This window comes from Argentina silus (assembly GCF_951799395.1).
Source record: "Argentina silus genome assembly, chromosome: X".
NCBI classification, from domain to species: domain Eukaryota; kingdom Metazoa; phylum Chordata; class Actinopteri; order Argentiniformes; family Argentinidae; genus Argentina; species Argentina silus.
In genome coordinates this window covers 23,992,961-24,132,960 of record NC_139653.1, presented here as the reverse complement: position 1 = coordinate 24,132,960, position 140,000 = coordinate 23,992,961, and the positions used below count along the sequence as shown (strand labels likewise).

Genomic DNA, 140,000 nt, shown 5'->3' with positions numbered 1-140,000 from the left:
CTGGTTGGTGTTGGTTTCAGGGAGAGTGTGGGTTCACATTCTTAATTGTGTGTATGTGTGTGTGTGTGTATATTTCCCTTGCAGTGGGTAGTAATAGGGCCAGAGTGGCGCCTACTGATATTGTGACTCGCATGTACGATGTACGACTCTCCAACAGCAGAACAGTATTATGACCCCCCCCCCCCCCTCTCTCTCTCTGGGCATGTTCATTTATATTCCTCCAGTGTTGTGAGTGGGCGGAATGATTTCACATTTTAAAGAGAATATTTGAGTAATGCACATCAGTTGCAGTTGCAGCTCTGTGTGTGTGTGTGTGGGGGGGGGGGGGGGCATGTGTTAGGGGCTTAAGCTTCAAGACAGCATGTTAGTTTGGAATGGACTTGTTGGTGTTGGTTTCAGGGAGATACGAGTTGGGGTTTACATTGTTAATTGTGTGTGTGTGTGTGTGTGTGTGTGTGTTTGTTATGAGAATAGAGATGAGAGTGGACCCTGGGGACCTGGAGGCACTCCCCTCAATTGAACCACACGTCAGCAAGCCCTGACACGGCAAAGGCTACTGCTGAGAATGCACCGCTTTATTTATCACCTCAATGTGTGTGTGTGTGTGTGTGTGTGTGTGTGTGTGTGTGTGAGAGAGAGAGAGAGAGAGAGAGAGAGAGAGAGAGAGAGAGAGGGAGAGAGACTTTGTGTGTTTGTGCTTACATGCCTGTGTGTATGTGTGCAACTCTGGACTCTGTCCAAGTTCCGTGCACTCTTTTATAGTGTGTATTTATACCACAAGGACAGTGATTAAGCCAGGAGCATAATGTAGATGAAGTCTAAGTTTGAGTCTGTGTGTGTGTGTGTGTGTGTGTATTTATAACACAAGGACAGTGATGAAGTCAGGTTTGGAATTTTAATGAAGGGGAGAGAGAGGGCCTTTCTGTTGGCAGGCAGAGCAGCAGCACAACAGCAGCACCACAACTCATTTACCTAATTCAAAACACACACAGCCATACACACACACACACACACACACACACACACACACACACACACACACACACACACACACAACATGTGCAGACAGTGAATATGAAGATAATTATGTGAGTTATTTTGAAGACCAACCTTGACCCAACCCATCTCTGATAACAGCAAATTATGTTAACAGACAAAAGGCTAAAGAGGGTTTTCTAAAGTTTTTATAGTCATACTGATGCAGAGCTATGCAATAATTCCAGAGTGCCCTAGGAATCAGCATATGCAGCTGTTATAGATGGAATGAGGAGGGGAGAGGATGAAAGGATAATGAATGGAGAGAGTGGAGAGGAAAGAGAGATCAATACAGTTTGTACTCTGTGAACTGAAAGTCTGCATACATTGGAGCAAGGGAGAAGAGGAGGTGTACAAATATGTACAAACCTGAATCATTATTTTCTCCTTTTCCCTTTCTATCAATCTTTTCCACACCTTCTTTTCCTCAAGTGATGTGAGGATAGGAATAGTGAGATGTAGGGGTCATTGTGGAGAAGATTTCAGACAGAGAGGTGGTGAGAGAGAGAGAGAGAGAGAGAGAGAGAGATGCAGAGGTATGGCGACAAAGAGTCAGTTCAAGTGTCAGACTGGAAAAAGATGGAGATGAAGAATATGAGTCAATGGGTCATGAGAGCGACAAAGACAGATAGACAGAGAGGGAGGGAATGTGTCAGCATGGTGGAAGTAGTAGAGTGACAGACCGAAGAGGTATTTGCGGTCAGCCACAGAGATAAGCACACTGTGTTCTCTCAGGCATGCACCCACACACACACAGTTCTACTGTAGCAAGCTCTTCTCACCTGACAAAAGTTCGCTAGTTCAGCCCCTACATTGTCATGGAAATGTCAGATTGGTTTGCCAGCTTGTGAGCTGCTCTGAATGCGAGTGTTAGTTTAGAGAGAAAACAGTAGATATAAATGCTCTCTAATTTTGACGTATATGTAATCTTAGCCATGTTTACATGCTCATCTTCACACCTCTCTCATATCATGAAAACATTATGAAGTGGGATGCTTTCACTTTAAAGGGTTGGTTTGGGATTTTTTTTAACCATATATATGTATTCTACTTACCAGCAGTGCTGCTGATTGATGGGTACTATTTTGGAACCTGTCTGTGCTGTCATTCATATAGAACGCCTTCACCAGATAGAATTTCCCTCAGAGACACAATGCTTCTGCAAATACACCAGGCTACAAGTTGAGTCTGTCCAAAAAGCACCCAAATAAACTCCACATAACACTGAAGTGGTAGCAATCCATTGAAGCTAATTTAATGTTTAGTACCATCACTTTGGTGTCAAATTAATGTTCATTCATCCATTACAATCCTCTCATAGTACGCATTACTGTGTCCCTCCGCAGAGCAGCTGCGGATCAATACGTTGTAGCCTGCAATACTGTCTCAGCCTGAGAGTGTAGCTACAACATATCATTCGGCAGCAGAAAAAATAAGTTATTAGTCAGAAATGGGGACAAGCTGGGATGGAGGAACTATGGCTCCGGGCCAGAGCAAGAGAACAAAGGCATGGAGACGGAGGTAACACTTTACATTATAATTAGTTAATACATTACTTATAACCAATTTATTCCACCATTGTACTTTTTGGGGTGATATCTGATTGGTTGTTGTGCTCTCTGACAGACAGACCTGAGACCCCAGGGATAGTTCTAGAATGCCCCACCATCCCACTGGCGGAGAGTCGACTGTTACCCGGAAGCTGGTGCTTCTAAGGTATGTTTCCATGGGGACCTGAAGTCCTCAGGAGGTCAGTGATGTCTACACTTTCAGTCATGACTTTTAGGACACATTATCGAGCATCACTAAGGAGACTGCATGGATACATGGTGATGATGATGATGACAATGATGATGGTGATGACAATGTTTCTTTTCTGTCTCTAGTTGACATGTCAGCAGAGAGGCTGTTGTTGGAGCCCATTGGATGAGAGGAACGTTCCCTGGTGCTTCTTTTCTACCAATCATGGATACACAGTGGTTTCTAAGCAGAGCCCCAGCGGCTATGGTGAGATTCTCAATCTCTCTTTCTTTTTTGCTCGTTCTATTAAACTATCTGTGACACTTTACATTAAGGTCACATTTGTAAAGGGTTTATAAATGGTTTATAATTAGTTAATAAATCACTTATAAGTGTATTATTAAATTATAAACCATCTACAAACAGTTATAACTAATTAAAATAGACATTTACTTGGTGTTTGCCCAATTGGGAGCTTGCAATCAGGAGCCAGTTATTATAAATGCACTTAAAAATGCTTTAAAAACTAACCTTGATGTGAAATCTTGCAAAATGATTTGCAATGGTTGCACAGTTGGTAAAGTCAATTCTTGAATTGTGGGGTTGATTCGGCTAGCACCAAACTGATTCAACACATCTTTACATACAGTACAATGTGAAGACCTCCCAAAGTACAGTACAGCTGTCACCATGTTTTTGAACCATGGCCCTTGAAATCCTGATGTCCTTGCATGTCCAACATGTCCACCATGCAGTTTTTTTATTTGTTGATATATCCATCCACTACTTACCCCTTCTCTATGTTCACTGATGTGTGGTTAGTGCTCTGAGCTGGGTATATCAATGAGTAGACCACATTGATAATTAAGTCATGTGAGTACTTTCTATCCTGTGTACTTATGGAGAAAACCTCTGACCATATAAGAGGTACCAACATGTATTACTGATGAAATGCCGTTAACCATTTATTAATGAGTTGTCAACATGTGTAACTGATCAAATGTGACCTTAATGGAAAGTGTAACACTGTTGATCATTTTGGATGATTTACCAACATTTATGAATGGGTTACCAATATTTCCAACTAATTAAATGTGCCCTTAACCCTCTAGCCCCCAATAGAATTCTAGAACATTACTGCAGTTTACTGGGGTTTTGCCTTCTATGATTCTATTTCTGTCATATCTGAAATAATGGTGAATAACTAAAAATCAGGAATGTCAATTACATGTTAATTTACTTTTAAAGATGAGCAGTAAACTTTATTTTCATATTAAAATCCCCTCCACAATTTGTCATAAATCCAAACATACTATCAGATGGTATGGCTATGAGCAGGACAGCAATACAACTCATTACTACTAAAAGAAAACAAGAACAGTCTAGTCATTATTGATACCAATCGATTTACCAGTTAATATAAAACAAATTTGGCGAAAAGTATAATCTATAGATGAAAACATTAGCTAGCTATCCAGCTACAGTATGGCTCTCACCTAAATTACCTACCTACACTCACATCCCTAGATTACACACCACACTGGATTATTGGCTCTAATATGAACAATTATTGGACACAAATCGAAGGTACAGTAATCTTGTCATGATTTTCACCTGCATTTTGCTTTCGTTTGCTAATTTACTGTTTTCGTTTTTAGTGACTTTTGCGTGGTTATTTCTGCAACCAGATAGCTAGGGCTAGATAGCTAGTGCCGGTAGCTAGTTGCCTTTGAGCAGTGAAACATTTTAGCCATTTTGCTATTTCTGAGGCATACAACAATTTAAATTGCAATGTTGAATTTTCCTCTTGCTTATCTGTTACTCATTTTTGTTTTGAACACTTTGAGATGTCTCAAAAATGAGAAGAAAAACATTTTTCCTATGACATTTCCACTCAAATATAAAAATAGAGAGTCACATGTTTTTGATGATTTTACCTTCCATGGTTCCAAGTATCGTTTCAATTAAGCTGAAATTACTTTATTGTATGAGTGAAAATGACGGCCGTCATGGGTGCTCTAGTAAAGTATAGAGGCTATGGGGTATAGAGGGTTCATGTAAAGTGTAACACCGTTGATCATTTATGAATGACTTACCAACATTTATTAATGGGTTACCAATATTTGTAACTGATGAAATGTGACCTTAATGTAAAGTATAACACCATTTACCATTTATGAATGAGTTACTAACATTCATTATTGAGTTACAAACATTTCTAACTATGCATAGTTAATGTGTATCTACAGGATAACATCTAAAATAAGGCACTCCAAGTGAAGTAGATTTACCTTTGATAAGCAATTATGAACAGTCATGCATATTTATAGGGGACATCAAGTAAAGTGATCCAACATTGCATGATTCATAATAAGTAGTCATCAACATAAAACATAACCCAATAAGAAACTGCAGCAAGGCTACTGGCCTACTGGTCAAAACTATCATGAAAACAGATAAATTAATAACAGCAACACAGCATATAGAGAGAGATAAGTTTGGTACTTCTATTGATCCCCGAGGGGAAATTATTTTTTTGCACACCCCAAGACAGCACATGTGCACAGCCCTAGGGAGAACAGAGCTCAGAGCAGTTAGGGGTTAAGTGCCTTGCTCAAGGGCACAATGGCAGTGTCAGCTACCCTCCAGTCACCAGCTCACATCTGGCTCCCTCCTAGAGTGGGGATCAAACCTGCACCCTACAGATTGCTGTCCAGCCTCTCTAACCTCTTGGCTACCTGCTGCCACCTGCCGCCCCATATAGCAAACTGTATACTATCGGTATTTAAACTACAAGTTGTTTCAACCTTATGACAAAGCCACACTGGTGTGGAGCTAGCTAGCTAGGTAGCTCTATGTTAGCCAGTCATGACAGTATCAAAGCGAGCATATAGCTAGCTAGCTTGTGTAACCTTTGAAGTAAGTTGCTAGCGCTATGAGATAACAGCAGCTGTTATGCAGATGTTACGTATCATTTGACAGTTTGGACAAAATACTGAGTAAAGATAGCAACACAAGAGAGCTGTCAACCACAGTTCCATGTTTGTGATATATTTTTGGAAAGTCCTTAAAAATAGTATTTATTTCTCTCTTCAAAATAAAGGTACTGCCCTATAAATAGTTTAATTACTAGTCATGCTGAATTATAACCAGATAACCTGCTGTAACATACATAGTGACCTGTATATTGTGTCCTAGTAGCAGCCATTAAATCCAAACCTACATTGTCTCAGTTTCATTAGTCATATCTGATGAGGGTAGTCATGGTGGTAATTGTAGGATAGAGGCATAGATAGATAAGGCATTAATTAAGAGTATTTAAACCCATAATTACACACATCCGGTGTAAAAACTAGCAAATACAACTGTTTAAGTGCAAATACAACATCCAACTGTGCAACCACTTTGCAACAATTGCAAATAATATTGCATTATTTCACATCAGGGTTAGTTTTCGAAGCATTAATAACTTGCTCCCTATTTAGCAAGTGAATATCGATCAGTCTAAACGAATGACTTATAACGGTTTATAATGGTTTATAATATAAATAACACCTTTATTTATTTAAACTGATTATACATGATTTGTTAAATAATTATATACCATTTATAAACCCTTTACAAATGTGACCTTAATGTAAAGTGTTACAGAGATACAGCAGAGATGATGAGGTCGGGCCTGAAGAATATCAGCCAAGAAATCTGTGTACTCAAAACTGAAATAAGAGCAGACCTGACTACCTTCAAAGACGAATTTAAGAAAGAAATGAAGGAAAAATTCAACAACTTTAAGCAGGATATTAGCCAAAAACTCAGAGACACAACGAAAGACCTTGGGGCCCATGAGCAGCCATGGAATTCATGATCCTTGGGAAACTGACAGACAAAGGATTTGCCTCCATACCATAACACACACACCTACAGAGACCACAAGGTTTTGAGGTCTGAGAGACAAAGAGAGCTTGCCTTGAGCCTGGGAAGTGAAATACATACCTGGTTGGTTCAGAATGCAAAGAGTGATATACTAAATTGATGTGTGATGTGAGTTATGTTTTCTGATATCTCCACTAGGGTAATTATAACATTTGTTTTAACACTCACAATGTGATACAATGTACTCTGAAATGACTGTTTGGTGTCTAAATGTTACAGAAATACTGACATAGATGATCCTATGTATTTAACAAAAGTATGAGATACAATTTTCCACAGAATGAACAATAATGGGAATAGAGACATTTAGAATGAAATATTGAAATGTTGATCTCTGACCAATTAAGGCTCAGCTGGAGTTATAAACGTACAGGTCGCCTCTCCCTTAAACGTACAGGTCGCCTCTCCCTTTTGGAGTTTATCTAGCTATGTTGTCAAGACAATCTAAAGTGGACGTGCGACCAGTTGTTGACTGGCCTAGCCGGTGCAGCTGGGCTAGTCACTCACCCCCCCGTTTATCACACCTGGAACAAAGGACGGTTAAACCGCCTAGAAAAGTTAGAATTTCCTCCAGATAAACGTTAGCAAAAAACTAACCACTACTACTACTACTACTACTACTAAGCGACTGCTATGATGCCAACTCAATACCCTCCAACAATACCCTCCAACCAGCAAGGTTGCAACGGCTGAACCTACACTCTTGCCGGAGTTCGCTCGCTCGCGAGCGTTCATCTTGACTGTGGGTGGACAGGACAATTGACCGAAGTTCAAGCCACCTCAAAGTAATTACCCAGGTTCATTCTATCTTTTGTACAAGGCATTGTGTGCTAGTGTAATTTTGACATTGTATTGTGTTGAGTAGACTGTAGTCTTGCTATCCAATTATCAAATCTGCCGTCACTTAGCCACTTGTTCTGAAGATTGTGAGTTTGTCGAACCCTGTTAGAATCTGTCAGCCACTGTCGTGCTGTGCGTCTGAGTTTCATACACTGTATAGATCCCACATATATGATACAATTGCCTAGCTATTGATTTGTTTGATACGATATTCCAAAATTCATTGTTAATGGACGTGTATCGTGCGCCATACACATTCGTCAGTTATTGTACTGCCTGTGAATCTTCCCAGTTATAAAAAACCTCCTTCCATTCAGCCATTCCTTGCTTACCTCATTGTTTTATGCTGTATTATATTACTGTTTAGTTAGAAAATAAAGCTTTCTTTGTGCTTTGATACCTGTGTCCGAGCCCTGTGTGTGAACGTTTGCGTCCATTTACCTTTGGTAAATTGAGACTGGATATTGGTAAAATTGGTAAAGTAAATGTAAGGAGTTTAACTTAAAGATCTATTATCAAATCTTTAATGATGCCCCGCCTTTATAGTTATTGTTTGATTGGAATAAAAGCAGGTAAATCATAAGAAATTGTATATTAATAATTCATAAGCTATTATACGTAGCAGATACCTTTTACAAACAACATAAAAGTGCACTCAACCCGTTGATACTACAACAAGTTAAGGAAAGATAGAGAGAAAGATTTTTTAAACTGACTTATTACGAGGTACGCCCTAAGACTACTATACTACTGGCTAGGCATCTACACTCACCGGCCACTTTATTAAGTACACCTTGCTAGTACCGGGTTGGACCCTCTTTTGCCTTCGGAACTGCCTTAATTCTTTGTGGCATAGATTCAACAAGGGGCTGGAAACATTCCTCAGAGATTTTGGTCCATATTGACATGATAGCATCACGCAGTTACTGCAGATTTGTCGGCTGCACATCCATGATGCGAATCTCCCGTTCCACCATGTCCCAAAGGTGCTCTATTGGATTGAGATCTTGTGATTGTGGAGGCCATTGGAGTACAGTGAACTTGTTGTCATGTTCAAGAAACCAGTTTGAGATGATTTGAGCATTGTGACATGGCACGTTATCCTGCTGGAAGTAGCCATCAGAAGATGGGTACACTGTGGTCATAAAGGGATGGACATGGTCAGCAACAATTCTCAGGTAGGCTGTGGTGTTTAAACGATGCTCAATTGGTACTAAGGGGCCCAAAGTGTACCAAGAAAATATCCCCCACACCATTACACCACCACCACCAGCCTGAACCGTTGATACAAGGCAGGATGGATCCATGCTTTCATGTTGTTTACGCCAAATTCTGACCCTACCATCTGAATGTCGCAGCAGAAATCGAGACTCATCAGACCAGGCAACGTTTTTCCAATCTTCTATTGTCCAATTTTGGTGAGCCCGTGTGAATTGTAGCCTCAGTTTCCTGTGCTTAGCTGACAAGAGTGGCACCCGGTGTGGTCTTCTGCTGCTGTAGCCCATCTGCTTCAAGTCTGGCCATTCTCCTCTGACCTCTGGCATCAACAAGGCATTTTCGCCCAGAGAACTGCCGCTCACTGGATATTTTCTCTTTTTCGGACCATTCTCTGTAAACCCTAGAGATGGTTGTGCGTAAAAATCCATGTAGATCAGCAGTTTCTGAAATACTCAGACCAGCCCGTCTGGCACCAACAACCATGCCACGTTCAAAGTCACTTAAATCACCTTTCTTCCCCATTCTGATGCTCGGTTTGAACTTCAGCAGGTCGTCTTGACCATGTCTACATGCCTAAATGCATTGAGTTGCTGCCATGTGATTGGCTGACTAGATATTTGCGTTAATGAGCAGTTGAACACATGTACCTAATAAAGTGGCCAGTGAGTGTATATAAACAACAGACAATACATCAACAGACAATGCATCAAATACAATACATAAGAGACCCTCATACTGAACAACTTCTGCATGAACCAGAAATGTATTTGAGGGCTATTATAAAAACCACAGCCAACTGCAGCAGATTAGGAAACAATAAGGACGTTTCTCAATTCTCTCGATTTACCAGCTTTTGGGGAAATGCAGAACGACACGCTTACAGCTGCCTTTACAAGGAAGAGGAGGTGGTGAGTGCAAACTCTAGTCTTCAGGCCAATACATTTCCAGGTAGCGTTCCATCCGAAAACCTTGTGGAAAGAATTGACCCCCTTTCTTTTAACTTCCTTCAATTGGACCTTGAGGGAGGGCCAAACTTCTCCATCATGGAAGGAAGCTATTATTTCAATGATCCCTAAGGAAGAATGCAGTATTTTTTTTCCTGTGTCCATTTTAAATCTGGATTATAAATTGTGTACACCTGTTATGTCCAAAAGATATGAGATGTTCATGCCAGACTTGATTAGTGAGAACCAAATCTGGATCATTAAAGGTCGTCAAACACAGGTTAATATCAGAAGGACTCTACATATTTTCAATACTATTCATCACTATGGAAGAACATAGAAATGACCACAGCAGGGAAACCAATCCAGACTTTGGTGGGAAATAAGGATCAAGCTAGGGCCATGCATGATGTGTAAGACCCAATAACAGCATTCACATTGGATATGTGGTTTAAGATTCAGAGGTCAGAAACACAAATTAGAGAGAGTAATTTAAGTGAGTTGGCTTGCATATGATGCCAAATTGAAACCCGGCACATATAGCTGTAAGAAATGCATATAAGGGGAACAAATTTAAGGTAATCACAGTGCTGTACCATAGTCTGATGGAATGTAGAGAAAATTCAACCTTGTACTTTAAAGCAAAATGGGAAACAGAATTACATATTGACATTTTAGGTGTGGAATGGCATGTCTAGAACACAACATACTACCATTAATTCGAGAATATGGAAGGAATTCTGCTGGAAGAACTTGTTTCTTTATCACTCACAAAATTAAGAGCAAACAGCTTGGCACACAACAACCACGTTGGAGGATGTTTTCTGGGACTGTCATTTCCTGGGACTGTCAAAGAATCCTGGATTATGATATCCCTAGGACTTATGTTATTTACTTTTTAGTTACTTCTTTTATTTTTATTTCAGTCTGAAGACTTAGTCCATGTTAGCTGTAACTAACCATTACAAAGTGTGACATGGTGTTAGCCAATACATGCATCAGTTATATCTCTGCAGCCACTCTGCACCTCGGGGAACTTTCTCAAACAATTACCCAGTCACTATTGCCATTGTAGTGGCTGGCACTCTGTTCCCAAGCGATATGCAGGTGTTCTAACTGTTACCATTACAGAGGAGTTTTATAAGCTTCGCACAGATGTTACAGAGCTGCAGGGAGTAACAGCAGGGGTGTACACACAAAAACACACACACACACACACACACACACACACACACACACACACACTCGTAAAATAATGAGAAGGCTCCAAGCTGTCAGTGTTTAGCCTTGATATCTGCTTTTACCCCATTGAGGAGTAAAAAAAAAAGTGGAATGTTTTACCTATAACTTTGCTTGAAAGAGAGAGAGAGAGCGAGAGAGAGAGAAGTCAAAGCTTAAGTTCAAGTGAAGGATGAGCTTCTCAAATAGATCTTTTCCGCTTGACTGGACCTTGATCAACATTGGCAATGTTGGATAGGTAGAGAACTGCTTGATGGTTCTGTGAATCCTCAGATTATCAATAACCTTTTCAGAAACCTGAACACTCAAGATCAGGAGCTAATTTTTCCTGCTTGAGGAAACCTGGTCAGTGTGTCATACCAAGATGGGAATGAGTGTTGGTTATAAACATGTCCTTAAATGGTTGGTTCGGGATTTTTGAACCATATATACAGTTAGGTCTGGAAATATTTAGACAGTGACACAATTTTCATAATTTTGGCTCTGTACACCACGACAGTGGATTTGAAATGAAACAATCGAGATGCAATTGAAGTGCAGACTTTCAGCTTTAATTAAAGGGGTTGAACAAAAATATTGTATGAAACGTTTAAGAATTGCAACTATTTTTATACACAGTCCCCTATTTTCAGGGGCTCCAATGTAATTGGACAAATTAACATAATCATAAATAAAATGAACATTTTATTCATGATTATGTTAACAAGTCTGGAACCCATGGACATCACGAAATGCTGGGTTTCCTCCTTTGTGATGCTTTGCCAGGCCTTTACTGCAGCTGTCTTCAGTTGTTCGTGGGTCTTTCTGCCTTTATTTTTGTCTTCAGCAAGTGAAATGCATGCTCGATCAGGTTGAGATCAGGTGATTGACTCAGAATGCTTTTCCAGAACTGGGCTGGCTTTTTTAGATGTTTTTTGGCAAAGTCTAATCTGGCCTTTCTGTACTTGAGGCTTATGAATGGTTTGCACCTTGTGGTGAACCCTCTGTTCTTGCTCTCATCAAGTCTTCTCTTTATGGTAGACTTGGATAATGATATGCCTACCTCCTGGAGAGTGTTCTTCGCTTGGCCAGATGTTTTCTTTACCATGTGTAGGATCCTGCGATCATCCACCACTGTTGTCTTCTGTGGACATTCAGGCCTTTCTGTGTTGCCGAGCTCACCAGTGTGTTCTTTTTCTCTTAGAATGTACCAAACTGTTGATTTGGCCACTCCTAATGTTGCTGCTATCTCTCTGATGGATTTTTTTGTTTTTGCAAGATGTAAGGATGGCCTGTTTCATTTGCATTGTGAGGTCCTTTGACCGCATATTGTGCGTTCACAGCAACAGCTTCCAAATGCAAATGCCACACTTGGAATCAGCTCTGACCTTTTACCTGCTTAATTGATAAAGAAATAACAAAGTAATAGCCCACACCTTTGAGTCAATTGTCCAATTACTTTTGGTCCCTTGAAAAAGAGGGGGCTACATATTAAAGAGCTGTAATTCCTAAACCCTTCCTCCAATTTGGATGTGAATACCATCAAATTGAAGCTGAGAGTCTGTACTTTAAGCCCATATTCATTATATAACTGTAACTTGTATATGTTTTGGTAAACAGCTAAAATAACAAAAAAATTGACCAAATATATATGGACCTAACTGTATATATTATTTTTTCTCTTTCTCTTTTGAGTTTTTATTAAGTTTTTAAAAAAAAAAAAAATATTCATGGCAAAACAACAATAAAAACAATAGGGGAAACAACGATCTTATACAGTGACCTATGTAAGTAATGGGAAAGTGAAGAGTTTGTTCTTCTTTTGGTTTACACTCCAAGTGTTTTGATTTTAAATCAAACAATTACTATGAGGTTAGAAGAGATTATCAGCTTTTATTTGATGATATTTGTATACATACTGGTTTGACCATTTAGAGGTTTTTATACATAGTTCCCCTATTTCAGGGCACCATATGTAATGGGAGAGATTAATGTCCAAATTAAGCACTCATGTTCAGTATTTGGTTGACAATCCTTTGCATGCAAAAACTGCCTGAAGTCTGCGACCCATTGAACGCACCAGACGCTGGGTATCTTCTCTGGTGACGCTCTGCCAGGCCTGTATTGCAGTCATCTTCAGTAGTAGTTGTTGTCTTTTTGATTATAATCTTATCATCAGGAAATTAAATGCATATTCAATATAATTTTAATCCGGAGATTGACTGGGCCAGTCAACAACTTTCCACTTTTTGGCCCTAAAAAGCTCCCTAGTTGCTATGGCAGTATGTTTTGAGTCATTGTCCTGCTGTATAATGAAGTGCCATCCAATAACTTTGGAGGCATTTGCTTGTACTTGGGTTGACAACATGTTTCTGTACACTTCAGAATTCATCCTGCTGCTGTTGTCAGCAGTTACATCATCAATGAAGACCAGTGAGCCAGTTCCAGTGGATATTTCACAGATGAGGTGGCATGATGTGGATATTAGCAGTGGCAGTTCCTTTTTTTTCTCCACACATTTTTTTTACTCTTGCCATCACTCTGGTACATGTTAATATTTATCCACAAGACTCTGCAGGCTCTTCAGCAAACCGGAACCTGGCCTACCTACCAGGCCATTTGTGATTTCTGAGTTCACCAGTGCTTTCTTTCCTTTTAATGATGTTTCAAACTGTTGATTTTGGTAGCATTAAGGTGTTGGCTATGTTTCTGATACAGCCTCATAATGGCTTCCCTGACTTTCATTGACATCTCTTTTGTCCTCATGTTGACAAACGCCAATAGCAGACTCCAAAGGCAATTGCAAAGCTTGTAATCAATACTAGACATTGAGAGCTCTCTTATGACTGCAAAAATGATATGATGGAACACACCTGACGAACCAGAAACACCTGTCAAGCCAATTGTCCCATCACTTTTGGGTACCCTGAAATAGGGGGACTATATATAAAAAGTGTTGTAATTTCCGAATGGTGAAACTAATATGTAGACAAATACAAATACAAATCAAATAAAAGCTGAGAATCTCTACTTTAACACCATAGTAATTGTTTAATTTTAAATCCAAACCTTTGGAGTGTAGAGCCAAAAGAACAAATACTTCACTATCCCATAACTTATGGATGGCACTGTATGTCAGTAACGTCCTCCATTAGCAATAATTAGAATACTTTTAGCCAGCTAGAAGAAATGCTTCACTGTACCATAACTTATGGTTGGCACTGTATGTCAGTAACTTCCTCCATTACTAATAATTAGAATACTTCTAGCCAGCTAAGCAAGCACACAATGTTTCTCCTGAAATCACATTGCATTGCATTCATCTACTTTGCTAACATAGCCTAACCACAGGCTTGGGCCGTATTTCTGCCCAAGCCTCAACTGTTTTGTATCATCATGACATGCATGTAGCATGCCTTGCTGCTGTAGTAAGCTCTTTGGACTGTGTGTGTGTGTGTGTGTGTGTGTGTGTGTGTGTGTGTGTGTGTGTGTGTGTGTGTGTGTGTGTGTGTGTGTGTGTGAGTGGGGGGAGGGGGGGTGACGTGGGAAACTTGAGGTGCAGAATCCAACCTTTTGATACAATGTTGCATACGCAGGTGCGGATTGCTGCTTTGATACAATGTTGCATTTGTGGTGCACTGCAAGAGCACCAGGCAATGTCAGGGAAGCAAGCAGAGATGAGAAGCTGCAATAAGTAGCCGGGGCGCGATGAGCAACAAAGCGTAGTTTGTGATTAGCAGAGGATATTTTACAGATTATTATTTTTTTTTTTTTTTGTTAGGCCAACTGGAGGCTATTTTTATAACCGCACTTCACAGCTCGGGAAACTCCCCTATCGTGATTCATCTCATATAGACATAATTTGAGCCGCGCTACTTGGTCACAGCTTTTCACTGTCCTGGTGCCCCGCTGGTGGAACGAGCTTCCCACTGCTGTCATGACTGCAGAGTCACTACCTATCTTCCGCCGTAGATTGAAGACCCATCTCTTCAGGCTACATTTTAACTGTCCCTCCTAAAGACCTCTTCATCCCCACTACCCCCCTGTACAAGTTTCTCTCCTGTAAAAAAAAAAAAGTAATTCTTCCTTCCTCTAGCATTGTGACTGCCAAGAGCCTCTGGTCCTAGCATAGATTACTTTTCTTATGATGACTGATGGATAGATGATTCACTTACTTAGACAAATGTATTTGTTGTAAATCGCTTTGGATAAAGGCGTCTGCTAAATGCCATGAATGAAATGAAAAAAATTAATTTGTGCTATTACAAGCACATGGCTATGGGCTTTTTGCGAACCATGAGCTATTGTAATAATTGTAATTATGCTGTAGGTACTGGGTACTGCTGAAAACATTGCTTACTCAAACCCAAGACTCACACACCGCCTATGCTTCAATCAATCGTTTATTGTCAGAATACTTGCTTTTGATATAAAAATAGTTATTAAAAGAAAATTTGTTTTTAAATAAACTTGTATTTTCACTCCTGTCCTTTTGACTTTGCTAAAATAATGGATCGATGCATATGCAACACATTCTGTATTGTTCTGTAATGGGCTGTCATGCCGTTACAATACCTAAATTAATCAAATCTGTGTCTGGGTGTGGAAAATGTGTGAAAAACCTTAATCAAATGTTTGTTCCTTATTATTGTTGTTACGACCAAGCCCGGTGGTCACAACAAAAAGGGGAGTCCACACACGATCAAGGGTTAAAGTAATATATTTATTAACTTAAAGGATAAACAAATATAAGAATGTAAGGTGAAATCTGTATAATCAGTAGTGTGTGTAGTGTATGGATGAATGGAATGTGTGTTGTACGATGTGAACAAATCAAAGAGGAACAAAACCAGAAGCCAACCTGCCTGTGGGAGAAGAGAGAAACAAAATGGCCAATGGAGTTCATCATATAAAGCCTATAGGCCACACCTGCACAGGTGAACCACATTTGTCAATGACCCTCCCAGCACCGCCCACACTGCCTCCCTGAACCAGATAGGCAGCCAACAGGGAAACCAGCTGATAGAGAGAGAGTGTTTATAGCCATAATGATCAAATGTATAGCCCTGTGTTGCCAGAGACAATGTCAAAACAGTTCCAGATCAAGTGTAAAATTAAAGTGTGTTAATAATAATAATAATAATAATAATAATAATAATCATATTTAATTTGAAAGCACCTTTCAGAACACCCAAGGACATTGTACAAGGTATATATATTAAAAAAAAGTGAGGTAGATGGGAGCCTGACTGTTGAGTGAAGGTGAGGAGAAAGAATTTTGATGTGATCCTGTGTTTAACAGGCAGCCTGTGGACATTGATGAGGGTAGAGGTTTTGTGTTCCTAGGGTCTAGTGCGTGTGAGGACCTGAGCTGCAGAGTTCTGTATCTGTTGTAATCTGTCCAGTGATTTGGCAGGGAGGTCAAACAGAAGTGCATAGCAGTAGTCCAGACAGACATGAAAAGACAAATGAGTGAATGAGTGTTTCTGCAGCAGTGTCGGTGAAGAAGGCAGTCCTTGTGATGTTGATGTGGGGTTGGAAGGATAGAGATGGGTCGAACATGACCCCCAGGTTCCTGACCTCTGAATTGGCTGCAATGGTGGAGCGTTGATGTCCATGTTGAAGGGACCCAGGTTCTTGAGGAAGGTGCTAGGCTCCATCTGCATGACCTCTGTTTTGTCCCGAATCAACTTGAGGAGGATCTGGCCGAAAGGTAGCATGTAGATTATGAACAGGAGTGGGCCTAGAACCGAGCCCAGGGGGACACCTTGAGACACAGGGTCTGGGGCAGAAATTCACGAGAGATACAAACTGTTGCCTATCCGAGAGATATGACTGAAGGCCATTACAGTCACTCTCAATGACTTCTCCAGACGGTCAGTGAGGACTTTGTGGCACACAGTGTCAAAAGCTGCAGACAGGTCCAGCAGGATGTGGATGTGGATTTTTCAGCAGCACAGAGCAGTTCATTGATTACCTTCATTAAAGCAGTTTATGTACTGTGCTGTGCTCGGAAACCTGACTGGAGTAGTTCGAAAAGTTCATTGGAGTTCATATGTTGTTGGAGTGTGGCTACCACATGTTCTAGGCAAGTTGGAAATTGACCTGTGGACCTGTTAAGGTTGTCTGGCTCAAGTCCTTGTTTTTTATTGGAGTGATAGCAGCCATTTTCAGGGGTGGTAACAGTGCCAGTGGTAATGGACGCATTGACAATGTTGACCACCAGGGGCAGAGGCCAGGGAGACAAGCCTTGAATAGGGGGGTGGTCATCATGAAGGCTATAGCTGTTGGAGTGGGGCCTGGAGGTGCAATGGTAGGTGGCTGGGTGGAGGGTGGGGGGGATGTCTGCTGAGGCTGTAGTTAAATAGAGTCCACTTCACCCTGGAAGAACTTCAGGAACCTGTTACAGAGGTCAGTGGTGATGGTGAGTGAGGGGTTGTCAAACTCTGTTGACAGTGGAAAAGAGGGCTTTTGGGTTGCCTTGCTCATTTTTGATGCTGTGACTGATAGTGACTGGTTTTGGCTACAGTGAGTGCATATATTTATTGGTGGATGTGATCCTTGTAGGCCTCTACATGGACAGTAAGACCAGTCCATTTATAGAGCTGTTCCAGCTGCCTGCCCTTAGCTTTCATGGCCCAAAGCTCAGGGGTGAACCATGGAGCAGAGGTGGTGAAGGAGACCCTCATCTTAAGATGGGCTAGTACATCCAGGTGTGCCCGAGAGCTCCGTGTTGTAGTGAGTGACAAGGTCAATAGCTGTTATTGCAGTATGTCTCAAGGAAATTAATGTCTATTTCACAAATCATGCTTCCGCCCTTGATAAGGCAAACAACACACAGTATTGATGCAATTTCATATGAGAATTTAATTGTACCATTCTTCTTTTTGTAAAGCGTCTTTGGGTCTTGGAGACGCGATAACCTATGTAGTCTATATTTGATGTATTATTATAATAATGAGAATTATTGTTAAACATAGTAATAATAGTAAAGCTAGTCCAATATTGGCATATTCCCCAAACAAATGATAGCCCAAACAAACAGAACGGCCTGAGAACAAATTAGATAAACCAGAATATTACAGAAAAATAGACTGCCAAAATAGGAAATAAAATGTCTTCTCTGTTATGTCCCAGGCTGCTGAAATAGGAACTGAATGTTCACATTTGAATTTCAAGTGTGTATGATAGAAACTCAATCATTAGTTCTAGAACAACGGCCCAAGCTCGACTTACTAGCGCCATCTAGCAACCGAGGTCAGTTCTAGCTGACGTGAATTCACTGTGACGCTCTGCACAAATGAAGCGTGCACTATTGTCGCATTGTCACACATAATTTATTTGGCTCCATCTGTAATTTAGGGTCCATTGATTTCCCATTGATTGTTGGTTACAAATTCTAACAGTTAGCGGTTAGTGACAGTGCCCAGATAAACAGAACAAAAGTGTGGATTGAAGTCGGTCCTTGTCCATTAACTTCTTTCAGGAGTAGGATGCTACTATCATAGTTACTATTTGCAATCTCTCTCTCTCGCTCTCTCTTTCCCTCCTTCTCTATATTTTTATCTACCTTGCTCCACAACTGAGTCATGGCCAAAACACACACACAGTCTCACACACACACACACACACACACACACACACACACACACACACACACACACACACACACACACACACACACACACACACACACACACTTGTTAGGCAGCTATCAGCATAGAGAGTCCTGGTGTAAAGTGACTGGATCGATACACAGGACTGAATTGCCAATTTTAGTTTTGGCCATTGAAATGGGCTAGAGGACCTGCAATTGGAAACGACTGAGTGGAATTGGATTTGTAGGGAGAGAAAGAGAGAGAGGAGAGAGGGCAAAATGATCAGATATCGACCGAAAGACACGTACACACACACATTTTAGGACTTACATCTTACAGGCTTTGATCCTACCCAGCAATCAGCTCTTGTGGAGGAGTAAATGATTGTGTCAATGAGATGAGCTCTTTTAGCTGAGTGTCCATGCTCCCTTCTAGGTTTGGAAGAAGGATGGGTAACATGGATTCAGAACACATGCACGTACGCACATACGCAAACACTTTTCTGGGTGATGAACAACTAGGCACTGGGAGTTATTTCTTCAGGTCTAAGTTAATGTTACTCATCACATTAGTGTGGTAAATGAACCACTTCCATTACACAAGCATGTAGAAAAGATAGGTATGGTCTATTTGAATGTGACCAACTGGGTATTGAACTTGGCTGCACACCTCAAGACCTTGTTTGTCCACTGAGCTAATGTCTTAGCAAGATGTGTAAATTATTGTGATTGGTTATTGGGTGTCATGTAGGGGTGAAGAAATATGCTGAGTCACATATTGGATTAACCAGAGGCAGATACTCCCTTCATAACACACGCACACAGACAGCAGTATGTATTATGTGCCATTGGTCAAATAAACATACACAACTTTGGGGTTGTAGAATGTAAACAGATCTGTTGGGTGTCATGTAGGAGGGAGGATACGTGTTACAGGATAACACACACACACACAGACACACACACACACTCACACTCTCATGAGCATATCAGAATCAAACAGATGTAACGGTATTTGTTACCTTAAGCACACATTGGGCCTCTGTTGTGTTTTGTTGGTCATGATGGTTATCTCATGTTGTATTGTCTATTGGCTTATAAAGTGATGCTGTAAAACAACACACACACACACACACACACACACATAAGCATATCAGAATCAAACAGATGTAACGGTATTTGTTACCTTAAGCACACATTGGGCCTCTGTTGTGTTTTGTTGGTCATGATGGTTATCTCATGTTGTATTGTATAACACACACACACACACACACACACACACACACACACACACAGAGAATACACTGCAGACACGCCCGTAAAGACATAGACATAAGTACATCGACCTTCAATTTTCTCACATTTTCTCTCACACACATCTATAGCCACTGTTGTTCACAAGCAGTGAAACTCTATTACAGTTATAAGGTATGATCCAATCTGCATGAGGAGTACTTTGCCTGAAGAATAAAGCAACACAAGGAGCAAGGTAAGACTGCTGCTAACTCTCTGTGACTTTCTTCCTGATTCATTACAGATACAGTATTACTCTAAAGTTAGAGTGATCATCAGCCTATACAGCATATGTTCACCAACATGGTGGGATCATGGCTGATTTTGTTTAGTTGTGGCTGTTGACTAAAATGTACTTATGAACATAACTTTGTGTATTTTTTGGGTCACAATACAATTAGAAAGACATTAGATCATAGCACAAAAAACGCATCACGTTGTTGATTGAAAGATAATAGATAAAGTTTCAAATAATTTGTCTATGAACTCTCAATTTCAATTATTTTGGAACTCTCTTATTGACAATGTCAGGGCTGTTCAGACTCTTGGGGCTTTTAAAGCAGGCCTTAAGACGCATCTTTATTGGCTGGCCTACCCTTCCTCCTAGACTTTAATTGCTGTTTTTATGATTAGTTTGTCTTTTATTTTATGTACTTTAAGATTATTCTAGTATGATGAAAAGCGCTTTATAAATGTAATACATTATTATCATTATGATATGACAGTACAATGAGATATCAACAGTATGACTATAAAACTAGAACCGTTCAAGGAAGGGTGTGTTATGGTATTTGTCTCATACAGTATAGAACTATATTCTCCACAAAGTAAACAACAGTAGTTTTGAACAGAGGCATATCCTCATCCATTGTCTTAACACATGATTATCATTCATAAGGCAGCAAGAGAACACACATCTACCCGATATTAAAGTGAATATGAATACTAATTTGTCTAATACAAATCTTAAACTATGGGTCATATACAAATGCATCACATAAATAGTTAATACTGTTCACAAAGCTTTTTCTTGACAATCATTTTCTCTACAGTGCAGTTATAGCCATGTGTTAGCTGTGAGACTTTGACCCTGTCTGTTAATGATAGCAGGCTGTAATCTTTTTCCATGGTCTTTGAAGCTCCAGTTCAATTACTATTTTGAAACTATAAGAGGTGAAAGGTAACAACATGCAAGCTAGTTTGTTTCAAGGACACATCCTTTGGATAGTCCCCTACACGGTCAAATAGCTAAAGACTGCAACTTCTTTTCCAGTCAGGGGAGACAGTGAGTGAACCTATTCATTGCATAGGATTGTTGCTATAGTACTGTACATTATTTGCATCTGCAGGTCATCCATATAATATACATTTGTATGTAGACTGGGGGGAAACTCTGAAAGGACAGGTCTGCCTGTAGTGGCTACATGGAAATGAATAAATGCAAAAAAAAAAGAGTGTTTTGTGTCCATAGGTTGGCACTGATTGTGCGTATGTGTTTTGTGCTGTTATATATGAGTGTGTTTTTAGTGGTTATCTGTGGTGTGTAATCGATTGTGGGTGCATGGTGGCACACGCACGTTTGCCGGCTGTGTGCCCTTGCATTGTCTTCACACCACATTAAACAAGCTGGCCATATTCTCCCCCCCCCCCCCCCCCCCCCCCCACCACCACCACCACCACCACCATTTTCGCTCACAAATTCACCTTGTCTGTGCCTAATGGCTTCTGCGATATGATGGGTGAGTCTATAATGGCTGGGCCTGCTCTGGCAAGCGGTCAATGAACAGCTCACTGGGCAGGGAGAGTGTGGGACTCACCTTGTATGAATTTGTATAAACGTATGTGAAGTTTGTCTTTCTGACAGTATTGTAATTGTGAGTGTGTGTGTTTTTGTGCGGTGTGTGCTTGTGTTTGTGTGTGTGTGTGTGTGTATGTGTGTGTGTGTGTGTGTTAGATGGGGAAGAGGAAGTTCTCAGGGCTGGAGGTGATCCTAGTAGTCATGTTTCTGTTGATGACTGTGGTAGCGGTCGCGCTTGTCATCCTGTTGGCTACTGATGGTGAGTTATTTTTTCTTTCTCACACTCACACATACACTCACACGCACACATTGACAAAGGAAGCGCTTAGACACAAGTACACAGGGTCCAATGCTGTGGGATGGAGACAAGGGTTTGTTGAGGAGAATAAGAGAGTACACAGATATGGATATTATGACAGCTGTCATAATCAATTTACAGATGTCTGGAATCGAGTCAGTGACACAGAAATGTGCACACACTTCTACTCATCCTCTGTTTTTCAAAGACGCACCACAGTCAGTCAGACAGTCATGCAGAGGGCATACACACATATACATACAGTATAACATCATCCTTACTGTCCAGGGAAGACAGTGTTATTCACGTTATTACATTTTAACTATTGAACTGAATTACAAGGCAGAGGGACAATTACAATTAAATTCAATCCACCATTGTACTTTTCGGGGTGATATCTGATTGGTTGTTGTGCTGTCTGACAGAGAGTCCTGAGACCCTAGGGATAGAATGCCCCACCATCCCACTGGCGGAGAGAGTCGACTGTTACCCAGAAGCAGGTGCTTCTAAGGTATGTTTCCATGGGGACCTGAAGTCCTCAGGAGGTCAGTGATGTCTACACTTTCAGTCATGACTTTTAGGACACATTATCGGGCATCACTAAGGAGACTGCATGGGTACATGGTGATGATGATGATGACAATGATGATGGTGATGACAATGTTTCTTTTCTGTCTCTAGTTGACATGCCAGCAGAGAGGCTGTTGTTGGAGCCCATTGGACGAGAAGAACGCTCCCTGGTGCTTCTTTTCTACCAATCATGGATACACAGTGGTTTCTAAGCAGAGCCCCAGCGACTATGGTGAGATTCTCAATCTCTCTTTCTTTTTTGCTCGTTCTATTAAACTATCTGTGACACTTTACATTAAGGTCACATTTGTTAAGGGTTTATAAATGGTTTATAATTAGTTAATAAATCACTTATAACCAGTTTATTATTCAATTATAAACCATCTACAAACAGTTATAACTCATTAGTTTAGTTCAATAGTTATTTGGTGCTTGCCAAATAGGAAGCTTGCAATCAGGAGCCAGTTATTAATGCTTTATAAATGCACGTATAAATGCTTTAAAAACTAACCCTGATGTGAAATCATTTGCAATGGTTGCACAGTTGGTAAAGTTATTTCCTGAATTGTGGGGATGATTTGGCTGGCACCAAACTGATTCAACACATCTTTACATACAGTACAATGTGAAGATCTCCCAAATCACAGTACAGCTGTCAGCATATTTTTTTAACCATGGCCCTTGAAATCCACTGTACAGGTTCACAGATTTTATTTGTTGCTTTATCCACTACTTACCCCCTTCTCTGTATTCACTGATGTGTGGTTAGTGTTGGTTTGGGTATATCAAAAAACACATGGATAATTAAGTCATGTGAGTATTCTTCTATCCTGTGTACTTATGGAGAAAACCTCTGACCATGTAAGAGGTACCAACATGTATTACTGATGAAATGTCACACCAGAGAGTTAACCATTTATTAATGAGTTATCAACATTTATAACTGATGAAATGTGACCTTAATGTAAAGTGTAGCACCATTCACCATTTATGAATAAGTTACTAACATTAATTATTGAGTTATAAACATTTGTAACTAAGCATAATTAATGTGCACCTACAGAACAACATCTAAAATAAGGCACTCCAAGTAAAGTAGCTTTACCTTTCATAAGCATTTTCATAATGTTTATAGGGGACATCAAGTAAAGTGGTCCAACATTGCATGATTCATAATAAGTCGTCATAAAGAATAATTCACATCAATTGTTAACCCAATAAAAAACTGCAGTAAGGCTACTGGCCTGTTGTGGAATGAAAATTGACAAGTTAATAAACAACACAGCATATAGCAGACTGTGTACGATCAGTGTTTAAACTACAAGATGTTTCAAACTTACAACAAAGCCACACTGGTGTAGCTCTACGTTAGCCAATCAGGACAGTATCAAAACGAGCATATAGCTAGTTTGATAGCTTGTTTAGCTAGTTAGTAGCATCAACTTTGAAGTAAGTTGCCAGCGCTATGTAATTTACATCTCTTTTTACATCATTCACATCTCTTTTTCTTCAAGGCTGTAAAAACTAGCAAATACAATTTCCCAACTGTGCAACCACTGTGCAACAATTGCAAATAATATTGCATTATTTCACATCAGGGTTAGTTTTCGAAGCATTTATAAGTGCATTTATAAAGCATTAATAACTGGCTCCTGATAACAACCTCCCTATTTGGAAAGCACCAAGTGAAGATTGATCAGTCTAAACTAATGACTTATAACTGTTTGTAAATGGTTTAGAATTGAATAATAAACTTAACTGATATATTAACTAATTATAAACCATTTATAAACCCTTTACAAATGTGACCTTAATGTAAAGTGTTATCCAACTATCCCAACTATCTCTCCTCCTTACCCCACACTCTAACCTCTCTGCTTTTTTGTTTTTGCTTATTAATCTTTCTCTCACTCCCCCCTAAGGCATAATTTCTCTCAAACATGTATGTCATATCGCAAAACATGAAGGACATTACAGCATATATCTGTTTCTATGTAATGATTTATTACAGTTTACACTAAGTCCATCATGGCATAAACTGCAATATTTACCCACTACAGACCCAATTGACAAGATAAACCCTCATGTTTCCAAAACCCTCATGTTTTTTTCACGTGTTTTAAATGGTGCAATAATGCCATGTAAAACATGGCATATGTGACAGAGGTCATTCAGTGAACTTCTCTCAGGTCAGTGTGATCTTGCCATATGAAGATATGATGACTCCACAGCTAATGCCAAGACATGTACATGACCTCATTGTCTTACGGCAGACAGCATCATTCCTACATGACACATGTCTTCAGATTAGAAAGCGTCCACAATAAAATACAGTGATGGGACAGTGAAGCATTTCTTTCTTTTGGCTCTACACTCCAAAAGTTTGGACTTGAAATCAAACAATTATTATGAGCTAGAGATTCTTAGCTTTTATTTGATGGTATTTGGAAACATATTTATTTCACCATTCTGCACACCGCCCTATCCCACCTGGACAAGAGGGACACCTACATGAGAATGCTGTTCGACTACAGCTCATCATTCAACAATATTGTCTTCTCCAAGCTCATCACCAAGCTCAGGGACCTGGGTCTCAACACCTCCCTATGTAACTGGATCCTGGACTTCCTGACGGGCAGACCCCAGGTGGTGAAGATAGGCAGTATCACCTCATCCACTCTGACACTTAATACAGGGGCTTCCCAGGGCTGTGTGCTCAGCCCCATACTTTACTCCTTGTTCACCCATGACTGTGTGGCCACGCACAGCTCCAACTCTATTATAAAGTTTGCTGATGACACCACTGTGGTTGGCTTGATCACCAAAAACGATGAGTCAGCCTAAAGGGATGAGGTAAGAGTCCTGGACTGGTGCCAGGAGAACAACCTCTCCCTGAACATCAGAAAAAAAAAAAAAAAGGAGCTGATTCAGGAAGAAGAGGGGGGGTGACCACGGCCCCATTCACATCGGCGGGGCTGCAGTGGAGAGCGTCAGCAGCTTAAAGTTCCTTGGTGTCCACATCACAAAGACTTAACATGGTCACACCACACCCACACCATCAAGACGGCGCATCAGCGCCTGTTTTTCCTCAGGCGGCTGAGGAAATTCGGTATGGACCCCCAGGTCCTAACAAACTTTTACAGATACACCACAGAGAGTATCCTGACCGGCTGTATCACTGCCTGGTACAGCAGCTGTACTGCCCTTGACTGTAAGGCTCTTCAGTGGTGAAAACAGCCCAATACATCATGGGCCGCAAGCTACCAGCCATTCAGGACCTCTACTCTGAGAGGTGCAAGAGGAAGGCTGGGAAGATCATCAGGGACCCCAGCTACCCCAGCCAGACCCTGTTCTCTCTGTTGCCTTCTGGCAAAAGGTACCAGAGCATCCAGTCCTGGACCAACAGGCTCCAGAACAGTTTCTACCCTCAGGCTCAACTAACCACGCTTTGCGTTTGCCTTTGGAGTCTGTCAACAGAAAACATATCTTAAACCTACCAAAATCAACAGTTTGGAACATCATTAAAGGAAAGAAAGCACTGGTGAGACCAGAAATTGCAAATGTCTGGTAAGCCAAGGAAAACTTCTACAGTTGATCACCGAAAAATGCTCACCATGTTGAATAAAAACCCCAAAACAACTGTCCCACAGATCAGAACACAGGTAGGCGTGAATGTGTCAGAGACTACCATTCACAGAAGACATCACCAGCAGAACTACGGAGGCTACACTACAAGGTGCAAACCACTAGTTAGCCAAAAAAACAGGATGGCCAGGTTATGGTTTGCTAAAAAAGTATCTAAAAGAGCCTGCAGAGTTCTGGAAAAAGGTATTGTGGATATTATGAAACAAAGTGTACTGACATGTACCAGAGTGATGGCAAGAGAAAAGTGTGGAGAAAAAAAGGAATTGCCGAATATCCACAGCATACCACCTCATCTGAAATATGGTGGAGGGGTGTTATGGGTTGGGCATGTATGGTACAGTGTACAGAAGTGTACAGAAGCATCTTGCCAGCCCAAGTACAAGCAAACTCATTGCAGGACAATGAGTTTGCTTCATCATACAGCATGAGCTTCATCATACAGCAGGACAATAACCCAAAACATACTGCCACAGCAACTAGGGAGTTTTTCAGGGCAAAAAAGTGGAAAGTCAATCTCCAGATTTAAATATTATTAAACATTCTTCAAAACATCCTCAAAACAAACAACAACTGAAGAAGATACCCTTTGTCTGGTGAGTTGATCAATTAAAAACTGAGAATCTCTACTTTAACCTCATAATATATCATAGTAATTTTTTCATTTAAAATTCTAACTTTTTCGAGTGTAGAGCCAAAAGAAGAAAACATGCTTCACTGTCTCATTACTTACGCAGGGCACTGTTGATCCTAATTTGTGTTTCCCGCCTGTGTGATTGTCGACCCCGCCCTGATTAGCTTCACCTGTTCCTCATCATCCTTCCCTGTGTATTTAGTCTGTGTGTTCCCCTGTCTCTGTGCCAATTTCATCTTTGTACCTTTGTGTCATATGTCCCAGCATTTCCTTGTGATAAGTATTCCTGGTTTTTTGAATCCCGGGTGTGTTTTTGACTTTGCTTTTTTGCCTACCCCTTATCTGATTACCTGCCTGCCTTTTTGAACTGCCTACCTGTGTACCGAACCCTGCTTTGCCTACCCCCTTCCTGGATTATCTGCCTACCCGTTGACTGCCTACCTGTGTACTGGACCTTTGTTGAAAGTAAAGACTATTCTATTGGAGTCCTCTGCCTAAGTACACCAGTCATTACAATGGGACTATTTCTTATGTTACTAAACCATTAAAACTCGATATACATTGTTAGTTACTGTTATTCGACATCCCTTTTAGAATGATTTATATGCACAGTCAGTTTGCACAGCTGCGGGTAAAGCACCCGTTTCGTGTGAAATGTGATTTGCTCAGCTGGTTGGCTCATGGGAATATTTATGGCTACTTTCCTCTATTTTGTCTCTTTTTTGATAGTATTGAATGCCCGTCTAAAGAGAAAGACCGCCCCTTCTCTGTTTGGTGCTGACATTGAGGAGCTCTCTCTACATGCTGAAATGCAGTCACACAACCGACTCAGATTCACGGTACACACAGACACACACTATGCTGCATGACACTGAGTTTTACCCACATGTGCTGTACAAAAACTCACAGACATACTTACACACACTATCTCTTCCTTAGATCTCAGATGCTCATAAGCCGAGGTTTGAGGTTCCCCATGAGCATGTTAACATCCCTAACCATCATCCCTCCGAGCCCATCAGCAACAGACTGGAGCTCACAGACAATCCCTTTGGGCTACGAGTGCGCAGGAAAGAGACCAACAAACTTTTGTAAGTCTTTGTGTTTGTGTGTGTTTTCACTCATGGTAAGTCCCTTCAAAAATGTACAGCACTACTAGGTAGACTCCTCCTACAGAATATGTACACATGTTTTTGAAGACACTGCTTAATATATTGTTGAAATCCAGATGATTTATGTTTATTACTCTTCATGCTCCTTCCAAGGGCATAGGAGCAAGTTGGACACTGAGTGCATTGGGGGCATACATATACAGGCATACAATACACTACATTATGTAAGCTGAAAACATTGAAGCACCAATGGTGTATACATCGATCGCCTCTGCCCTCTGTGTCATTTACTAATTAAATCATGAAACCGTGCATATTTTTGATAGGGTATAAAATCAAATATGCGAATATCTTAAACATTGTATATTGTAGATTACAAGAAAACATGCAGACCTACTTCATAGAAAATGCGTCTGGAGAGCCTTTACGCACAAACTGAAAAGATGGTGGTTAGAATCATCCTGCAGGTTGTCAAATTCCACTTATTCAATCTATGGTAATATTGTGAGGGGAAAATAATATGAATAAACAAGCATACAATAGGCCTATGTAAGTCCACCCCCACACTGCATGATCGCCCGCACTGATCATTAAAACTGTGCGTAGCTGTCTTAACAGGCTCAAACAATGTGCTACATAATCCTGTAATGTAATTCTTTTAACGTTGAATATTATCCACTATTGCCAGCGACCCTAAGTTGGCCTACAATAGGCTATTGTCATAATTGCCTATTTATTTAGCTGATCGCAAATGATAAGAAACATAAGAAAAGTTCATCAGGTCCATTAAACCATTACAGCATTTGAAGACACGCAGCAGGTTGAACTTGGTGCACCAGTGTAGGCATTTATAGAACTATTTGATCAAGATGGTGCTTTTTGGAACCTGTTGCACCAAAAAGGTGATATTCGGAACATTCTCATCAAAGAGGTGCTATTTTGGACCTTTTTGTCTCTCATTCCACGCAATGCCCCTGTTTGAAGTTTAGATGTCACAATAACACTTAGAGTCAAACATAACCAACATCACAGATACAATGGTTAGTGAGATATTACAACATAAACAACTGAAATTCACAATTACCCACAATTACCCAGCAAACTTGCTACATTGCTCCCTCCTGTTGCTAGGGAATTGTGGGTAATTGTGAATTTTCATTGTTTGTGTTGCATTATGACTAAACAATGTACCTGTAATGTTGGTTTGTGTTTGCTTGCAATTGTATTAAATCTGTGCTCATGTTCATACATGTGAATGGTTCTATATACCACCTTTAGGGGTGCCTTATATTTATCAAAGCATGGAACCTTTTTTGTTTCTATATAGAATTGTTAGTTCTAAGAGTTGAATGGGCATTATTTGTCAAAAATGATTATCCATTCCAACATTCGCAGTGAAATCCTGATTGGCAAGGACAATGGGTATCTTCATATTGTATTAAGGAGACCTGCCCTCTGCCTCTATACTAACTGAAACTTTGCTGAATGAAATTACCAATTTAGCGGCAATGCCCACTAAAACTTAGTGTTGTGCAGCGGTCTTTAGGGGAAGCAAATTGAGGCCCTTAAACTTTCTTTCTGTCTATCATTTCTCGCTACTGTGAAAACATTCACAATGTTGTTTCTGATGATGACAGAGATCGCGATCATAGACGTCAATGTCTGAATTCAATCATGTAGTGTGACAATCCTCATCTTGGAGATAGCGACACAAGGATTTGGGCAAGGGTGATACTTTGGGATAATGTGTACAATTTCAGCCTATAGTTCTAAAAGTAGCACTCTTGACCCAAAACGGGTCCCAGTCTTGTGCCCACAGTGTTATGCGTATGCGTGTGGATTCCATGCAGCCCAATGCCATTGGCACTCTATACAAAATGAAAGTGCAACTTAACAGTACTGCTGCTTCAAAAGTTGGCACTTATAAACTTTGGGTTACGCAATGTAACCCCGGTTCTCTGAAGGAGATGAGAACCACCTCTTCTTCATTTTGTGAACCACCTCTTCACAAGCCCATAAAAGAGGGGCAATCTGGTTAGATGTCTCCCTCATCTCCCTCAGAGAACTGGGGTTACATACCGTAACCCAAAGTTCTCTTTCAGTCGACTCGGTTCGACATCTCACTATAGGACATGTGTACAACGCTCCAATTGCCAAAGCCTGTACAAAAAACCTGATAGAGTACCCAACTCAGCTCCAACACCCAGGACCATATGTGCCAAAGAAGATACAATGACATCCAGGCGGTAGAATCTCACGAAAGTGAGAGGGGGAGCCCAACTGACTGCAGCATAAATCTCAGAAACGGAAATGCCCTTGATCAGAGCCCGGGACAAGGGACATGTCCCAAATGGGACAGTTGTCCTGGAGAATGGACGGATGCGGCCTGCTCCCTTCCTTATAGTCATTTCACCAGGACCAACATGGGATGCCGGATGGTGGCCATGTAGCCTTTAATGGCAGGTCCTGTAAGAAGGAGAGGGTTGTAGGAGTGGAGCACTGAAAAGGCACCACACCACGCTTCTCAAGCCAACCCTCAAACACCCTCCACTTGAGATCATGTAGACTTGCTGTGGAGGGGGTCTAGCATCCTGAATCGTGCTGCAACAAGTTAGTGGCCAAGCCATCCAAGTGTAAATTGGACCTCTTACGGACCCAATAGATCCATCAACTCGGGGTGCGGGTGGAATATCTGGCCCTGTGATTGGGATAGCAAGTCCCTGCGCAATGGGAGGTGCCAAGGTCATGTGTAAAGAAGCTGTGCTATCTCCACCCGCCAAGGTCTCCCTGATCAATGCAGGGCAATCAGGGAAAACGATAGATCGCGCAACATTACGCTGTTCAGAGTGGGAGAAATTAGGATGACAGGAGGGAATGCGTAAGGGAACGTGTCAGATTATTAGTGGGCCAACGCATCCATGCCCAGAGGAACGTTGTGATCCTTTATCGCTAAAGACAGACAGCAATGCATGTTGTCCTGTGAAGTGTAAAGCTCTATGGTGGCCCTGCCATGACGTCTCCACATCTACTGGATGACATCTGGGTGGAGTCATCATTCCCCTGCTAGCGGGCCTCAACGCAACAGTAAATCTGCTCCCAAATTGAGTCTGTCTGGTACATGTGTCTGAGAGACAACAGATGGTCAGTGCTCCAAAGCAGCAGTTCCTGAGCTACGGCCAGGAGCTGCTAGGAGCGCGGCCCTCCTTGGTGGTTGACGTATGTCACTAAGGATGCGTTGTCCGACCTGACCGGGACAAGCACCTGTATATATGGATAAAGAGCCTGATAAGTGCCTAAAGTGCAGTAACACGGTGCAGAGCTTGAGAATGTAATCTGGGGGGAGCTCATGATCATATGCCACTCCTTGAACATCCTTTGTAAACTGCCCCCCATCCCTGTAATGGCGCATCCGTCGTCACAATCCTGCGTGAGAGGACCCTCCCCATGAGGCAGCCTCTCCGCAGACGGGAGGGGTCTTTCCACAGCTGTCACACTGTTAGGCACGTTGTGGAGACAAGCATGCATCCGTGCCAATGCAGAAGGATCCCGACGGAGTGCTATGACCCATTTCTGGAATACTCGCATGAGAAGGAGGCCAAGCGGGACTACGACTATCAGGAGGCCATGCGCTCAAGTAGCCTCAGATACATACAGTACGAGACTGTTGCGGTTGTACAAAACACCTTGTATAGGTGAAAAGCCTCTCGCATGTCCACGGTGGGGGCAACTCGAGCCGAGAGACCAGAGTCACCGACAAGGTTTGTATCTTGGGTCGGTGTGAGCAAGCTTTTGGCACAATTTATCCAGAAGCCTAGGACGAGCAGGTGCGATACCAAGAGTGCTGTGTGCTCTGCTGCCTGAACTGAGGTGATCACGCATATCAACCAATCGTTGAAGTAAGTGAGTGCTCTCATGCCCTTGTACTGTAGGAGGGCTATGGCTGCTTTGGCACAGTTCATGAGTCTGTGGGGCCAGACACAGACTGAATGGTAAGGCTTGTTGAAGTGCCATATATCCAGGATGGGGCGGGGCACCCCCCCCCCATAGCCAAATCTACTAGTGGTAATAGTGATAGTACAAGGTTGTGTGAAAGAGCTGCTAATGTCATCAGCCTTCTTTACAAAGTAGGTGACAAAGTCACCTGCAGAGGGGGAGGTGGAGAGGAAGGTGGGTTGAGGAGTGAGGAGAATGTGGCAAAGATGACTGAATTTTAGAATGGTAGAATGAAGCTTTGGCAGCAGTCACAGAGGAGGGGAACTTCAGGAGGAGAGACTGATAAGATGATAGGCCGTCAGGATGGTCAGTTTACCTAAATTTCCCCTCAGCTGCGAAGACAGCAAAGACCTGTTCTACTAGCTCGCAGGGATTCAGACAGCCATGGTGTGGGAAGAGAGGATATTGCTGGCCTAGAGGAGAGTGGACACAGAAAGTGGATTTGAGGGGAAGGGAGAAGGATACCAAAGTGATGGTGAGAAACCGGGTAACAATAAGGTTGGAAGTGGGGCAGGATCTGGTGGCAGGGTAAGGTCAAATGAGGAGATAAGGTTAAGAGCCTTCTCTGACTTGATGTTGAAGTTACCCAGGAGAGTGAGCAGTATGCTGTCCTCAAGGAAGAAACTGAGAAGGACATCCATCTCATCTAGGAAGTCGCCAAGCTGACCTGGGGTGCGATAGATAAAAACAATGTAACGTTTGACAGGGAAAGTAACAGAAACAGCATGGAATTCAAATGAGGATATGGACAGATGTGATGGAGTAAGAACATTAAATGTCCACTTAGGTGAGATGAGGAGCCCTATGCCACACCCTCGACCAAACGGTCTAGGGGTGTGAGAAAAGGAGTAGGTGCTGCTGGAGTAGCCGTGTTCTCCGATGTGATCCATGTCTCATTAAGAGTCAGGAAGTGGAGGGATTGAAAGGAGGCGAAGGATGCGATAGCCTCTGCTTTCTTGACTGCTTACTGGCAGTTCCAGAGTCCTCCAGCAAATGCAAGATCAAGACATCTTGAGCATGTGGGGTACACCAGATTGGATTGATTGCTGAGGTGGAGTGCCTCGTCTAAGTACACTATGGAAAGGCAGGGATGGAATGGAATAGCAGGGGTTGGGAGAAAACACATTATAGCAGGTGAGATTCGATTTGGTGAGATTTGGCTTTGAGTTAATTTGGCATATTTGTCTGCCACGTCCACCTTAACAGTATGTTTGCATTTACACCAAGGCTTTTAGACATTTGTTAATAGAGAGAGAAATGAGAAAAAAAAGAAAAACATTTGATAACTGGTATTAGACAGACATGTGATCTGATCCCTTTGGGGTTCCTGTAAACCATACACTGATCTCATTATTATGCATTATAAACGTTTCACTCCCATGTTCCATGTCAGTCTCCCTCGGCGACCAAGAAGGCATAATCACACCCCTGTCATTCTAGGCACGCTCAGTGGGTCTGTGTGACATCACAGCAATCAATTACACCTCAAACCAGCCCATCGGGCCATACCACACACTCCCTGTTAAACCATTATACCATTAAACCATCATTATCATTAGTAAGGACAGAATATGGGACTGAGTGACAATGAATGCTAACAAATGTTAATGTTATAAGCTTCTGCAAGATACAGCCAACTCCAACCTGCTGCTGTGACAGGCATTACAACATCTAACGGCTTCAGTGTTTTCTGCATAGTTGTCTAATATTGGTGGCATATCATTCTGTTCTATTACATATTGAGGACTTCTTAATCCTCAAAGTGTGATGAAAACGTATGAGTATATATTATTTAAGCAATGAATGCCCTCAAAGACATGATTAATCGTCAACATTGTCGCGGGTAGGGGGAGTTGTTAGGAGCAACATGCAGCAGAGTGCCGGCAAACCCCTACCAAGTGACAATATAAATGATAATTCACGGCTTTAAAGGGCATTACTGCTTTTATACAACAGTTAAACAACAAATGCGAAAATTGTAAAAAGAAACCAATGATTTAAGTATTTACTTTGTGATAGATTGTGGTGGTTTCTGCCCTGCGCTGAGAAATATAGTCAAGGGAATGTGATAAACAAATCTACTGCGCCATATGAATATCATAAAAGGTGATTTAACCGTGACATTACCTTTATTAAATCACAGCTTTGAACACTTTGCCAATCACAATGCTTGATTAGATGAACCCGTTGTATAATTAACCTTGTTAATGTTTCTTGCCCATTACTAAAATGTATAATGATATATATGTTATACATATTTTTGTTTAATAATGTGTCCCCTATGTGTTTGATAATAAACACATAGGCTATTACTGTACAATAAGTCCCAATTTTTTACACATAGCATGAGGTTAAAAAGATAGTAGTAAAAAAGGATAAAGTTCAGACTATGGATCACTTTTGGTGGCCTAAAACAGGGTGACTATGTCTAAAAAGTGTTGTAATTTCTGAATGGTGAAACCAATATGTACACAAATACCATCAAATACAAGCTGAGAGTCTCTACTTTAACCTCATAGTGATGAGTTTGATTTCAAACGGAGTGTAGAGCTAAAAGAAGAAAACAAATGCTTCACTGTCCCATTATTTACACAGGGCACTGTATGTTTGGTGGTTTCCATACATAATGTATTTTGTGTATGATAGAACTTAAACTTATCCATATTCTAACTGTAACACGACCAGACTTATTGTGAAACAGACACACATATAACCGCTACATATATGACTACACAGACATACTTATTTGACAGAAGTGATGTAGACTATCCAATGATCTGAAAAAGCACTTGGTACATAGTATTTTAAGGAAATATTTACAGACCATGTTTCTTCTCTGTTCCACAATGCTTGATAGAACAGGTCCAGGAAAATATATACATGATCTTTGGATAATTAGGGAAATCTTTGTGGTTGTGAGCTTGATATCACACAGGGAAATGTTATTTAAAGCTTCTATAACTTCATGCAGTCACGAAGGCATGCGACTGTACCCATTGGACTATATTGCATTGTCTGTCTTCTATTCATTGCTGTGAATGTAAAGCTCCCCACCATGCTGTACTGAAAGCAAATTCCACCGACCTAAGTTGTGTCGCAATAAAAGTATTTTGACAAGCCATAACTTCTTACTTAAAACATAGCTTTTGACAAGCCATAACATCAATTAATTAATTAAATTCTTAATTTATTAATTGTTATCAGAGGTGAGGGGACTGGCTAATATGCTGGCTAGTGTATGACCTCAGCTTCACCTGTTTTTAATCACACAGTTTCAGTATGCACAAGTGTCAGAGTTGTAACACTGACTGATTGTACTACTCTACTAAATGACCTACCTGACATGTTCATAAACTACCACTGTGACCAATGTTTGAAGGCCATAGGTGAGAGTGAAGCTGACCTTAGCCCCATGTGCATATCAGATGACTGTTGCTGTGCTATCTGGTCTTATCAGGAGATTGTTTGATACATTGGTTGATATGCATTGTATTAGATTGTATAGGTATAGTGTTAGAATTACAACAAAAACAACTCCAGTTTTGTAAGTGGAGATTGTCAGTTCTCTATGTGGACCTGTCCTGTAAAATGTCTTATGCGCTAACCCAGCCTCAGTGTGTTTTTCCAACAATGGCCTGTCAACTTACAAACAAATATGTGCATGTGTCTATCTGTGTGTGTTTGTATGTTTCTGTATTGTAATCCAACTCCTTTGTCCTATTCTCAATAAACCCACATACACTATTTCTCTCTCTCTCACTCACTCACTCACTCACTCACTCACTCACTCACTCACTCACTCACACACACACACACACACACACACACACACACACACACACACACACACACACACACACACACACACACACACACACTCACTCACTCTCTCTTACATATACACACACACATATATATAACACAGGTTTGACACAACTATGGGGCCGCTGGTGTTTGCTGATCAGTACCTGCAGCTGTCTGCCAGGTTGCCATCCCATAATATCTACGGCCTAGGAGAACATGTCCACCAGCAATATCGCCATGACACCAACTGGAGAACCTGGCCCATCTTTTCCAGAGATGCATTCCCCAATGGGGTGAGAATTCAATCATTCACGCACATACGCGCGCACCGCGCGCGCGCACACACACACACAGAATCAGTCAGAATCAGAATCAGAATTATTTTATTTGGCCAAGTATATTTGCACATACAGGAAATTGACTTGGTGAGGTTGGTGCATAGAAATAAAAAACAAATAGCAAGGTCTGTGTATACCCCACCATTACAATAACAATTTCGCAAGATGAAGAACTTAATTCATGATTGTCACACACACATCAGTGGGTGAGTTTATTGATAACGATGGATCTGTGAGATTCACCATGTCGCCATTGAGGTGTGTGCCCCCCCCCCCTTTCCCCTTCATTGAATTAACTGAAAAATAATCATTACGACCACAGTAACAGTGACAACCCAGCACACAAAACAGATTGGGCCGTTGGCTTTTTTCCTACCTGTGCCCCGCAGAAGGCTACGATGTCCTACCGCCGACGACGTGATTTTATTTCTGGCCGCCTACAAGTTTATGTGAGACCGAAGCAATGATTATTTAATTCATAAAAATTTTTATACCCCAAGTAGGCCTAACGCATTACGATCAGAGGAACAGCATAGCATCTAAAGGTAGCAGCAACTCCTCCAGGAGGCGAGACATAGCGTTCAATTTCAAACGTGTTTTCCGTTTCATTTGAACTTGTCTTTCGTTATTTTAAACCCGAACTTCTCTAGGGTCCCCTTTGGAGAGAGGGACTGCAAGGAAGACGATAAATGTTCAGATACAAAATGTTCTTCTCGCACAATCGACCTTCATTCGCTTGATTAAGCTATGTTTTGTTTCGTATAGTGATATTTTTTTGTGCCGGTGCGCTCACTCAAAATACCCTACACTCAGTGGCGACGTTTTAGCTGAACCTAAGGCAAAATCATTGGCGCTAATCATCTTAATTTGGACATAGGGTCTGGAAGGAGAATGTAGTCTTCTGTAAGTGCATTTCTGCAATTCTACATAGATTTAAGCAACATTTTCAATAAGCAGTTAGCTTGCTACCTAGCCATCAAACTGGGAAACCCTCTTATCCTGTGTTTGCCATGTATCAAGGACGCATATTTCACTTTGAGAGCAGAGATTCAGTGTCACATGGAATCAGCTTACATGAAAAGCTTTTTTTTTTGCAGGAGCCTGCAAGGATTGAGTCTGTTGGCCCAGACTTTTCAGGCTCCAGTTTTCTCAGAATCAAGGGAGTAAAGGATGAATATGGCTGGGACGCCAGAGACGCATTATTAATTGTATTTGGACTGTAAATTATGGTCTGTAATTTAAAAACTATTAACAGGAATTGTTCGCAGAAATCATAGCAATACCACATTTTGTATGTTAAAGAGCTTGAATATAACATATTGACGGACAACATTGGTGTAACTGTACATACGGTAAAAAGTAAAAAAAGAACACAAATCTAAAGCAGTAACAACATGTAATGAAATATAAGTATACATAAATGCAATAAAGTCTATAAACCCTCATCGTCACTTGCATCCACAGACACGTGAGCGACAGCTCCACAGACACGTGAGCTACACAGACATTACATTGCAGAAGGATAGTATGTGTGTACGTGTGTGTGTGCGTGCGTGTAGGGGGCGGAGGATTGTTGTGTTCGCAGCATGTGTAGACTCCTTCCCAAAGGGGTGGATAATTGAATGTCTTGTAAGCTGATTAGGTAGTGAAGTCGCCCCCTCAGCTTCGATCTGTCTCTCTTTCTCATCCCTCTCTTTCTCTATCATCACTCCAGGGAACACACAACCTCTACGGGCACTATCCCTTCTTCCTCTGTCTGGAAGATGAGAGCGGAAAGTCATTTGGAGTCTTCCTCATGAACAGCAATGCTATGGGTACAACACACACAAAAACACCCACACAGTCGCACACAGGCACACAGGCCTGAAAATTCAAGCCCGACCCGACACAAGTGATATTGCAGACATTTTCATCAGCCCAAGCCCAAAAAAAAGTCTAGAAACTGACTGTGACTTTATCCATTGCGCACAACACCATTGCCAATAGCTCTCCATAAGAGATGGCTTCAGGCTTCGAAGTTTGTTATGCTTTCAATTGATCTGATACTGTTTGTCAGGTGCAGTTGAAGAGAGCATGGTAGAGCACAGGGACATTAGTGAATTGGGAATGTTTATATATATATTTTTTTTCACAGCCTTAAACACCAATTTAGTAATTAGGACTGGCAGAAACGGTGAGAGACAGCTCAAAACCAAACTAAATTATTTGCATTATTCTGGAGCACAGTTGAGTCACAAACACACACACACACACACAAACACAGACTGACATATCAAAGAGCATATCAGTATTCATTTTTCTCTCTGAACGAGATGATGGACTGAAATGGGAATGTTTGATGACATCTGAATGTCTGATGTCAGATGAATGTGTGTGTGTGTGTGTGTGTGTGTGTGTGTGTGTGTGCGTGTGTGCGTGCATGCGCATCTGATCCAGACGTGTGTGTTTTTCCTTCCATGTGTGTTTGTTACCTGTTCCAGAGGTGACTCTGCAGCCTGCTCCAGCTGTCACCTACAGAACCATCGGAGGGATTCTAGACTTCTACATCCTACTGGGTGACACACCAGAGCAAGTCGTGCAGGAATTCCTTCTGGTGAGACATCAGGGCCTATGTACATGAATGAAGCATAATAATAATAAGTATTCATATGTGGTCACATGGTATAGGAAACATGATCTCAGACCTTTTTTGGGGTGACAACATATTGCAATTGATTTAATTGTGATAACAAACAAGGTTATTTCTCGTTTTTAAAGCTGGTTATTAGTTTTTGGTGTGCATTTATGGAATATCTGTTTGTTGTCCTACTGTGTGTATTAATGAGTGTCATTTAAAAATATATATATTATTTATTTTTCCACAATGACCTTATCTCTAATACACAACAGTCTCCAAATTAAATCGCATACCTATACATGATAGTACACTTTCCCAATTTCCCAATTGGGAAAACATACTTACATACATGTATCGGTACACAATTTTAGTAGGAGACCAGTATGCTAATATGTGTGTGTCTGCATGTGTGTGTTTCTGTGTGTGTTTCTGTGTGTCCAGCTAATCGGCAGGCCTGTTATACCTCCATACTGGTCCCTAGGATTCCAGTTGTCCCGCTGGGACTACGGCACTCTGGATGAGGTTAAGGCGACTGTTGAGAGGAACCGGGCTATTGGCCTGCCATATGTAAGAATCACACTAGGGGAACAACAGAAATCCAAGGGATTGAGAAACTAGGGAGAACTGGGGAACTTTAGAAACCTAGAGAGCTAGTGTACAATAGAAACACTTAATTCATAAACTAGTTTATGAGCTGTCAATTCTCCATTTTTTTTCCGAGAAGGACGCTTTCTGTGCACTCCTCCACCCAAACGGAGCGCACCGGGCGCCCTCATCTTGAATTGTGTTGAACTTTTGGAATGGAGTTCCATGCATCAATGTCACTTTGGGCCAAGTAACCAATCTCATTGATGGAGGGGCGGGACAATATTTCACAAGATGGCGCTACTTCAGTGGAAAATTATGGAAAATGTCTTCCACTACAGTTTCTGATGTAAATACACAATATATATACACTCTTTCTGTATTAAACAAACAAGCAAGCTATTCTTACTAGCATAGAAATGCATAGAAAGTTTGTGTTAGCATAATCACTAATCGTTGCTAGCTACCTTGTCAGCTCAAACACTGTATCAGGTAGCCTAGCAACAACCGTCACGTCTTTTCCACTCCACTTTGAAGGCCGCTGTTTCAGATACGGAAACGGCGCGCCTCGCTTTTTTGTAGGCAAAAGCGAGTTTGGTGGACACTACCCAGTACTGTACAGGCTAGGAAATTCTATCTAGATATTACTGAGATCTAAAGCCTAAGGAATGTATTCACTAATTAGAAAAAAAGAAAGAAACAAGACATTTATTTTACACTGGCATTCTGTGCATTCTTTTTACTACACCTGTTAGTAGCCAACATTTTGTTCAGAAAAATACATTAGCTGTGTGCTAGAGCCCATTCATCCAGTCTTCATCCACCCATGTTAGTTTCCAGAAATGCACATTCTATGCCACAAACGGGAGGATGTTATCAACTGATCCCACACTGTTAGTGAAAGGCTAAGGAATGTAATCCACCTATCACAATCTAGCAATCATTGTCCACCAATTCCACTTTAGCAGCTAAAGACATGTGATATCAAGTCCATGCCACAGGTCAACAGGCAGCATGTGGAAAATAACCTGGTCTTTGACTTAAAGGGAAAATGAGTGTGACAGTTGGGGAAGCATGCTACTATTGAACTTGTGTGAACTCATGAGCTCCTACTGAACTTCCAAGATAATTAAGAAACCACAGTTCTGACACAATCAATCACAAACACACAGAAAAGTGGTATTTTATGAAAACAAACGCTGTTGTATGTTCCTAATAATCCCATCCATAGACTCCCCCTAAGACATTAGAATGCAGCTGGTTTCTCTCAAGATATATTGAGGGACATATTTGATAGCGATCAGATAGACCACAGAGGGCATTATCACATTATACTAATACGTCTGGAACTGATTAACATTAGGGAAGGAACTGGCAGAAGCTGTGAACCATCTGTTACGGCGATATGGAGAGGGATTGCCAGGCAAGAGAATCAAGGCCCAGACCAAAAACAGAATGTGCTAACACTCTAAAATCCTCCCAAGGTTCCGGAACACATTAGCCAAGTCGCAAGTACTCACATCAAGGTCTGAACCTCCAAGGCATGCCAGCGGGCTAACGTTCGAGTGGATGCCTTTAAGTGATGCTGATATACTAACATTTAAGAGGATGTATATTAGGAAAGCTTAGATGCTAATATGTGAGGAGAATACAAGTCATGTCGAATATGCTAACAGTATCTGTGGCTGTAAACAAAAAGTAAAGCAGCACAAAATATTTAAAGAATGACAACTGGTAACATTACGAATGTAATGCCTAAGCCTGATTGATTTGATCATAGTTATGCTAAGGGAATGTATTTGCGTTCTACCAATATTTGAATTATTTGAAGCAATTTGATTCCAGTGATTTCTCCTTCCACCACAGGATATCCAGTACACTGACATAGACTACATGGAGGACAAGAAGGACTTCACCTATGATGCTGTCAAGTTCAGAGACCTCCCTCAGTTTGCTGATTACCTGCACAAAAATGGACAGCGGTACATCCTCATATTGGTAAGAAACAAATGCCAGACTTTTAGTATTTGTCTAGTGTTTCTGTATACTGTATGATACCAATGAAGGTCAATTTGACTTCTGATGAACATCATCGTAGATTGAAATTATTTTCTGGTTATCTGTTAGCTGGTTTGTATGCAAGTGGGCTATAGTCTCTGTGAAGAAGTCCTTACCTCTATGGCATTTGAGTACTTAAAGTGTACTTAAAATGTAACTACAGTTCAAGCCCCACTTTGACTGTTCTGCCTCTATTGCTATGTATGTTATAATATTCATAATTTATTCATAATTGATTAATTCATAATTAATTCATCGTTTACTAAAGGTTATTCTAAACCCTACTGTATCATGTAAATCTTCTATGTGATCCAATGGTTGTTTTTTTTCCCACAGGACCCAGCTGTAGCCACTAGTAAGAGGGTGAATGGTGCTTCATATGAATCATATGATCGTGGTACACAGAAGAATGCCTGGGTCAATGAGGCTGATGGAAAGACACCCCTACTGGGAGAGGTGGGCTGTGTGTGTGTGTGTGTGTGTGTGTGTGTGTGTGTGTGTGTGTGTGTGTGTGTGTATGTGTGTGTGTGTGTGTGTGTGTGTGTGTGTGTGTGTGTTTGTGTGTGTGCGTGCCTGTATGCATGTATGTGTTTGAAGTCCCCAATACAATCGGTGACGCTTGCAGGCAGATAGTTCCGTCTTCTCCGCATCCTATATATACAACCTAGCAAGCGCCCCATTTTATCCTTTCCACTATTCACTCGCTGACTGTGATGCATACTATAGTGTGATCTCGTAGCTAGCTACAACTTAACTTAACTGTTCTACTGAGAATCCTATGATTCTCCTGGGGTGTTAGGTTGTCTCTACAGGAATCCTGTGGTTTAGCTTGACATTTAAACCAGACTATCTACAATGAGTGGGTCAAACCACTACAAAGCCCACCAAGAAGAGAAGGCTGGGTGGCCAATTTTCTAAACCTTAAGGCTGGTGCCTCTGCCGTGCCCAGGAGCTTGGACCACATTGGTTTCTACACCTACAACCGCAGGCGGCCAGTGAGGTGAATGCTGGTGCGGTTGTGTCAGTCTACTTGGAGTTGGTGCGCAACATCTTTGACGCCAAGGACAAGGGAGCCCAGTCTGTTGGAAGGGTGTTCCCATGGTGGGACAGAGAGCTCTGGCTGGACTGGTTATCCGGCATTTCCAACAGGGAGCCCAGGACATGCGTTGATACAGCTGGGCTGTTCAGGGTAGTCCTGGATGACCTAATGTCCAGGGTCAAGTTGAAATGAATGAAAGAAAGACAAGTAGGTCTACCTTAAGGACCACCCACATTCATTGAAGAGGCCCTTCACCAACCAGGTCATGACCATGAGGCTTCCTCCCCCCACCTTCAAGATTCCGAGGTCGCTCTCTCCAGTCCAGCCACCAGACCAGCGTCCAGACCAGTAACCTCAGTCTAAAGACCCTCAGCAATCTTACTCCATCAATGGGGCCTGGGAAAAGGAGCAGGAAAAACTGCACCTAGCACCAGGTGTGGGGGCTTATGAGACTCTGTGAGTTTCCAGTACCTGACCACTCTCTGGCATAAGCAGCATTGCTCAGGTCCCCTTATGTCCAGTAAGTCCTGGCTGGGACTCAAGCACTTTCTCCTGTTCCTGCAGGAACATCATGTCCTGGTCAGAACAGACAATACATCCACAGTACATACGTCAATCACCAAGGAGGAACACGCTCTGTCCATGCTCTGTCCAACTCTTGTCACAGAGGTTATTGACGTGGAGCAGCGAACACTTTTGTTTGTGACTATGTCCAAGAGGTTTGGATATGCTACGGTGTGGCAACCATTGATCTGTTTGCATCACTGGAAAATGCAAAAAATAGGCACTCGCCCATCAGTGGCCTTGCGTGTGCCTGTATGCATTCCTTCCAGTGGGCCTAATCCCTCCCATGCTCGACAGAGTGATAGCGATCAGTTTGTTCTTACTCCTGAAAGCCCCAAATTGGCCTGGGAAACCATGGAGGTCAAATCACTCAGCTACTCTACATGCACCCTTGGACTCCCAAGCGCAGGGCCAATTGTTCCACCCTCATCCCGAGCTGATGGATCTATGTGTATGGCCAATGAAAGATCCAACCTAGACTTGGAAGGCCTGCACCCCCGTCTCCCCAGTGTCTCTCCAAGTACTACTGCATTTCCATTCACCAACCTTCTCCTATCCGGAGCACAAGGGAACCCCTTCTGTTCTGTACGCGTTCTGCGTGTTTACATGGCCAGGACTGCATCATTCAGGGTTTGTGTTCAGTTGTTTGTCTGCTTTGCGAACTTTGCCAAGGGTAGGGCCCTGTCTACACAGTGCCTCTCCCGTTGGACTGTGGGGGCCATTGTTGAGACTTTGGAATGCAACCCTCTGTGGGCTTCTCCACATACCTTTCAAAGGTTTTACAGCCTGGATGTGACCATGCCCTCTGTGGTGCACAATGTCCTAATTACTGGAGACCCCAGCTTGTTAGGTCCTACATACAATATAGAACAGGCAGTAGGCAGGCCTGCAAGCGTCACCGGCCTGTACCAGGCCTGAAGGGGTGGTATGATGCGTCTCCCTCATCTCTTTCAGAGAACATGGGTTATTTTTTTAACCTCTAGTTTTGAATCCCAGACTCAACTATACAGCGAGCGTGTGAAGCTCTTGAGCGAGATAAGCCACGTATTACATGGGCTATGGAAAAGCTTTTGATTACCCACACGATTAAGCCTAGCCCCACACTAATCGCTTTTTTATGGTTTTATAACGGGTCAAACATATACATCTATTTCACATTAGTGTTTAGTCTCAAAATGTTCTGCATCAAAGACAGTGCTTACTTCCAGCCCATGTGTCTTTGAGTTTATATGTGTGTCTGTGAATGTTTGTTTGTGTGTGCATGTTCTGCTCATGATTATGGATGAGGTAGGCACAGATGGTAGGGATGATATAATAGCAATAGTGGGGACATGCAAGGACAGGCTGGTTTTAATAAGACTATTAAGGGGGCTAATTGCTTTTAAAGATAATAATAAAAGCTACTCCTGGGTGCCGAGTCAGAGAGGAAGTACGTTTAGTGTTTGTTAGATGTCATCTCTTTTTTCATGTCAGTTAGCAGACAAAAACAAGACAAGTTATAAGAGGGACAACGGGAGAGAGAGGTGCCTGGGGGAGAAATAGTAAGAGAGGGGGGTTACTGGAAGAAAGATAGAAAGAAAGAGGGGAGAGGATATGGGGAAAAGGCAGTATAAGAGAAAGAGGAAAACTACTGTGAACAATCAATTAACCCTGACCCTGAAGGCCTCACAATATGGCAAAAAGGTGGCCCTATTAATCTGAGAGGTAAATCCTAATATTGTGTGTGTGTGTGTGTGTGTATACTGCTGTGTCTGTTAAGTATGTCACAAGCATAATTCATGACCCCTCTCTGTTCCTGGTTGCAAAGTTGCAAACGGTGGAATAATAAGTAAAGCCAGAGTGTGTTACTGAAGGGAGTGGAAAAACCATGAGATTTAATCTCTACTACCCTGTCATACAAGGTCAGATCCAGACTGCCACACACACACAAACACACACACACACACACACACACACACACACACACACACACACATAGTCATCATCATCATCATCATCTGCTTCAGTGTCATCATCAGCATTATCACCCTTCCTCTCTGTGTCTAGGTATGGCCAGGTGAGACAGTGTTTCCTGACTATACCAACGATGGATGTATCGAGTGGTGGGCTGATGAGTACGAGAGGTTCTATAGGGAAATAGAACACGATGGTCTGTGGATCGTAAGTCTACTCTTACCAGTTTGAGAACTAGAGATGAGAATTAGATAGAAATGCAGTATTTCTGGTTGGCCCTCATCTAATATAACAGAATGACCTGAACTCTCTCCTGGTTGTGTTGCAGGACATGAATGAGGTAGCAAACTTCAAGAAAGGATCAACAAAAGGATGTGCGGACAACAACCTCAACTACCCTCCATTCACACCCAGTAAGAATGGTTACACACGTCATTCAACCCACAAATATAGTTTGTTTTCATACCTCAATCAGAAATTAATGGCAAATAGAGGAAACCTTGTTATTGAATAAAGTGAAGAAATAAACTATCCATTTTTGAGCTCACAGTTTGAAAATGAACATCATCGAAAACAACAATACCCCCCCCCCCCCCCCCCACGCACACACACACACACACACACACACACACACACACACACACACACATCACTCTCTCCTCCCAATTTCTCTCCCCCCTTTTTCTTCTTCTCTCCTTCATCCCACTTCTATCTGTAGGGATTCTGGATGAGGTGATGTACAGTAAGACTCTATGTATGGACTCTAAGCAGAGCTGGGGAAACCACTACGATGTGCACAGTCTCTATGGATACTCTATGGTGCTTGCCACTGAAGTGTGAGTACAGAATTGTATTATTATTACAGAAATCATAATTGATAAGTCTCTTTTTCTTTTTCTATTTAATCCTCTATTTAATCCAGGTAAAACCCACTGAGGTTAGAAAGGCGAGGGCAACCTGGCAAGTACAGCATGTACATGCAATGTTACAAATATACAAATACACATAAAAGACAAGTGTTAGCAATGAATTTGAGGATTAAAACAGCTATCAGGAACATTTTTGTTTATCAGAGACTAGAATACAGGCAAGGACAATAGCTTCTCTAACTTTCAAATATTTTAAAGCGTGTTCCAGAATGAAGGTGCATTATGTGAAATGCATATTGGGAACAATGTCTTTAAACACCTGGTAAAATGTCTGTACACAATCAATTCACAAAAGGAAAATCACACGTCTGTAAACACAGAAATTCCACTCCTCTGAAAGAGTCTTGTGAGTGGTGAGTTTCTGAAGTTCAATGGATGCAAAATGCTCATAAGATGTCCAGAAATGCCAGAGTAAATTTTCTAAGAAAAATATTCATTTTTGGCAAAGGTATAGTCACTTGAAATGTATAGGCAAGAACGAGCATTAAGGACTGTAATCTCATGCGATATTGCATAACTATTGATATGAGTGTTGAATTAACAAGTCATTATAAAGCAAACCTTTCAACTGTGTGTTTACCAGGTTTTCCAAAACATTTGCAATCACAGATAGTTTATATATGGGACAATAGTTATCCAACTGGGACAGGTCTCTGCCCTTATGTAAAGTAGTGATGTAGGCTGCTTTCCAGACCTTTGGAATTGTATTACTCGCCAATGAAAGATTCAATATATGAGTGAGGAGCACCAATGATCTTTGCACCAACTTAAAAAAAAAAAGAAGGGTTAAATTCGTCCGGCCTATCGTGCATTTACAACTTCTGAAGCAATCTCTGCTAAATGAAATAGCCTTAGCCTGAGCAATATGCTCAGTAAACATGTTAAGCAGTTTATTCTTGTCCGTCGTGTCTATTGAATTTGAGGTAAATTTCAGGGAGACCAGAGGAATTTGTGTTAGAATTCATGGACTTAATGGTTTTCTATAATTTCATCGGGTTGTAGAGGTTTTCCTTGATTTGTAATAGAAGCTTGATTTGCATTTACAGTGGGGGAAATAATTATTTGATCCCCTGCTGATTTTGTTAGTTTGCCCGATTACAAAGAAATGAGCGGTCTATAATTTTTATGGTACTTTTATTTTAACAAATAGAGACAGAATATCAACAAAGAAGTCCAGAAAAAACACATTATATAAAGTTATATAAAATTAATTTGCATTTGATCGAAGGAAATAAGTATTTGATCCCCTACAAACCAGCAAGAATTCTGGCTCATACAGACCGGTTATATGCCCATGAGGCACACAGATTAGTCCTGTCACTTTAGGAAAAGTACTCCTAATCTCTGCTTGTTATGGGTATAAAAGACACCTGTCAATAGAATCAATCTCTTCCATTCCAACCTCTCCACCACCATGGGCAAGACCAAAGAACATTCAAAGGACATCAGGGTAAGAGTTGTAGACCTGCACAAGGCTGGAATGGGCTACAAGACCATCAGCAAGAAGCTTGGTGAGAAGGAGACAACTGTTGGTGCAATTATTAGAAAATGGAAGAAATACAAAATAACCATCAATCGCCCTCGGCCTGGAGCTCCATGCAAGATCTTGCCTCGTGGGGTAAGGATGATCATGAGAAGGGTGAGGGATCAGCCCAGAACTACACGGGAGGAGCTTGGTAATGATCTCAAGGCAGCTGGGACCACAGTCACCAAGAAAACCATTGGTAACACACTAAACCGTAACGGATTGAAATCCTGCAGTGCCCACAAGGTCCCCCTGCTCAAGAAGGCACATGTACAGGCCCATCTGAAGTTTGCCAATGAACACCTAAATGATTCAGAGAAGGCTTGGGAGAAGGTGATGTGGTCAGATGAGACCAAAATTGAACTCTTTGGCATAAATTCGACTCTTCGTGTTTGGAGGGAGAGAAATGCTGAATGCTACAATCCCAAGAACACCATCCCCACCGTCAAACACGGAGGTGGAAACATTATGCTTTGGGGTTGTTTCTCTGCTAAGGGTACAGGACGACTTCACTGCATTGAGGGGCCAATGGACGGGGCCATGTACCATAAGATCTTGGACGAGAACCTCCTTCCCTCAGCCAGAGCACTGAGGATGGGTCGTGGATGGGTCTTCCAGCATGACAATGACCCAAAACATACAGCCAAGGCAACAAAGGAGTGGCTCAAGAAGAAGCACACTAAGGTCATGGAGTGGCCTAGCTAGTCTCCAGACCTTAATCCTATAGAAAATTTGTGGAGGGAGCTGAAGCTTCGAGTTGCCAAGCAAAAGCCTTGAAACCTTCAGGATTTGGAGAGGATCTGTAAAGAGGAGTGGACCAAAATCCCTCCTGAGATGTGTGCAAACCTGGTGACCAACTATAAGAAACGTCTGACTTCTGTGCTTGCCAGCAAGGGTTTCTCCACCAAGTACTAAGTCATGTTTTGCTTGGGGATCAAATACTTATTTCCTTCGATCAAATGCAAATGAATTTATAACTTTATATAATGTGTTTTTTCTGGACTTCTTTGTTGATATTCTGTCTCTATTTGTTAAAATAAAAGTACCATAAAAATTATAGACCGCTCATTTCTTTGTAATCGGGCAAACTAACAAAATCAGCAGGGGATCAAATAATTATTTCCCCCACTGTATGTACTAAAAAGGTGCATTTCTTTCTCTGTGCCCTGAATGACTGGCATTCATCTTAGGAGTTACCCTTTCTGGCATTGGCCCTTTGTGTGTTTCGATTGTGGATCAGGGATCAGTTTCCCAATGTTTTAAGTTTAAGTACTTTTTTTTTTTTTATCCAGACCTACGTCTCTACTAAACCAGCAAAGTACTTATTTTAACTAATTCTGTTAGCTCACACAGAGAAGACTGACCTGCAAACATTCATAGTAAAAAACAGAAAATGAAAATAAGAGAATGGCTCCTCAATGTCCGGAATAAGCTACATTCTATACCAGTCGCATGTGTAAAGTCCATACAGCAATGCCTGCTCACAGAACAGCTTAATATGTTGTTTGAATATGAACCAGGGGGGCACTTGAGTGATTTTGGTGTCTCTAATGTATGCAACTGCATAATGATCACTTAAATCGTTTGGGAAAATACAGAGTACTTGTGCAGATTGTTAGTTAAAAATAACATCAATAAGTGTTGACTTGGAGAAGTCTTTTGGGTTGGGTCATGTGACTGCATTTATCAATTGAGTAAAATTCAGTGTATTGCACAGCCCTTTTATGGCCTCAGAGTTAGGAGATAACCAATCCCAGGAAATCACCCATTACACCATTTAATTTTTTTCCCCCAGCCACACAGTAGTTCAGCCAGAGATTCCAAGGATTCTACTTTTGCAGATGGAGGTCTATAGCAACCTATTAAATCACAGCTTTTCGAAAAGTTCAGAGCTTTCGATAAGTGCACTTTCAAGGCAACAAACTCAAAATGCTTTGGTTTAGATAGATACCAAATGGCTATACCTCCTCCCTTGCGTACACGGTCACATAAATACATATTATAACCAGCCAAGCCTATAGACTTATAGATATATAGCCTATAGATTAATAACAGATTTGTTCAGCCACGTTTCGTACAGGACTAAGACAGTCACAGCAGTATGAACCCATACTTTTATCATCAGACATTTATACGCATCAGAAGTTATTTTGGAGAGTCAGAACATAGGTCATTGGGTCTGTCATGTACTAGACTGAAGTGCTGACTAGAATTGAGTAACCTCCTATACTTTCTGAGATGAGCTCTATTTCTGTTTGGATGCATTCTGCCTCATTACAAACGTAGCCTTGGGCTCGGTCAATGGACAAAGGGTTAAAATAGACTCTTATGTCTCTTATGCCTGAGGCCTGACACACACACACACACTGACAAGCACACACTGACAAGCACACACACACACACATGCACGAGCACACAAACACACACACACACACACACACACACACACACACACACACACACACACACACACACACACACACACACACACACACACACACATACACACACACACACACTCAAGGTCTCAATTCACTGACCCACTCTGGTAGTCTCCTTGTCTGGCCAATGCAATTCAAACTTTTTTGCCGACCAAAAAAGGATATATGTAGCTATGAGAAACTGTAACCCCCCCCACCCCCCCTCTCTCTCTCTCTTCCAATGCAGTGCTCTGAAGCGTGTGTTTGTGGGTAACCGGACCCTGATGCTCACCCGTTCCTCCTTCCCTGGTGTGGGTAAATACTCGGGTCACTGGCTGGGTGACAACGCAGCCAACTGGAACGACATCAAATGGGCCATCCCAGGCATGCTGGAGTTTGGCCTGTTTGGAGTCCCCTATGTGAGTACAGTACTTTATTAAGCTCTTTTGGTTTTTTCATCCATCTATTTCATATCCACTAACTCATCTGGTGTTTGATAGATTAATTGGTTGATTGGTTGAGTGTTTTATAATTCATAACTCAATTTTCATTGATTTGTGAATCTTTATGTGTATATATATATATATATATATATATATATATATCATTTTATTTTTTTGTAAACCTAAAGGGCAGTCCCGATGGCACACACAAAACACAGAGGCAGGTTAAAAAGAGGGAGATATTTTATATATTATGATGAGATATTCTAAAATGGCTGAAAAGAACCTGGTCTCAGATAGAACAGTCACACACACACACACACACACACACACACACACACACACACACACACACACTTTTATTCAGCTATGTTACTCTGGTCCTGTTGGAGAGGTTTCTTCACTGCACACACACACACACACACACACACACACACACACACACACATACTCTGAGTACCCGAGAAATGAGATTTGGATTTATTCCCTCCCATGGAGCATGTTCTAGTGCCCTGGTAAACAATAGGAACAGTAACACACTGCTCTCCCAGGACCGGCCATTGGCTGTTGTCTCTTTCATGGGCACCATATGCAATTTAGGACAAATAATGGGTATATGTACACAAACACTCCCAAATATAGAATTATTTGATTTCAAATCCAAACTTTTGGAGTATAGGGTCTAAGGAAGAAAAAATACTTAACTGTCCCATTACTTATGCAGGGCACTGTTTGTGTGCATGTCTCAGTGTATTGGTTTCTGTTAGTGTTGCACTGACTGACTGTCTTGTGGTATGTTTTTCTGTTGTCAGATCGGGGCAGATATTTGTGGTTTCTTTGATGACACATCCGAAGAGCTGTGTCGCCGTTGGATGCAGGTTGGAGCGTTCTATCCCTTCAGCCGGAACCATAATGCACAAGGCTACGCTGTATGTTTTATAACAGTTCCATTTCTTATGAGATCATTTTGAAAAAAGAAATACAATCTTTGAAGAGACAAGAAAGAGAGAAAGAGAGAGAGAGAGAGAGAGAGAGAGCAATATGCTATGTGCTGACAGACTGGAAATAATGATGAATAGAAAGAGAGATTCACACTAAATGAGACGTCTAATGTGTGACCTTTGCTTTGCCCTAATCACTTCTCTCATCAGAAGGCTACACAGGCCAAAGTCCACACACACACACACACACACACACACACACACACACACACACACACACACACACACACACACACACACACACACTTACCTAATGACCTGAGATTAATCTCTTGAGACTGCATGCACACACGCACAGGTACACACACACACACAGGGCATAAATGATTAGCCAGATAAGAAGAGTAGGGCCCTTCAACAGCTAATCATCCACTCAGACTGCACAATTATGGGATTAAAACGTATTTCTTTTCTCTCCCTCTTTTTCTCTCCTTCACTCACGTCTGGTCTGGTTTTTATTCTCTCCTACTTTTGTCCCCCCCCCCCCCACACACACACACACACACACCTCTCCTCTCTTTAGCCCCAGGACCCTGCTGTGTTTGGTCCTCAATCAGCACTGGTGGAGAGCTCCAGACATTACCTGAGCATCCGTTACAGCCTGCTCCCTTACCTCTACACACTCTTCTACAGGGCCCACACCAGTGGGGAGACTGTTGTAAGGCCTGTCATGCATGAGTGAGTCATATCATTATGATACCTTAAATGTGATGCTTGTTTTTTTGTCTCGTCAAAATATGTCCATTCCTAATGATACAAAACCTAGTGACAGTGAAACTGAAGACCTACCCCTGATACCTACACTACCTCTACCTCTGATCTGATCTGATCTCTCTCTCTTTCCCAGGTTCTATTCTGACAGTGTTACCTGGACAGTGGACCGGCAGTTCCTCTGGGGAAAGCACCTCCTAATTACACCTGTACTGGACCCGGTCAGTACACACACACACACACACACACACACACACACACACGTACACACACAATTTGAACTCCCTTGTGACGAAAGCATGACATGGGATTTAATTTTCCTCTGCCCTCCATCTCCTCCCTCCTTCTTCTCTTTCATATTCCCCCTCTTTTCTCTCAGCTCTAATGAGAGCACTGACCTCATTACTGGCAGATTAGAAGTGCAGATAGATGGTTTGTCTGTGTGTGTGTGTGTGTGTGTGTGTAGATAGATTGCGGTCATGTTAAAGTGGCCTGATTAATAAGCAATTTAGAATGGCCTCTCACGAATTAGAGAAAAGCAGAGTGAAATGCATTCAAAGTGGGGCTAGGGATGTAATAAGTTTAATCAGGGTGTAATTGTGAAAAGTTTCTTATGCAAGCAGAGGAAAAGAAGGTTTCAAGGCTGTCACCCCTGAGCTTGAGATTATAATAGTGTGAGTCACAATTTCAACCTACTTCACTGGTAGGGCACTAAATAATAAACCTCCCAATAACATCAATGCATATTTGACACACAATGAGTTACACACGTCAAGTTTTGCCAAAGGAGTTTATTAACAGCACATAGTATTCTGCATGCTTAAAGCTTACCGAAACATCTCCCCCTTTTTTCTCATACCCCCCCACTCTCTCTCTCTTTCTCTCTCTCTCTCTGCCTGTCTATTTCCCTGTCTCTCTCTTTCTATGTCTCTCTTTTTCTACAGCTTACCTCCACTCTCCCTCTTTCTCTAATGATGTATTGGGTCTAACTTTCAGATCAGAGGAGATCTTCACCTTGATTTGGATGGTGCTTGGATAGACTAAGCAGATGATGTCCCCTTGAGTCCACCCCCATACCTCCTTTCCTCCTCTCCCTCTTCTCTCCTCCTCCCATTACTCTCTTTTTTCTTTGTTCATCCCTTCATCAAAAGCAGGCTCCCTCATTGCATCTGCATTCTCTTAATCAGCCACTCTCTCAGACCCCTGTGATCTCATATCTCACTCTCTTTCTCTCTCTCTCGCTCCTATCTCTTTTCTCTCTCTTTCTCTCATCGTATCTAGTCGGAGCAATCTAACATTGTATCCTACCTTTATGAAAGATCCTACTTGTTTAGATCAGATCCTACTTGTGCACATGTCTCATCTCTCCAAATGAGGACAGATGCCCACTCTGTCTCATTCAATCATTTTAGCACTTACGCTAATGCTAGCAATCCTTGTGCATTACTCATGATTTTGACTGATACCTCATATGAAGGAATCAGACACCAGGTAAAGAGGTGCAAGATAGCATCCATCCCTCACCAGGAGAACGTCTAAGGGTCTACTGTGATGGAGAAAGGGAATTGAATTGGACTGCAGATGATAAGTGATATATGAGGGGAAAATGAATGGAATTTTCCATAAGTCACACTAAATACATTATATTATGTTCTCAAACTGATAGTTTACCTACCTAACAAATCACCTCAAAGGGAGAGCCCAAGATTTAGATTTGTTTACTGGGTTACTTGGTTTGGTTACACTACTCACTACTTACTACAAAGTAAAACAATAGTGTGTGTAAAACCACTGCATGTTTATATATGCAATCCTTAATTCCTATTTATTCCATTGTTTGGCAACCCTTGTCTTCTTCATCTTCTTTTTCTTCTTCTCCTTCTTCTTCCTCCATTCCCCCTTTCTTTGCTTTCTTTCATGGCCTCGCTCTCAGATCCCTAAAGACAGGGCACTGTGGAACATGAAATTGGACATGCCGGTGAAACAGAGAGAGAGAGAGAGAGAGAGAGAGTGATAGCTTTAAACTGAAAGATGAGAGTGGTCTATACTCAAGACACGCCTTTTTTGAAAAGGACATGAGGTTCTCTCCCTCTATTCTTTATTTCTCTCTGTTCTTTTTCACTCTGTTCGCTCCTGTGAGATTGACAGTGAGTAGAGTAAGCACTATCAAAGAATGGCCCCTCTTTTATTGATCACTCCTCTCTGTCCCCTAGAATCATCAAAGACTGTCGCCCTTCGTCCATCGCTTGATGCTGCCTTCACCATAACCTGTTACAAATGCCTTTGATTGATTCCAGATTCAACTTTGAAGCCATATACGTTTCGTTCAAATGTCTTGTGAAAACTAGATAGACAGGGTATACAATCAGCTTATTCATGTCAACATTCACATTTCTATCATGTGTTCTTAGTTTTCCATCACTGGTCTATGATTGGTTTATTCATGTAAGATGGTGTTAACACGTTTTGTGCATACTGTTGGTTGATTGGTTACTTCATAGTTGAATGATGTGTTCAGCTGATTTGTGATTGTTTGATTTTTTTTACAGGGGATGGAGAGGATCAAAGCTTACCTCCCAGATGCTGTGTGGTACGACTACGAGACGGTGAGCTTCGTTTTTCCTGCTTACTGTTAACTGTTTCCTGTCAACCATTCACTGCTTCTGCATTCACTGCTTCCCTCATTCAGACCCAACCTATTGACTGTAGAAATGTCCCAACAGTCTTACTTATCTCTCCTTGTATATTTGTCCTTATGTTATTAGTCCTGAATAGTCCTGGGGAACTACAATAGGTTTAAAATATGGATGTTGTCATCCTAACGGTGAGCTACCTCAATGCCACTGCTGCGGCAGATAGTAGTTGTGAAGACGTGTGAAATGCTGCCGAAAGCCACCACAAGGTGGAGGCAAGAGCTGCGAAGGATTTTGAAAAGATCCATCCCTCTGTGGTGGAAATTACATTACAACATTGACAGCGCTGACATTTGTGTTCCCTTGTAACAAAATAATCACAAAAGAGAGTGAGAGAATAGTTAGTAATTGCAGAGCCTCGCTTATTCAGCGACATTATTGAGACGCATGGCTGCGTGTCTCAATATATAAGATTGCTTGCACTTTGCATTGAAAAAACGGTTTTGCCTATCATCATTTCTCTGAAGTACATTTCAGAAGTTATGCCTCATTGCTCTCCGTCTGCCACTGCTGCTGCCGCAAGACCATCATTACTGTAGCTACTTGTGCAGAAAGGCTTGTCATAGGATGTTAATTGAGTTATTCGGCATAAAGAGGCACATAATAGGATTTTATTTACCATATTATTTACCATTATACAACGGTTTGACCATTGTGATTGGCTGAGAGACGAATAACAATGAAGCTGTGCTTCATTCCATGATGAAATAACAGCTAAGACGCGTTTTACCATATGTCACAGTTATATCCCTGTGCAAAAACTCCAATTACGAAAATGTGTTTATCACATTACCTTGACAACAGTAGTAGTTTTGAGAACTATATTTCTGAGCACAGGGCAGAAAACACCACAACCTATCACAAAATGAATGTATTGTTTTCTTGTCACAATTTTGTAACCATTGTATAAAAACAATAAGGCACTCGAGTCTGTGATTTATTGTGAATAAAGTCACAGCTGAGGGGCGGTGTTAGGCCCAAACCAGTTAACATGACTAGTTATATTCATGCATTTCAGAGACAGATCAGATGCTCTTCTAACTTTTATCGGTGTCACAGCAGTTTGAGCAGATGCAGGATTGTTGACACTTGTGAGAGCGGAATGTACCACACATTTGTCATGGGAAGGTTTGGGATGAATCATTATTAGAAACCACAGAGTTTGTCAACAAAAAACTACATGAGTTATTCTAATACTATGCTTTCACAGTGCATTTTTGTGTGTTTTTGTGAATAAAATATACCATTTACAATTTAGTGGATGATCAGACTGCCACAAAATGTTATTGAAATAATCACTATCAATGTGAAATTCTCATTTGGCATATAACAAGTAACTATGCACATTAATTGAGTATCAACATAATATCAGACCTTCCGGGTTAAAATAAAAAATAAAAAAATTAATACAGAAAACATAAGTGACATATATGATTTTTTATCCGGAAAAGACAGGAAATTCAATTGAGCTCCAAAAATCTATATCCTATGCACTGACAAGGTTTTCCAACACACTCAGCTTTGACTCCTGCTACAGTACAGTACATACTCTCACTACTGGGCAGGTTTTTTAGGATTCACCTTCTCTCAGCCTACAGAATACTTAAATCTTCAGAGAGGACCTTATAGTGGACTGCTTTTAGAAGAATAGCCTAGGTATGCATTTGGTATAGGCCTAGGTTATAGGGCCTACATTCTAATGGTAACATTACCATCTTTGTTGCAAGGAAGGTAAAAATAACCACATAGGTTAACACAACACTGGATTTGCTACACACAGCAGCAATATAATATAACTCTTGAATATTTTGTATTTGTGTTGCTTATTTTAATTGACAGAACATAATCATTGTTGCGAGACAGATGGAACTGGTATGATGTCAATACAGGAACATTAATCATCAGGAGAAAAACAGACACACTTCCAAAGGCTTCTCAATAGTTGTATATGTCCCAGCACCACAAATGTCTCAATTGAGCTGTGGTCATATGCACTCACCGGCCACTTTATTAGGTACACCTGTTCAACTGCTCGGTAACGCAAATATCTAATCAGCCAATCACATGGCAGCAACTCAATGCATTTAGGCATGTAGACATGGTCAAGATGACCTGTTGAAGTTCAAACCGAGTATCAGAATGGGGAAGAAAGGTGATTTAAGTGACTTTGAACGTGGCATGGTTGTTGGTGCCAGATGGGCTGGTCTGAGTATTTCAGAAACTGCTGATCTACTGGGATTTTCACTTACAACCATCTCTAGAGTTTACAGAGAATGGTCCGAAAAAGAGAAAATATCCAGTGAGCGGCAGTTCTCTCTGCGAAAATGCCTTGTTGATGCCAGAGGTCAGAGGAGAATGGCCAGACTCGTTCGAGATGATAGAAAAAGGCAACAGTAACTCAAATAACCACTCGTTACAACCAAGGTATGCAGAAGACCATCTCTGAATGCACAACACGTCGAACCTTGAAGCAGATGGGCTACAGCAGCAGAAGACCACACCGGGTGCCACTCCTGTCAGCTAAGAACAGGAAACTGAGGCTACGATTCGCACAGGCTCACCAAAATTGGACAATAGAAGATTGGAAAAACGTTGCCTGATCTGATGAGTTTCGATTTCTCTTGTGACATTCAGGGTCAGAATTTGGCGTAAACAACATGAAAGCATGGATCCATCCTGCCTTGTATCAACGGTTAAGGCTGGTGGTGGTGGTGTAATGGTGTGGGGGATATTTTCTTGGCACACTTTGGGCCCCTTAGTACCAATTGAGCATCGTTTAAACACCACAGCCTACCTGAGTATTGTTGCTGACCATGTCCATCCCTTTATGACCACAGTGTACCCATCTTCTGATGGCTACATCCAGCAGGATAATGCGCCATGTCACAAAGCTCACATCATCTCAAACTGGTTTCTTGAACATGACAATGAGTTCACTGTACTCCAATGGCCTCCACAGTCACCAGATCTCAATCCAATAGAGCACCTTTGGGATGTGGTGGAACGGGAGATTCGCATCATGGATGTGCAGCCGACAAATCTGCAGCAACTGCGTGATGCTATCATGTCAATATGGACTAAAATCTCTGAGGAATGTTTCCGGCACCTTGTTGAATCTATGCCACAAAGAATTAAGGCAGTTCTGAAGGCAAAAGGGGGTCCAACCCGGTACTAGCAAGGTGTACCTAATGAAGTGGCCGGTGAGTGTATGTTCCCTATTTACTCATCAACCAGGCTAATTATCTAAGACCATGATTACTTGGATCAGTTATGATAGCAGCACTGTGCTGGTATAAAGATGTTGTGGTGAACAGGGACAGTAACACACAACTCTAGCTGACACTGAACCTGGGCCACCCTCCTAATGCGAGAGCACTACCACAGTGTAACGAAGTAGACTCACTTAGCACTGCCTGTAACACACTGGCTAAAATTAAAGTTTGTTTAAAAGGTTTAAAACATAAGCAGAAGCAGTTTTTAATATTCACTCAAGTTCATATAATGTACAGTGTGAAATTCATGCAAGAGAGAAGAATCCAAAACAACCTGCTCAGTGGTGAGTGTATGTTGTTTAGACAAACAAGCTGTTATATACTGTAGCAGGAGTCAAAGCTGAGTGTGCCGGAAAACTTTGTCAGTACATAGGATGGATTTCCTGTATTTTTCACCTATAAAATCTTATAAAATGTTACTTAAAACATAGTTTTGGGGATTTAATAGATTAACTCATTGCACAAGAGAATATCTCTATCTATATTTGGCCAACATCTCTGTATTTGGCCAAACAGTTGTTTAGAAGATCAGCTCATGAATTACAGCGAGGTGGAGAGTAGAAATTGTTCAAATATCAACCTATCAATCTTAATGCGGACCAACTTGTGTTTTTCAAATATCCTTATCTACTCTCATACTGTTTGTTGTAGTCATCATGCATTCTCTCATATCACCACATCTGATATCATATGCGCAGCAACACGCAACAGCATGGGGGAAATGTTTTAGCGGTAATTTGACATGAATAAGGCTTTGATAATGCAACCTATGGATTACAGAATAAAGTTAGGAATGTTCATGCGAGATAGGTGTCAGGATTTGGGGTTTCAGTGGGATTGATACTGCATAGAAAAGTAGGAGTCTCTCGCCCTTCTTGTCCGTTATGGAACAACTCTACAGCGGGGGGATTCCTTTATCTAATGTATCTTCACAAAGACAGACTAAACACCATGCTGGACTTAAGGGATGGTACATTGATTTCATTTTCTGAAGTAAAATAATAATTTTAATTGAATGACAACTCATTTTTCTTTTTGAATCTGTCCACAAAAGACCACCTCAAACATCCCCATTGGATGTCATGCAGTGCTAGATGATAGCACCCTCATATACATGTTGTAGCACTGTCCAGCAGTCAGGTCCTTTTGGGCTGGGATAACTGATCCATTCTCAGAGATTCTAAGTGTTGGTATTTGCTTATGTCCTGTTACTTGTTTGTTGGGGGGGCAAGGCTAAGAACATACAGAGTAAAAAGATACAACAAATCATTGCAATAGGGTATCTCTCAGCTAAAATAATCATTCTAATAAACTGGAAAGTAAGGAAACCTACCTGCTTTTCAAGGGACAGGTGGATAGAGGACTTTTTAAATCTGCTGAGTATGGAAAAGGCTGCAACCACCCTTGGGGAGTTGGACCAGGGTGCAAATGAACTGTGGGACACAATATGGGCCTTTTTAGACACCACAGATATTTCTTTCCTATATAAAAATGAGTCTGAATACCGTGCCCTGTGTCAGTAATGGGACAGTAAAGCATGTTTTGTCTTTTGGCACTATACTCCAAAAGTCTGGATTTTAAATAAAACAATTACTACGAGGATAAAGTATAGATTGTCAGCTTCTATTTAAGGGTATTTTTGTACATGTTTGTCTGACTGTATGATGAAGCACCATCCAATGAAGTTGGAGTAATTTGCTTCCATTTACAGACCTTTTCAATGGAACACTGACCTGCATATTCTTCTGTAGGCAGCCTGACCTCTATGGGTTTGTATTTTCACTCTGAAGAGTATGAATTAGGCTGTTTGAGAGAAGCTTTGAATCCTAAGAAACCTGTCCACTGGTGAGTACATGTTGTTAAAAGTACAGTAGACCAATATACAGCACTATAGCATGTATGAAAGCTGTGTGCTGGAAAACCTTGTTCGTGCATAGGTGAATTTATGGGTGGTGGTGATCATTTTGAATTTCCTGTCTTTTGCGGCTTTTGACAAGCCATAACTTCTCACTTAAAACCACATTTTGGTCATTAATATAATTAGAGGTCTAAGCAGCAAAGCTACACAAAGCCCTATTGTGTTTGTTAGCATTGGCTATTATGATTCTACTTCTTCTGTAACTGTTCATGAAAAATTCCAATATGTTTTACATGGAAAGGTGGATCCCAGGTGGATGCAACTTTGCATGATGGTTGAACTTCAAACTTTGCATGATGGATGCAACTTTTGTATATCTCTTGATCTCGTTGACAGAGTCATGACATTTGGCACAGATGGTCAGGGGTACGTATACACCTAACCCCATAGAGTATGGTTGTGCTTGACTACAGGGTGGTGCTATTCCGAGTTTGTGGCTTATATGTTGTCTTGGATAATCGAATGAAGCATTTTGCTTGAAGGGACCTTTACCCATAGATCGTGTATGCCAAATTTCATGCAGATCCGTGAAGTGGCTTTGGATGAGAAGATGTTTCTACTACAACATTGAAAACACAAGAGTACATCATGAGCATTTCTCTTTTCAAAATGATAGGAAACGCTAACAAAACTTGAATATATCGGTCATTCAAACACACATCTTGGTAATTTCCATTTCATGCAATAAGCTACATTTTACATGACTTTGTTCTGTGTGCATTTGGTCACCTGACTATCTCCACGTGCTGGGGTGCGTTAACCTGCAACTGCTGTAGAACTTTGATTTAGCTCAAATCTGACAGGACTCCAGGGTTGGATCTTGCTAAAATTTCTGAGAATTCATACAAAACAACGGTGCAGCTGTCTAGCGAAGATGGGTCATTTGGGTATGGCAGTGTAACAATGTCCATTGTACACAGAGGCAGACGCAGTGGTGTAGTGAGGGAAAGGTCCCGTTTATTCATAAAGTCAGTAATAATTTGGCTTTTCAGCCCTCCAAAACCTCGGCAAATTTTCAGTTGCCGATCTATCCTCAAAACACTCGGCGACTTTCCAGTCGACGTCCTTCCTCTCGAACGCCGAGGCACACACATCTTAAACCATCTAGTCAACGAGGCTTCATTTGCAACAGGTGTGCAACGGAGCCTCACTGACGTAACCCTGGCCACGGTCCTGTAGCTCCCTCTACAGGCCGAACGCTGCATGTCCCCCCACAGGCAGGTTACCCTTTCTCAATACCAACCCTGAAAACCAAATATTATAATTGCAGACACTCTCACACCTCTCTGCAATGCATGTAATCTTAATTTAGAAATTAACTGTGGTTATGTAGTAGCCTGCAAATTACGTTGGTAAAGGAGACAAATGCAATACGATTTCTGTGAGAATAAACACCTCTGTTTAGTATGAAAATTAATTATTCACTTTGATTATAATCACATTATGTACATATCATTTTGTATATGATAATATAGTTATCTCAGAGACAGTATGCTGAGATCTTCCTAGAATATTAACGACTTCAATGCATGTGTCACTGAAGTACAGTAAGCCTATCCATTTGAATTGCTCAAAGATTACCCCTGGTGGTTGTTTTGCCAAGGTGTAATAGTCCCAAGAAAAAGGTAAATGGACTCACTACCGCTGTCATGGTAACCATGCTCTACCATCGTTGACAAATTCATATATTAAACACTGACCTACTGTACAGGGAAGTACATGCATGAATATACCTTTAAAGCGATATGTTCAGTCCCAGGTAATTGCTGTGTGTCTGTGAGAGAGTGCTAAAAAGACAGATCCAAGGAAGAGCGAGAGAGCGTGCGAGAGAGAGAGACAATCATCCTGTCAGAGAGATAAAAGGAGTTGAGTTCATGTGGGACCTTATTTGTGTGTCATGCGGCAGTGTAAAGAACCTATGATCAGATGGGTGATTAGATTGGTCCCCTGCTCCTGGCCCTTGTCCTGGTTGGTCCCCTGTGATTAGTGGGATGTGAGGATGACATGAGGGTGGATGTGGGAGTGGGGACCTGAAAAGACATGCATGCTTAGTTAAGTACAGGAGATGAAGGTAGGGAGTGGGGAAGTAAAGAGGGAGAGAGGAGAGGAGAGGAGAGAAAGAGAAGAAAACGAGAGAAGAGAAAAAATTAGGAGGAGGACAGGGGGAGGAAAAGGGAGGAATGTAACACTCCTTAAGGGCAACAATGAGGAGGCGATAAGATCTGAAATTGCTTATACTGCAGACACTCCAGTGAACCCCCCCCCCACACACACAAACATACCCACACTGTAACTCAATTTCAGTGTACATGTCTCTGAATGAGAAAAGAGTAATTTCTCTCTTTATAGCTACGAAGTGTGTTGAGTTGTGTGTGTGTGTGTGTGTGTGTGTGTGTGTGTGTGCATGCGTGCACGTGTGTATGCCCGTGAGCATGCTCACAAGATTATTTGATTTAATTATAGAATAGGCACACACTATAACCGCCAACAAAAATGTTTACTATAGAAACACTGTTACGAACCAAAAATACTGTGTCAGTGTCAGTCATAGTTGTGTGTTGGAATATTGGAGTGAGTTGGCCTTTGTCAAAGATCTTATTGGAAAAAAAATATGTATTTTATATTATGAGAGGTTGACACTGATATGAAAACAATATATGTATCTGTACAATAAAAACAGATCACTTGATGAGACTTCATGATATATGGTTGACACTTCACTACAAACATGTTCAACGTTTTTCCTGTTGACCAATCAGATGGAGCGAGTGACTGATCGAAAACAGGAGGTTGAGATGTACTTGCCTGCAGACAAGCTTGGTTTACATATCAGAGGAGGTGCTATTCTTCCTACTCAGAGACCTGCAGTCACAACCACCCACAGGTACACACACACACACACACACACTGCAATTTCTAACATTTTACTCTGAGCACTTTAAAGCACTCAGTTTCCTCTCTTGTTTAGCAATTTATAAAAGCCATATGTGTGTGTCTGTGTGCGTGTTTGTGTTCCCCCAGTCGGCGTAATCCCATGGGTCTGATTGTAGCTCTTGATGACAACAACCAAGCAGAAGGCGAGCTATTCTGGGATGACGGAGACTCTCGAGGTATTATGTTTGTGTGTGTGTGTGTGTGTGTGTGTGTTTGTGTGTGTGTGGCAGTCTGTTGCATCTGTGCCTTTTACAGAGTTAATGGCATTACATGTCACACACATCACTAACATTCATAATGTTGGGTCTAGAGGTCGATGACTTTACTTTATGAAGGTAAACATCACTGCATAGGATATAATTAACTTTTAGCTATTAAGTTATATTTAAACTTGACCTTCTCTTCTCCTTCTCAGATACTGTACAATCTGGCAACCACATCCGGTATCAGTTCTCTGTCGGTGATGTAAGTTTTGCATATTTTTATGCCCTCTCCCATTATAGTTAAGAGAAGGCAAGCCAAGAGACCAGGTAGGTAACAAAGATCCAAGAAAAAGCTACACAAGACTGAAACCCAAACACACTATATGGTTACATGTATTCCCTATGTATTCCCCTTAGCACCATAGCCGAACACATCTTGATTGCTTGTACACAAACAGCTCTTCAGATTTGTGACTCGATTCCAAAGGTTCACCAAAAAGAGCCGATTCAATGATTCAGGCTAACCAGTGTGATATCTGCCAGAGTGCAGGTTACTATTGGTAGTAGAGATATTAAGGAGTAAGAGGGACGTAAATAAATGGGTAGCCTACCTGTGACAACTCCCCCATCACTTGACTTTGACCAAATAATGGATCGATGCATATGCACAACATTCTGTATTGTTCTGTAATCGGCTATCATGCAGTTACAGTACCCTAAATGAATCAAATCTGTGCCTGAGATGGTTGAAATCCCTAATGAAATGTTCATTTCTTATTATAGCCATAACAATGAAATATATATCCCTGTGTTGCCAGAAACAATGTCAGAAGAGTTCCAGATCAAGTGTAAAATTAAAGTGTGATATTGCAGTATCAAGGAAATTTATGTCTATTTCACAAATGCTTCTGCCCTTAATAAGGCAAATAAGACACCTACAGTATTGATGAAATCTCATATGAGAATTTAATAGTACCATTTACTTCTGTAGTAAAGCATCTTTGGGTCTTATAAAGGTGCTATCCTATATAGTCTACATTTGATATATTATTATTATTATTTTATAGTATACATTGCAAAACTAATCCAATCTCCAATCCCTGACAATAATAGCCCAGACAGACAAAATGGCATGAGCACAAATCACGATAAGGCAGAATATTACAGAAAAGCGGACTGCCAAAAAAGGGAATACAACGTCTTCTTTGTTATGTCCCATGCTGCCGAAAAATTAACTGAATGTTCACATTTGAATTTCAAGTTTGTGGGATAGGCCTACAAACTCGGTCATTGCAAGAACATTGGCCCAAGCCTCAATTCACTGCGACGCTCCACAGAGGCACCAATGACGTGTGCACGATTGCCTCATCGTCACGCAATATATTTGGCTCCATCTGTAGGGGTTTGCGTTTATACTTTTTAAGGACATCTACACTGATCTATGATGTGACTTTAGCCAAAACAATGGAAATCCATGCAGACATCAGAACAGACACTTTTCGGGGACGTGCACGTATCTCCACACGGACCCATCCGCAGACATCCGCTATTGCACAATATTTTCCTTGTGGACACGCGGACGCGGAAGTTATAAATTAGGCTTGAAGGATACGTTTTTTGTGTGTAAACGGGATGTTGTAGAAGGGTACAGACACTTTTTGGGTGAATTAGCTTGGTTTTAAGAAACTTACTGGCACCAGCGAAACCCCTCATAAGGCTACAGTGGAAGTAATTGAGTAAATCATGCAACTGTGAACAAAAGCTCAAAAATCATTGAAATACTTCATCTCCCATTATATTGATGCCGGTGTTGAGATGTTGTACACATAAAATTGTGAATATCCAAACGTTTTCCGCAATGTTATATTCCATTTTGTTAGACTCACAATTTCTTATTTAAAACATTGCTAAACCGTGAGCTTTGCAGTTAAAAAAAGGGTATGCATTTAAATAAATAAATATATATATATATATATATATATATATATATATATATATATATATATATATATATATATATACACACACACACAAACTTACCCTTTAAAGGTTTAAATCTATACTCCATACAGTACAATACTGCCTCTCTGACTGTAACATCCACTCTTCATATGGTTTTTATATTGCCTTTATACACTACAGGCATTATTTCCTTCTCTCTCCAGGGTGTGTTGACCATGCAGGTGAAGCATGCTGGGTACAGTGATCCTAACAACCTGGCATTTGAGAACATCACCATATTGGGGATGTCACACCCGCCCATAGATGTCTCGGTAACCCACGGCAACAACATCACACAACTGCCTGCTGGGAACATACAATATGACACTGCCAAGAAGGTATCTTCACATTACAATATTCACAATAGTGACGTTAACAATATTCACATTTCCTCCCCCCAACCCCTTAGCATATTTCCCTTCCTGCACAGTACAAGGGTAGGAGGGCTGGATGAAATCCCACATTTAACTGACTGACTGAGAGATTCATTAATTTCAATATGGCCAGGGAAGTGGCATTAAAATTGCAAGGTTACTCTCAAAGCGTAGGAGATGGATGCCATTTTTTTCCATTAGGGACAACAGAGCAATAGACACTGTGTGTGTGTGTGTGTGTGTGTGTGTGTGTGTGTGTGTGTGTGTGTGTGTGTGTGTGCGTGCGGGCATGTATGCTCAAGGTCCATCTGGGATGACAATGGCAACACACTCAAACACACATGTCAAATTACTTTGACATGCATTAATCCCTTGTACTGGTTTAAAAAGGAAGGATAAGAGGGCTAACTAAACAGAGGTATCCTTGTGATATCACTTTCAGAAGGCCTTGAATAGGATATCCCCCATATGTTCTGTGATGTATGCATGCCCATACACTGTATACTGTAAATATCCTACAGTTTGTCAACCCGCTAACAGCTCCCCCAAGGGATTACTTGATTAGTTAGGGCTTTGTTATGCCTACCATTGAAAATGCCAAATCACCATGGCTAATTACTCCGTTTGACCACCGATTTTTATGCCATTTCGTATGTCTGCTCACCGTGCCAATGTCTACACATTCCCGGTATATACCCATAAGGAAATGTCCCAGAGCATTGCATCAAGACCGAGTTAGGTTTGTAGGTAATAGTAATAAATATTTATATTGCATTCACGTGCCCATAGACGATTTATGGTGAAGACCAAAATGCTGACTGTTTTGCAAACTGTTTTGATTAATGCTAGTCTAACTAGTCGTGAACGTTCTAACTAAACTGCAGATTAAGCAACAACCACGCTACTGCTGGCTGCTGACTACCTGTGAGGCTGTGTCACAGCTGTTGAATATGCTGCCGCGTTTGAAGACGTGAATGGATGGATCGATCAGAGCTTGGCTACAATATTCGCTGAGATCAAATCAATAAACAAAAAGGTTTAGTAAACAGTATGTGGTTTGGGTGTGATTACAACTATTTTCGTTTTATCCATACCTAACAACGTTATCAATACAGCTACCACCATGCATGCGTAGTTTTCGCCTAGTCATCTAGGACTATAGCTAGCTACGTTATGTGAAAGTTAGGGAGATAGTCATAGTGACGTTGCTCAAAGAGTTGCCCTTGCTATGATAACGATGTGTGCCCTAGCGTTCATTTATGCCCGATAAACTAGAACATTTGCTTGCTATCCACGGTAGTAGTGTATAACTGGAGATCATATGCATTAGGCTAGACTCCAGGCTCTGCAGGAGGAGAGCCCTTCCCGCCTAGTAATCAAAACTGGAGGTGTGGTGTTTTAATAACGGCTAGCTACGTGGCCGGGTTTACCGCTGTTCCGTCCAAATTTTGATGCTCCTCTGCGACAATCATGTAAATAATCCAATGTCCAAATAATCCAATGTCAATGGCATAATACGTCCTCCAAATGTCCAATGACAATGCCAGTGATTGTATATGTCGTAGTAGTTGTGATGTAGCAGATTCATCAGGTAGTCCGTAAACGTTTGCACTTGTAATGTTATCGGGACCAACTTGGCCACATGCATTTACTACGTTTTCAGACAAGGGTAGCTGCTAGCTAGCTAGGGAACTCAATGCATACCATAAGAGAATACCGAAGAATGGACGTAAAAAAATTGATCAAATTAGTTGGTTTAATAAAGCACAAACAGGCTAGTACTGTGACCATAGCCCACACCAAAACAACACTATTTTAAACCAGAGAACAGCATTGCAAAACAAGAGGTCAGCCCTGTTCCATCCTTGTTTACATATAGAGTCCAGCCCCTCATTTTACAGGTGACATGTCAGAGGGTCATCAAATCATTCATACTGTCCAAACTTCGAGCCTGGCTGCCTGGGTCGATCGGTGATGCTCTGCAACATTCATGCAATTTGTGTTAGTAAAAAACAATCCATAATATTATGTCTGTCTCTTACTGGCCTATTGTTGCATGTTGCTCACCTATTGTGGCTGAAGTTTTTGTATCCAAACATGTCAACCACTGTCATATTTATGAATAAGCCTAGTTATTAAATATGTTTGCTTTTCTAATAGGATTATCAATTGTCTCTCAGTGTAATGATGGGATCACATTTTTGTAATTTAACAGCAGACCACCTTCCGGTGTAAAAAAAAAAACAACAACAAGAATTTAATGACCAAAACAGTTTTTATTGAGAAGTAATGGCAAAAAAGGAAACACTGATGCAGGTATATGTTTGGTGGTGTACACACATCATTTATTTGTATGTAATAGAACTTAAGCCTATTCATATTCTAACTTCTGACTAACACGACCAGACTTATTGTGAAACAGACACGCATAAACACTGGCTACACAGGCATTATTAGCCTACTAGAAGTGATGTCTATCCAATGATCTGAAAAAGTACTAGGGTATTTTAAGGAAATATTTACAGACCATGTTTCTTTGTTACACAGTGATTGATATAACAGGTCCAGGAAACCTTTACATGATCTATGGATAATTATAGTAATCTTCATGGTAGTGAGCTTGATATCACACAGGGAAATGTTTACAGACAGGAACACATGTTTAAAGTTTCTATAACCTTATACTGTCACAAAGGCATGTGACTTTACCTAAAACATTACCACTTAAAAGTATAAATCACTATCTTGAAATCATACTTTAAGAGTATGAATTAGGTTGTATGAGAGAAGCTTTGAATCCTATGCAACCTGCCCAGTGGTGAGTACATTCTGTACAACATACAGCACTATAGCAGGAAAACCTTGTTAGGTGAAGCTTTGGGTGGTGGTGCTCATTTTTAATTTTCTGTCTTTTGTGGCTTTTGACACTTAAAACATGTTTTTTTATCATTAATTATCTTTTGAAGACTTGTGTTTGATTGCCTGCTAGTCCACATTGCCACAGTCCACATTCAGTGCAATACAAGAACAATACAATCCTACCCCTGTCTCTCCCTCTCACACAACACTTGTCTAACATCCTCTATCCTTGTCTACACCCCAACTTCCCTCTCTTTAGGTGTTGTTTCTAAGGGGGTTGGAGCTGAAGCTAGGCCAGACCTACATGGTCCAGTGGGATCAGGGCATGGCAGATTACCAACGCTTCGACTGCTATCCAGAGGAACACAGCGATGAGACCAAGTGTAAAGACAGGGGTTGCATATGGCAGGTGGGTATAAGACACAGGCACGTACGCACACACACACACACACACACACACACACACACACACACACACGTTCATACTCTGCCTCTCTCTCTCTCTCCCGTCCAGCCATCCAACATCGATCGCGTCCCTTGGTGTTTTTACCCCGAAGACTATGGATACACTGCTACCACTGTAACTGAGACTGATTCCGGTTGGAATTTCGACGTTACCCGAAATGCCATGTACCTGAGAAGTGGAAGACCAGAATCTCCGGACATAAACACACTCAGAGTGGACATACGCTACCACAGCGGACACATGTTACAATTCAGGGTGTGTTTAAGTGTGTGTATTTAAGTGTGTGTGTGTGCGTGCGTGCGTGCCACACTCATCTGTTTTCCCTCTCTCTCTCTCTATGTAGATCTATGACCCTAATAATAAGCGCTATGAAGTTCCTGTACCCCTCTTCTTGCCCACCTCTCCAGAGACAGATGAAGGGAAGAGGCTCTACAGCGTTCTCATCAACAAACAACCCTTCGGCATACAGGTCATCAGAAAGAGCACAGGCACTAAAATGTGAGTTAACACACCTAGAGTATAAACTAGAGACCTGCTGAGCGCTGACTAACCTCCCTCCCTCTCTCTCTGTCTCACCCTCACTCTCTACCTCCCTCTTTCTCTCTCTCACCCTCTCTCTCAGATGGGACTCTGCTGTCCCTGGCTTTACATTCTCAGATATGTTCATCCAGGTGTCGACTCGTCTGTCATCTGAGTATGTGTACGGCTTTGGAGAGACAGAGCACCCCACCTACAGACACAACCTCAACTACCATACTTGGGGAATGTTCTCTAAAGACCAGCCACCTGGGGTGAGTAGCCAACACACACAAATAAATTATATCATATGAAAAGTAAAACGGCACAAGCTTTTACCCTCCTTTGTGATAAACTGCAAGCATTGGTTGATGCTTAACTTTTGTAGTATTCAATTTGGTGGTATAATAATATGTTCAAGTTTTAGTTAGTCATCATATTCTCCTTTCTGTAATGTGGCCAGACACACACACACAGTGCATTGTGCTGTTCATTGTCAGATTTATTGCTGAGCTGTCATGACGACTCCACAGGGTTTTGGCGTGTGTGTGCGCTCCCTTCTTGAGCCTCTACAGCACAATACAGTATTTCCTAACTCACGCTATCACAGCAAGTCCTAATGCCAAGACCATGCTCACACAGACAGACACACACAAGCACACACACACACACAAACAAAGTGCCTTCTCAAAGCCATAACTTCACGCATTAACATATGGACATGGAATCGAATGATAATCAATAATGACTTCCTAATGCATACAGTACCTCATAGTTATATATATACCTCATAGTACCTCATATGTTGGCAGCCCAACATAGGTGCTCTGTCTCCCTCCATCTTCATCTCTACCTCTAACTCCCTCCATCTTAATCTCTCAATTTAAGATAGTTGACCCTCTGAGCAATCACTCACTCATATTCCACCCCTTTTTTGTCTCTCTCTTTCTGTCTCTCTCCTACAGTATAAGATGAACTGTTATGGTGTCCATCCATTCCACATGGGTCTAGAGAAGACTGCCCATGCACACGGGGTGCTCCTTCTAAACAGCAATGCAATGGGTGAGGATTACACACACACACACACATGCGCACAGATATACAGATATATACACTCACCGACCACTTTATTAGGTACACCTGTTCAACTTCTCGGTAACGCAAATATCTAATCAGCCAATCACATGGCAGCAACTCAATGCATTTAGGCATGTAGACATGATTACGACGACCTGCCGAAGTTCAAACCGAGCATCAGAATGGGGAAGAAAGGTGATTTGAATGTGGCATGGTTGTTGGTGCCAGACGGGCTGGTCTGAGTATTTCAGAAACTGCTGATCTACTGGGATTTTCATGCACAACCATCTCTCGGGTTTGCAGAGAATGGTCAGAAAAAGAGAAAATATCCAGTGAGCGGCAGTTCTCTGGGCGAAAATGCTTTGTTGATGCCAGAGGTCAGAGGAGAATGGCCAGACTGGTTCGAGATGATAGGAAGGCAACAGTAACTCAAATAACCACCAAGGTATGCAGAAGACCATCTCTGAACGCACAACACGTCGAACCTTGAAGCAGATGGGCTACAAAAGGGGGTCCAACCCAGTACTAGCAATGTGTACCTAATAAAGTGGCCGGTGAGTGTGTGTGTGTATATATATATATATATATATATATATATATATATATATATATATACACACACACACACACACACTCATATATATATATATATATATATATATATATATATATATATATATATATATATATATATATATATATATATATATATATATATATATAAAAATAAAAACACCTTTGGGATGTGGTAGAACAGGAGATTCACAGCTTGAAAGTGCACCTGAAAAATCTGCAGGAATTGCGTGATGCAATCATGTCATCATGGACCAGAATCTCATAGGAATGTTTCCAACATCTTGTGGAATCAATGCCACGAAGAACTGAGGCTGTTTTGAGAGCAAAGGGAGGCCCTACCCAGTATTGCTATAGTGTTCCTAATAAAGTGTTTGGTGAGTGTACACATTTTTTGTAGACTTCATATGTGATAATACATTGAGTTCCTCATGATTGTCCCTAGATGTGACCTTCCAGCCTACCCCAGCCCTGACATATCGTACCATCGGTGGTATCCTGGATTTCTACATTGTCATGGGTCCCACTCCAGAACTGGTGGTGCAGGAATATACTGCAGTAAGTGTGTGTGTTTTGTGCATTGGGGTATGTGTTTGTGTGTGTTTATGTGTTTGTTTTGTTGTGTACTTGTGTGTGTTATTGTGTCTGGCTCTGGGCCCTTGTTGATGGACTACAGCAGCTGGGAGTTCCTCGCATCATTGCATCCTCATCTAGCCAATCTAAACACACACACACACACACACACACACACACACACACACACACACACACACACACACACACACACCCATAGACACACACACTTTAAAGACATTGTCCCTATCTCTCAGCCAAAACAAACTTTCTTAACTGTTTTCACTTCCTTCTCTGCCCCACCCCCACCCCCCACCCATTTCTATCAGCTGATAGGACGTCCCGTGCTCCCTGCTTATTGGTCCCTGGGGTTCCAGCTCTGTCGCTATGGATACGCCAATGACACAGAAATAGCTGATCTCTACAGAGACATGAGGGCAGCTGGTATACCCTACGTGAGCACCCTTCAAATACAGCCCTTTACTGAACACACTTTAAACAACTGGCCATGCTTACGTTGCCTGATAGCTTCACAACACCCTACTACACTACATGCCTTCTTTGAACATATCAACATTTCAGCTTCAACAACCCATAGATATTATTATAATATGCTATATGTATAATATACTATATTATATTTACTATTATAAATGCTTTACTACACATTCCTGACATAGCAATTGTATGAATCATATTAATATAGATGACCATGGCCTGCTCATATCAATCAAGATGCTCAACACCTGACCTCTAACCCCTGTAGGATGTGCAGTATGCAGACATTGATTACATGGAGCGTCAGCTGGACTTTGTCCTAGATAAGGAGTTCCAGGGTCTACCTAAACTGGTGGATAGCATGAGAGAAGAGGGCATGAGATTCATATTTATACTGGTAAAGTACTGCAGGCTCTACTGTGGTTCAAATTCACATTATTAACTGCAGCTCAGTAGGATATTCATTCATTCACTGGCTTATAGTGGCACACTGATCATCATTGACATTTGTATGCATAGCACCTATTGTATCTACCATCTATGCTAAATTGGGGGTGAGTATACAGTATGTGTATAGGGGAGAATGAGGAATTTGGAGAGGAATGTAATTTGAAATGTGTGTGTGTGTGTGTGTCCAGGATCCTGCTATTTCAGGAAATGAGACAGGATACCCTGCCTTTGATCGGGGCATAGAAGATGATGTCTTCATCAAATGGCCCAAAGAACTCAGCAATGACATTGTATGGGGAAAGGTAAGTAGGGAGGGAGAGGGAGGGAGAGAGAGAAAGAGAGAGAGAGCCATTGGCCTAACCCTAACCTCTCTCTCTTTTCCTAACCTATACCTACTGTTCTCTCCAGGTGTGGCCTGATTTCCCCAATGTTACAGTGAACGAGTCTCTAGACTGGGATACTCAAGTAAAGGTATGTCTTTATATTATCCTATCACAGAGCTCTACATGCCTCTTCCTGGTCTCGCCCCTAACAAGGTAGATCCTCAATGGGATGCTAACCCCAACCCTCAACCTTAACCCTAACCTTAACCATAACCCTAACCTAACCCTAACCCCAACCTTAATCTTTTTTACCGTTTTAAATCTCAACTTCAATGGGATGATGTCAGATTCGGCCACCCTAACCTAACCCTAACCCCAACCTTAATCCTTTTTTACCATTTTAAATCTCAACTTCAATGGGATGATGTCTGATTCAGCATTTAGCATTTAACATTGAACATCATCTTCATACTGTAAATGTTGGTGTGTTTAACATTCCATGTCCTGATCATGTGATCCTAGCACTACAGATCATACGCAGCGTTCCCAGACTTCTTCCGGAATCAAACAGCAACATGGTGGAATCGGGAGATTGACGAATTCTACAGGAATACCATGAAGTTTGACGGCATTTGGATTGTAAGTGACATAATGACAGGTAAACACACACACACACACACATACACACACACACACGCATACACTCTAATATGTTGAAGCAGTGCCTGATTTTGTCTGTGTGTGTCTGAAGGATATGAACGAGCCAGCCAGCTTTGTCCATGGCACAGTCGGAGAGCAGTGTCTGGGTCTCTCTGTACTTGAAAATCCCCCCTACATGCCACGTAAGAACACACAGGCATGCACGCACGCACGCACGCACATACACACACACACACACACACACACAAACACACACACATACCTTTTTCATGCCAAAACAAGAAGGGATTAGTTACTGTAGGATTCTCTGTTTGTGTGTGTGTTTAACCAGCTCTTGAGTCGATGAACCGTGGCCTGAACCATAAGACTCTGTGTATGAACAGCCAGCAGTTCCTCAGTGATGGTACTCCAGTCAGACACTACGATGTACACAACCTGTATGGGTGGTCTCACACAAAGCCCACCTACGAGTGAGTATGGGAGAGAGTCATCTCTAAAATCACTTCTGAATTAATTGTCTTGTGTAAATATCTGCAGAATACAAGTTCTCTAAGAACAGTTCAATAAAGACATTGATCTCTGAACTCTGTTTATCCCACTAGCATTTGGACAATGATTATATATATATATACAGTGGGGGAAATAATTATTTGATCCCCTGCTGATTTTGTTAGTTCGCCCGATTACAAAGAAATGAGCGGTCTATAATTTTTATGGTACTTTTATTTTAACAAATAGAGACAGAATATCAACAAAGAAGTCCAGAAAAAACACATTGTATAAAGTTATAAATTCATTTGCATTTGATCGAAGGAAATAAGTATTTGATCCCCAAGCAAAACATGACTTAGTACTTGGTGGAGAAACCCTTGCTGGCAAGCACAGAAGTCAGACATTTCTTATAGTTGGTCACCAGGTTTGCACACATCTCAGGAGGGATTTTGGTCCACTCCTCTTTACAGATCCTCTCCAAATCCTGAAGGTTTCAAGGCTTTTGCTTGGCAACTCGAAGCTTCAGCTCCCTCCACAAATTTTCTATTGGATTAAGGTCTGGAGACTAGCTAGGCCACTCCATGACCTTAGTGTGCTTCTTCTTGAGCCACTCCTTTGTTGCCTTGGCTGTATGTTTTTGGTCATTGTCATGCTGGAAGACCCATCCACGACCCATCCTCAGTGCTCTGGCTGAGGGAAGGAGGTTCTCGTCCAAGATCTTATGGTACATGGCCCCGTCCATTGGCCCCTAAATGCAGTGAAGTCGTCCTGTACCCTTAGCAGAGAAACAACCCCAAAGCATAATGTTTCCACCTCCGTGTTTGACGGTGGGGATGGTGTTCTTGTGATTGTAGCATTCAGCATTTCTCTCCCTCCAAACACGAAGAGTCGAATTTATGCCAAAGAGTTTAATTTTGGTCTCATCTGACCACATCACCTTCTCCCAAGCCTTCTCTGAATCATTTAGGTGTTCATTGGCAAACTTCAGATGGGCCTGTACATGTGCCTTCTTGAGCAGGGGGACCTTGCGGGCACTGCAGGATTTCAATCCGTTACGGTGTAGTGTGTTACCAATGGTTTTCTTGGTGACTGTGGTCCCAGCTGCCTTGAGATCATTACCAAGCTCCTCCCGTGTAGTTCTGGGCTGATCCCTCACCCTTCTCATGATCATCCTTACCCCACGAGGCAAGATCTTGCATGGAGCTCCAGGCCGAGGGCGATTGATGGTTATTTTGTATTTCTTCCATTTTCTAATAATTGCACCAACAGTTGTCTCCTTCTCACCAAGCTTCTTGCTGATGGTCTTGTAGCCCATTCCAGCCTTGTGCAGGTCTACAACTCTTACCCTGATGTCCTTTGAATGCTCTTTGGTCTTGCCCATGGTGGTGGAGAGGTTGGAATGGAAGAGATTGATTCTATTGACAGGTGTCTTTTATACCCATAACAAGCAGAGATTAGGAGTACTTTTCCTAAAGTGACAGGACTAATCTGTGTGCCTCATGGGTCTGTATGAGCCAGAATTCTTGCTGGTTTGTAGGGGATTTGTAGGGGATCAAATACTTACTAATACTTCGATCAAATGCAAATTAATTCATAACTTTATATAATGTGTTTTTTCTGGACTTCTTTGTTGATATTCTGTCTCTATTTGTTAAACTAAAAGTACCATAAAAATTATAGACCGCTCATTTCTTTGTAATCGGGCAAACTAACAAAATCAGCAGGGGATCAAATAATTATTTCCCCCACTGTATATATATATATATATACACACACACACACACACACACACACACACCGGCCACTTTATTAGGTACACCTTGCTAGTACTGGGTTGGACCCCCTTTTGCCTTCAGAACTGCCTTAATTCTTTGTGGCATAGATTCAACAAGGTTGGAAACATTCCTCAGAGATTTTGGTCCATATTGACATGATAGCATCACGCAGTTGCTGCAGATTTGTCGGCTGCACATCCATGATGCGAATCTCCCGTTCCACCACATCCCAAAGGTGCTCTACTGGATTGAGATCTGGTGACTGTGGCCATTGGAGTACAGTGAACTCATTGTCATGTTCAAGAAACCAGTTTGAGATGATGTGAGCTTTGTGACATGGTGCGTTATCCTGCTGGAAGTAGCCATCAGAAGATGGGTACATTGTGGTCATAAAGGGATGTACATGGTCAGCAACAATACTCAATAGGCTGTGGCGTTTAAACGATGCTCAATTGGTACTAAGGGGCCCAAAGTGTGCCAAGAAAATATCCCCCACACCATTACACCACCACCACCAGCCTGAACCGTTGATACAAGGCAGGATGGATCCATGCTTTCATGTTGTTTACGCCAAATTCCAACCCTACCATCTGAATATCACAGCAGAAATCGAGACTCATCAGACCAGGCAACGTTTTTCCAATCTTCTATTGTCCAATTTTGGTGAGCCTGTGAGAATTGTAGCCTCAGTTTCCTGTTCTTAGCTGACAGGAGTGGCACCCGGTGTGGTCTTCTGCTGCTGTAGCCAATCTGCTTAGAGGTTTGACGTGTTGTTAGTTCAGAGAGTCTTCTGCATACCTTGGTTGTAACAAGTGGCTATTTGAGTTACTGTTGCATTTCTATCATCTCGAACCAGTCTGGCCATTCTCCTCTGACCTCTGGCATCAACAAACCATTTTCGCCCAGAGAACTGCCGCTCACTGGATATTTTCTCTTTTTCGAACCATTCTCTGTAAACCCTAGAGATGGTTGTGCATGAAATCCCAGTAGATCAGCAGTTTCTGAAATACTCAGAATACTCTGATGCTCTGTTTGAACTTCAGCAGGTCGTCTTGACCATGTCTACATGCCTAAATGCATTGAGTTGCTGCCATGTGATTGGCTGATTAGATATTTGCGTTAATGAGCAGTTGAACAGGTGTACCTAATAAAGTGACCGATGAGTGTATATGTAGGTATATATGTATATGTCAGAGATACTGTAATTGTGTTTCTTCCATTTCTCTCCTCTCCTTTCCTCTCCTCTCCTCTCTCCTCACTTTACCTCTAGTGCCCTGCTGTCCGTGACTGGGCAGAGGGGAATAGTAGTTACTCGGTCCACCTACCCTTCCAGTGGGAGGTGGGCAGGACACTGGCTGGGAGACAACAATGCGAGCTGGGACCAGCTCTACAAGTCCATAATAGGTAGGTGTTTCTGTGTGTGTTTGAGGATGTGTGTGTGCCTGTATTTGTTTTGTGCAATATTCCAGTAACTGTCCTCCCTCTCTATTACACAGGAATGATGGAGTTTAGTTTGTTTGGAATCCCTTATGTAAGTATTACTGCCTCCTCTCCTCACTGAAATTATATTGTTAGAGTATTGATTTTGTTGTTGTTTAGTGTGTCTACTCCTCTAAGACTTATTCAAACTTTCTTTTGCATACTAAACGGTCTTTCTCTACCCTATTCATACTGATGTAATGCTTTTTCTTATTCTCTCTCTCTCTCTCTCTCTCTCTCTCCCAGACTGGAGCAGATATATGTGGGTTCTTTAGCGAAGCTCAGTATGAGATGTGTCTTCGCTGGATGCAGCTCGGAGCATTCTATCCTTACTCACGCAATCACAATGGAAAGGGCTTTCCTGTGAGTACTCATATAGACAATCACACACTCTCTATTTTATTTAATTGCGTTCACTATTATTCACACATACACACACACGCACACACACACACGCACAAACACACACACACAGTCCCTGTACCGTGGGGTAAAGTGGCATTCGTTCTAGCAGTGACCTTTGGGAGTGTTAGAACACATCTGAGAAATCCAATAACGCCCGTCCGGAGATCGATCCGCCGAGGCTACATTTTTCTGCAATGGACACAGCGAGGGGTGTGTGTGTGTGTGTGTGTGTGTGTGTATGTGTGTGTGTGTGCATTGGGGCATAATTGAATTTTCAAGGTGATCCCCCCCCCCCCCCCCCCCCCCGATCCCAATCATTTAATAATGGCTTGCAAATGGGTGTTTGAACGAGAAGAGAATTTACACAACAGCACATGACAGGAGTGGAGGACAGAGTTGTAGAAAGAGTCAGTGAGGACGAATGGGGGGTGAGGGGGGGGGTGGAAGGCTGTTGGGTGAGACAGGGATGTGGAAAGGGAGGAGTGTAGGAAAGGCAGTTATAAAGAGTGGGGAAATTAGACTAAAGTGGATCTGAAGGGGGAGAGGTGAGGGTTTGAAGGTGGGTATGATATGGCAAGGGTTAAAAGAGGCGAGGAGGGGAGAGAGAGAGCATTTAACCAACCTTCCTGGCGCACCTCATGTGTCTTTGTCCTTTGAGAACTAATTTGCAAAGCTCAAAATAACATCACTCGACTCAGTAATACTTAACCTCATCAACTTTGTTCTCTATCACATACAATTAACATCAGAAACATCTGGTTTGCTGTCTGGAAAAAAAAGGCTGAGTGAGGTTGAATGAACAACAGTGTTTACTAGTGCTGGATGATGTGTGTCTGAGTGACATGCCAAGAGATTATAATAATCAACCCACAGTTACATTCCTAAGTAACACTAAAACATTCACAAAATAATGGTTCTCACTCCGAAAGACGTTACTTGATTTCTCAAATGGTGTCATTGTTTCTTACTGGAAGGAAAGTGTATATGCATATTATATGCTTCATAGCCTTCTTCATTGTGGGGCCAAAATCTTGTATATGAACTATTTAACAGAAAATGTATGAGCCTTAATATCATCTGCTCTTTTGCAGACACACAAGCCCAGGCTTATTAGGGAAATGTCTTAGAGGTTATGGTAATGTGAAAAGAGAGGTGGAGAGGACAGCAGAGCCAGACAGATAGATGGAAGGAGGGAGGGAGAGAGGAGAAAAGGTGACAGGAGTAGATAATTTTGTTTGTGTGTGTGTGTGTGCGTGTGTGTGTGTGTGTGCATGAGAGTGTGTGTTTGTGTGTGAGTGCGCAGACAGAAAGGACACTTTCTACTGTAGCAGTCATTTGCTGATGTAAATGTGGCCATCAATATGAACAGTGAAGAGATTGATCTATCACCCTCTCACACTTGTTCTTTTCCTCTGATTTCTCCCTTTTTTCTGGACTGAAACATATGCTCACTTGTGCGTGTCTGTGTATCAAGGGGTTGAGTCTAACTCTAGCCCTACTCACCCTCTCTCTCTCTCTCTCTCTCTCTCTCTCTCTCTCCAATAAAATCAGGTGCCAGTATATTTGCACTCATTCAGCCCTCATAGTGTTTCTAGTGTAGCAAAATCCAGGACTATCTGGAACCTACTCATTCCTCTAATATAGAAATTTGACCCTCATTATATCTAGCAAATTTGTCTCCACACACATACACACACACAAACACACACACATAGACACACAGACACACACACATAGACACACAGACACACGCACACTCTAATGAAGTAACCTGGGATAACCTGGAGTTCAATGTAGTTAAAATGTGGGACAGAGAGTTGTAAACACCATTGTCCATCCGTCCCTCCCTCCCTCCCTCCCTCCCTCCCTCCCTCCCTCCCTCCCTTCCTCACACTCGTCTTTGTCTCCACTCCTCTCATTTTCTTCCATTCTATTTTAAAAGGGCAGTCTGTGATAGTCAAACCTGAAAACATTTCTGAAATGGTTACCTGCTGTCTTTTAAAGCATCTCTCTCTCCCTCTCTCTTACTCTCTCCTTGAAACACACACACGCACACACACACACACACACACACACACACACACACACACTCACAGACACACAGCTGGGAGGAGATTAGGAGCCACCCTGCACCTTCAATTAAGTGAGCTAATTATAGAGCTGTGGGCGAAGGACAGCCAGGGAAAGCAGAGTAGACACTAACCCTCAGTCACACACACACACATTAGTTATTACTTGACATAGCAACCTTCATGCTTTTAGTGAAGAGGGTGGCAAGTAGAAAGGCAGGTATGAACATCATGATCATTTCATAAACACCCTGGGACACAAGATAATGAACTTCTTGTCTCTTCACTGAATTATGTCATCAGTTGAGGTAGCAACAGAAAGACTAGTAATTATATGAAAGTGGACAGAAAGAATAGGCTTCTCTACACTACAGCTGGATACTTTCTCTTACTCATATTTGACTTTTCTGTTTTATTTCCTCTGAAACACAAACACACACACACACACATGCACACTGTGCTGCAGCTTGCTTCTATCGGTCACATCTGTCATGTTTTCTCTCAGCTGGCAGGACTTTGTCACAGCAGAAACACATTGCCGTCTGTGGTGGAGAGTGTGTGTGTGTGTGTGTGTGTGTGTGTGTGTATACATGTGTGTGTGTGTGTGTGTGTGTGTGTGCACATGTGTGCGTGCACGCGTGTGTATGCACATGCTGGCAGACTGACCACTGTCCTTATTACAGTATGTTCCTTATGAACTGACCCAGAAGTTCAATACAAAAATACCCCAGGTCTACAGAAGCACATCATGTTTGAAAAGTTGTATAAATGAATACGCTATGCTTGATTGCTAGTGATGCACACATTCTCAATCATCAAGTTTTTGTTTGCTTATGTTATCTGTAAATGTATTTGTTTACTCTCCTGGCTGTGTCTCACAAAATCTTTTGTGTCTTTATCCCTGTCTGCAACAGAGACAGGACCCGGTTGCATGGGATTCAACCTTCTCTGAGATATCTCGTGACGTACTGAATATTAGATACACACTCCTGCCCTACCTCTACACACTCATGTTTGAGGCTCACACTCTAGGAAGCACAGTGATCAGACCACTATTACATGAGTAAGTACACACACACACACACATGCATGCATGCAGGGACACACACATGCATGCATGCACACACGCAGGCACACACACACACACACACACACACACACACACACACACACTCCTTAATCTGTTCCTCAAATACAGTCAAATGTCACTTGACTTTATGGCACAAAACGTTCCATGACCATAACATTGTAAATCATATTCTCACAAATGACATGTTTATTGTTATTACCAACATACATTCTCCCATCCTACATGATCAAGGTTGTTGTGGTTTGTCCCAGGTTTGTTAGTGACACTGAGACATGGGACATCCACAAACAGTTCCTCTGGGGACCAGCACTACTCATCAGCCCTGCTCTCGATGAGGTACAACCAGAGACACACGCACACACAAACAAACATACAACCATACACACACAACCACACACACACATGCAGAGGTTGAGAGTTCTCATTCAAAGTACAACAAGCATTGCAAATAAGCAATGCAATAGTAGTTCTCCTCCTAAATGTATTATTGTAAGATATTTTCAGTGAGAGAGCTGTTCTATCACTATTATATATTCAACAGGGTGCAAGAGAGGTGAATGGGTATGTTCCAGATGCCCGCTGGTACGACTATCACACGGTAAGTTAGGAATACTCAGGATGGCCTCTGTTTGGCACACCTCACAGGACTCCCCATATTACCCAAATTATATCCAGCCATTAGGATATAACGTCTACTATGTCAATCTACTTTATGGTTCATTGGTTATTTCCAGGCAAAATATGTTGGGAAGAGAAAACAGACCGTAACCATGCCAACACCTCTCAACCACATCAACCTTCACGTGAGAGGAGGCTATATTCTTCCCTGGCAAAAACCAGAGAACAACACACACTACAGGTGTGTGTGTGTGTGTGTGTGTGTGTGTGTGTGTGTGTGCGGGTTTCAGGGTGTGCTCTGTTTTATGTGATATTGATTGCAGACAATAGTTGGGGATCAGGTGTACCTCTGCAGCATGAATATTAATGCCTGTCCTGAGAAAGAGGTATAAATAATCCCCCATAATGCATTGCATCTGACTTACACTTGCAATTGTCCTTCACCAGCCAGTGTGCAATCACCTCCTTCTCTCTCTCTCTCCCTCTCTTTATCAGTCGAAGAAATGCTCTAGGGCTGATTGTTGCTCTGAGCGACAATGGAACTGCACAGGGTTCAGTGTTCTGGGATGATGGACAGGGAATCGGTGAGTAGATCAATTACACACAACTATGCATACACAGATCTCAGGCACACATAAACCAACACATGTAAGAAAGCACACACACATGCAAAAAAAAGCAATCACTGACACACATACATACAGGTACAAACAGTGAAAAAGGCGCCACCCATCCATTCGGCTGTGAAATTCCACTTAATTCCGTTAAGTGTATTTCCCTGTGTTTTCGGGTTTAATTTAGCTATGTGTCAGTATCGAGCTAGCTTTATGGATTGTAAGGTATCATACATGTTGTCAGAAAAAAATAACACTTTTGAGCAAATGTTTTATTTATTTTTATTTTTCAATACATAAAATACAATAAACATACACATAACATTACAGACATTGCAGGAAAAACATGATAAAAAGGTAAAAATAAATAAAAATAAAAAAAGATTCACATGATCGTTCTGGGGTATACAGAGTTGTTTTGTCAAAGATAATTTATCTAGTCCAAAAGTACATGATTAGCAGTCTGCATAATGGAATCTACCAATTTGTTAAAAAGTCCTTATATTTTGGAAGGACTAAAACTGTAGATCCCAATTAACATTCATGTTTTCCCAGTTGGTTGCAATAATATATATAGCCTTCACACAGCCAATTTACATAATTGTTTTGATTACTGTAATTCAAGCAAACATTTGTGGTTTTCACTTGGATATGAAACTAAGACAAGAAAGAGTTATCATATTCACAGAATTTAAAACTGTTATAAACACATCATTCCCCCTAATGGGTTTGGAGTAAAACTATAAAGCAATGGAATGTAGCCTATAAAGGTTTGTTATTCAAACAGGACAGTTTCAAATGTATCCCACTAAAGCTTGCCTAGTAATCTCTCTTAACACATATAATTGGATTTGTAAAACTTTCACAAAATATCTCAATCTTGTCTTTTATCATTAGGAAAACCATAAAGATGGTGCAGGCTTTACAAATGATAAATGTCATAATAATAAATAATAAAAGAATTAGATCATCAGAAGTGATACACTGACTGTAGAGAAAGAGGAGAGGACTGGAGTAGATAACTTCTTAGCGATTCAAATGACAAAACGTGGAGTATGGTGTAGAGCCCTGCGCGGGACTGTTTTCTTCATCCCGCTCCCGCCCGCTCTCACTGAATTTCTGACCATTACCGCCCGCGACCGCAGGGTGCGTGTTACACTCCCGCCCGCTCCCGCAGTGTGTATGTCCACTCCCGCCCGTGTCCGCAAAACTCTGAGAATTTCTGCCCGCACAATAATAGAGATGCATTGATTTTGTGTCTTCTCCCGTCCCGCAGGAGAAAACACGTAATTTTATAGGCTAGCCTAGACTACATCCCGATCCCGCAGTGTTTTTTTTAGCCGCCCGTTCCCGCCCGCAGCAAAGTTCAAACCGCCCGCTCCTGCGAGATTTGCGTTGGGTCCCGCGGGACCCGGCGGGACCCAATCCCAATGCAGCCCTCTAGTATGGTGTAGGATAAACATACAGTGGGTACAGGTTTAATCCCTGCACACTTCTATGTGGTGTGAAGTGCTGCCGAAAGCCACCACAAGGTGGTGAGAAGAGCTGTGAAGGATGTTTGAAAAGAGAATGGTTTGCCTTATCAGATAGGTCAGCAAAATCATGTTTGGTTTAAATATCCAGTTATTTTAATGAGGATCTACTCTCATACTGTCATCACATATTCTCTCACAGCAGAGAAGCAGGGGAAATGTTGTAGTACAATTATATTATTTTGTGATTGGGTGTTTCCTAAAATCCTGTAAGGGGGGTGATGATGTCTTAATTTAGAAATAATGAATGTCTTCATGGACACTTCATAAAATTACATTAGACATGGAATATATGTGTCCGTGTATCCGCAAAATTGCATATTAATTAACTCATAGGATATAATGTTTCTCAGTTGATTCCGCGCATTTCAGTTATATGGACATAAATATGTTACGTGAAATATGTAACGTGAAGAGCGGTGCATGTCTAACATGAATAAGCGCGAGACAACTAACAGAATGAGTGGGATTGAGACTGGATAGAAAAGTAGGGATCATTTGAAGGGGGAGAGCATGCTGGATAAATTCTCACGGTAATTGTTAATCGCAAACTATCAAGATTATTATATTTTTTTTAAAAGGTGGCTCTAATCACCCGCCATGCACTCTCTCCATCCTCTTTGGCGATAGAGGCAGAGTCAGATATTTTTGGTGACGAATAGGACACTCTGGAGAGGCCATGTTAGTCAAAATGACAACCATTATTGACAACTAATTTGGCCATGTCTTTTTTTTTGTACCCACCGGATCCGCAGATCGATCGTTAAAACATGGAGCAAATAAAATACTGTAATGTAATCTTGTTTTATGCACACATTTTTTATCATAATGTCATCACCTATTTGGGAGGTGCCGTCAATCTTCTATGAACGGAATTTGTTAAATGAAGAACTGTAAGTACAGTACTGTTCCAGGGGAGTGCGATCATTCAAATAGTTTTTCTCCAGTGGCTAGATAAATGGTCACGCTTTTGTTTGTTAATGGGAAACGATTATGAATTCCAAATACGCTACAATCCGCCCACCTCCCCCTCCTAATTCTATTGAAATGTATTTGAGCAGATTGGGCAGGCCTAATAAAGTACGTGTTAATATTTTGAGTTTGTAATTATACAAACTATTATACTATAAAGTATATGAGGGCTATAATAACAGTCATATAAAGAGTCAAGTCAAGTGAAAGTTTATTGGTCATATGCACAGGATAGAGTTTGCAAACTGTAACACAGGACATTCTTGATCACATTCCGGATGCGCAACCTTCCCGCTCGATGAGCGATTATACACAATGTGCAATAAACTCACAAATAATAATAACTTTGGTTTTCATTAGCGACTTGTTACAGTGCACACGTCTCGAATATCAAATACAAATATTTTATCACCATGTCTTTCAACAGTCTAGATTAAATAGATGTGTTTATGGTTAAAAGATTCATTTTAGAATAATAACTGTTGCCTACTGGTTATAAGGAGATGCATATAAAACTATTGTCTTTTAAACATGTCTTTACCATATATGTTACAATATATCACATATGAGTTGCTCCGCCTGAATAACAGGCCTACCACTTTGAGTAGTGTTAATGTTTGGAATTCTGCATGCAGCCTATCCACAAATTCTATTCAAATGTATTGAGTTGGCTCTGTATGTGATAAGTGTTCATGTTTGGAATGCTGCACTCGACCAATCAATATATCACAAATATCAGTTGCTGATGTGTTTACCTTACTCCGTCTCGCATTACGTCGCTCTTTCTCACTACTGTATATGCAGTCACTTTGTGTGGTGGTGCGTGTTGACATACAGTAGGCTTTTGCTAAGACAGGATTAACAAGTCCTTGCACTCACCGAGAGCCCAACTTGTATTTAATACAGTACATGTTAATATTTGGAATGTCACACACGCCAAAAAAAGCTCTAATGTTTAACAGTTGATGAGCAACATTTTCGCTGGTTAGAGAGGGGGGGGGGACATCTTCTGACAAAATGCTCTGGACAAATAGCCAAAATGTGAGGGTGATCAGATCAGATTGACATACTGACAAATACAATGCCTTCGGAAAGTATTCAGACCACTTTTTCCACATTTTGTTATGTTATAGTCTCAATTGAAAATTGATTAAATTAAAAAAAATTGCCATCAATCCACACACAATACCCCAGAATGACAAAGTGAAAACAGGTTTTTAGAAATTTCAGTAAATTTATTAAAATTGAAATACAGAAATACCTCATGTACATAAGTATTCCTTTGCTATGACACTCTTAAAATTAGCTAAAATGCAAAAATGTCATCAACAAATCACTCAAGTTGAATTGAGTTCATCTTAATGCAAGGATAATAGTTCATGTAATTTTGGCATTAATATCTTTGTTTTTATAGGGTCTCAATGAAGAGTCTATGACGTGTTTTTATAGGGTCTCAATGAAGAGTCTATGATGTGTTTTTATAGGGTCTCAATGAAGAGTCTATGATGTGTTTTTATAGGGTCTCAATGAAGAGTCTATGATGTGTTTTTATAGGGTCTCAATGAAGAGTCTATGATGTGTTTTCGAAGGTCGGATCTGGATTTCCTGTAGTCCTGAATCCCGATTGGCAGGAGCGATATAGAGATGTGGTCAGATTTTCCAAAAGTGGGGCAGATTTGCGCTCTGTAGCTATTCTGCCATGTCGTGTAGAAATGGTCAAGAATGTTATTGCCACGCGTGGGACAGGAGATATGTTGAAGATACCTAGGTAGGAGTCTAGACAGGTTAGCCTGATTAAAGTCGCCGGCATCAGGCAGCATCAGGATGCACCATTTCCTGCCAGTTAACTATCCTTTACAGATCTTTCAGTGCAATGGTAATGTCGGGTTGGGGAGGAATATATACTGCAGTGATGGTAATAGACAAGAATTATTGTGGTGGATAGAAGGGCATTTTAGCATCAAGTATTCCAGGTCAGGGGAACAGAGGGTAGACAAAGTCTCTATGTCCGAGCACCAGATGTTATTTATCATAAACCATACCCGGCCTCACTTCCTCTTACCAGAGTCCAAAGTCCGATTCTGTATTCTATAACACATATGCTAATTTACGTTTCATAAAGCTATGATGCATATTAGCTAAATTACACCCAAAAACTAAATGTATGATTATTGCGCAACATCAACAATGCATGATGATTTGATTTGATTTGATTTGATTTGCATGAGTGCAAAACGACCCCAAAACAGAAGCTACCCGAGTCGATTTTCACAGCCAAGTCAGATTTTCGCTGACACCAGTTTAAAATGGAAGGACAAAAATGCAGCAAGAGACACATGGACAGAACGTACGTTTATTGCCAAGCACTCACACACACTCACCAGCAAAGACAGTCCAATAGGAGACGAACACAGACAGGAGGGGCTCTGAGGAGACCAGGAGACCAGGTGACTGCCTGCCGATTGGTCAGTGGGCACGGTGTGATGGTTGCTGTGCAGGCCGGCACCTATCAGAGGTCAAGGGGGTCAGAGGAAGGACAGGTTGCAACCTCTGTGAGTGTGGCTGAGTGAGAGGGTTTTAGAGGGCTTTGTACAAACAGCATGTGACGCACACTCTTTTGCTCCAACTCAATTATCTACAAAGAGAACAAAACAAGCATAAGACAATTATGTCTAGACAGAAACAGTCAGAGACACAGATATGATGATGAGATACAAATGTATTTGCACACACACTCTCTCTCTCACTCACACACACACACACACACACACATCCACATGGCATATGTTTGAGGAGCGTCTGAGAGTGGCTCACCAGTGAGAGGTGTTGGCAGGGGACAGAAGAAAGAAGAAGGGAGGGAGTAAGAGAGAGGGAGGAAGAGAGATGATAGAGCAGAGGATTGACGGGAACTATTAATGCCCAGTAATGCCCCTGTCCCTGCCTGTAAATATGCTCTCCATCTCTCACTCCTTTATCTCTCCTCTCCCTCTCTTCTCTCTCCAATTGTTGGTCTTACTGTCTGTTTCTACTTCACTCTGTTCATGTCTCTCATCTTTTTCCTCCACAGACACGTATGAAAATCAACAGTACCTTCTGACCTCTTTCACTGCAGATCAGGTGAGCCCTGACAGCTCTTCTGGTTTTTTGTAGTAGAGCTGAAAACCTCCCTGCATTTTAGATCTTTAGAAGAGTCTTTGTGCCAGGGTTTGTTTTTCCTGGGTGTTGGGCGACCAATTTAATCCCCCCCCACACACACACACACTCCTAGCCAAACATCTGTGGCTACCATCAGGCTCATTCCAAAGCAATTTCACACTGCGATAAGGCAGACACTCAGTCACAGAGCCAGAGAGAGCGAGAGAGAAATGGAGAGTGTGTGTGTGTAGGCAGGGCAACGCTGCCTAGCAGATTTCTGGGTTGTATGCCATGTTCGATGGGCGTGTGTGTGTGTGTGTGTGTGTGTGTGTGTGTGTGTGTGTGTGTGTGTGTGTGTGTGTGTGTGTGTGTGTGTGTGTGTGTGTGTGTGTGTGTCATAAAGGCCAGCACTCATTTGATGAAGTTGCACTTTCAATGGTTTATTAACTTCACTTATGGTGGAATCATAACTTAAGGTATGCGCACTTTAGCTCTCATTGTTATGTAAATGATGTATTGATGGTCAAATCTGAATAAAGTGCATTATCAAGTTAGGATATGATCCCTTAATTACACATATTTCCAGTATGGTCCTTGATGGAAAACATCTTTGCAGTACAGTCTTGTCTCACTCTTTATTTCTGCTCCTCCTTTATCCCAGAATGTCCTGACCAGTCAGGTGATCTACAATGGCCTAGCGGTAGCTGACCATTTGTCCCTGGGACAGGTGAAGGTCTGGGGGGCCGGGAGTGTCCAGATACAGGAGGTCATCCTACGGACCTCAGCGGGGGACACAAAACTGAATCCCTACCACAACCTTGCCACTCAGGTGAGATAGCACAGATATAACCTATTCTAATATACCTCTGCACATAGTGCACAGTAAACTCAGATGATGCCTTGACACACCAGAAGGAATATAAACTGACCTTTATTACAACACCATCACTCGGGTGAGATATATAAATCTGGATCCTGGAGCCAGTTCTGTTGTGATGCATTACATAATAGCTATAATCATTGTAGTCACCTTACAGTTCCTCACAGTCATCAATGCTAGACCAGCTACAGGACATCAAAGGTTGCATCTCAATAGTCTAAAGTGGTTTCTTCTCCTCGTCTCCCCTCTGCATTCAGTGTCAGTGATCTGAAAATACATAGCATTAGTGATAGCATTATGGTGGAAGCCTCCCAGGTATACATTAGCTTTTATAAAACGTGTTTGAATAAATGTGTGATCTGATTGGCTAAAACTGTGTTCCAAGCCATGCATTAATCTCTGACAATCACGCAGCTGAGAAAGGGGTGCCGGGCAGTTAAGTGTTAACATATACATGTGTTGGGACATCGGCCACATCCACATGCTGGCCTAGGACTGGCGTTTTCATAGCAAAGATAAGGCTCAGGAATGGCAGCTAGAGCCGGCACACTTCTGGCGTGAGGAACAAAGTTGTACCTGGGCCACATCCGGTTGCCGGTAAAAAAAAACAGACGTGAGACAGATCTGGGCTGTCATTTCTCTGCTGACAAGGTTAATACTTACTTAACAGTCCAATTTGTTCAACTCAGTGCAGATGAAGGAAAGGAGACTAGGAGAGAAAGACTATTGAAATGTGCAGAATGTGTGAGACAATACTACCCAACTTACATGGAATAGATAGCAGGAAGTAGGAAGAGGAATAGTAAGACGATAAAAGAGGGAAGAGGATAGGAGGAGTTTTGCAGGATGACATTTGTTTTGTATCCTCATTTGCCCTGTGATGAAATATCCTTGTCTAGATGCATACTGTATTCACACAAGCTATCAGCACCCTGCAACTGATAGCTACAGCCTTCATAAATAATCATTTGAGAGGGAACATGAGAGACTGAGATTTATTCCAGGTTGGGAGAGGACAGACAGAGAGCTGAAGGAGATGCAGTACATTTGTATTTGAATAAGTGGTGTTTCAGCCTGAGACCATCCATTCATCTCCTTTAGTATTCTCAGAGTGTATAAGGACTTGAAATAATTTGCCTGGCATTGGGTTAACGAAAGTGCTGTTTCTGTCCTGAATAGAGCTGGCTTCCTTAGTAGACTCTAACCCAACACACACAAACACAGCCACAAAAGCACACACACTAGCAAGCAAGCACACACCACGCACCTACGCGCACACACATACACATACACATACACATACACACACCAACTGTCCGGTGATGCAGTTTTGTTGCTTAGAGTGCATGGGGCTAGTCTACAATCACAGATGATCTTAAATTAAAGGACTTACTGTGTTGAAGTACTGTATCTATCAGAACCAATCTATAAGAATGGTTATCTTGTTTCTCCAAGCAATGACAAAGTCTACACACGTCTACTCATCATCATCTTTGCTTGAGTTGACTACAAATTAGTGTTTTTTCATTTTCCTGCAGTGTTATTACATAGTAAGAATTCATAAGCAATACTTCCGTTAATATGTATTTCTAAACGCTCATATGAGATTGGCATCTGAGCATTTAAGACACGGATGTACATCCATTTAATCTGTCAATAGATGATGTACCAGGTTTTCAGTTTGGTAATGAGGGAAACGTTTTATCTTATCTTCTCTTCCATTTGATTGTCTCTTTCCTTGTAGGAGCTGATCGTGGATGCCACTGCGATAGCATGTGATATAAGTCAGCCTTTCTCCATGACGTGGAAAACGAACATCTAATCACCACAACAAATGACCAAAGGATGTATTATTTGAATATTGATAATAAATCAATCATTTAAAGACTAATAATTTGTTAGAAAAAATCTATTTTCATTTTCTTTAAAGATAATGCTGGAATTGAATAAATAATGTAAAAATGTTAGAGAAAATAATCTGCTTTGTGTCAAACATGTAATGTGTATAACATGGTTTAATACTGATTACTTTTGTTAGAAATTATTTTTATAAAAACATTTGATTGATGGACTAATGTGGGTTTCTTAACCTGATAAATTAAAGAGATTTATGTTATAATAACAGTGCAATGTGCTTACATATATTTTTACATTTATGTAAATGCATGTACAATATTTGTACATTTGTACACAATAAATAATAATCAAATGCAGACAGTTATTTGTTACAATATGTTAAGGAGAAGTAACATGTATACAGTCTTACAGTTACAACCGGCCCTTTGAGGGCAATCATGATGCTGATGTGGCCCGGGGTGAAAATGAGTTTGACACCCCTGCCCTAGAACTTGAAATATAACCAATAAATAAAAACATTTAAAAAGGAAGACATTCATTGTATAATGTGTGTAAAGCACTCTATTTTCAGAGCACCTCCAAGACACATTCTCATTGGTCTGCTCTCTTCATCTCTTTTCCTTCATCTGCACTGATGTGAGAGGGAAGAGAAGAGGGAGTGTGAGAGAGATGCACCCCATGTTGTAATTGAAACCCTGCAGCAGACCAAGAGGAGAAGTATTGTGTTTACTGAAGCCAAAACTTTTGGGAGTGTGATGCTAAGTGTGTGTGTGTGTGTGTGTGTGTGTGTGTGTGTGTGTGTGTGTGTGTGTGTGAGAATGGAATTAGACACTAATTATGTCTCTCACCTGTGGCGAGTCATCTACCTGAGTGTCACGTCTCATTACCCTCCCATATAACTTTACAATAATCAATTATTCATTCTGCAGTAAACATAATGATATAAATTTAGCCACAGGGACCTCAAATTGATTTCCTCTCTAATCGGCAGTCTGTAGGGGGGTGAGAATGGGTACGGGAAGGTAAGTGTGTAGGGGAATCGTGTGTGTGTGTGTGTTTTCAAAGAAAAGATTTTGATTATGACAGAATATTATAATGCAAATGGCATCTCTATGGTGGGAAAGTGATCTATTCTGCCATGTTTCCAATGTTTTCCTTTGTATCCACTAAGGCACATTTATATGATGAAAAAAAGAAGGATAAAACAACATGAAAGAGGAAAAAATGCTTTGCCAACATCAAAGAGGTGTTGTATGCTCGTCTGCTTGCTAGAATTCATTATCTCTAACACACTATACATTAGGCAGTTCCATGTAAAACGACCGATGAGGATCAAAATGTGAAATTCATCAGAGCATATCAAATTGGGTGCCAAATGAAAGCTAAGAGTATATTTTGGGGAAATGAAATCAGAAATACATTTCTCACCCATCTTCCATCATAAGAATAGGGAACCCAAAAGGGTTCTACATGGAATTTAAAAAGGTTCCAAATGGTTTCTTCCACAGGCACAGCCGAAAAACTGTGGGAAATCATACAGTAGTTACAAAATGGAGACTTCATTGTTGTTGAGTACAGTGGGGAAAATGAACCCAGGAAATCACACAAATATGTAGTTCAATTGCCATTGAGAATGATGACATACATGTTGCACACTTCTACAAAAAGGACAGCAAGGGATTTGTCTTCATCATTAAGGAGCGCACTGCACATATCCAAGTCAGCAGAGAAATGACGGCCCAGATCTGGTCCACATCTGCTTTCTACCAGCATTGGGGTTTTGCCCAAGTAGAGATTTGTTCCTTGGGCCAGAATTGGTCCGGCTCTGGCTGTAATACCCTCAGCCTGATCTTTGCAAACTTGACTGGTATGTGATAAATGGGCAAGATATGGGCCAGGTCTGGTCAACATTGTGGCCCAGGCTTGGCCTTTGTGTGGCAAACTGGCATAGTTTTGGAAACCAGACCTGGCCCATTTCTGGATCATCATTCCAAGTGGTGACTAGACCACATCGACATGCCGGTCAAGATGTAGGCTTTTTTTTATGGTAATGATTGGGCGTAAGCCCAGCCATCAGAGATGGTCCACTTACAGCCCAGAAAACAAAGTTGTACTTAGGCCACATCAACATTCTGGCCCAGGCTTGGCCTATTTGTGGCAAAGGCCTGGCTAAGTAATGGAAACTAGCTATGGCCCTCTTCTGGACCATCATTCCAAGTGGCCAAGATGTGACCTTTTCATGGTGAAGATTGGGCTTAGGGAGGCCATCAGAGCCAGAGAACAAACATTCTGGCCCAGGCTTGACCCATTTATGGCAAGGGCCTGGCTTAGTTATGACAATCAGTTCTGGCTTAGTTATGGCAACCAGACAATTCTAAAATTGTCGACAAGAGCTGGCAATTGTACTGCAACCAGTTCGGGACGATTTATGGTTGAATTGTGGCTAAGATTTGGTTTACTTATGGCAACCATAACAGGCACATTTATAGATGTACTGTTGAGTGTGCTTCGATCCAGCCTTATGTACAGTAGGTCACTGTTTAATACAGTTTGTCAACGACAGCAGAGCATGATTACCATGACAGCGGTAGTGAGTATATTTGCCTTTTTATTGGGTGTATTACACCTCTGCAAAACAACCACCTAGGGTCATCTTTGAGCAATTATAATGGATAGGCTTTAGTGTACCTCAATGACATACCCATTCAAGTTGTTAATATTGTGTTAGAGGGAAGATCTATATTATTATATATCAAAACGATATGTACATAATGTGATTATAGGCCGAATCAAAGTAATTTATTCTCACAGTAAACTGAGGTGTTCATTCTCAAAGCAATCGTAGTGCATACGTCTCCTTTACCAACTTAATTTGCATGATCGGCTACTACAGAACCGATGGTCATTTCTAAATTAGGTTACATGTATTGCAAAGGGGAGCGAGAGTGTCTACAATTGTAATCTTTGGTTTTTGGGATTGGAACCTTTCTGTTTTCGGAGGTTGGTTTTGGGCCATGGTGCAATACCCAAAGCTGAATCAAAGCTTTATAGCAGGAGCACAGACTCCCTCCGCACATGCATAATAACAAACACTAGCCCATGGAGACAGTCAGGTGACCAAAATGCATACGGAACAAATAGTCATGTAAAATGAATTGCGTAAAAATGTGTCCAATAGAACCAATCCATACAACTATCTAACCTTACCTTTCAGTCTGTCTCTGGCCCCACAGACACTCACGAAGTGTGCCAAAGTAGCCATAGCCTTCCTTCGGGAGAAGGGCTTGAGGGTCCTCACTTACACCAACTGGTTTATATATGCAGTCACCTTGTTCAGGCAGCAGAGCACACAGCATACCTGCTCGTCCTAGGCTTCTGGAAAAATAGTGCCAAAAGCTTGCTCACACTGACCTAAGAGACAAACCTTGTGACTCTGGTCTCGATCTCAACTCGAGCTGCCCCCATCGGGGACAGGTGAGAGGCTTTTCGCCTATGCTTCGAGGTGTTTCGTCCAGCCACGACTCATACTGTAGGTGTCTACTTGGAGGCTACTTGGGCGCATGGCCTCCTGATAGTGGTAGTCCCGCTTGGCCTCCTTCATAGCACTCAGAGCACATCTGGATCCTTCTCTCCATTGGCGCGGAAGCATGGTTGTCTCCAAGATGTGACAGCAGGGCCACCATAGATCTTTACACTTCACAGGAAAACGCACATTGCCGTCTGTCTTTAGTGATAAAGGATTGCAACATTCCTCTCGGTATGGACGCGCGTGCTGGCTCACTAGTAACCAGACACGCTCCTTTATGCATTCTCTCATGTCAGCCTCATTTCTCCCTCTCTGAACAGAGTGAAGTCGCACACTCTGTCTTTTCTTCTGATTACCCTACATTGGCCAGAGAGACCTCGGTGGGCAGAGATACCACAGCGTCTTTACGCATGACCTTGGTGCCTCCCATTGCGCAGGGACTTGCTATCCCAATCACAGGGCCAAATATTCCACCTGCACCCCATGTTAATGGAGTCCCCATCTGTGGGTTAACTTGTGAGTGGTCCAATTTACACTCGGAGCGCTATTTCAGGACAATTCAGGGTGCGAGAGCCCCCTCCACAGCAAGTCGGTTGGCTTGAGAGGCATGGAGTGGTGCCTTTTCATAGCTCCACTCCCACAGCCTTCTCCTTCTTATAGGACCTGCCATTAAAGGCTACATGGCCACCATCCAGCATGCCATGTTGGTCTCGGTGAAACAGCTCACTCCCAGGTCCGTCGTTTTGCGAAGGGAGCGCGCCACATCTGTATGGTCTCCAGGCCACCTGTCCCATTTGGGACTTGTCCCTGGTTCTTGATGTGCTTACTCCAGGCCTGTTCCAGATGTGATTGAATAGGGTTTCAGCTAATAGGGTATGCAAGAGTACATATCCTGTAGTGAGATGTCTTCCTCATCTCCTTCAGAGAACCAGGGTTACATACCGTAACCTAAAGTTTTATTTAATGGATTATAATTGTATAGCCTATTGCATGATGTGTTTCTAATAGGCCACATTGTCCTGTTTAATTCATTAATCATAACAATATAATTGTGCCACAAAGCCCAATGATTACGAGCACATTTAATTTCATCTCAATGTTTACAAACTGCAAAGAAAAGACAACAAGTCATTACCAAGACACTCATGAGTCATGAGTTCTGTTTATTTCATTCAAGATCTGTGCTTCCATTCTTTGTAGCCTGATGGCTGCATCTCCCGGAGATCCACTTATTTTCTGTTTAAAAAGTAAACGTAATTCTATAGAATATATTGGACAAATGGTGGCTTGTCCGTTCTAATAGCCTACAGTAGGCTATGGTGTATTTTTTGGTTAAAAATGTCCATCCATGATAGTAACACTGTTGAACATAGTCGCCTCTATTGCATGGTTTGTTACATCCGCTCCACACCAAGGAGAGGGACCCAGGGCTGATACGGCCGCGTGCGACATTGGAGATTAATCGTCATTGAGCTTGAAATTGACAGTGGTTTCAGTTTTGAATCATCCAATAGGGCCTATAGAATTATTTAGCAACTTGTTGATGAACTGAACACAAGCAGTTAACCATAACAGGGTGGTTGTGTGGTAGTCTATAAAAAAATAAAAACAAATTGGCTAGGTGGTGAAAACCTGAAGCGGGTCGTTAGACTGTTTGCAACCCATTGTTAACAAATGGGTGGGGGAATGTTTATACTCAGTCACAATCCTACTGAAACCCCAAATCATTAAACCTATCTTGCAGGAAATTTCCTAACTTCATTCTGTAATCCATAGAATCAAAATAAACTGTATTTATATTTATTTATTTAGGTTGCATTATCAAAGTTGACTCATACTTCTTTATGTCAAATTTTCCCCGGATCTCTGCGCTGTCGCATGCTATGCATATGAGTGAATGCGTGATGTCTATAAACAGTATGAGAGTAGATATGGATACTTGAAAAACACAAATTGGTCCCTGTTGAGAGAACTTGATATTTAAACAATTTCCACTCGTCCCTTGAAATAGTCCACCCCTGCAATGACAATGCATATTTTAAACAGTGACCTACTGTATGCATACTGTGGCAGATAGTAGTTTTATAGATGTGTGAAGTGCTGCTGAAAAGCCACCACCAGGTGGGGGCAAGAGCTGTGAAGGATGTTTGAAAAGATCCATTCTTCAGTGGTAGAAATTACTGACATTTGTGTTCCTTCCTTGTAACAAAATAATCACGGAAATAAACACGAGACAGAATAATTTAGGGCCTTGCTTAATCAGCTTTCTAGATAGATTAACTCTGCAGTGGAAATCAGGCAAATTTGGCAGTTTTGAATTTGGCAATAACAGTGTTTACAGCTGAGCACAAGTGAAAATAGTGCTTGATTAAAGAGTAAAATGTTTATAAAAACAAATGGGGAAAATTATTTTATTTGACATAAGTTTAGTGGAAATCTGCCATCTCTGCAAAATTAATTTTAAAGTTCCGAACAACATCCTCCCTGATAATAATACAAACCCCCTTACAGTGTTGGACATTAGCTGTTGTGTTTCTGCATGCACGGAAATTGAACTTGCAAGTTACATGAATAATTCCTGCTGTATTGTTTGTAACAGAGTTGATACTGCTGTAGTTGATACTACATTTGGAAGGATTTGACTCCAAACCTTCAGAGTTTTGATAGATATTGGACTGGGACCAAATAAATTGATGGTTAATGCTAATGCTGCTACATGCAATGTGTTGATGGACTTGAGTTCAGTGAATGGTTGCTGTGTTGCTGCACTGTGCTATTGTAATTGTTAACCAGATTGTGAAGCGCTTTTATGTGACGCTGTTTGATGCACATAAACAAGTGGACCCATCATTAAGTGTTTTAATAAAAAGTTACTATCGCGGTTGAATTGAACCAAGCCAGACTGATGCGGCTGCAGCAGTTACTGAATTGATGTCATTGATTGGATCCGGGAAAATAAACTGGGAAAATGTACAATGAGAATGAGTGAAATGGGACCATTCCTGTGCCCTGATGGAAGCGTGTTGAAGTGTTCAATTGCGCTCTGAACTCCATCAATCTGTGATGACAATTGGAATCCATGAAACTGTGCATATGCTGTTATCAGAGAATGAAATAGAAAGTTATAACAATTAGTTTGAAGCAAAAATTATGAATTTTGATGACTATTTAAATGAAGTGGAGGGATGGAAGGAGGAGGTTTCTCAAACTGACAAGCACCAATCAAGCTGTCAGGCCTGAGGACAGTATTTCTGTTGCACAGCCACCAGGCAGTATATATCGTAGGAGTATTAGAAGTGGTGCTTCTAGTGGTGGATCCATGGCATCTACTTCTACTAGAAGTGGCCAATTGAGTAGGGCCTCACACATGCAAGCTGAGGCAGAGTGAGCAGAACTAGAGGCTCGAGAGGCGGCATTAGAAGAGAAGGGTAGTCTGGAGCTGGAGGAGGTTGAATTGAAAACAAAGAACATTTAAAATAAGTACTGACATTGCAGCCTCCACCGCCAAAATTAGAAAGAGAAAAAAAAGGGTTATTTTATTTAACCTTTATTTATACAGGGGGTTAGGGATAGACCAACGCCACTTTTGCAGGTGCTTTCCACAATATCAATATAATTACAAAACAACACATACAAAATATAGAAATCAATACATCATATAAAACCACAATGTCATATCTAGAGAAACAATCACATCCTTCAGCAAAGAGGTCCTCAATCAACACCCTAAATTTCCCACCAGAACAACCAACTGTAATGTTTTTTGTAGATTGTTCCAGCAGTGAGGAGCACCACAACTAAAAGCGGATTTATCCAATTCGGTGGTGACCTCAAGAGTTAACCAACTCTGAGAGCGAGTTTGGTAATTTATGTTCTTAAATTTCAATAACGAGGTTAGGTCAGCCCGTAGTTTATGCAGTAGGGCTTTATGGCCCAAAAACCATTACTGCAGCCAGACCCGGATAACGCCCATCAGTCTTGTCTGAGTTGAGGAGTAGGAAGTTGAAGAGTGGAACTAGCCCAGTAGGAATAGGGTCAAGTAAACAACTGGATGGCTTAAATCAGTTTGCTGAATGTCTCAGGGTTAAGAATCAAAAGCTACCAAAACCCTATTACTAACTAGCCCATTTCCTGGGTACTGGGGAGTTGCAACAATTCAATAAACCAATACTCACCTTGTTTGTCACATTATCCACTGTAGTCTGATTTCTGATCTTGTCCATTTTTTCATCAAAGTATTCCATAATGTCATTACACTTAATGTGTAGCTCAGGAATCACGTCCCTTTTTGAGAGGGCTAGAGAGCGGTGTCGGGAAGCCTCAATCTACCATAGCGGCAGCAGCGGTTGTCTCTCGGGCGGGGACAGCGCAGCGTGCTTGGAATCGACGAAGAGGTAGAATGGTGAGCGTTGCACGAGGCGCAGTCCTTACACTGGAGCGGTTCGGGCGATTACCGTAGAGTTTCCTATTTCGCATGTCTCCGTCACCTTTATACCCTGTCGGCGTCACCTTTCCGGTTCACCTGCGAAGAAAAAAAGCACCAAACAAAACACACCACACTCAGTGGCAACAATAGATCTTTAGGCTCGATTTAGAGTCTCTATTCAAAACTGTCCATGATTTATTTGCACAGTATCCCGTACAAGGCTCGGGGTGAGTCTCTAATGTCTCCGCATTACTGCGATACAGTAGTGGCATCCGCGACATCTACTTCTAAGTTTTGTGATTGTATCAAAGAGACATTTCGGATTTAGCTTTTTCACCCTCAATCAAGTTTGAGAGGTAGGTGGATCTTGCCGTGGTGAGGGCCTGTTTATACTGGCATAGGCTATCTTTCCAGGCAATGTGAAAAACGCCGAATTAAATGGAGCGCCACTTCTGTTCAAGTACTCTTGAGGCTTTTTTAAGGACACGGGTGGCATCAGTATACCTGGGAGCTAATTTCTTGTGCCTCTGCTTTTTGCTTCTGAGCAGAGGGTCGTTCGGAGAGCAAAGTCTTATTCATCCATAGACATGTGGGAATGAGTTGCTGTTCAGGGGATCCGTGTATTGTAGAAAAGAGTCCGGGAGAGATTCGATATATTTTTGAGCAGTGCTAGAATTTTTAGAACGGCTAATAATATATCTAGGTTCTGGGCAAAGGTAGTTTGTTACTACTCTGAGCTGGCATGTGATTAAAAAAAAGTGATCTGATAGCACAGGGTCATGAGGGAATAGTAAGGGAATAGTAAGACTTCATCAATATCATGCGATAGAACTAAATTCAGAGTATGGTGATGGCAGTGGGTAGGTCCAGTTACATGTTGTAAAAAACAACTGAGTCAATAAGTGCTAAGAAAGCATTTCTAAGCGGGTCAGCATCATCATCTATATGAATGTTGAAATCTCAGAATATCACAATCCTATCAACCTGAATTACCAGATCAGGCCGGAACTGCAAATTCATTAAGGAATGTTAAGTACCGCCCAGGGGGTCTATAAAGAGTAATCAGAGTGAGCGTCTACGGAGTGAGTACCGTGCTATAGCTATGCATATGGTCTTTCTGCAAGGACTTAATTACTAGAACCTCAAAAGACAAGAACACCATCTCTGTTTTAGGCATAAGACCTAGACGCCTCGTAGATCATAGCGACCCCTCCTCCTTTTTTAGACGTAATAGTACAAATAGTAATCCAATGTCTCTCTTAGATCTATGAAAGTTAGAAAGTAGAGAACGTAGATATAACGTTAAATTCAAAAAGTTTGTTGAATGCTGTAAACGGATGGACGGGGTTTGCTTTCTGTAATGTTTTCTGTAGGACAGTAAATGCAGACTATAGCTCAGAAAGAGCTTCAATCGTGGGGGCAATAGCACATACAACGGTGTCATTGGCATATAAATGCAGGTTACAATTATTTACAGATAATTCAATATTGTTAATGTAACTAGTAAGAAGAAACTGACCAAGAATTGATCCTTGTGGGATACCCTTTGTTATTTCCAGTAAACCTGATTTAACACCAGTTAATACACACTGTGTTCTGTCCATTAAATAATTTTCAAACCAGCTACATGAGCCTGATCCAGGCCTATTTCAGACAACTCTGAATGAGTAGGTAATGGTCAAACGTATCGAATGCCTTGGAGAGATCTATAAATAAGGCAGCACAATGTTTTTTTCTGATCTAGGCAATTTAACACATCATCTACAACAAGTGTAGCACCTGAGACCGAATTGGTGCACATTTAGAATAGAATACAAAAGATAAAAAGGATCTTAGCTGGGAGTTGACTGGGGACTCTAATACTTTGGAAAGGCAAGATCACTTGGATATTGGCGGTAGTTATCTAGGTCAGAGGGGTCACCACCTTTATGGAGAGAGAGCACATGAGCTGCCTTCCAAACCTTTGGTATAGCAGGTAGGTAACAGTCAGATAAAAAATATGTCAGTGACTCTGCAATCAGGGGAGCCGAAAGCTGCAATAGGCCTGGCAGATTAGCCCCACTTAAGTCAATTTCAAGCAGGTAGTACATCACAAGTAGAGAATTGTTCAAATGAAAACAAAGATTTGCTAGTAGCTGATCTGATCTCTCATCGAGCCAACTGGGGGCTGGGGAGTTGGAAGAGCAGCCAAACCACCATTTCTCCCAAATAAAAAGCCTGTAGAGATAAAGAATGCTGATTTAAGGCATTACTTATCTCAATTTTGTCTGTAATGAGGCCAGAGTTTGACAAAACTTGCTTAGGTAGGGAGGAAGAGGATTTTCCATGCTTCAGAGCGTTAATTGTTTGTAGGATAACCAGCAGAATCCAAGATAGCACTTAGGAAGTAGCTTGATTTAACTTTCTTAACTGATGAGGTGCATGTATTTCTCAGTTGTCTGAGACCTTTTTTTCTAACTTTGGCCCAGCCCCGGTTTCTCAACAAAAGGAGATCTGAAAGTTCTGTGGAATACCAAGGATTAGTTCTATTCTTAATTCTAAGGCATTTAAAGGAGCCATGTAAATATAGATGAGAAATGTTCTTGAGCCAAATCGGGGTCAGGTATGCAGCTGAGAAGGGAAAGATTGAACCAATAAAGATCATGTAAAAAACCTTGCTCGTTAAAATGTTTAAAAATTGTGGAGCATATTTGTTTATCCTTTCATTTCACTCATGTCATTAGCAAAAACACCAGGCTACATATGTATATGGCCTATTTGTTAGGATGATGTCTAGCAGGGTGGATTTATGTATATTATTTCAATTTATGTATATTATTATATCGCATTGGTGTTTGATTTTATGTGAGACTACCAGTCTGGATTAAAATCACCTATTATTACTACTTCAGAATGTATATAGGAGGATAGAAGTGCAGCTAAGTTATCAAGAGCACTATGATGATCAGATGGTGAGCGATACACTCCTATCACAGAAATAGTTATTTTCAAAGCACACACTTAGGACTAAACATTCATATTGATGTGGGACAGTAGAACAGATGCAGTAAAACAGTTTTTGACAAAATTAGCCACACCTCCTCCTCTTCCGTCTCTGTCTGTCCTAAATGTGGTATACCCATTGAAGGACACATCATTGTTCAGCACTGACAAATTTAGCCATGTTTCAGAGAATGTCTGGGTTTGCCTGCTGAGCCCATGTATTGAAGAAGTCAATTATTTTTAGGCTTCTAGCATTTAAATGTAATAGTCCAAGCCCATTTCTCATTTTAAAATTGGCTGGTGATTCTAGGGTGGGTCTAGGGTCTAGTTATTTACCATAATATCTGATTTATGATTTAAATCAGATTATTAAATCTGATTTATGCATATATACTTTGGGTGATGCCCCCATTGAGCATGTCCCCACTTATAAATACCTGGGTATTTGGTTTGACAAAGATTTGGTCAGAAAACATACAGAGAAGCTTGTTAAAAAGCTACGATTTTTAGGACTAGATCTTGCCTTTCCTTGAACAGCAGAAAGCAGATTGTGCAATCAACCTTCATGCCACTGCTTGATTATGGTGATGTCATCTACCGAAGTGCAGCAGCCACTACTCTTAAATCTTTGGATTCCATCTACCATAGCGCCCTTCGCTTTATCACAGGTGATAGTTTTAATATTCGTTATTACATACTTTCGGCTGGACCTTGTTAAAATCTCAATCTCTTTCTTACTCCCTTTTTGTGTATAAAGCCCTACTGCATAAACTCCCATCATTATTGAATTTCAAGAACATCAATTGCTTTTGAGGTTCCTCAGGTCTCCATCAAATTGGTTAAATTCGCTTTTAGTTGTGGTGCACCTCACTGCTGGAACAATCTGCAGAGAACATTTCAGTTGGTTGTTTTGGTGCCACTCCGGTATTTTAAAGTTTTGATTGAGGACCTTGTTGTTGAAAAATGTATTTGTTTTTCTAGATTGTGTTTTATAATGTTGTAATTTTGTATCTGTATTATGTAGGGTTGTAAACTGTGTGTATGCAGGGTTCCCTTGTAAAAGAGACTTTGGTCTCAATGGGACTCCTTGCTAAAATAATGGTTAAATAAACAAAAATAAATCCTAGAAGGGGGACCATGTGGGGGGAGCTGTTGCATAGGGGAGGGTGGGCAAGAGAGGGGTGTGGTGAGACTGGTGTGGCTGGCCACTCACTGGGGGCCTCTGAGCAGATGTGGGGGACTTAGGGGGAGGGGCAGGCGGTGATGGAACAGCTATCGGCTGGATGAGAGGAGGGGTATCCACTTCCGGGAGGACAGCACAGCTAGGGGGCCAGGGTGAAGCATCAGACTCCTGGGGCGGCTTGGTGGCACCAGCAGGAGTTGAGGATACCGCTGTGGCCAGGACCACCGTTGTCCGGGTGGGAGAGGAATCCGAGGGGGCGTCAGGGGCCGATGGAGCGGGAACATCAAGGTCAAAGCAGTTTGACAGCTCCACCAGGTTCTTCTCGTTACCTGTGACCATTGGTTTGGGGACCGGTACAGTGATGAGCCTCCTCAATGTCCACTGAAGGGGAATTCAGGGATGCAAACTGTTTAGGGGTGGAAAAGGAGAGAAGAATGCATGAGCAAGGGAAACAGACCTGCTTGGGGAGTCTGGGGACATGCCCCTCCGGAAAGATTTAAAAAAAAAAAAAGCTTTTAAATGCTAATTTCTGGTGCCTTTTAGGATTAGAGTATAGAAAGTTCTTACCATAGAATGAAGGCAAATTAGCTGCAAAACAAAAGAGGACTTTGCAGAGGGGCAATTACCCCCCGCCTAAAAAAAAACGTTTCTCATCGGATCTATAAGGTCCACGTAAGTGACCTACGTATATAGACAATAGCTACTCTTATGAAGTATGTCAGTATGTCAGATTAAATCGGGAATGGATGTCAAAATAAAAGTTCTCGCAAACTGCATATTTCTGTTAGAATTTGCCCCTCTATCACAATTGTGTACTTAACTGAAGCACCCCAACTTCTAACACTGCTGATTCAAATTGTGAAATGTATGGTTTGTGCTAATTCTTGTTGCTGATGCTTATGTTTGCTAATGCCTTTCCCTGACAACTTACCCTAACCTTAATCACTCAAAGTCAATGCCTAATACTGCCGAACCACCACGCTAGTTGTAAGTCACATACCTAACCCTAACCACTTGAAATTAATGTCTAATACTGCCTAACCGCCACGCAAGTCGCATTCATAGCTTTTCATATGAACCGGGTGTTCTGCTTTTTGTATGAATTAATACGAACTTAGTGAGAGATCATGTTGCCATAATAAAGTGACATACAATTCTATATCTATGAATACTTCCAAAAGCTGAGGGGAATGTGACGTGAGATTACAGGGGCGGGGTAGTAAAAAAAAAAGGGTATAAAGGGAGTCAATAAAAACAAGTTTAAAGTTTTAATTTTTAACCTGCCATGATGAATTAAAATCAAAACACCAAAACTCATTTTGAGACACAGTCAGAAAAACAGTAGTACAGTATGCAGTAAGTGATATTCTAAAATCTCTATTACATGTCACAGTGATTCCACACCTTATAATATGACTGAACATTGTAGTATTTGACTTACCACATCTAGGGGTCTGCAGAGTCAATGATGTCATAGAACTGGAGGAGGGCTTCTGCATCTCCATCTCTGCATCCATCTTGTCATGTTGCCATCACTGTTTTAGGTAGACCCAGCAATATGACATCACACCACATGTGTTCCTTCTCACAGACACAGATCTGAGCTACTTTTTAGCAAACTGCAATGATGTTCCAAACTGTTGATTTGGGCAAGCCTAAGGTTTTGGCTATGTTTCTGACGGTTCTTTTTTCTGACTTTCCAGCCTAATAATGGCTTCCTTGACTTTTCTTGACACCTCTTACCTCTTTGGTCCTCATGTTGACAGACACCAATAGCAAACTCCAATGGCAAATGTAAAGCCTAGAATCAATACTAAACATTGACAGCTCTCTTATGCCTGCACAAATGATGTGAATGAACACACCTGACTTACCAGAAACACCTGTCAAGCCAATTGTTCCATTACCTTTGAGTACCCTAAAATAGGGGGACTATGCATAAAAATCAAATAAAAGCTGAGAATATCTACTTTAACGTCATAGTAATTGTTGATTTGAAATCTAAACTTTTGGAATGTAGAGCCAAAAGAAGAAAAAATGCTTCACTGTCCCATTACTTGCAGGGAACTGTATTTGAGAAGATGTTTCATACACATTGTGAGAGTAAGCTGACAAACGTTTTGGCTGCCGCTTTTCGTTTCTAAACTTTTGTTATTTCTTGCTACTTGGGTTCTTGCTACTTACCATTTGTAAGATTTTTTGCTAATAGTATTGCCTTTTTGCCTACTCAGTGGTTTACGGAGAGCTGTGATTGCTTTCTACGGACTGTCAAGAGTGCTTCTCATGGTTTCTATCTGTTTGATTTGATGGTCTTTTTTTCTTACACAGACATTTTTCTTTTGCTACTCTTTACTTCTGGATATTTATCTACTGGATATCTGGGCACAACTTAATACTGGAACATGCCTCCTTTTAATTCCCAGGGATGCAAACTAGTCACCTTTCAGCAGAATTTGCCGTTTTTAATCCAAAATACGCCTCATGAGCTTAGTTCAACTGTCTTACCCCATCAGAACCCAAAATATAACTCCATAGTAAACAATGTAATTGTAAGCACAATTGTCTTGTAAACACTGTATAGATCTTGCAACCTTGAAGAGGGAAATGCCTATTTATGGAAGAATCACACCGATCAACTCCTTAGCCATATCCCAGCTCACATATTTACTTATGTCACTACCAACTCCAGATGACTCCTTGAAATTGCATGAAAAAATATTTCTGTTTATTTGGAATGGCAAAATGTAATGTGCCTAGTCATATAATGAATATGAATGGGAGGTTGAACATATGAAATATCAAAGCATTGAATCTCTCACTCATTCAAAAACTATACTTACCCGAACTTGTTCTCTAGCAGATTACTAAGAGAAGCTCATCCTCTATTTAAAAAGGGCCTTTTTGCCTTTATACATATTACAATATCTAATTTGCAGTACATTGAAAATGAAATCCTGTCCAAAGTATCACCATTTTAAAACAAGCCATACAAAACTGGTCACAATTTCAATTGTACAGTAGTCAGATCAAATATTACAGCAAATAATTGTGTTCAACTCAAATATATATATTAAAAAAAAATATATATATATATGGGAAAAAAGGTTTCACAACGGAAACATTTTCATCAATAATCTTATAAAGGAGAAGGTAAGGATTTAGTTTGTCTGCCTCATATTAAAAATCACAAATGGCTGGAAAAGATTTGTATAGATAGATCAGTATACCAGTTTCATTTAAGAGCAAAAACACTGACCACTTCACAAGGAAACCAAGAGAGGGTGGGATGGGCTGAGACCAGCTGAGAGGTGGAATTAAATAAAATGTGTCAGTTAAAACGAAAATTATCTGTAAGCTGTAAAGAATTGTTAAAACTATAATTTTCGTCTCATGGATGGTCAGGCCTTGCATCCATAGCTCGATCTATGAATTTGAGAGTGGTTACATTTCTCCAGTCCCATCCCTCAGCTGTTTAGGTGACAGGGACAGGGAATTCCTCAATATTTTTATGTTTTTAGTTAATTAGATCCCTGCATTTTTTTTGCGAATATCTGTCATCCAACATATTACCAACCTTGGTTCAGTTTGAGATTAAGTATGGTTTGAGTGGTTTGTACTGTATGCCTCTGGTCACTCAGGTACAGGCTTTTCAACGGTATCTTTTCTTTATTCTCTCGATTTTGGGAAGAAACTGACATTTTTGGCAGACTTAAGAGCTGTTGTTTTGTATCAGAAGTTGTTGGACTCTTGATAGCTTTGTTTTAAAATGTAAAAGTTCAACAATTACTGTGAAAAACACACAAAAGCTACCACAGACATGATATAACTTCTTTCATCCCTCAACACACACACAGATTTGTATGTCGTCCCGTCATTTAGTGAGCAGAGCTACAGTGCTGACAGCCCAATAACACCTTGTCTCACCAGATCCTCACAAGCAATTTCATCATGCGCACACACACACAGACACACACACAGACACACACACACACACACAGTGCACGCACACTTACTAACACACACACTAACCTCCACCCCACCAATACACACTGTAACACACACACATGCACACACACACACTGCAACAACCACATCACTTGTCACGAATCATTTCACATGTGACACCAAGCTGCACCCACGCAATCTTCCCTTCACTTATCCACCACTTACTCCTAGGCAGAGGAGACAGTGGGCAGGGGAGGGGGCGTAGGTAGCATCAGGACTGGATGTCGTGGGTGTGTAATTAGGGCCAGCAAGGGTATGAGGTGACTGGGCATGCTCAATTCTAATTTTAAATTTAATTCAGGTCTTGAACGGACACTAATTAATTTAATTGTGCCCAATGTATGTGTGACACTGGCTATGTCTCAATAGTCCTTACTAGCCACTGTTCCCTTGCCTCATCATCAGGAGGGGAGAGGAGAAGACATACTTTCCCAGAACTAACGTGTGTTTAAAATTATAAACAGAAGGAGAGTGTCAGGGGTCCCAAGTTGGTGAATACAATTTGTTATCTACCGAATTAAAGACGTTAGAGGACCTTAAAGGGCACACTGATCGGCTTTTTAAAGCGTTGTGTTTCAGGAGGGTGATTGAATGGATGCTTAGAGTTCTGTTGTATGGTAAACTAATCTCAGGATAGATTCTACAGTCAGACTCCAGGTGTGCTAGATGGAAGTGGCCCTTGGGCACCGAACTAGGGTCAGCTTACCATCCCATACACGTCTTAACCATTAGTGGGAAAATGCAAAAGCCACCTCAGATCAGCGTCTAGGGGCAGCTTCAGACAGCTGTTTAGAAGCCTCACACAGTCATTTTCACTCGGAATTGATATGAGCAGAATTACTTTAATTAATAATCTCAATTAAAACACATCTGTCACCACAAAACGACTTCAGGTGATATCAATCATAATTGTCATCATCATCATCATCCTTATTATCATCATCATTGTAGATATCATCTTTGTTATTTTAATGGCCAACATTATAGGTCATAATACGTCTTTAATGTGTCATTACCATAGATCGACATAATCACTCAGATTAATACAGATGTAGTATGTATTGAACATGCAGATGATATAGAACATATCCTCAAACCTTTTTTCAAGTATGGACCAATACGGTAAAGAAATACAGAAAAAATGTTAGAAGATTAATCTGTAAATCCCAAACAATAATAGGCAGAAGAAAAACCCTGCATTCTTCCTTTCAAGCAGACAGCAGATTGAGGTTTAATCACTGAGGAGTGCGCATACGCACGCCACACACCTTCACAAATCAAAACATAATGGGACACGCAGGCACATACACAGTCAGGCATGCACACAAGTGCACACACACACACACACACACACACACACACACACACACACAACCACACACACATTCACATTCCTTACAAATCAAATCAAAAGAAGGCACAGAGAGTGATTCGCCATTTGGCCAGCTCATTGATGCGGTAAACGAGTTAAATATCACTGGAGATGGGGCTGGTGTGATTGCATCACGTCCGGGTCATCTGAGCTAGAGAAACCCCTCTGGTGGCACAGTGATTTTATACTCCAGGAAGTAAATCTCTCACCCTCTGACTGGAGATGACCTTGTGAGTACAGTCAACAGGAAACTATCCATTCAAATTAAACTCATTCTATCTATTAAAGGAAAATGACGAACTGTTATTAATAATTTCAAGTGCAAAATGTCTGTCCTTGTGGTGCTAGGAATAAAGGCCCAATTGACCAGTTTTCATAACAATTACTCTCACATGATGAAAGCTGCAACGGTTCTCATCACAAACTTTGAGATGTTAAATTCAATTTTTATAGGTACATTACTTCACCTAAAAATGTGGAAAGGTAGACATGTGCAAAGGAATCTTTTTCATTGTTGACAGTTATCAAGACAACATGCTGCACCTCTTCATTGTGTGGTTTATGTAGGTCTTGGTGAAAGTAGAGTCTCAGTGCCTTGTTACACTATCAATGTTTCAATGTTTAAAGTCGCAGTAGGCAGGATTGCAGAAACCTGCCCCCTAGGTGCAGTACCTTCCTAAATCAAACTGCCAAAAGCCAAGCCACTGTTTTTCTAAATGGGACTGTGATGGGACAGAGATGGTTTCAGGTGAAGATCTTCTGTGTGCTAATTTCACTGCGAAATCACTAAAGATATAACAGGGTAATTTGGCAATAATTAAATTGAGAGAGACTGCAACTTTAAACATTGGTGAAATACGAGAGACAAAAGAGAAAGAGATTTTAAGGTGAGGATAAAGGAGAAGGGGGGGTAAAGTAGGGCAAGTGAGATGTAGGGAGCAAATGGCAGAGAATGGTGAGAAGATGATCAGAAAGCTAGAGAAAGAGGGTAACAATTAGGATAAGGGAGGTGAAAAAAAGGAGTGAGAGAGCGAATCAATACGGGGGATAGGGTTAAGGACAGTAGAGGAGAGACAGAGAGGGAGAGAGAGAGTCCTCTGAGAAGAATACAACTGGTTGAGGTCTGTGATTTTCTCAGATAAGAGACATCATAATTACTCAATTTTCTTCGACTAAATTATGCAGAGTTTGGAATTCTACAGGTCCCATGATATCGTGATGTACTTTTTAACTTTTAAAAAAAATGTTTTAAAGACTTTTACAGTAACACACATTAAGGTACCATTTGTAAGATGTTCATGGTTTATAATTAGTTAATCAATTATTTATATTGAATTATAAACCATTTATAATTAGTTATAACTCATTCATTTAGATATTCACTTGGTGCTTGCCAAATAGGGAGCTTGCAATAAGGAGCCATTTATTAATGCTTTATAAATGCACTTATAAATTATTTGAAAAATAACCCTGATGTGAAGTCATGCAACATTATTTGCAATGGCTTTACAGTGGTTGGGAAATTGTATTTTTTACACCGGATTTGTGTAATTATGGGTGTACTTACTCTTAATTAATGTACTCTATCTATCGATGCCTCTATCCCTCATCAGATATAGTAGAAACTGAGACGCTCCACTTATTGATCAATTCCATTTCAACAGTGACCACAAAGATTGCCCAAATATGATTTTCCAAGCCTCTCTGGGTACTATTTTATAATAACTGAAAAAATGTAAAAAGGGTATTAATTAACAACAACAATAATATTTAATAATAATTGTCTAATACTGAAATAGTTCAACACATATTTCTCTATAATCCAAAGAGTGCCCTATGTTGTCCAAATGGTACAATGGTAGAATGAAAGGTACATAATCCACAGGCAATGCTGTGCTAAAAATAGTCTGAAGCAATGATGGTCAAGGTCTGTAAATTTGGATTTAGTGGTTACTACTGGGATACAATGTACAGGTCACTCTGTGACCAGCATACAGGTTATGTGGTTACAGTTAACATGACTAGCATTTAAACCACTTATAGGTCTTATTTTGAAGAAAAAAATAACTACTTTTTTTAAAGGCTTTCAAAAAACATTACAAACCCAGAAGTGCCAGTGGGTTTGACAACTGAACTGTAGGCACCAGCTCTCTTGTGTTACTATCTTTACTCAATGTTTGTTAAAATCTATAAAATTATATACAACATTTACAAACAGTTGGTGGGCTTTGGCCAGCTGCTGCCTTGAAAAAAGAGAGATGTAAACCAAATAGCGCTAGCAATTTACTTCAAAGGTGATGCTACTAACTAGCTACACAAGCTAGCTAGCTATATGCTCATCATGACAATGTAGAGCTATAGCTAGCTCAACACCAGTGTGGCTTTGTCGTAAGCTTGAAACAGCTTGTCATTTAAACAACAATAGTACACAGTTGCTAGAGTGACACGTTAGCTATATATTGTGTGGGGCCACTGGTGTTGCTCACTAGCTAACTAAAATCAATGCCAAATTAGGCTAATAGTAGGTAGCTAGTTAACCAGTAACATATGGCCAGTATCACCTGTAGCAAGCCTCTTTTTAGTAAGTTGCCAATGTGAGTAACATGCCAATGTGAAACGCAGCTTTCAAACGTTTTATTTATTTATCTATTTTCATTTGGCAGCTGGTCCGTTGCAGTTTGTTATTGGGTTATGTTTTGTTAAAAGTACCTGTAAAGTAAACGTATCTGTCTAGTATAGACAGCATGAATGAACAATTGATTTGAATTATTTGTTTATGACTACTTATTATGAATGATGCAATATTGGATCACTTTACTTGATGTCCCCTATGAACATTCATTACTGTTCATAATTGCTTATGTGAGGCTACTTTACTTGGAGTGTCTTATTTTAGATGTAATCCTGTTACAAATGTTTGCTACTCATTATTTAATGTTATTAACTCATAAATAAATGGTTTACTGTGTTACTTTACATTAAGGTGACATTTCATCAGGATTTCATGTATTGGCCATGGGGAAAAACACATGGTGACAGCTGTACTGTACCAGACATCTTCAATTTGTAAAGATGTGTTGAATCGGTTTGGTGCCATCTGAATATCCACATTTCAGGAAATCACTTTCCCAATTGTGCAACCACTGTGCAACCATTGCAAATAATGTTGCATGATTTCACATCAGGGTTAATTTTTCGATGCATTTATAAAACTGATTGCAAACTCCCTATTTGGCAAGAACCAATTTAATGTAAACTAATGAGTTATAACTGCTTGTACAAGGTTTAGAATGTAATAATAATCTGGTTATAAATGATTTGTTAACTCATTGTAAACCATTTATAAACCCTACACAAAGGGGACCTTAATGTGTTGCCACTTTTACTTTACAGTCAATGCCTTTACAAAAGTCAGTCCATTTAGGAGGATCTCAGCCACTAAAAAGACATTTAAGGAAGGAAGCGTTTCTAATAGGGATTACTCAACACAGTTGGGGACTTTCTGTGTGTTATTACGATTTTAGAAAGTGAGGGGGGGAGACAAAAGGGGGGGGGGGAAATGGAAGCAGCAGGAGAGGAGACAAGGAGTCTCAAGCTCTATTTTCCAATGTCCACAACAGATTTCAGTAGAAGTAGAATCTCAACCAGACTAAAATGATAAAGCTGCATCAATATTATCTAGACTTTACTTACCACTCTGTTTTGCAATTCAGCAAGGGATGTTCCTAATGTTCATCATCTCATGAACATTGTTAAAAGAAAAATTTATACACATCTCGGTTAAATAACTGTATTATGAGTATTAAGGTTCACATTTGATGTTTTTGTATGAGCAAAATGGAGCCGTAGTGTGTACCCAGCTTTCTTTAGTAATATATGCTGCTGTCCTCAGTGGCCACATAATAGACCCTATTATCTCTACATGTTGACTCTCTGAAACAGACGTCCCAGTCGGCCATATTGATTGCCCACTCGTATGAACACATCAGTGAACTCATAGGGACTGATAAATCACATTACTATATAATGATGCAATTTTTCCCTGTTATTGCCATTTCACATTAAACAGCAGAAACTTCCTGTATCCTTGACTTTGCCCTTGTTTTGTAAACACTGTAATTGCTCTAAAGCAGATTTTATAGAGTAATGAATGTCTAATGGGAGCTTTGCTGGTTCTTCTTTTCTCCTCTGTCATATCCCCCTCCTCTAAACCAATTTCCCTTTGTTACCATTGGTGTTAATATTAGTCATCTAGCTTTACCATCTGGTTGCCAACCTTTGTGTGTTTATCTGCAAATTAAGCACTGGCATCCAATGAAGTAAATCCATATGTTTGTTTGTTTATTTATTTAGACTGGGGTAATGACTAGTTGGTATGTAGTGCATTCACACACTGCAGGTGGTTTAATGTGGGTGGGTGGGTGGGTGCGTGTGTGCGTGCATGTGTGCAGTTTTACCAAATGTTAGTAATAGCAGGGTCTTCCTAATAGAACACCAGTGGTGTGGAAGGGGAAGGAATGACTCATTCATTGCTGACCTGTTGGGCATGTGGCTTCCTCTATTCAGCTGCAGAATGGAAGGAGATGAGGATGGCTGTTTGTGACAAAGCCAATTAAAACTGCACCAATGCCCATGCCCTTTCATTAACTGCAGGCACGTGTGCTTGTGAACGAGACACTGTCATTCCATTGAAAAATGATTGGTTGACCACTAAAGGCCTATTGAAGTCGAAATGTGGCTAGTTCATGCTGCTCAGAAGACAGCGAGCAAACAGCTCAGATGAACAGCACCCTTTCCCTTTCCTCTGCAATTACGTCATTTTATCTGTGATACCATGCTGTGTAATACTCCCCCTCTCTTTTTCTCTCTCTCTCTCTCTCCATTTCTCTCGCTCCCTCCCTGCCCCTCACACAATGACAGAGTCGTCTCTGTGATACCTGTCAGTAAAAAATGGCTTACAGGGAATTCGCTGAGCCACAAGAGCAAGGTACCTCATATTCACTAACGCACACACGCGCACACACACACACACACACACACACACACACTCTCTTTAAAAACCATGGTCAGTGGCAGCTGCCTGTGATAGAGCTATTGCCAGGTGTGGAGCTTAACTCTCACTACCTTGGACAGGGTTCACTCATTGGCTTACAGCAAAAGAGCGTGTGTGTTTGTGAGTGCTGCGACAAGAGTGTGTGTGCTGCTGAGAGAGAGAGAAAGAGAGAGAATGATAAAGTCAAGTGAATGATAAACTGCAGCTTCCAGGGCTGAAATTCCCAAACATCAGCATCTCACCAAGAAGAGACTGAGAATTTGACCAATAACCTCCAGATCAGGACTTTTTTCTTTCTTTTTCTGGCCATGATGGTTTTAGAGCTCACCTGTTTAAATGAGTGAGCTGGCAGAAGACAGGAATCTGGCAAAGTGACGCATCCGGCAGAGAGGGAGAAGATCCGGAGTTCTCGTGAGGCTGAGTTGCCATGAGAACTGTCCAAGCAGTTCTGAGTCACTGGACAATAAGTTGGATGAACTTAGAGAGAGGATAACTTTCCAATGGGACATAAGGGATTGCAATGTCCCTTATCTTCACCAAATCCTGGCTCTCCCCATCAATACCCGACGGAGCTATTCAGGATGGCTATTCAATTCATCGACAGGACCGTACAATAGACTCGGGTAAGCGCAAGGAGGGAGGGGTGTGCTTCATGATCAACAACAACTGGTGTGCTGATGTCAAGACACTCTCAATCCTCTGTTCCCCCGACCTGGAGTAGATGATGTTAAAATGGAGACCCTTCTATCTACCACAAGAATTTTCCCTATCATTATTGCTGTCTACATCCCACCCCTGGCCGACACTACTATTGCACTCAAAGAACTGTACAGGATACTTAACAAGCAGGAAATGGCACATCCAGAGGCCATCTTCATTGTGGCTGGAGACTTCAACCAAGCCAACCTGAGGAGAGTTCTACCTAGGTTCCATCTCCTGCCCCACACAAGCTGACAACACACTGGATAATTTTTACACTCCCTACAGGCAGAGACTGAAACAAATAGCACCAGTGATGCTGGTTTTGATTGTTTTCATTCCACTAACTGGGACTTATTCGGGTCACTGCGGACAATAGCATCAATGTGTACACCGATACAGTCACTGTTTCATCAGGCAATGTAACAATGACGTTGTCCCCACAATCACTGTTTGGACATTCCCCAATCAAACGCCATGGGTTAACGACGACATCCGTGCTTTGCTAATTAAAATTTTGCATTTAACTCTCCATTTAACTCTCCATTTAACTCGCCCTACGGAAAGCTATCAGAGACGATAAAAGGCAATAAAAGGCAATACCTCAATATGAGCTCAATACCTTTTAAGTGTGTCAACACCAGCAAAGCAGCCGGTCCAGGCGGCATCCCTGGCCACATCCAGCATGCGTTGACCAGCTGGCAGATGTCTTCACAGACATATTCAACCTCTCCCTGTTCCAGTCTGTAATCCCCACCTCTTTTAAGGTGACCACAAACATACCAGTTCCCAAAAAGACCAAGGTAACCTGCCTTAATGACTATCGCTGTTGCACTCACATTTGCCATCATGAAGTGCTTTGAGAGGCTGGTTAAGATCCACATCAACCACACTACATGCCACACTGGACCCACTTCAATTTGCATACTGCCCCAACAGATCCAGAGATGACACCATTGCTTTCACCCTGCACACTGCCCTAGGAGCTGATTGTAGACTTCAGGAAGAAGCAGCGGGGGGGTCACACCCCCATCCACATCGGTGGGGTCGCAGTGGAGAGAGTCAACAGTTTCAAGTTCCTCTGTGTCCACATCACTGAAGATTTAACATGATCATGTGGTGGAATTTCAAGTAAAAAAATACTTTGAAATAAATGCCAGAGACTAGAGCTGATGGTTTATCCAGAGACTTTTATTCACAAGTAATAAAAGTTGTTCACATTTGCAAAGGCGACCATGTTGTTCTTTCAGTCAACCGCTTTATAGTTTCAAATAGGTTACCGCCCTCCTATGCAAATCATTCATACTTCCCAACTGCATCCACCAATAACATTCAATTCCTACATCTTGTCACGGCCTGGTTTCCCCTCCTATTTGTAAAGACAGTTGTCATGTTACTTCATATTGTTGATGAGCTCATTAGATTTATCACTGTTATTCTAGGGCCTGGCACGGTTGGCCTTATCATTGCATTGTTTATTAGGGTTTTCCTCTCTCCCTTATCCAGAAAAAGTGTATATTGTTTCCATCTTCTGCTCCCAGCTTGTTTGTCCTGTCCATTTGGAATGTTCACAACTGGTTAAATTTATATCTGCTTCTCTTTTCTGTTTACCATATCCTGCTTTCCCATGCCTTGGTCATCTGTTTTCTCTAACCTTTGCTCCCTCCTGTAACCTTAAAAACATCTCCACTACTCTCCCCTCACAAATCAAATCACTGGCCATCCTGGTCTTAATTCTCTCTCTACCTTTCCTTTGTGGAATTAGGAATCTTTATTTTCTATAGAAATTTACCATAATCATACCACAGCCACACAGTGATCAGGACGGCGCATCAGCACCTGCTTTTCCAAGAGGAAGGCCGGGAAGATCATCAGGGACTGTAGCCACCCCAGCCAGCCACGCCCTGTTCTCCCGGCTACCGTCTAGCAAACGGTATCCGGACCCAGACCAACAAGTTCCGGGACAGCTTTTACCAGCAGGCCATAAGACTGTTCAAGATTTTTATAATTATTATTTCATTGTTGCACTGTTGTGGAGCTAGCTTGCCCAAAGCATTTCATTACAACGTCTACAGCGGTATTCTGTGTATATTACAAATAAACTTTGATTGATTTGATAAAGAAGAGTCTTTTTCTGACTTTATGACCTCACCCCTTCCCTCCCCCTCTCCTTCCTTTCCTCTCTCTTTTACTCTCAAAATTCAGATGCCAGCAAATCATGATAAATCGCTAACCTGCATTGTGTATTCTGTTTCCTCTCTGCTCCTGTAGGCAGCTAGAGTCATTGAAGGGAAGAGGAATGTTCACTTCATTTATGCAACAGGTTTCAGGGGGGCTGCTGCCTCCCTTTCAATGCTTAGAGGTGGGTGGAGACATCTCTCTCTCTCTCTCTCCCCCAGTCTATTCATTTGTTAACAGCTCTCTGATAAATGAAATATAGAACTATTTAGTTTGTCTCCAGTCTGTTTGAGTGCTATTTTGATGTGTGTGTGTGTGCGCGCGCGTTTATGTTTACACGCGAGCAAGCAAATGTGTATTTTGATTTGTTTGTCACAGTTGAGGAGTCTCGGTACCTCAACAAACAAAACTGCCTCTAGATTGAAGTCATACAAAAGCCATCCTATGAAAAATGAAATGGAGGCATATTTAATTTATAATGAAAGTGGCACATGGGTTGAACTTTAGTCACCCAGCAGGCCTGTTGCTCTCAATAATACACAAGGGAGCTCTCCGACTGCACTCAGCCATTTGAGTGCTTTACCATAAGCGTTTCATTTACCATGGATGTTAGACAATGATAGTGGTGTCCTTAAATAAAATCTCTTTAATGTTATCATCATCATCATCATCACCAGAGTTGTCTTCATTGTCATGGTCATGATTATCATCATCATCATCATCATCATCATCATGAAGTCAACCTGTTGAATAGTGGAAAGCAGAAAGAGTTGTCTTTTCTCTTTCTGCCTTGTTTTTAATATATTTAGCCAAATGTAGTTGCTTAATTCTTTGATCTGTGTTTTCTATGCTTAAAAATTAAAAGAAAAGGGGAACAGAGGAGGGATGGAGAGAAAAACAGAGGAGGGACAGTGAAGAGGACACAATGTTGAATAATGTAATGACAGCGCTTTAGGGCTTTAGTTGCATTTTCCCAAGAACAGAGGGGAATTTCTCTTCTCTAGCAATTACTTTTAATTGGTTAACCTTTTCCCATACTAAAAAACTCTATTTTTATCATTGGAGGACCAAGGTGTCGGAAAACTCTGAAATTCCCACAGGATTTCCACTCAATAGACGGTGGAGTTCCTGTAAATATGGAAAGTAGGTGCAGGAGAGGAGGATGACGGAGGAAATCAAGAGAACGACAATTCTTCGGAATTATTTATTGGAAAAAATATGTGTCGGATATATCTTACTGATGCAAAAGGAGAACATTTTTTTCTAAAAAGACACAGAAAGCTCTTAGAGCAATAACTCTGTAGACCAATCTCACAACTTATACCATAGGATAAACTATGGAAAACAGACATCTTTAGGGACAGAGAGAAATAGAGAGAGAGAGAGAGATTTTCTTAAATATGATTATCTTTTGATTATGTTTGTTGCAACTGACCCCTCAGTGTTGCTGCAAGCAAGTCGACGTAAGCCCGAGAGGTTACATAATTTTCACCACTGAATGGGCGTCCCCATTGCAGGCGCTGGGTGTGTGTTTGGCTACCAACTGCAGAACAAATTTGTAAATTTTGCTTATAGAGTACCGTGCACAGCCCTTGGGTGGCACCCTTTCTGGGTTTCTTTTCTCCTGTCAGCGCACATTTGGACTGAATAGGATTTCCCACATACATCGTTAATATTGGCATTGGCTGGTGCTAAACATAACTTAAACAAGAAAAAGCCCCTCATCATTGCAAATTAGTTTCAATATTTAGAAGGCTCAGAAATGTCATGCAGCAAAATCTTTGTTTTGACAAGCTGAAGACTTACACTATGATATCATATGTAGTGATCTTCCTTTACATTATAGCCTCAAGAAAAATATGTCTGTATGTACATAAAGCCTTATTTGAATAACTGAATGTGAGCCCTTGTAAGTCTGAGGGACAATTTACTTTTACTTCCTTTTATGTTATCCTAAAATCTTCGCAAGTATGCAGTGCTAATTTCGCCAAAGGCGATTCCCTGTATATGTTAGCATGGAGCTAGCTACATGTTTCGTAGCCTATTTTCCTGATTCTAGCTCAGGAAAGACTATTAGCGCTGCCTTGGATCTTTCTATCTGGCAAGCTTTGCAAAAGAACATGTATTAGTGGGCTTGCTATATCACCAAATATGATAGAAATATGTTTGATTAAGCAGGGTTTATATAAGTGGACACCAGTGGTGGCTAGTGCCATTCAAAAAAACGATTTTTTTTATAAGCATGGCCTCATTTTTATTACAGCATATTGGATGACATATTCCATTCATACAGTTCAATGTAACATCTTTTAGGCTGTTTACATATCCACCCCGGGCATGATACTCGAATTTGCAACCCTGTACCCATCATGGGGTTGGTGCAACCTAGCCTACAAATTAAAGTTTTAAGGCAAGTGCACAGGAGGAGAGTTACAGTAATCAAGTAATCAAGGTGACAGTGACACATTCAATACCGTCTTGCATACTCTTGTATGCATCTAGCTGATCCGATCACACACACAGTTCACTTTCATAGCATGTTTGTTCTTTCTCGCATCCATGTGCTATCCTCCTCAGTCTCACCTTTTCCCTTCGCCTGGGGACTTCATTGCACAACAGCTGTCTGCGACCAAGTCCTCATACCATAACCATTACAATAACCGCTACACAGCCTATGTTGTCATCATAAATGATAGTTAAGAAACTAGAACTTACACAACAAACTAACATGTGTAACCTACAATTGCAATCCATGTTTACAATCATGGAAAGCAACAAGCAGTTTAGCAGTTACGCCGGCGGGCCCCGCTGGCAATACATGAATAAAACCAAAAGCTTACCTTCATTTGGAGGAGTTGCAGTGTTGGAGATCCTTAGGCAGCTAGCTAACGTAAAAAAGCATTCTTCTCTGTTAGAGTCAGGTTGTTGAGTAGGCTAAATTAGCTGCATTATTAGCTGCACTACTATTAAGTTAGTGAAAGGTAAACTCTCTCTCCTTAATTTTTTAAGAAATGAATTGTCTTTCTCTCTCTTTGAGTCAACTACTTACCACACTTTGTGCACTAGCAGTGCTAGCTGTAGCTTACATGCTTAAAGTAATAGATTAATTCTCTGATCCTTTGATAGGTTGGAGGACATCCTCTGGAAGTTGTCATAATTGCTGTGTAAGTCTATGGAAGGGGGTGAGAACCACAAGCCTCCTAGGTTTTGTGTGGAAGTCAATGTAGCCAGAGGAGGACCTAAAATAGCTGTCTTCCGGCTACTCCGTGGCGCTACCCTAGAGGGTGCTGTTGAGACTACTCTAGACCTTTATTGCAAAACGAGGGTTTTAATCAGGTGTTTGGTGACATGTGAATATACAGTTGTGGTCAGAAGTTTACATACACTTGTAAAGAACATGTATGTCATGGCAGTCTTGAGTTTCCAATCATTTATACAACTCTTATTTTTCTGTGATGGATTGGAGCACATACTTCTTTGTCACAAAAAACATTCATGAAGTTTGGTTCTTTTATGAATTTATTATGGGTCTTCTGAAAATGTGACAAAATCTGCTGGGTCAAAACTATACATACAGCACCTTGAATTATAAATTTTGGTGATGTAGAAAGTTGTGTCAATCAAATTTGCTTTGTGGCATGGCCTCTTAATTTCTTATGAGTGATTATGATTGACTACAGCTGGTGACTTATTTCAGCCCATTTAAATAGGGCTCGTTTGATACACTCATTACACTCAGCCAAAAACGCTACAATGGGAAAGTCTAAGGAGCTCAGCACGGATCTGAAAAAGCGCATCATTGACTTGAACAAGTTAGGAAAGTCACTTGGAGCCATTTCAAAGCAGCTACAGGTCCCAAGATCAACTGTGCAAACAATTGTTTGTAAGTATAAAATGCATGGCACAGTTGTGTCACTGCCACGATCAGGAAGAAAATGCAAGCTATCACCTGCTGCTGAGAGAAAATTGGTCAGGATGGTCAAGAGTCAACCAAGAACCACCAAAAAGCAGGTCTGCCATGAATTAGAAGCTGCTGGAACACAGGTGTCAGTGTCCACAGTCAAGCGTGTTTTACATCGCCATGGGCTGAGAAGCTGCCGTACAAGAAGGAAGCCGTTGCTCCAGAAGCGGCACCTTAAGGCTCGACTGAAGTTTGCTGCTGATCACATGGACAAAGAAAAGGCCTTCTGGAGGAAAGTTCTGCGGTCAGATGAAACACAATGACCAGAAATATGTTTGGAGGAGAGAAGATGAGGCCTTTCACCCCAAGAACACCATACCTACTGTCAAGCATGGTGGTGGTAGTATTATGCTCTGGGCCTGTTTTGCTGCCAGTGGAACTGGTGCTTTACAGAAAGTAAATGGAATAATGAAGAAGGAGGATTACCTCCAAATTCTTCAGGAAAACCTACAATTATCAGCCAGAAGTTTGGGTCTTGGACGTAGTTGGGTGTTCCAACAAGACAATGACACCAAACACACGTCAAACGTGGTAAAGGAATGGCTAAATCAGGCTAGAATTAAGGTCTTAGAATGGCCTTCACAAAGTCCTGACTTAAACCCCATCGAGAACATGTGGAGTGTGCTGAAGAAACAAGTCTGTGTCAGAAAGCCAACGAATTTAGTTGGACTGCACCGATTCTGTCAAGAGGAGTGGTCAAAGATTCAACCAGAAGCTTGCCAGAAGCTTGTGGATGGCTACCAAAAGCGTCTAATTGAGGTGAAAATGGCCAAGGTACATTTAACCAAATATTAGCATTGCTGTATGTATATTTCTGAGACTGCAGATTTTGTCACATTTTCAGAAGACCTATAATAAATTCATAAAAGAACCACACATACTTCTTTGTCACAAAAAACAATCAATCCATCACAGAAAAATAAGAGTTGTAGAAATGATTGGAAACTCAAGACTGCCATGACATACATCTTCTTTACAAGTGTATGTAAACTTCTTACCACAACTGTATTTAGTAGTAGTTTTATCTAAAACAGATGATTTTTTAAAAGTTTCACAATTTAAAAAATTTCTGAAATCACTGGGTAGGATGGTTTCCCCTTCCGTCTCTGAGGAGCCTCCACTGATGGATATGATATAAAATAGGCTACCATTGAAAGGAAGGGGAAGGTCAACAAGCTGTCATTGTATTGCCCCTGGTGTAGACTTATATATGGAGCACTTCAGAGCGTAACACCACAAGTGACTATGGACACAAGAACGCACATTGTTTCTAAAAATAGCTCCATCCATGTTGACGTATGCACAAAAACCATGCCACAGCACTGGAGACAGAGAGATGTTTTTTCATAGCAGGTTTCCACACAGTAAATGAGGAGGGATTGAACTTGAACTTATTTCTCGAACACAACACTGTCTACTTGTAAACACCCCTCACTATTGGACATACACTCTGTGTACCTATTTGCTGAAGACCCCTATACAATCCCCTAGTTTGATGGTCTTCACTGTGTGCACACCTGCTACTCTCTGAGCTAGCAGGTTAACATGAGAATGTATTAAGTTTATGTGCTTGTAATTCTTTTGAATAGTTTGAACCCCTGCTAGCTTGACGATAATGCCTCAAATTATAGGCTTATAACTTGCTCAGTCCCTCTTGTAAGCTAAGACGAGCATTTGGATGGTCGGCAAGCTTTAGTGACTTGTGGTTTTCGGACCACTTGAGCCTTTGGCTAGCACATTGACGAAGCACATATTTTTCTTGCCTTATGCAAGGAATATTAACGCCCGGTTCGCAAGAAGGTTGGCTAGTTTGTGTTCATAGTTCTCGGATTACTTGAGCCCTTACTAGTATGACATAATTCATAACTGGTTACCACTGTAACGCGAGCTAGGACCTACATAGCTAACACCTAACTATTGTGCTCAGGCAATTGGCACGCTAGCTATCTTCCACTATCTTAGTGAAGCTTCATTGCTACACTACTTTCGGGTGTGTACTCATTTTGGTTGTTGCCCCTGCTACGGCTGTAGTGTGTGTCAACTCCCTTAATTCTCCAGTTTTCTCCCACAGAAAACATGGCTCCAGTTTCTACCAGGTCCGGGATACATCGTCCAAAGAAGGCATCTCCCCTAGGTGCCTGCCTGATTGAATGTGGTTGTGCCTTGTGGAAGGCAGGCTCTCACTAATTCTGCCCCCGATGCACATGGATTGCAGTTCTTGACACCCTGTTCTGCAAGCTATGCGCTCTGCTGGATACTGAGGTTCTGGGTCAGATGAGGGCACCGCAGCTCTCTTCTGGAGAAGGACTCCTCGACTCTTCCTCCATCGCTGAACCTCCATCGAGCCCTGGCTCATGCAAGGCTCACGAGAAGTGTAATGAGGAGAACACCGTCAGTGAGGTTAGTGAGCTATCTGGCTTTGATTCCAACACCAACGATGAGGATGAAGAAGAAGGCACTGACTTGGATTCCTCCCTTCTGCCCAGCCTGCTACGGTGGCTTGGGAAGTGAAGGAAGCGGTGATTTCCAAGGCGGACACATCCTTCCTGAAAGCAGTCCACAGAGTCTCCTCCAAGCTCAAACTCAAGCTCCCTGAGGCCATCTAAGAGGACCCGGTTAGTTAGGATCACACTGCAGGGTGACCATCCTCAACGAATGCCTTGATGCCGTCAAGTCATTGTCACAATACCAGAACGATACTCAATGCTGAATCAATACTCGATACCGTAACACGTTAAACTGTTTTAACGTGCAAATTTAGTCAACTTTAGCCATAATATTGGATCAAATTACATTCTTTAGACCTATGATTCATATTCATTACAGCTAAATAAATTGGTGTATTTAATGAATAGTTTAGTTCCAAAACTGCAAACTATTTTACACATGCCATTTGCATTGAAATGTTATTCACCTAGAAACTAAATTTGAATTATTTTAGACAATGACATGAACATTTATTCAGCATATTACATAATGTGATATTAAGCTATTCTACCGTGCTAGCCAGCCAGCAGGCCTGGGGGTCGTCACTAGCCACAAAGCCAGATTCCAAAGATACAAAGTCAAAATTGCAGAGCATTGCACCCATGAATTTGTCGTTTTGGAACTGAACTTTTCAAATATGCAGCACATTTTCATTTAATTGTATATTGAAGTAGTAGCCTACTGTATCTCTTATCTTTTTTTGACAGCTTGTTAATCCTAGCTTGCTATCTTATTTCGCTAACCTGTCATCTTTTGAAGTCTTTTAAGAGGTTGGATGCCTGTTACTAAGGTGTTGGAGGTTGGAGGTGTTGCCGCCCTTGCACTCCATAGCTTTGTAATAACATTTGCACAAAGGCTTAGTAATGTCAGTGGGCTCGCCCTCCCATACCTGTCTTCTGGAGCCCACTTCATCTACAAGCTGCAGCCATGGAGGTATGATATCATTTGAAGAATTAGAAGCCGTACTGAGGCATTCTTCTGTCTCTCCTATCGTTTCAAGTGGTTTGCACTGTGGCTATCAGCTGACTCACCATTGCATGTGCAAGCAGCCTGCTTGGGCTAGCTTACTACTGCCCTCGAGACAAGATTCAGACAAATGATGAGAGAGACACATTTGACAGATGTACCGAAGTCATACAATTTCTAGTATTGTACCGTTTTAAAAAAAAACAAGCGAAAAACTACCAAAGTTTCAGTAAACCGTGCAACACTACAGTCAAGTCATTGTGGAAGCAGCCTTTGTCAGCCAAGGTAGCGAGTGGCTATGAAGCCCATCAAGACTTCACTGGCCGACTTTCACACCTATGACTCTCTGTGGGGCAGGCACCTGTGAGGTGTTGGGGAGAGGCATCTGAATTATCCTGTTAATTGTAATTATTCGCGATCACAGACACACTCGGTCATCCGTGGCCATGCATGCTCCTGTATACTAATCCCTCCCACAATCGACAGAGTGAGAGCAAACAGTTTGTCCTTACTCCTGATAGTCCCGAATTGGCCTGGGAGACCTTGGAGGTCGCAGATAGCCCAGGTACTCTCCACACCCCCATGGCGCCTCCCGCTGCTCAGGGACTTATTGTCCCAAGCGCATGGCCAATTGTTCCACCCTCATCCCGAACTGATGGATCTATGGGTTTGGCCCGTGAAAGTCACTGGAAAGGCCTGAAATGAAGACTATTTGAGGTGTGGTGTGAGAGCTGAGAGATGTTGCCTTTTCAGAGCGGACCTGTGGAACTGCTCGATAAATGCAAAGCCTTCTCCACAGTAAAAATCTACCTGGCTGCCATCTCGGCATGCCACACAGGCTTCGGTGGGGCGACTGCTGGGGTGCACCCCCTTGTTTGTCGTTTTATGAAGGGAGCGCAACGTCTTCAACCAGATGTCAGACAGTGCATCCCCACGTTGGACCTGTCTTTGGTTCTGGAGGCGTATATGGGACACAACTGTTGTTTGTCGACAGACATATCCTAAAGGAAAAGGGTATATATATTTAAAAACATTAGCAGCAGCAACACTCGTACCATTGTCAGTGCTTAGTTTTAAGATTTTAATGTGGTTGAAATGCTTTGTCCATTCCATGTGCTCTATTTCTACGTTTGTGCCACTATGTCTCTCCGTTCCCTCTGACAAACCAGGCCTGATCACTGGAGTAATCAATGTAGATAATTATAAACCAGACTAGTGCAAAACAGATAAACAGATATGCCTGGCCTTTGTGTGTGTGTGTGTGTGTGTGTGTGTGTGTGTGTGTGTGTGTGTGTGTGTGTGTGTGTGTGTGTGTTTGTGTGAGTGTGAGTGTGAGTGTGAGTGAGAGAGAGATAGTGAGTGAGCGAGTGAGTGAGTCAGCTTCCTCTGTAAAACATCTAGACTATTAATGATGACAGTGTGGAGTTATGCAATATTCATTATGGATGACTCTGGTAATGTAATTTTTATAACGCTCTGAAACAGGGTGAAAGGGTATGATTGGTTTTGGTTTCATCACAGGGCTTTGCTTTTATTCTTTTAGTTTTCTTTTTACTTAGACCTTTTGCTCTTTAACTTGTCTTTTTAGGGCTCAAATATCCTGATACAAAAGAGAACATAGAGTATGTTGATACTCTGGACATGCAGACATGTTCATCGGTCAGTGCATTCACCTGTTTTTAATGTACTGATTATTTATGAAGTAATAAGTAAGTCTATTGAGATTAACTTAAATATTTAATGACTCTGAAAGTGTATATAAAATGCTCAAAGGGATGCTGGTACTGTATATACCAGACATGCACATGCATGTGTGAAGACGTAACACTAAATGTGGCTTGTACTTGAATAATGTAGTGGCCAGGGGGATACCTGGGATACATGCACCTGGAAGTGATGTCCATTGTGCGTACAGTACTTTAAGAGTGTGTCTCTGCATGGCTGTCCATATGTATTGACTGATCATTGAACCTGGAATCTGTTATGCCTGTCAGAAAGATCATATCAGAGCACCTCACCATCTCTCCATGACATTCTTCTTGACTTTCAAAGGTGAATTGGCCTTTGAAAGTCAAGAACAATGTCATAGAGAGATTAATGTATTCTGAAACAACTTTATTTACAGAAAATCAATGTCTCAATAATAATGACTGAAACAGAAGTATGTGATTTAGAACTAACTAGGTGTTTGTGTATGTGTGGGTTTGTGTGTGTGGACCTACGTGTGGTATAAACTCATTTTATATTCCAGCCCAAGGCTGTAAGTCATTGGTGTGACCTCTCCAGTGTGACCACAGAGAAACCATATTCTGAGGCAGCCACAAACAAAGCCACTCGAACCAGAGCACATAAAAGAATAAACCATTCACAAAACAAAGAGGAGGTGTTGTATGTGTATTCATTTATGTGTATTGCTGCATGTGTGTTTTACTGTTTGGGCGTAAATTGCTTTCTAAGATTTTTGTGTAGAGCAGGAGCTGCTTCATCTTTCAGACAGGAGAGATACAAGTAGTATGAACAAGCATGGAGAGACAAACAGGAGGAGTCAGAGGAGAGGAAGAAGACTCTCTAAGGTACACCTGGCATGCTGAGACTCGCCAGTGAACAGCAGGTGTGTGTAAGTGTGTGTCCGTGCTTTGGCATACCTTTTCACTACCCATAGAGGCTTACCTGCCTGAGGGTAGCCAAGGGGGTTCTGCCTCGGCATTGTGGAATAGAATAGTATAGTCTCCCACAGCTGGAGTCACAGGTGAACACACACACACACACACACAAACACAGGTAATCTGACTAGTGTCTCATGTTGAAAAAGCGGCTTGTGAAGTCCTGCTAACTACTGGCACCTAGCTGTCAGTCAGATCCTATTATGTGCACATTTGACAGACATTTTGTCTTACACTCCAATGTTAAACAGTGGTTTCACACAGACACCTTTAAATGTGCGTAAACACACACTGCTGTTATTGATATTGTTGTGTTGTGTAGAGTGATGAGGTATGAGTGATGATGTTGTTGTACTGACCTGGTGATCTGCTACCTATCCATCAACAAAATAGCTGAGAAAACTGATGGTCACACACCCTCTGTCTTTCGCTCAATCACACCCACACACACATGCAGTAAGTTTCACTTGCAGTCACACACACACACACACACACACACACACACACACACACACAAACAGTATCACTGACAGTCTAACACTCCCCCTCTCATTCCGCTCAATTTTTCCACGTCAGCAACAATCATCATTGAAATATAAAGGAAAAAAAGGTGCTCCTGCGTTATCCCCAAACTTTCTCTGCTACATGACAGATCACCCTTGGTAAAAACTTTCTCCATCCTATCAACTCTTCCATCCTTCCTTCCCTCTCCCTCTTTCTCCTTGTTTAGGCATTACTAATGCTCCCATCACTGTATTGATCCTGCGGGGGCAACACAGTATCATTGCAAAACACCCTTATACTATGTCTAGGCATTGTCCTATATCGTCAAAATAGTCTTGGTAATGATATATTTCGTCAAAATAGAAGACATCTAGGTAAAATAAAAATGACCTCATATGTGCAGCAACACACAGGGGAAATGTTAAAGTGGTAACATGACATGAATAAGTGTAGTCGGCTTTGATAAAGCAACCTATGAATTACAGAATATAGTTAGGAATGTTCATGTGAGATAGGCATAAGGATTTAGGGTTTCAGTGGGATTGAGACTGGATAGAAAAGTAGGTATGCTGGGAGAGAGAAGTTTTTTTTTCTCTCCCATGTCTCTACTTCATGGCTGTGACAGAGATGCCAAAGTGTGTTTTACAACGTTGCTTTCCCCCTTCACCTTCACCATTTGTTAACAAGGGCCAGGGTCTAATTGTCTAACAACCTGTTGCGGTTTTCACCACCTAGCCTATTTGGGTGGATTGAAGCAGAGGAAATCCTGGATGTGGACTGCTTATGTTCAGCGGGCCTTATTTGTCAACATGTTCCTAAATAATTTGTATACAGTGCCTTCGGAAAGTATTCAGACCCCTTCACTTTTTCCACATTTTGTTGTGTTATAGACTCAATTTAAAATGGATTAAATTAAAAGAATTTGCCATCAATCCACACACAATACCTCAGAATGACAAAGTGAAAACAGTTTTTTTTTAGAAATATCAGTACATTTATTAAAATTGAAATACAGAAATACCTCATGTACATAAGTATTCAGACTCTTTGACATGACATTGTTTTTGGCAGTTTTTTGTTATAGCCCGCTAAATGTTTTAATTGGTTCCATGTTTTAATGAAAAATCTAGATTTACAGTTGTGGTCAGAAGTTTACACACACTTGTAAAGAATATGTATGTCATGGCATTCTTGAGTTTCCAATCATTTCTACAACTCTTATTTTTCTGTGATGGATTGATTGGAGCACATACTTCTTTGTCACAAAAAATATTCATGAAGTTTGGTTCTTTTATGAATTTATTATGGGTCTTCTGAAAATGTGACAAAATCTACTGGGTCAAAAAAATAAAATAATGAATATATATATATATAATATATATACACGGAAATAACTGGCATACATTGACATAGCACATTTATTAGTTTATACTGTACTGTATATCCTATTGTGTATATTTCCCAATGTCCTAAATGCCCTACTGACTTACTGCAAATACTGCTACTTACACTTTAACACTTGAAGCCCCGGGTCCTGATTACTAATGAAAAAACCCTTGAACGTGCTGTCTCTAACCAACTGTCTCACTACCTCCTTCAGAACAACTTTAAGGCTGGGCACTCTACTGAGACTGCTCTCCTTGCTGTCACAAAGGCCCTCCACTCTGCTCGAGCTTCCTCCCTCTCCTCTGTTCTCATTCTTCTGGACCTGTCCAAGTTTACTGTACAAACCAGTAAACCACCCGATCCTTCTCTCCACCCTCTCAGAATTGGGCATCTCTGGCTCTGCACTCTCCTGGTTTGTGTCCTACTTGGCAGATTGCTCTTTCCAGGTGACGTGGAGAGGATCTCTCCAGGAGCCCTCACCACTGGGGTCCCCCAGGGCTCTGTTCTAGGGCCCTTACTGTTCTCCCTCTATACCAAACGTCTTGAAACCTCTGTAATTTCCTCACATGGTTTCTCCTACCACAGCTATGTAGATGACATTCAACTCTTTCTCTCTTTCCCCCTTCTGACTCACAGGTGGCAACACGTGTCTCTGCGTGTCTTGCAGACATTTCTGCTTGGATGTCAGCCCACCACCTCAAGCTCAACCTTAACAAGACTGAGCTGCTCTTCCTCCCAGGGAAAGCCTGCCCTCTCCAAGACTTCTCCATCACAGTAGAGAACTCTACTGTGACCTCCTCCCATACAGCCAAGAACCTTGGGGTGATCTTTGACAACCATTTATCCTGTGTGGCGAACATCACAGCGACAGCACGCTCCTGTAGATTCTTCCTCTACAACATCAGAAGGATACGTCCATTCCTCACCAGAGAAGCAGCACAACTTTTGGTCCAAACACTTGTGATCTCTCACCTTGACTACTGCAACGCACTCTTGGCCGGTCTCCCCAGCCCCTCCCTACTTGCAAGCAATGGTCAGCCCCCAAACCCCTGCCTGATCACTCCGCTCTTTCACCTTAGCTGGCCGCTTGGCACTGCCGCCTCAATGTGGATGCAGCAGTAATCATTAAATTAGATCAATACCATGCATAATAATACATGGTTGTGTTTAGTCTTAGGACTTCTTAAGACTTAAGAATCATTAAAATACCACACTTTGTATTTTAAAGAGAATACATATTGAACATAACATATTGACGGACATACCTGGTGTAACTGTACATATCCTAATGTAAAAAAAAAACTGCAGTCAAATGTGAGGAACCAATGCTTGATAACAAGTAAAACAGAACACAAATCTGAAGCAATGACATGTAATGAAATATAACGAGACATATATGCAAGAAAGTATATAGACCTATCATTTGCTAAACTTAAAAACATTTAAGTGGACACAAAATCACTTCTTCTTTCAGTGGCTATGTGCCTTTACACAAATGTGCACTATTGCACTATTATTTGTACACAGAATACACAGTATTTGGTTGCTATTTACTGTCTTTACTGACTGTTCTTTTTGCACTGTTTAAATTATTTTTATTGAATGTTTTACTTTTAGTATGTCTTGTCTTATCTGTTGTGCCTGGGCACTTTATCTGTCTCACCGTGGGAGAGTGAGAAACGTCCTCTCGATTCCTTTGTATGTCTTGACGTGAAGAATTGACATTAAAACCACTCTGACTTTGACTTTGACTTTGAAATGTGCCTCTAAAGTCCAAAGACAAATCCATTGGCTCTTATTCTCCACCATGCAAACCACATTTAAAACAAATATTGTTGTTGTCTCCATATGCACTAAAGCGTGGATCTTGTGCCCTTTATCATTAAATAGACACACATAGGCTGCTGTAGCCTACATACATACACAGGTGGAGAAAAATAACATCTAATAGACTGAGAAAAACAAATGTAATAAGGCTGCATTTCGACATATGGGTACGATGAAGGGTACGTATTTGTGCTTCGCAGGCTGGGTGCGCTGCGTGGGCTTCTATTCAAATGCAATTGCTTTGATCATGCAAATAACTGTTATTGTATGTCTGTCTATGTTGCTGATATCGCCATTACGGATTAAATGGATAAGCCATTCATACCTGTATGGTCAGTCGTGAGGAGCAAAATGGACCATTTGCAGGTGTTAATCACGCCTCAGGATGTGTTTTTTGGACATGTTGACAATCACAAAAAGGTTTGATAGTCATGAAAATGATTTTTTCCTGTGTGATTTTGAAATTGTAATGCTATTATGTTAAAAACAGACATTTAGGAAAAGTCAGGGAAGGAGGGGGATATGGGTTTCACAATGGCAGAGTTGTTTTAATAAAAAGTGTCACATCACGCCCGTAGACCTATGTTGAGACGACTAGTGTTAAATATTGTTATTGACTTATTTCTTGTATTGCACCTTACCATATTGTGTTCTATTATTATTCTATATTTACTTCTATGTTATGATTGCACTGTTGAGGAAGCTTGCAAAGTAAACATTTCATTGTACACCATTTAACTACCTCAAGCTTAGCAGTGAAAGGGGAGGGGGATACCGAATGTAGAACAACAACATTTAGCCTAGATGTACACTCACCGGCCACTTCATTAGGTACACCTGTTCAACTGCTCGGTAATGCAAATATCTAATCAATCAATCGCATGGCAACAACTCAATGCATTTTGGCATGAAGACATGGTCAAGACGACCTGCTGAAGTTCAAACCGAGCATCAGAATGGGGAAGAAAGGTGATTTAAGTGACTATGAACGTAGCATGGTTGTTGGTGCCAGACGGGCTGGTCTGAGTATTTCAGAAACTGCTGATCTACTGGGATTTTCACACACAACCATCTCTCGGGTTTGCAGAGAATGGTCAGAAAAAAAGAAAATATCCAGTGAGCGGCAGTTCTCTGGGCGAAAATGCCTTGTTGATGCCAGAAGTCAGAGGAGAATGGCCAGACTGGTTCGAGATGATAGAAATGCAACAGTAACTCAAATAACCACTCGTTACAACCAAGGTATGCAGAAGACCATCTCTGAATGCACAACATGTCGAACCTTGAAGCAGATGGGCTACAAAAGGGGGTCCAACCCAGTACTAGCAAGGTGTACCTAATAAAGTGGCCAGTGAGTGTATATTTTACTCAAAGCATCTATACATTAAAAATGTGGACTACGTTTTTTCCAATCATGTCCTGTGGATTTGATGGAAAAAATGCGTGGAGGTTTAAATTAGCAAGTGTGTGTGTGTGTGTGTGTGTGTGTGTATATATGTGTGTGTGTGTTTGAATGTGTGCGTTTTACTCCATGGATTTCATTAGCCACCTGTCACGGGGTGGTCCTGGTGTCTGCCCAATCTGCCGCAGTTCTCCCTCTTGCTCTGTCACGCACACACACACACACACACACACACACACACACACGCACACAATCTGCAATAGTTCTCTTGGGAGCTACGGCAATATTCCTGCAACCTTTAGCAACTGGCCTTGTTTGAGTTGAATGGGACAGATCTCTACTCATCTCGGCTGAAGAGTCCCTCTATCACTTGGACAGGTGGTAGGTGTTTCTCTGTGTGTGTGTGTGTGTGTGTGTGTGTGTGTATGTATGTGTGTTAGAGAGACAGACTCACTGACAGGTGTTGCATTCTCTCTCTCTCCATGGTCTTAGGTTGTTTTTCCTCCCATTTTGTCTCGACCCCTACTTCCTGATCAAGCACACCACTCGAAGTCGCTTCTCTGATCCAGAGCAAGAGGGATGAAATAACAAGGTCATTGCTGCTGTCTCTCTCTCATTCCCAGCCAGGGACTGATGTCTGTTTGTGTGTGTGTGTGTGTGTGTGTGTGTGTGTGTGTGTGTGTGTGTGTGTGTGTGTGTGTGTGTGTGTGTGTGTGCGTGCGTGTCTGTGTCTGTGTGTGTAATGAAACAAACAATTCTGCTATGCTGAGCTCCTACAGGGCTGTACTAATAATTGCGGCCCATGAATACTCTTACTCAATACTCTTGCTCTGATCCAATTGATTAAATAAACAAACATGTTGCAATGTTCTATGTATTTTGTTTAACCAGGAGAGTGTCAATTGTAATATGTCTTTATTTAAAGATCCCATTAAAAGCTTTTGAGTCTTTGATTTAAACCCCAGTCATTTGCCTCAATAAAAAGTAATGAAGTTTGACAGCAAATTAAATCAGATTGTTTCAGATTTTGAACTTCAGCTTGAGCTTGTGTTTCACACACAAGTTGAGGCACTAACTCATAACACACAGAGCCAACTCCCTATACTCAGATGGGATAATACAATGCTGACCCAATAACTGTTTTAATTGAAGCCTGTATTTAGAGCAGATCCTTAGGGGTGCATTGTGTAGTGTGTGTGTGTGTGTGTGTGTGTGTGTGTGACCTGCCAGACTGAGAAAATCAGGTCATGCTCATTCTCTATCTCAGTCCTTGTTCCTCTGTAGCATCTAAATATACATCATGAATCTTCATTTCAATGAGCCCACATCAGATAATATCTTCACAAACCTTCACTCAACTATCAATAGAGTGGCTCAACGGAAGAATAAAGGCAATGTGGGGTAAGAGACATTATTCCTTACTTCAACGTCTGTGCATATCTCCCAAGCGTAGGTTAAAGGTTGTGAAGTTGTGAACATTGACTTCTGATTTCTGATTTTGCCTGCAATGTTTCTGATTGGCCCCACCATAATTGGGGCGAGTAAACAGTGTGTGTTGTATGTTGGCAAGGAAGCAATGCAAATATATGAATCTTTTCACAATCAATGTATACAAGTAGGCGGAGTAGGCGAAATGACTGATACTGTAGGTGAGATTGGAGTATAATAGCACCAGTGCATACTGTACCCCCAGTAGACACACCACTCTAAACTCTTGAAGCCAACCATCCCTGTTTGAGAAAGTTTAAAGGTGACACTGTTTGTGTATACCCTTTGTCTCTATTTACTGTAATAGAGCTTTAAAGGGAGTGGAGCGAGCAAGCAGCGCGCGCACACACACACACACACACACACACACACACACACACACGCTGACACATGCACACACGCACACACACACACACTTCTATCCCAGCCAGTGAGCTGTTGTATACGCCTGTCTGTGTGTTTATGGCAGATGGTAGTCACTTTGAGAAGCTGTAGACCATTAGACTACTTCCCAAAGGAGCAACTACCTGGAATGACACATTACTCTCTCTCTCTTCCTCTTTCTCTCCTCCTCACCTCCTTTCTCCCTCCTTCTCCACAGGGCTCCACATGGGGTAGGATTAAACATACAAAACCGGTGTAAATGACAAAATCGTCAGAGAGCGATAAAAAGAGAGAGAGAAAGAAAGAGAGAGAGAGAGGGAAAGAACGGGAAGGAGGGACGGAGAGGGGATTTGTCTAGTGGAGGATGTATGGGTCTGGCTGGTCCATGAAGTAGAAAGACTTGGCACAGCAAGTAGACCAGCGAGGAACACACACACACACAAACGGATGGAGGGAGAGAGAGAGGGAGGGAGGGATAGAGAGCCAAATAGGCCCCGCCCCTTTTATATTTGGTACCAGAAGTGTATGGCTGTTCTCTCTGTTCCTCTTAAGCTGGATTTCCAACCTGTATTATAAGGGATTGGTCCAACTCCTGGGCCAATAATATCTTGTGGCCTCAACCAGTGTCAGTCAAGCCTGACCACATATATGTGTGATAAACAGTGCCCTGCATAAGTAATGGGACAGTGAAGCATTATTTCCTCTTTTGGCTCTACACTCCAAAAGTTTGGATTTGAACAATTAATATAAGGTTGAAGTAGAGATTCTCAGCTTTTTTTGTTTGATGGTATTTGTGTACATTTGGTTTCACAACTCAGAAATTACACCACTTTTTATGCATAGTCCCTGTAGTGGCAGCTTTTCAGCGGCCGCTTCTGAGAGCGGATAAATCCGGACAACGCGCGTCTTAAAGTATAGATTCATTTATTTGTTCCTTCAAACTCAAATTACAAACAAAGATGTCTCTATCGCATTCACGCGGTTGAAAAATTGTTTGCCACTTCCGCTCTACCTGGTCATAGGTGACCCATCCCTATATTAGACATCTGTCAATCAGAACGTCAGACGTCACACTTAATTGGTCAGACAGAACACGGCAGTCAATCACAGTTCACACAAAGAATTAGGTAATTGTAAACCATAATTCACCATACTATTAAACCATATTTCATCAACTTAAATATAATAATTATTTCAATAGCATTTCATCAATCTTAAATCACTCAAATTCATATGCAAACATAAATATCAAAATGGCTCCAACTATTTCAGAGTATTCAAAAGTAATGGGACAGATTTATCAAATGTCCAAATTAAGCACTCTTGTTTAATATTTGGTGGACTATCCTTTGGATGATTGTCCACCAAATACTAAACATGAGTGCTTAATTTGTATAACTGCCTGAAGTCTGTGACCCATTGACCGTACCAGAGGCTGGGTATCTTCTCTGGTGGTGCTCTGCCTGGCCTGTACAGCAGCATTTTCAGTTGTTGTTTGTTTTTAGGGTTTTTTGCCTAAAATCTTATCATCTGGAAATTAAATGCATGTTCAATTGGATTTAAATCTGAAGATTGACTTGGTCAGTCAAGACCTTTCTACTTTTTGGCCCTGAAAAACTCCCTAGTTGCAGTATGGCAGTATATGTTTTGGGTCATTTTTTTTACTGTATAATGCAGCACCATCGAATGAATTTGGAGGCATTTGCTTGCATTCAAGCAGACAAGATGGTTCTGTACACTTCAGAATGCATTCTGCTGCTGCCGTCAGCAGAAATTAAGACAAGTTACCAAGTTCTAGTGGCAGCTATACATGCCCAAACTTACTGTAACACAGCACCATGTTTCACAGATGAGGTGGTATGCTGTAAAGCTTGGGCAGATCCTTTTTTCTCCAAACTTTCCTCTTGCAGACCTCTGCAGGCTTTTTAGGTACTGTGGGGGGACATGCAGCGTTCGGCCTGTAGAGGGAGCTACAGGACCGTGGCCGGGGTTGTGTCGGCGAGACTTTGTTGCACACCTGCTGCAAATGAAGTCTCGTCGGCGAATGTTTAAGATGTGTGTGCTTCTGCCATTTCAGTAGGCGAGGTGGGCTGGAACGAAGGAGGAGGTTCCGAGAGAGAGACGACTGGAAAGTCGCCGAACTTTGAAACGGCTGAAAAGCCAAGTAATTGAAACTTAATGAATAAACGGGAGAGTTGTTCCCTTACCTTAACGCTGCGTATAAACGGACTTTGTTACAGGTACTTTTTTAGCAAACTCTAATTTGACCATCCTTTTTGAGGATAACTAGTGGTTTGCACCTTGCAGTGAGGCGTCTGTAGTTTGGCTGGTGACATATTCTGCGGATGGTAGTCTCTGACACATTCATACCTACCTCCTGGAGAGGCCTACCAGCCTGTTTGCAATTGCTGAGCTCACCAGTGCTTTTGTTTCAAACTGTTGATTTTGGCAAGCCTAAGGTATTGGCTATGTTTCTGATTTTTCTGACTAATAATGGCTTCCTTGACTTTCATTGACTCATATTTGGTCCTCATGCTGACAGACACCAATAGCAAACTCCAAAGGCAAATCCAAAGCCTAGAATCAATACTACACATTGACAGCTCTCTTATGCCTGCACAAATGATGTAACAGAACACACCTATCTTACCAGAAACACCTGTCAAGCCAATTGTCCCATTACTTTTGGGTACACTAAAATAGGGGGACTATGTATAAAAAGTGTTGTAATTTCTGAATAGTAAAACCAATATGTACACATGAATACCATCAAATAAAAGCTGAGAATCTCTACTTTAACCTCAAAGTAATTGTTCAAATCCAAACTTTTGGAGTATAGAGCCTAGGAGGAAATAATGCTTCAATGTCCCATTACTCATGCAGGGCACTGTAAGTGTACAACAAAAAGGTTAGGAGTTAGTGACTGGCAAAGCGTTCTAATGAGCTACAGAGTCTCCACATGCAGTACACACTTGTTTATCATGTCCAACCTGATCTAATCATTGCCAAATATTAAGTTGTGATCAGCTGCATACATCTAGCCATAGAGGAGTGAACTCCCAGGACACAGACTTCTGTCGTTCTCCCATTTATTCTGGATAGACTGATAACAGTGGGTATGTCGAATGACAACTAGCGGCTGAAACTGAGATGACATAATCAACACACTAAAATTACGAGTAGAACTCAACACTTGCCGGTTTTGATCAGAAAGTTCATTTGTAATATTATATTGTGATAATAACATTCGATTTTTATTTTAGACCTGAATCATATTATTTTGTGTTATAAAAAGTATCACATCAGAGTCAGTGATGACGTCTTCTGTGCACCAGTTTTTTGTTGTGGAATATGTAGGTTGCATTCCTGTAAGTTTGATATGTCATTAATAACACCAGGGAAGTTTCAAATAGTCAAATCTCTGTATTTAAGTGAAATCATTGATGGTATAAAGCCTCAATGGAGCATCTCCTGTATAAATTCTTACTTCTGGTACCAGCGCCTCATACATGGGGATGGAGACTTTGGCTCTCTATTGAGGGGTGGAGGAACGGATGGACAGAGGGAGGGAGGGAGGGAGAGGGGAATGTGTAGATAGAGGGAGAGTACAGGATTGTATTAGAATTATATAATCGCTCTTCCACCTTGAGGAGTATAACTAAAAGATCCTTAGTCAATCAAGTCAGTTGGATACAGGAAAGTTGGGATCCAAGACTGGGATTCAAACTTCACCCCTATGGTTTAAGTAGTGAGAGATGAGGTGAGAGCATTGTCTTGCAACAGGTGGCATTGTTCCTACACGATGCTTGGAGCCTTGACTGACCTGTCTTGTAGGACGTGGAACCAATCTTCAGATCTGAAGATAAGAGAGCATCCACACTAAAATAAATTCTCATTTGTGAGATTCATGTGCCCTCCCATTGCTTTCTATGGGACTGCTCTTTATGTTACAAAACCATAAAAACTCAATATAAATCATTAGATACTTTTGTTTGAAGTCCCTTTTAGAATAAGTTATATGCACTGTTAAGTTTGCACAGCTGCGGGTAAAGCACCTGTTTCGTTTTATGTGAAATGTGAGTTACTCAGCCGGCTGGTTCAATGAACTACTGAACTATCTATCCAAGGTCATGTAACATTCACTGGAGAAAAACATGAAAATAATAAATAATAAATAATAATAAATAATGGAAAGATTTTTTTGTTTCAGTTATTGTTTCAGTTAAGGGCATCTTCTGTCATTGTTGGAATCTGGACAAATAGCCAAAACGCGAGGGTGATCAGAGCTGTTTATTTGTTTTATTCTCATCATTGCACATGGCATGAAAACATTTTAGATTGATTCATCAAAGTTCTCATTTCAATCATGTGAAATACGTTCAGGTACAGAGCGGAAAATTAATGACACGAACTGTACTCTTTGCTTTGTGAGTGCGCGTGTCCATATAGCCTACTGCTGAAATGTACAGAATCAAATGAGAAACATTACATCCGAATTAAAAACAACAACTCATAAGCTACCCTTCACACAATTAATCAGGCGGCAATGTTTATAAACACACTATAACACACAGTAAACATATCCATCATGCTCAACGATGCCTCCTGGTGGTTGTTTTACGAGGTGAAGGACTTGAAAAAAAACTCACCAGTGCCGTCGTGAGACATCAACATTTAAACATTTGCATGTCCAAATTATGATACAGGGGTAGCCGAGTTGTAGTGATAAGGAGGGAGATAAGAAGAGAAGGAGAGAACTAGGTAGAGGGATAGTTGTGACATTATTGCATTATAATGGCGGATGCCCTTTTACAGGTCAACACTCATTGCAGAGAAGACAACAGCCAATCGACATTACGAGAATTCAGGCCTTAGTTTCAAACTGTGAGACATATCACTCAGCCTGCTGCCCATGGGCCGCTGATTTCACCCTCCTCCCACCATGGCCAGTAAAGATGCAAACCAGCTTTGAAGTGTACATATGATGAGGTTTCCCTTTCCTAGACAAAGGCCATCAAAAGGAGATGGAGGTGGATATCTCAACCGGAAACAAATGATCTCCAACCCCTATTAAGGCCTTTCTGTTAAGCAGGTTGTTAACCTCTGGCCTATCTACAGGAATGACCAGAGTGTGGAAATGATCTCCAACCCCCTCCTGAGCATTTTGAGTGTTATGGGTTGCCTAAGGCACAAATCTCAGGAGAACTGGGATTCTCAATACTAAAACACAAAATTACATTTGAAACCCTTCTTCCCCAAAGCACACACTATGATGAACATTTCAGTGTGTTGGTATCAACTCAAGAATACTGTGTGATTCTGTTCAGATCAGGTTGTGTATTGAATGATTATTGCAGGTAATCATGTATGGAAATAATGGAACCAAGGTGTATTCAATAGATTAGATTAGATTAGATTAGATTCAACTTTATTGTCATTGTGCAGAGTACAAGTACAGAGACAACGAAATGCAGTTAGCGTCTAACCAGAAGTGCAAAATAGCAGAAAGTGCAATGAACAGTATTTACAGGTAGTGCAATATATGATCAGTAGTAGTGCAGTATAATATAGCAGTGCAGTATAGCAGTATATGAGTAACAGTAGCATTATAGCAGAATAAATAGTTACAGTATGAACAGTGTTGCAGCATATGAGCTGTATGGGTAATGCAGTCTAGCAGTATATATGTATTAACAGTAGCATGAGGTAGATAGCAGAATAAATATAAATATGGAATGCCGTATAAACAGTATAAACAGGTATGTACAGTATGTGCAGTAGTATTAAAGAAAATATAAGGATATGTGCATTATGAACAGTATGAACAGTATGGACAGGTATGTACAGAAGAGCAGTGGTATTGAGTAAGAGCAGGGGAGGGGAGTAATAGTGCAATAGTGCAATTGTCCGGGTGGGGGGGGGGGGGGGGGGGGGGTAGTAGGTTGTCAGGTCGGTGCAGTGTTCAAGTTCAGTAGGGTGACAGCCGCAGGGAAGAAGCTGCCTCTGAACCTACTGGTTCGGGTGCGGAGAGACCTGTAGCGCCTCCCGGAGGGGAGTGGGGTGAAAAGTCTATGGTTGGGGTGAGAAATGTCCTTGACGATGCTGCGTGCCTTACGCAAGCATCGTTTGCCCTGGACAGCCTCGATGGAGGGGAGTGAGGAACCGGTGATGCGTTGGGCAGTTTTCACCACCCTCTGCAGTGCTTTCCGGTCCGATGCCGAGCAGTTGCCATACCATACTGTGACACATTTGGTAAGGATACTCTCGATGGTGCAGCGGTAGAAATTCACCAGGATCTGAGGAGACAGATGGACCTTCTTTAGTCTCCTCAGGAAGAAGAGACGCTGGTGAGCCTTCTTTATCAGGGTGGAGGTGTTGAGGGTCCAGGAGAGGTCCTCAGAGATGTGGACACCCAGAAACTTGAAGCTGGTGACTCGCTCCACCTCAGTCTCGTTGATGAGGATGGGGGTGTGTGCGCCAGCTTTAGACTTCCTGAAGTCCACAATGAGTTCTTTGGTCTTCTTGGTGTTGAGAGCCAGGTTATTGTCGTTGCACCACACTGTTAGGTGCTGGACCTCCTCCCTGTAGGCCGACTCATCGTTGTTGCTGATGAGACCGATCACCGTTGTGTCGTCTGCAAACTTAACCAATGAAGATAAACTAATTTCATGAACTGAGACAGATTCCTTGAATGTATAATGTATGTTGCACAAGATAATGGACACTTATGGGCAATTCCCAAATGTTGCCTAGATCGGCACCAAGGTGTCAAACAGAAATGATCATCCTCTTCTTCGTTACTCCTACAACAAATTGGCCAAGTCAGTCTGGTTGGCGGGAGGCTTTGAACACTCAATGGAAAGGTGTTTAATTCTCAAGTGACAATCACACTTTGTGTTTGAGTAACTGTTCTTGGATGCCAGGCGTGACAACAAAGACGACCACCAGGACGGAACCCATCTAAAGGGATTACTCTTTGAGCTGCTTTAAGACAATACCGCTGTCTTACCCTCCTCTTTTGATTTGCTCTCCACCTCCTTCTTCACTTATAGGTCTACTGTTTGTGGTTCACACATACTGTTTGTGGTTAGTATAGTCCAGATTGTGAATTACCTACCCAAATTACTGTTACTAAATAAGTTGCTAGTATCCATTCGATGCAATCATCAATTATCTTATATCAATTTTGCATCTGTTTATCATTTATTCTTATAACCCTTTGTAACCATCGATAGTTTGATTGACTATTCCTTTTCATTAATACGTCTTGTATTTTTACCTGTGTGTTTTTTCTCTGGTGATACAGACAAACACAAAGCTTGCGACCTGTCAACTTCAAATAATTTGTTAA

At 41.3% G+C, this 140,000-nt stretch overlaps 1 protein-coding gene across 1 annotated transcript; it reads left to right on the top strand.

Annotated features, from left to right (window-relative positions):
- Window positions 1-21,772: 21,772 nt before the first annotated feature.
- si (sucrase-isomaltase) lies at window positions 21,773-90,125 on the top strand (the record flags this gene model as incomplete). Its single annotated transcript, XM_083694639.1, has 47 exons — window positions 21,773-21,875; window positions 22,340-22,425; window positions 22,596-22,716; window positions 27,490-27,599; window positions 27,700-27,851; window positions 35,791-35,962; window positions 37,722-37,821; window positions 38,488-38,600; window positions 39,066-39,191; window positions 41,076-41,207; window positions 41,604-41,723; window positions 44,917-45,030; window positions 45,152-45,236; window positions 45,542-45,659; window positions 49,945-50,116; window positions 50,953-51,069; window positions 51,665-51,819; window positions 51,989-52,073; window positions 54,402-54,458; window positions 62,495-62,619; window positions 62,757-62,845; window positions 63,085-63,134; window positions 65,038-65,211; window positions 68,366-68,515; window positions 68,621-68,827; window positions 68,916-69,070; window positions 69,195-69,363; window positions 70,054-70,150; window positions 71,184-71,296; window positions 71,641-71,766; window positions 72,078-72,206; window positions 72,448-72,561; window positions 72,668-72,730; window positions 73,105-73,221; window positions 73,334-73,424; window positions 73,574-73,712; window positions 76,780-76,913; window positions 77,006-77,040; window positions 77,235-77,351; window positions 80,377-80,525; window positions 80,804-80,888; window positions 81,094-81,150; window positions 81,287-81,411; window positions 81,666-81,754; window positions 87,356-87,405; window positions 88,085-88,252; window positions 90,048-90,125. The coding sequence occupies 47 exons, from the start codon at window positions 21,773-21,775 to the stop codon at window positions 90,123-90,125; spliced, it is 5,433 nt and encodes a 1,810-aa protein (XP_083550765.1).
- Between the last annotated feature and the right edge of the window lie 49,875 nt (window positions 90,126-140,000).